This window comes from Puma concolor, chromosome A1 (assembly GCF_028749965.1).
Source record: "Puma concolor isolate L17-30 chromosome A1, mPumCon1.1.hap2, whole genome shotgun sequence".
NCBI classification, from domain to species: Eukaryota; Metazoa; Chordata; class Mammalia; order Carnivora; family Felidae; genus Puma; species Puma concolor.
The window spans coordinates 612111-734006 of NC_141667.1; the positions used below are offsets into that span (position 1 = coordinate 612111).

The window sequence follows — 121896 nt, forward strand, 5'->3', positions numbered from 1 at the left end:
CTGTCTCAAAAATAAACAAACATTAAAAAAAATTTTTTTAAATAATAAATAAATCAATAAGTAAGAACTTAAAGCTCAGAATTGAAACAGGGACAGCCCGCCATCCCCCTCGTACCGAAGGGCACTTCCACTAACAGGCATCTTCCCAGACGGTCCCCGCGCACACGCGGCCACGATCGTTTCTGCGTACTTGGAACCACACAGAACCGCATTCAGCCAGTGCGTGTGAGGGTGAGTCCCGGCGGATGTGATTACGTGCGAGTTCCCTTTGCTGGACGTTTAGACGGTTTCTGGCGATTTCGCCTGTTTGCAAGCAGGGCCCGCGCTCACACGCACACACCCACACACGTCGCGAGGGTGTCTGTGGGAACGTTCCCGCGAGTCGCACACGGCCTCCGCAGGGCCCCCTGGTGTCCGGATGACAGGCGTGGTGCTCGGAGCCACGCGCTCCTGGGGACCCCAGTCCGTGGCCCCAACGGGAAAAGCGGGCACAAGGGAAGGCAGTGGTGTCCTCAGTCGGCCGAGCCCGACCGCACCGACCAGGGACGGGTGCCCCCCTTCACTGAGGTAAATCTGATGCATCCACGTTTCCACCGGGAAACTACGTGGGGCGTCCATGCATGAAGGGTACAACCTTCTCTCCTAAGCTGACATGGAAGGGTCCTCGGAGGGTCCCCTGAGACCAAAGCACCCCCGGCATCCAAAACGCTCCTCATTAGGAGCGTGTTATGGACTAAAGGCTGTGTCCCCAGGTTCCCACACGGAAGGCCCACCACAGTGTGGTGGCACTTGGAGGTGGGGCCTCTGCCGATTAGGCTACAGGAGGTCACGAGGTAAGGGTCGGCAGGGGGCTTGTCTGCCTGCCCGTGAGGACACCCAGAAGGGACCCCACGGAACCGCAGTTTCCAGACCCAGAGGGACGAGTGTCTGTTGTTGGTAAGCCTGCGGTGCCGGGGGGTGGCTGCCCCGATGGGCAGGGACATGGCGGCCTGTCTGGGACTCTGTCAATGCTGCAGGGAGGACTAATTCCCTAAGTTTCATCCGAGGCTACAAGTTCAGACCATTCGCTCTGGAAGGGTCCCTTGCTCTTTTCATTCACTCATCATTCATTCATTCATTCATTCAACAGGTAAGTACTGAGCACTTGCCCTGGGCTGGGCAGCAGCCCAAGCGCTCAAATTCCCAGGCTCGATGGAACCGACAGTGGCCAGACGGTGTGGACAGGGCAGTAGGCAGGTGCATGAGGAGAGGGGGCCTCCCAGCGACCGGTGCCCGGAGCAGGTGGTAGGAGTGAGGTGTGCGGAAGGAGTGCTTCAGGCACAGGTGCCGCATATGCAAAGGCCCCGAGGCAGGACCAAGCTTGGGACACCTGCTGCGTGGCCATGAGGCTGGCGCTGCTGAGGCGGAGGCAACGGGGCAGCACGGTCAGGGTCCGGTCGGAGGGGTGGGTGGAGAAGGCCATGCAGGGCCCCGAGGCCAGGGTGGACTTTCGGCATTTACTCCTCGAGGGACGGGAGATCTCCTGGGGCTCTGAGCAGGGAGCCCTGGAGAGGGCTGCGGCTGTAGGCTGGTGGACCCCCACCCACCCACGGCCTGGGGGTCAGATGGCACCACTGTGGTTGCCCAGGTACCGAGGTGCCCCTGGACGCCCCCTGCACCTCTGAGACCCACTGGGACGAGCCCACCCTGGCCACAGACGCCGAGGGGTCCTCTGCTCCTCCCGCCCTGATCCACAGAGGAGAGGACTGTCACGACAGGTGGACATGCGCCCCAGGCCCCCCACAGCTCACGCCGGGAATTCCCTCGGTTTCTCCACCGACGGAGGCTCCTTCTTCAGCCCCGAGATTTTCAGGTTTCCAGGAAATGGTCATCTCTGGAGCTCAGCTGTGCTTGGAAAGGAGGGAGACCGAGGCGCCGGGTCACAGGGGCAGGTGTGGTACCCACCCGGGCAGCGTCGCGCAGGGAGGAGGGCCGGACGAGGGAAAGGGGTGCTGCCCCTCGGCAGGTGGGCCTGACACGCACATGCTCCTGGGCCTTCAGCCTGGTGAGGCAGGCGGCTGCTGGGTCGGCTGCGTCCGCACGGGGGCCAAGGTCTCCCGTTCCTGGGGCCTCTGACGCGGCCCGAGGATGGGGTGACCCAGCGGCCAGGACACTTGACCCCAGAGCTGCTTCTGAGGGGCCCTCTCTCTGGACGTCCCCACTTGGGGAGCTGTGCTCACCCTGTGAGCTCCAAGGCAAAGTGGGGACCCGTCTCACAGTGATACCCTGGTCCCCTGTGTGGGCAGGGCAAGGCTGGACCGGCTCCTGGGGTCTCCTCAGCACCAGCCCTCCTCTGGGCACCAGCCCCACAGGTGTGGGCGAGGCACAGGGGTGGGCACAGGCGGGGGCGGGGGTGAGCGTGGCGGGTGTTGGGCACAGGCTCTCTGGTGCGGGCAGGCACGAGGGAGGCAGCTCGGGCCTCAGGCTGTCGGCTGCCCCTCCTCGTCCTCATGATGCGTCTTCTGGCCACAACTGCACCATCACGAGGGCCCAGCACAGCTGACGGGTGTGCGGGACCCGCCCAGACCCACGGACTCAGAGTCCCCTCTGGGCAGCCGAGGCCGGGAAGGCCCCAGTGAAACCGAAGGCAGCAGCCACGGGGCCCTGCCTGTCACGGGCCACCTTCCCTGTGAGCTGAGCAGGCGTGCCGCCCGCTGGACCAGCGCAGGGCGAGACTCCAGCAGGAGCCCACGTGGGCTGAGCACCGACTGGCAGCGGGGACAAGGTCAGAGCTCCCCCACGGCCCCTTGGGGGGGTCAGTCGGAGGATGATCTTTGCCAGCAGAAGCACCCAGGTAGAGGCGGTGACAAGGTCTCAAGCCTCTGTCGTTGAGGAGGAAAGGGAGGGCGAACAGAGGGAGGCAGGGAGGGCAGGGCAGAGGGAGGAGGGGCAGGAGAGACAGGAGGGAGGGGTGGGGAAGGGAGCTGCCGACCGAGCTAACACCTATCCCTGCCCAGGACCAGCTCCAGGGACGGGGCTTCCATTAGGACAGGCCTGGCTCCTCCGTGGAACGTCCACGGAAGCAGCAGGAAACGCAATGTCCCTTGTTTACAAGTCCTGAAGAATCTCCTGGGCCCAGAAGCTGGGGGAGGGTGTGAGTGCAGAGGGCCAAGGCCCTGTGCGACACCGAGGGTGCCTCTTCCCACGCGCATGCATGTGTGCGTGTGTCTGTGAATGCACGCGTGGGCACGGGTGCCCCCAACACATGAGCCTGTGTGTTTGTGAACACAGGTGTGCATTGTGCCCGTGGACACACGTGTGTGCCTGTGGACGTGTGTGTGTGTGCACGCACAGGTGCACACGTGTCCTTGTTTATATGGGTGTGTGTGCATGTGCGTGTTTAGGGGCGTGGGTGAAGGAGGACCCTCCTGTGCATCCTTCTTCTGCCTTTGTGCCCCTGAAATCACCTGGACCTTCGGGGGGACACAGTGGGGGCCCTTCAGGACCTGGACACCTCCCCAGCCACCTGGAAGGACACTGTGTGGGCAGCCCCCACCAGGCAGCTTATCGGATACACGCAGGGCAGCGGCCGTCGAGTGGGCCTCGGGCACCAGGAAACAGACTCAGTGGCCGGGGACCGGGCGGTGTCCTGGCTGGAGCACAGTGAGGACGCCTGGAGAGCACTCCGTGGGCACGTGCTGGGACAGGACCCTGCCACAGCCTGTCCAGAAGGATGACAGGGCATGTCCTGCTGACACCTCCCCACAGCCTCCTGGGGAGAAAAGTCAGAACGCCACCAGCCTTGGGGGGTTTCAATCTGGAATCAACAGGAGCCTGGAGGGCCGTGTGCCCCGAGGCGGTCTTAGGTGGACCCGGGCCCGCCCTCGGAGAGGGTCCCGAGGAAACGCGTGAAGCACCCTTCCGCCCACACCTCCTCTGGATGGGGCTTCTCGGGAGCAGGCGCTCGGGGCTGCCTCTGCCCGCCCTGCTCTCCCCTTCTGGCTGCACGTGCTTACCTCGGGCAAGCCAGCTCTGCCGCCAGAGCAGAGGGCCTAGCCTGGCCCACGGGAGGTCTTTCTCCAGAGGCAGCCCTGGGGCCTGCGGGGCTCCTGCCTGCTGGGGCTGTCGGCACACGCGGGGCCGTGCTGGCCCACCACGCACAGGCTCACCCACCCCTGCAGGCACAGACCCTCTGGGGGCTACCGATTGGCTCCTGCCTGAGGCCCGGGACGCCCGTCCCTCTCGCCTCCTGAGGACGCTGTGAGTTTCAGGACAGTCCGGCTGGGCCTCCAGGTGCTGCAGCAGGGCCGGTGGTCTCGGGGACACTCCGGGGCCTTCCACAGCCACACTATAAGGCAGCCCGCTCCGATGGACAGAGACTCCGTAAGGACCAACACCGCTCAATCAAAGAAGAGACACACGGGCAGGTGTCTCCCACAGCTGGAAACCTCAGGCTTCTGTAAAGCAGGAAAAGCTTCGACACACCTAAGAGGAAAGGGAGAAAACATCCTTCATATGCGAAAAGCTCTTACCCGTCAACAAAAACAACGCCACAACAGAAACAGAAACGTAACTGCAGATACTCAGTGTGAGAAACAAACCCAATGGAAGGAGGGACGCGGAGACTCGGAGCACGTGGAGAGAGGCTTTAATCGACCTTCTTGCAAAAGCAGGTGTCTGATGGACAGGTACACCAGGGGCGGTTCCAGCACACAGTTTGTCTCCTAGCGCACAAGTCCCTCCCCTGGTCCCTCCCTCATTGGCAGAGCACTGCAGAGGTCACAGCCCCGGCCGGACATCACCTGTGCCAAAGGAGGTCACGGCCTCACCCGGACGTCACCTGTGCCCCTGTAAGGCAAAAAGTAGTCTGACTGGAACAAGTGTCCTTCCCGGAGGTGACGCGGGACCTCAGTTCCATGGCGCATGATCAGTGCAAAGCCCGCGAAAACAAGCCCGCGAAACAGAGCGGGGAGGAAGAACCAGGAGGTGAAGTGTCCTAGGGCTTGGGACTCCATCGTGCGGGGGGGGGGGGGGGTTCATACGCGTTTCCAGGAGGTTGCAAACCCGCTGTGAACCAGACAGCACAGCTCTTCTCTGGTGTTTCTGAAAGTGAATCATCTCTGTTCCCACACTCAGGACAGACGGCACCCTTGACCAGAGCCGCGCCAAGACGGGATTGCAGTTTTCAGCGGATCGTGGTTTTGAAAGGCGACGGCCTTGCCCTCCTTGCTGATGGCGTGCGAACCCGCCAGCGCCAAGCTCAGGACTGGCCCCGTCGCACTCCGGCGGACCTGGGTGGCGGCCCCGCCGTCTGGTCTGCTCCTCGCGGCGGCGGCTGGAGGCGGTTCCCGAAGCCAGGTGACCCGGATGTCGTCCGCAGAGGGCGCTGCTGGCCCCGGCCCAGCCCGAGCCTCCTGCCTCACTGTGCTGGGGTGCCCGCAGCCGCCCCGAGGCAGGAAGGACGCGGCTGCAGGGACGCGTCCGTGGCCGTGGGCGCTGGACACGCTGTGCGGCCGCCGCAGGGCAGCGCGGGGGCAGCAGGACGGAGCTCCCGCGGCAGAAGGTTCTGCGCTCCCAGCGCGGCTCCCAGAACCCGCGCGTGCCCGCCGGCTCCGGGTGGACACGCCTCGAAGCGGAGGCGCCAGAGCACACGGGCCGCGCTGGTCGCAGCGGGGTCATTAGCACCTTCCCGCACAGAGACGCGCCTCAGCTGGATCAGACCCTCGTTGTACCGAGAGCACTGGACGGGCCCAGGCCCCGGACTGCCGCGCCCCCTCCCCCCCCCCCCCCCCCCCCCCCCCCCCGCCCCGGCTGAGAGCTGGTCCCACCTGGGTCCCCGAAAGCCCCCTGGGCAGCTTCCTGAAGGTCCGGGGGCCCGCCCGCCCCGTGTGGGGCACGCGTCCTGCCTTCCGAGGGCCTCCCGTGTGGCTGCACACGTGTCCGCACCGTGAGGCCCGTGGAGCCGGACAGCCGGGCCCAGCCACCGTGAGCTCTGCTGACTCGTCACGTCACCACAGCCGCAGGCGGTGACGGGCGCCGCACCGGGACGCTGACTGACACGGCGCCTCGGCAGCTCGGGTCCGGCACACGTCCGTGTCCTCGTCCTCGCCCGGGCCGCCCACTGTTCTTTCTCCCTCAACACTTCGCGGGGCTCGGCCGCCCGTTCGTGATCTGACTCTCCGCTAAATGTCGGCCCCTGCGGCGTGGGGACCTGGTCTCTCTCCTTCACGGGTGGGTTCTCTGTGTTATGCCACAAAGCGGGCACCTACACCCCTGAGGCTTCCTGGGCACGGACTCCGCCCCGGAGACGCGGACTCCCTCCCTGCGAGCGAGCGTGGCGGGCGCTCTGGTTCCGCCCCTTGCGAGTCAGGCTGGAGTGAACACGCACACGTCGCTTGCCCGGCAGAACCGTTGGGTACAAGTCCAGGCACGCCGTGGTCCTGACGCGCACCCCAGCCCGCCCCCGGGGCACAGAGGCCTCTGACAAGGGAAGGGTGTGGACGGTTTGGAGCAGCTAACTCAGAGACAGGAGGCAGACCAGCAGGCACGGGCGTCACCCAAGAGACGAGGGCACTCGGGGCCCCTAAGGGTGGGGATGGGCGCAGAGGCCACGTCTCCAAAACTCCGTGACCGAGTCATCAAACGGTGGCGAGGGCCCACTGTCCCTCCGGGCAGCCCGTGGCCCAGTGGCCTCTAGCAAAGACCTCAGCCGGTCCCGGAGGGAAAGGCCACCCCCTCTTACTTCTCTCAGACTTTCCTCCTGTGGCTGACAGCAACTTTGTCTTGCTGAGCCGAGAAAGAGAGAGAGAGAGAGAGAGAGGGAGGGAGAAGGAGGGAGCGGACCGGGGTCCGTGTGACAGGTATGCGGAAGGCACAGGAAGCTGGCCCCGTAGCTGGACGAGGTGGAGACTCCAAGACGCGGCCCTCAGGCAGTGGGGCAGGGCCCCGGGCACAGGGCAGTCACACGGAACGTGCCCTTGGGCCCTGGGCTCTTGGACACCCAGGCAGTGGCTCTCGGGCTCGGGGGACCCGGGACCCCAGCAGCCTCGAGGTCATGACAAGGGTGGGCCGGGGGCAGTCTCCGCACTAGTTTTTGTGGGATCTCTAGCTGCTCTCCCGGCAGCACGGACCAGGCCCACTGGCCCCAGGCCGAGGCACAGCCTGTCTCCACGGTGACATGAGGTCACTTCCAAAGGATTCTTCCTGCAAACGCAGTGAGCACCAAGGGTGACACTGGACAGACAAGCCGAGTGGGGACCCGCTGTCAGGCAGGGCCGTGCCACCTCCCCACGTCTAGACGGGCCTAGCAACCCCGTCTGCCTCAAGGGCACGTCCACCGTGAGGTGTTGGTGCCCGGCCGCTGGACCACAAACCCTCCTGATAGACACGGACTTGAGCTCAGTCCAAAGGGGGAAGAGGGAAGCTCCCTGAGGCGTGAGCCCTTCCTCCCAGATCCCAGCTCGGGCGGCAAGGGCTTCCCCAGCCCTGCCTTGACTCTGGGCAGGCCCTCTCCCTCTGAATCCCAGAGCGTCACTGCAGCACCCCCCACCCTGCCGTGCTGAAAACCCCGGGCTGTGTGGCCTGTAGGACTGAGTTGTAGACGTGCATGGCCTGGGTCTGACTCCCTCAGTGGGCAGGGGCTTGGCTGCAGCAGGGGCGGCCCAGAGCTGCCGGGAAGAGAGATGTGTGGTGCTCCGTGGGAGGACGGTGACCCACTGTTCCCCTGAGGCCTGCGGGGTGAGCGCCTGGCGGCACGGAGCAGCGTGGGCCCCGCTAAGGGTCCCAAGCCTCGGCTGGGACCGTGTGTGTGGCTCCAGAGGGCCCACCAGGGTGCGGTGGGGGGAAGAGAATTGGGGCAGCCGGGGAGGGGGCGCCTTGAATCCACCTGCCGAGCACGGGAGCGGGAAGGACCCTGTGCGGGGTCTCCCTGGACACCCAGGACGGGAGCCGCTGCTTGAGCGTCCCCCAACCCCAGCAGCAGGTCGCAGCTCACCCAGGCTGGACAAGGCGCCTTGGGTGATGGTGCACCTTGAGCGAATTAACCCCCAGAAACTGGAAAACCTGACCTTGCATAGCCTGCGCTGAGGACTGCAAACTGCAGCGACCACTAACCGGGCAGGTGGGCCCAGGGCAAGGACAGGCTGACCCTCCCTGCCCCAGCTGTCCCCAAGACACAGTGAGCAGATAGCTTCCCCGGGGCGACCAGAGTGTTTCAAGTGTCAGCTCGGAGTAGGGCTCCCGGGAACGCCCCTCGGAGACCTGGGGGTGCCCGGACCTGCCCTGCCACCCAGGCTGGGTCACGTAGAAGATGCTGGAGGCCCAGGGCACCTCTCCGCCCAGGAAGCTCTGCCAGTGCGGGGGGGGGGGGGGGGGGGGAGGGGGGGGGTTCGCTCTTGACACGCCCCAGCGCCACGCCCCTCCTGAGCCACGCCCCCTCCAGGCCCTGACCTCGGTGCCAAGCTCTCTCCCACCAGTTCCCCGCGCCTGCCCTCCGGCGCCACGCCCCCTCCGTGTCGCGCCTCTCCCCTGCGTCTCACCCCTGCCCTGCCCATCTCCCCATGTCCCCCTCCTCTGTCACCTGGCGCTGATAGAAGCTCCCTTCCTGCTGTCCAGAGGGCCAGGGCTCAGCCACCCTGGTCTCGAGTCAGGAAGGCGCACAGAGTGAGCGGCCCTGCGTCCCAGCTGCCTGGAGAGCCTTCCCACTGGAATGTGGAAACGCCAGTATTTTCCTCCTGCTCACCGAGGTTCCCTGGACAACCTACCACATGCCTGCTGCCAACAGCCCTTCTCCAGGGGGCTGCGCATGCCTAGTGACCCTCGGATGTTACTCCGCAGATGAACAGCTTTCGTGAATAACCAAGTATTGTCAGTTGCCTCACACGGTGTGGATGTTTACCTGCTAGCATTCGGAGATTAAGACGCCCTCCTCCCCAGGGAGACCCAAAGTCCTGGGGAGACAACGGGGGAGGTCCTAGGGCTCTGGGCCCCCAAAGGACAAAGGCGCCACAATTCAGATGAAATGCCAGAGGCAAACAGCAGCCCGTTTGCCTGTGGGTCCACGTGTGTCACAGTAGCATGTGTGGGTCCAGGTATGTCAGGGTAACAGTCTTCTCCCTCCCAGCTGGTCTCATCCCGGCTCCTCCCACATCCGGAAGGCAGCCAAGTCTCCCCAAAGGGTTGGGGTGAAGAGCGAGGGAAGAGGGGGAGGGGAGGGGAGGGATGAGGAGGGAGGAGGGGAGGGAAAGAAGGGAGGAAGGGAGGGTAAGGAGGGTGGAGGGGAGGGAGGAGGGGAGTGTTGAAGAGGGAGAAAGGAGGAGGGGAGGGGTGAGGAAGGGGAGGAAGGGGAAGGGGGGAGAGCTGAGGAGGGAGGAAAGGGTGAGAGGAGGGGAGGAGGAAGGAGGAAGGGGAGGAGGGGGAGAGGAGGGAGGAGAGGAGGGGTGAGAAGGGAGGAAGAGGAGGAGGGAGAGAGGAGGGGGAGAGGAGGGGAGGGAGGAGGGGAAGGGTGAGGAGGGAGGAAGGGGAGGAAGGGGGAGAGGAGGGTGAGAAGGGAGGAGGGAAGGAGGGAGGAGGGGAGAGCTGAGGAGGGAGGAAGGGGTGAGAGGAGGGGAGGAGGAGGGAGGAGGGAAGGGGTGAGGAGGGAGGAGGGGAGGGGTGAGAAGGGAGGAAGAGGAGGAGGGAGAGAGGAGGGGGAGAGGAGGGGAGGGAGGAGGGGAAGGGTGAGGAGGGAGGAAGGGGAGGAAGGGGGAGAGGAGGGTGAGAAGGGAGGAGGGAAGGGGGGAGGAGGGAGGAGGGGAGAGCTGAGGAGGGAGGAAGGGGTGAGAGGAGGGGAGGACGAGGGAGGAGGGGAGGGGTGAGGAGGGAGGAGGGGAGGGGTGAGAAGGGAGGAAGAGGAGGAGGGAGAGAGGAGGGGGAGAGGAGGGGAGGGAGGAGGGGAAGGGTGAGGAAGGGGAGGAAGGGGGAGAGGAGGGTGAGAAGGGAGGAGGGAAGGGGGGAGGAGGGAGGAGGGGAGAGCTGAGGAGGGAGGAAGGGGTGAGAGGAGGGGAGGAGGAGGGAGGAGGGGAGGGGGAGGAGGGAGGAGGGGAGGGAAAGAAGGGAGGAAGGGAGGGTAAGGAGGGTGGAGGGGAGGGAGGAGGGGAGTGTTGAAGAGGGAGAAAGGAGGAGGGGAGGGGTGAGGAGGGGGAGGAAGGGGAAGGGGGGAGAGCTGAGGAGGGAGGAAAGGGTGAGAGGAGGGGAGGAGGAAGGAGGAAGGGGAGGAGGGGGAGTGGAGGGAGGAGGGAAGGGGTGAGAAGGGAGGAAGAGGAGGAGGGAGAGAGGAGGGGGAGAGGAGGGGATGGGAAGGGTGAGGAGGGAGGAAGGGGAGGAAGGGGGAGAGGAGGGTGAGAAGGGAGGAGGGAAGGGGGAGGAGGGAGGAGGGGAGAGCTGAGGAGGGAGGAAGGGGTGAGAGGAGGGGAGGAGGAGGGAGGAGGGAAGGGGTGAGGAGGGAGGAGGGGGAGGAAGGGGGAGAGGAGGGTGAGAAGGGAGGAGGGAGGGAGGAGGGAAGGGGGAGGAGGGGAGAACTGAGGAGGGAGGAAGGGGTGAGAGGGGAAGAGGAGGAGGGAGGAAGGGGAGGAGGGGGAGAGGAGGGGGGGAGGATGGGAGGGTGAGAAGGGAGGAGAGGAGGGAGGAGGGGAGAGAACAGTCCCACCAGCATCCCCTCGTCCAGCCCCACTGCTGTGTGGCAGCATTTCGCCTCTGGGCTCCTGCAGGGGGACAGGACGGGGGTCTGGAAGCCAGCGTCCCTCCGAGGCTGAGTCAGATGTAATTGTCCAGCTTCTTTGCGAGAACCTGTGGGATGAAAGGCTGGAGGCCTCTCTCCCTCCTGGGGGCTGGGAAGGCTTCGGGGAGACTCTGTCCTCCACTCCCCGTTCCTTCCCCGACCACTGCCAGACCAGGGGTGAGGGGTGGGTCTCTGTCCTTGCTCAGGGGGAGCAGGTAGTAAGTCCCGTCTCCTTGACTTAGGCTCCCCATAGTCTTGGTTCTGTTTCCGTGTGTTTGGGGAAAGAATCAGAGTTGGCATTGACTCTTTTAAAGCCCTCAGATCTGGAGTTTTCTTTAAAAAAAAAAATGTTTATTTATTTTTGATTGAGAGAGCATGTGGGCAGGAGAGGGGCGGAGAGAGGGGGAGACACAGCATCTGAAGCTGTCTTCCGGCTCTGAGCTGTCAGCCCAGAGTCCCAGTTGGGGCTGGAATTCACCAACCCCGAGATCGTGACCTGAGTCCAATCGTGACCGGACGCCCCGAGAAGCACAGTTATTAAGTCAAGAATCCCCGTGCGTGTGACTCACCTTCCAAACGGCCGGAGTGGGTGAGGGTTGGCAGAAATGCAGTTACCCCTCCACACAGCCAGGACCCAGCTGTGGGTGTCTCCAGCCCGCTTCCCTTTGATGGCTTTAACGGGACGCACCAGAAAGGCTGTCACGGTGCGTCTGTAATTCACAACAAGCTCGCTTGCACCTGGGAGCACCAAACAGAGAGGGGAGCGCGTTTGAAACACGAGACTCTTGTGTCGCGCTGGCTGCGTGGAGCCCTGCCCGTGACCAGGAACGAACCCAAATGCGGAGTGTAGCGGTCTGCGGGGAGAACGGGGGGCCTGTCCACAGTCCTAGGTCACCATCCCACAGACACACCCCTCTGGACCACACCACCACTCGTCAAGGGGCGGGGGGCGCCAGAGAGCTCGGGACCGGGGGTCCGCGGGCCCTTCCGAGGTTGTTTTATGCCCTCAACAACGGAGCAACCCACTTAGGAACCACGGAACACACCCCACGGAAGGGACAGCGCTCAGACTCTGACACGGTCCTCGTGCGTGTGACTGAGGCGTCCAGGCTGACGTCTGCTGAGAAGGACCCTGGCTCGTGAGGCTCTGTCCAAGCCGGTGTCTCCCCGGTGCGCACTGTCCGTCCTGAGCAGACAGCTCTCTTAGCAAGCCCTGTGGGCGCGTGTGTGGATCCGGGTCTTACTTGCTGCCTTGGGAGCCTGTTCTTGTACTGCATGGACCGAGCACGTCCTGAGGGGGAGTGGGCCCCACTTAAGTGAGCAGGTTGTTTACACTGAAACTTTGAGCAAAGAGACACTTCATCCAAAGAGACCCATGTGTGCTGCACTGTTAAAGCAACTTGCCATGCCTTCCGGAAACTTCTGGCGGCCAGGCGGTAAGTGAGAGCAGAGATGCAGCTCACAGGGGGCAGACAACGGAGGGCAGCTCCCGGCCGCGTGCCCCAAAGGCTCAGGGGCTATGTGTTTCCCCACCTTGTCTCTCGTTTTTGTCAACAGGCAGAGACATGAGAGGCGTCCCACGTCGACCCAGGGGTCTGGACACCGGGGCACGAGTCAGGGTCTGCACACACAGAGCAAGGCCGGCCCACCTGAGGGAGGGTCCCCGCCCCGTCCCACATCTGCTTTTCTGTGCAACGTTTCCAGTGTGTGGTTACGGTCCTCGGGTGGACGCCCCATCCCGCCGTGGACCCTCATTTCGCATCCCCTCAGCGAGGGTGGTGGCTAATGACGGAATGACGGTGGCCGCCGCAGTCCTGACAACCAGAGGCAGGACACGCCCACCGCTCCGGGCGGCCGTGCTCCAGTGGGACATTTGAACTTTGCCTCCAAAGGCTCCGTGAGTGCCAAGGAGGCCCAGTGGACCTCAGCCCGCCAGCGCCCGGGCCCAGGGCTCGGCTCCCTGGCGCAGGGTCAAGGGGAGGCACAGCGGGGCACGATTCGCTGGGAGGCGAAGGTGCGGTGCCCTGTTCGCACAAAGGGGCCCCACCCTGTCCCGAGGCCGCGCCGGGGAAACTGGCACCGTGGGGCGGACCGTCCAGCCGCCCTGCCCTGCCCTGCCCGCCTCGGGGCCCCGGAGCACTGATGTGAGAAGCACTTGGAAACCCGCAGGGTAAGAACAAAAACACAGCCCTTCCCGTTGAAAGTGATGAGACCGGGTTTCATCAAGAGGTGAGACTCGCCCGGCGGCTCCAAGACCCAGAGGGAAGCGTGGGCTCAGCCTCCCGCTCCCAAAGCCACCGTGGGGCCCGCACGATGTGGGGCCGGCCGGGGCCAGGCTGGGCGAGGTGGGGGCGGCGGTGAGCCTGGGCCGGTGGTGGCCTCTGTGTGTCCGGGCGCTCTGTTGTCCTTTCCTCCCGGGCGCCGGTGGGCGGGAGGTGACAAGTGCCCCTCCTTGAGCCGGGCGTCTCTGGGGACGAGGACACTCAGAGCCCATCTCAGGAGAGGAGACCTCCCCGAAGGCCCCCGTGAGTGTCCACCCTGCAGACACAGTGGGAGGAGGGCTAACCCACAAACGGGCCTCGGAGAGGACACGGCGGTCGGTATCACGGGAGGGGGGCCTGCAAGCATCTCCCGCCCAGAGGCTCGCGGGGAAAGCAGACGGCAAGCTCACGGTGGTCCCGTTGCAGAAGCAGCACCGGTGCAGACATGATGCCCGCGAATCAGGCGAGCGACAAGGCAAGGCCGCCGGGTGCGGGAGTGCAGGGTCCTGGGCCGCCACCGAGCTCACGCCCGCCAACAGGAACGACAGAGGGGAGGAGGCCACATTCAGCTGCAGAGGGTCACGATGGGCTCCAGGTCTGAGTCTTCAAGAAAGTTCAGGTCAGCAGCTGTGAGGGGCCCTGGGGATGGTGGTCCACATTCTAGAAGGATCCCGGGTAGGCTCTGCCTCACCAGGAAGGGCGGCCAGAGACAGGAAGTCTGGCAAGCACCAGGGTGTTGGGGCCACTGCGTCTCGGGGTCACCCTGTGAGCTGGGACCGCAGAGGGGCCGGGCGTCGGGGCACCGTCTACGCGTCCCTCACTCTGTGCGCATGCCGGGCATCGGGGCGCCATCTCCCTCACCTTGAGCAACTACAGCAACGGTTAACCATTTGGAGCAGACAAAGGGCCTGTCCGTCCCCCGTCTGTGCCCTCTCGCCGGCGGGGGAGCCAGGGCCAGCCGGGCAGGTGGCCTCTCCCAGGAGCCTCAGCCTGGCCGGGAGTCATGCTGCCACCTTGGGGCACCCTGTAGGACTGGCGGGCGGGCCGGGGATAGCACCCAGCTCCCGGCCCCGCCGAGACACACGGTGGGCAGAACTCAGCTAGAAACTGCTTCCCCTGAAGGGACTGATGGCCTGTGGGGCCCAGCGGCTGGGTCAGAGCCGCGGGCCTCGTCCTCACAGGGTGCCGTGCACACAGCTGCCCGGCCCGCTGTGTTGGCCGGGACCCAGCCCTTTGGCGGGGAGGCCAGGAAGGCCTGACATCAGGACCAGGGCTGGCCCCATTATAAGATGTAATTTCCGTATTTTTATGGAAGAAGGGGCCTCCGGAAGCCAAAGTGTTGGGGCCCACGGGTCCCCCGAGACCCCGAAGACCCCCGGTCCATTCCAGCGAGGAGTGAGACGGATGTCCTCTGAGAAGAGGCCTGGGGCCGAGGACACGTGGATACGACATTTCCAAGCCAGCATCCTGGCACCCCCTTCCTGGCCTCAAGCAGCAAGTGCACCCCAGACCTGAGGCAGGTGGGGCGTGGCGATGCCTGTGTCCTGGGGGAATTTGGACTCTGTGATGGTCATGGCCATTGTCCCAGTCAGTCCAGATGACTGTCTTCTGCTGGCCGACCCCACTGCCCTGTCTTCCTGCCCTGCACACAGGCCGGTTCTGGGAGGCCTCCAGCAAGAGCTGCTGGGCGTGGGTGGGGCTGCTGGGAGCTGCACCCACAGACGACATCCAGAGGCATCTGGCAGAAAAGGCCCCAAATGTCCCGGTGGGTGAGTGTCCCGGCCACTGGCCACCTCAGGTCAGCATCCCCCCCCCCCCCACCCGCCGCCATGGCTCCAGGCTCTTTGGGGCGCAGTGAGTCCCAGTCACGTTTCTTACAGTGGAGAACCTCAACACCAATAACCTTGCGGGGCTTTCTGGAGAGTCTGGCTGTGCCTATCTGCCCCCCGCAGCCACAGGGGCACAAAGTCAGACATTGAGACCCAAGGCGTTCGGAGGGCATCGTGTAATGCAGGACCAGCAGAAAGTAAAGGAAATACATTGGATTTTACATCAAAATCGAAAACTGTGCTTCAAAGGACAGTGAAAAGACAAGGCACAGAGCGGGGAAAATCTCAGCAAATCGTGTATTTGATACGGGACTCGCGTCCACAGTGCAGGAGAACTTTTGCGCCGCAGAAGGGCCAAGGATCTGAGCAGACGCGTCGGCAAGGCACGCAAGGAGGCACCCAGCACCCGAAACCATGCTTGACATCGTTGGTCATCACAGAAATGCAACCCCGCGGTGTAGGCACCACCGCACGTGCCGGAATCACGAAGTCAGGCGGGAACGAGCTTGGGGGGGCACGGGAGTGTCCGGCGTGGCCGGTGGGCCTGTGAAATGGCGTGTCCTCTGTGGAAATGGCGTGTCCTCGGGCCCACGGTGAGGTGGTTCCTCTCGAGGTTAACGGAGGTGCCACGTGGCCCCCAGTTACTCCCAGGTGTCGCCCAAGACAACTGGACACACCCTCCACACCGGGCTTGTGCGTGGGCGCTCACAGCAGCCAGAAAGTGGAAACAACACAAACGTCCTAAGCAAAACGGGGTCCCCCGCACAACGGAATGTTGTTCCGGCATAAAATGGAGCACAGTACTGACGCGGGTGCAAGACAGGGGCACCCTGGACATATCACGTTACGTGACAGGCCACACATCGTGTGATTCCGTTCACACAACATGTCCAGAACGGTGAGATCCACGGACAGAAAGCGGACAGTGGCTCCCTGGGGCAGGAGGTTGGCGGGGAGATTGGGGGTGAGAGCTAAGGGCACGGGTTTCTTTATGAGGTGATGAAAATGTTCTAAAATTGCCTGGTGATGCCGGCACGTGTCTATGAATATACTAAAACTCGTTCAATTGTCTACTGCGAGCAGGTGGTTGTGGGGCCTGTGAATCACGTCTCGATAAAGCTGTTAAAGAAGAAATGGAAAACCTTCGCCACGTAAACCAGGTCAGCGTGGAGCACGCGTGGCACTTCCACTTCGCGACCCTGCTCTCTCTGTGTGGCAAAGCAGAGGTGATGTCAGATGCCGGCCAGAGCAGGGCCGGGCCTCAGGGGTGGCTCCAGTGGCCCGGGGCCACCTCGGGGAGGCGGAGGAGAGCAGCGGAGCACGGCACAGTGTGGGACCGGTTCGGGGGGCAGCTCACTCCCCGTCTTCCCAGGACACACGCCCACCCTCTCGCCCTCAACAAAGACGTGAGACTCCACAGTCCCTGCCAGCACACCCGGGCGAGCATCCCAGCCATCCTCCCCGTGGGAGCACACGGGCATCATCGCTCGGCCCCACGCGGGCACAGGTCTGCACACGATGGTGGGAGCAGGTCTGCACACACCCGTCCTCGAGCCGGTGTCTGGTGACGGACCTAAACGCACGCGTCTGCACGGGCTTCAATCTCCAAGCTGCCGCTTTGCGTGCCGGTGTCGTTGCTGCAGACGCAGTCATCGGTACGGAAGACGGCCCGTCGGCCCACTCTGAGTCGGGGGCTAAAAGCTGAATGGGTGGGTGGGAGGCCGAGGAGGGGCGGGAAGAGCCTGGGAGGGCTGCCCACAGGTAGAGGGGCCTGGAACTGGGGCTGGGCACCACGTGGAAGGCCCTGATCCGCAGGCGGAGGCGAGGCCCCTGCCCTGCACTGCTTACACACAGTGGCCTGCTCTGCGGCACGGACGGCGGGAACGGCTGGCCGCCAAGGCCGCGCACTGCCCGTGGCCGGGGTTCACGCTCTGTGTGCTGCCCGGGGCCTGGTTGACGGCGGGTGCAGAGGTCTGCCAGGGTCAGGAGCAGGACGGTGGCACAATCCACAGTCCTGTGCACTGAGGGCTGCTGTAAAAGGGGGCACAGCACCTGCCCTGATGGCTGAGAAGGGGACACCAATGCGTGTAACGCATCCACTCGGGCTCGGCTGGATGTCAGCCCGTCAGTGAGAGTCATCCCAGGGGTGAGGGGTAGGTAGGATCCAGGCAGCAGCGGGAGCTACAGTGGTGAGCTGGGGAAGCCTAGCCCCCTCGAGGACGTGGGCCAGGCCCGGGCAGGTGAGTGACCTTGGGCACGGCAGCCCATCTCCGACACTCAGAGCTCGAACAGGGCCATGGTGAGGACATCCACGGAGATCAGAAATGCGGGAATGGCCATGGGGTTACAGGGCCCTGCTGAGCTGAAACCAGCGCTCAGTGGGCAAGGAAGGTTGAGGCAAAACGAGGGGGGAAGTCGTGTGGGAGTAGCGAGCTGGGGTCCAGGGCAGAGGTGAGAGAGGATGGTTTTTCTGGAGGCAAGTGAAGAGGGTGAGGGGTGGAGGAGTCCTCCCAGGGTGAGGGCTGCAGGGAGGGAACAGAGGGGGTGCTGAGGGGCTGGGCACTGGGGGAGGGGCCAGCACCGCAGCTGGATGATTCCGGGAAGGAGGCGGAGTGGAGGAAAGGTGTGCAGGTGGCCCTGTGCCTCACGTGGAGGCAGCGAGTGCAGCTGACCTGGGGTGCAGGGTGCCTGGGGCGCCCCAGGGCCAGCTGACACCCTCCACCATTGCCCAGAAGTCCAGGGAAGGCTCTGCTGCAGCCAAGGCCAAAGGAGAAGGGTGAGGATGTGTCCCTCCAAGGCAGCTCCTTCCTTGTCCTTTATTTTGAAAAACTTTTCTAACGTTTACTCATTTTTTGATAGAGACAGAACATGAGTGGGGGAGGGGCGGAGAGAGAGGGAGACACAGAATCCGCAGCAGACTCCAGGCTCTGAGCTGTTTGTCAGCGCGGAGCCTGATGCGGGGCTCGAACCCACAAACTGTGAGATCATGACCTGAGCCGAAGTCGGACACTTAACTGACTGAGCCACCCAGGCGACCCTTTCCTTGTCCTTGATTAACGTGAGGCAGGGTCTGGGGCCGGAGCTTTGGGGAAGAAGCCCGCGGGTTCACAGGAGCCAGGCCCGGACTGAGTCATCCTGCCCTCCTCATACCTCTCTCCAAGGTCCGCCCCAGAGCCTCCTGCCCCCCCCCACCCCCCGCCAAAGCCCGCCCCCGCCAGCTACGGTGCCCCGGGGTGGTGCTCCAGGGTCCTCCCCTGCGAACGGGGGTCCTCCTGGCTCCCCTAGAACGGGGGTCCCGACCGGGGATGGCCTGGTGAGGGGTCTGGAGCTGCCCTCCGTAGAGTCCGCACAGGACCGCCGGTCCACGGAGGGCCCTGCCCATCCTCGTGGCTGCTGGTCCCAGGGCCTCGCGCTAGCGGGCGCCGTCCCGCCACGTCCCCACGCGGCACGCGCCCCTTCGAGGGCTCCCTGGCGGAGGAGGCGGCGGGCGGGCCGCGATGCGCTGCGGTCGGCGGCCGCGGGGGGCGCTGCGGGGGCCGCGCTTAAAGCCCGGGCGCGGGCGGGCGCGCGCTCTCAGAGGGCGCCGGGCCGCCGTCGTCGCCTCTCTGTCGCGTTCCGCCCCCCCCCCTACCCCGCCTGGGTGCCCGGTGCACGCGCCCCCCCGCGGACGCCCGCCCCGCCCCTGAGCGCGGGGCCCCGGGCGGCATGGGGAAGTGTCAGTCCAAGCGCGGCGAGCGAGGCCACTCACCGGCCCCCCGCGGCCCCCCGCGCCCCGGCCGCGCCGCAGCGCCCCAGAGAGAGAGCCCCGAAGGTGAGCGCGCGCGGCTGCCGCCGGCTGGGACCCCGAGCCCAGAGCCCGCGGGGTGCGGGGACGCCGCCGCGGGGGCTCCGGGAGCGCGCAGGTTCCCCCCCCCCCCACCCCCGACACCCCGACCCCAGTCCCTGAGCCGTGAGCCCCGGGGCGCGCGGGGATGGGGTGGGCGCGCCGGGCGGGGACCCGGCTCGGGGCTCAGGGGCTGACGCGCGTCTCCTTCCTCCTCGGTGCCTCGTTTCCCGCGCGTCCGCTCGCGCGGCCGCAGGGGACAGCTTCGCGATGTCCGCGTACGCGAGTGGCCACAAAGGCGCGGAGGAGGCAGAGCGGCGCGTCGGCGGCAAGCAGGTAGGCGCGGGCCCGGGAGCGGGCGCCAGAGTTGTGACCCCTGGTCCGGACCTGCGAGGTGGCACGCCGCCATGGTGACCCCAGCTGGGCCAGAGCCCGTCCCTGCCCAGCCTCTGAGTCCCAGGCTGGGGTCTTGTGGCACCAGGGCCTCAGGATCCCAGCTGGAGGCGTCGGGGGCGGGGGCTGGGCATCAAGGTGCTTTAGAGTCAATGGCTTGCACTGGGGTTTGAGACCACCGCCTCTCCCGTCTGTGGGGTGGGTGGCCACTGGCCTGCAGGGAGGCTCATGGGAAAGCCAGGCTCCAGATGCGCAGCCAGGGGCCCCGACTGTGGGCTCAAGACCCAGCCGTCGGGCAGAGTGGGTTTGAAAGGCGTTGGGTCTAGAAGCAGAGAACGGCCCCTGCCTGGGGTACCGGGGGGACCTTGAGTAAAGTAAACCCACAGTTTGTCAAGCAGAAGGTGGTCCCAGCATTGGCGTGAACTGGGTCCCTGTAGAGGGCCACCCCAGGTGGCCGAGGCCCCTGCCCCTGTCCTGCCTGCCCCCACACCCCCAAAGTCCACGGCAGGCAGAGTGCATCAGCCCCCTTATTTGAAGGACGTTCTTCTGGCTGTTGCTAAATAAAAATTCCACGTCTGTTTAGACACTTGTGCAGCGGGGTCCTGAGAAAGGGCTCAGATATGTCCTGAAAAGGAGACACCCTGGAGTCATGTTCGTGCTCTCTGGGAGTGCCGTGAAGTAGCGAATGCACCAGAGGGCATTTTCTGGGTACCTCGTAATAACGCTGGATGGACGTGTGCCCCTCCATGCAGGGGACCAGACAGCACTGCTGGTTTCTGCCTTTTTCCCTCGTCAGAGAGGTGCCAGTAAGGGGCTGGAGCCTCGTCAAGGCTCGGCCGTCCTCCACGTGGTCAGTCAAACGTCACCTGCCTGTAACTTCACATCGAGGTCAGGCCTGGGGGTGTGGGCACAGGGCCTGGCTCTGTGCGCTCAGGAGGTCTCTGGGTGAGCGCACTCACTCGTTGGGAACGTGGCAGTGACACGCCGGGCAGTCCCAGCACCAAGCGGCCTGCTTCTGCTGGGCCACGGGGCTTGCAGAGAACACGCTGTTGCCGATGAGAACACGGGACTGGGACTGGAATGGCCCTCCAGGCCCGCGGGTCCCGGGGTGGCCCTCCAGGACAACGGGTCCCGGAAGGGCCCTCTGGGCTCCTCTGTGATCTGAATGTTTGCATTCCTCCAAAGTCTGTTTGTTGAAGCTTGGCCCTGGGGTGATGGTGTCAGGCGGTGGGAGCTCTGGGAGGTGCTCAGGTCATGTGGACAGAGTGCCTGTGACAGCGTTCGTCCCTCAGAAGTGGCCCCACAGGGGTAGGTCCCTGTCCCATCCGCTGTGGGAGGACACTCGAGGAAGCACCATCTAAGGGTCAGCGAGGCCGCACCAGACACGGAAACTGCCCCCACCTCGACCTTGGGGTTCCGGTGTCCAAAGTGACAGAACTGAGTGTCTTTACAAGCCCCCAGCGTGTGCTGTTCGAGCCGCCCAAGCTCATTGGTGGAAGCAGGTGTCTTAACACCAGGGTACAGGAAGAGCAGAATGACCTGAAAGACGTTTCGGCTTTGAAACAACAGCGTGGCTTCTACTGTGTCTCCCTCATTTGGCCGCGGGGATGTGAGCCTTTGGCACCAGCCCCAGGTTGACCCACTGGCCCAGGTGTACCTCGCTCCAGCTCTGGTGTCCTTGCAGCCACCGCGTCCCTGAACGTAGCCTGGGCGGCTCTTGCCCAGCACGGGCTCGGACCCTGGAAACCGCTCGGTCAGAGACATTTGGGGGTCGGGTCCTACGTTCCTCCTGTTTACGGCTTGGCATTCTGCTCCCTTCTGCTCTGACCGTCCAGCTCTGTTCATGGCCCTGCCCCCCAGGGGTGCCCGGGGAAGGCCAGCTGGAGTGTTCAGCGCGCCCCGGGGGGACATGCGCCTTTTCTGCAGTTGGTCAGTGGTTCCGTGCCGACCGAGCTGCCCTGTGTGGTCACCAGAACTGTGGCGAACCACCTGGTGGAAATTAAGTGTGTGCCCACCTCCTGTCACCTGTCCCCCTCTTCCCCCAAAGTAAAGGAAATGAGGTCGGTTTTCCCCCTTTTAACGTCCGTGCACCATGCTGGCCCCTGGTGCCTACTTAGCGCACGTCTAAAACACTCTTGTAAATATTAGCATTTTCTAGGCAGCTGGACCGCCTGTGTCCAGGTCTGGAACGGTCTTCCTTGTTGCTTCTGGGAGACGCTATGGTTTGACATTGGCAGGACCTGTCTCCTCTGCCAAGTGCCCCCCGAGGGGCCAGGCTGTGCCGCGTGACACGGGGGTGTTGGCAAGTGCCGCCCAGAGGACCCCGGAAGGGGGTCCCTCGGGTCGTACATGCAGGGCGTTACCAGGAACGAGGGCAGCAGCACCAGAAGCACTTGACGGTGCTGTTTCTAAAGCGGGGGCACAGCCTTCGGGCGGCAGGGTGGTGGTTCCAGGTGGGGACAGCTCGGGGCGGCAGGTGAGGACCAGGCGAGGCCGGGGGCCAGGGCAGAGGACCCCTCCGTGTTGGTCGCGGTGGGCCGGGGTCTGGCCGGCAGAGCCTGTCCCCCGTGCTGGACCGTGGTCGCAGAGGCACTTCCCGGGGCTGCTGGTCTCCCGAGAAGCTCCCAGCAAGCTGCGGGAGACATGGCAGGTGCGGCCGCCCGCCCCGGGGACAGGCGGGCTTGTGACGGCTTGTGTCTTCATGGGCGGTGGCTTGAGGGAGCATGGAGCCTCCTCATCCACAGGCGCCCTCGGGGAGCTTCAGAGAAGCACCAGGGTGGTCCCCGCGCTGGGAGTGCCGTGCCAGGGTCTCTGCACGAAGTGAAGGCAGGACCCACAGTGGCCCGCAGGCCACACGCCCGTCTCACTGCTGAGAGAAGCCCCGAGTGTCAACCCCGAGTGTCCATGCTGCCCTGTGGAGCCATGGGGCCACCGGATGGGCCAGCCGGTGCCAGCCGGGGACAGGGTCTGGGGCCCAGAGGAGTGTGAGGTTCATCCGAGCACCGATTTCCTTCCCCTGCACTTGTGGGCTCCCATGTAAGCATCTGAGGGGCCCAGCTGCCCCCGCTCTTCTCAGGGAAACCCCCCTCAGCTCCTCCTGCGCCCCCTTCTCCCCCGCTGCCTCTCCTGTTCCTTTTCTCTCAGGCCTGCTGGAGGCTCGCTGGCCTGTGGGGAGGCCCAGCGGGCCCTGACCATCTCGGGGTGCGGCATCCTCTTGGTCCTTGGGGACGCCCACATGTGTGTGCTTAACCCAGGAGGGTCCCTGGGTCCCCAGGTGAAGTTTGGAGCAGATCAGCCCCTGACCCCAGCAGGAGGGTGTGGGTGGTTCTTCCTGAAGGAAGCTGGACCCCTGGTCTTATGTGGGCACCGGGCGCCGGGTTCCACATCTTTCCGGAGTCGATTGATAGCTGATCCATGTAAGCACGTGCTGGGAATGGCTTAGAATGAAGTATTTTCTTTTATTTATTTTATTTTTTGAAGTCTACTTATTTATTTTTGAGAAGGAGTGAGTGAGTGAGCAGGGAGGGGCAGAGAGGGAGAGAAAGAGAATCCCAATCAGGGTCCACGCTGTCAGCACAGAGCCCACTTGGGGCTTGATCCCACAAGCTGTGGGGTCATGGCCTGAGTCGAAACCAAGAGTCAGAAGCTCAACCGTCTGAGCCGCCCAGGCACCCTAGAATTAAGTATTTTAAAATAATCATAATGAAAAAGCAGCCTCGGGCTACCCGTATTGGCTGCTGTATCAAACTGCCTAAAACCGCGGACATTTATTCTGTGCTGGTTCGGGGTAGGAGGGGGGGAGTCCGAAACCAGGCTGTCAGCAGCGCTGTGCCTCCCTGATGGCTCTGCGGGACGGTCCTTCCTGGTCTCCTCCAGCTCCGGGGGCAGCCGGTGTCCTTGGGCTTGTGGCCGCAACAGCCCCATCCCTTCCCAGGTCCACATATGGCCTTTTCCCGTGTCTCTGTGTGTCCCCTCCTCTTCCTACAAGGACACCAGCCACTGGTTAGAGTCTGCTCAGATCCAGCACGATTCCATCTTAACAGACGACATGTGCAAAGACCGTGTTCTCCAATAAGGTCTCGATCTGAGGTTCCAGGGAGACGCGGGTTCCGGGAGGCACCGTTCCGCCCGGTACAGCTGCACGACGTGCCAGGTTGGAACACGCTGCTTTCCTCATTGTTTGGCCTAAAAGGGACTAGCAGCAGCCGTGGGTAGCAAAGCTTCCCGTCGAGGCTGGTGCGGCCTTCACACTAACGTGTCAGCGGAGGCCCTTGTTCTGAGGCCGACCCGAGTGCGTCCACACTGAGCCACAGCTGAATAGCTGTTTCGGGATTTGCTGATCCCAGAACGAACCTCTAGACTTGCGTTCTCTGAGCAGGAACACTGAGCAGTGCTGGGCACACGCAGACAGGCCTCTGGTGTCCAGACAAGCTCTCGGCTGCTGAGGCACAGCAGTCGCGCTCCCCAGATCCCTGGTTGGCCCCATCTGGGTCAGCTTTAGGTTCTTCCGCGGCCAGCCTGGAAGGGAGGGCGGCTGGCAGGTGGGCCCTCCCGGAGGGTCTGTTAAAGGGATCGTGACATGGTCGCTTTGCACCCGGAACAGCTGGCGTTGACTTGGGGCCAAGTCAGGGGTGTGGAGCTGTAGCTTGAGGCGGGAGACCTCAGGAACCCCCCCCCCCACAGGCCAGAAAGCCCCTGGGCCGGGTAGACCCTGAGGGCGCTATGCATCCACAGGCACCAGCGTCCCCAGGTGGCAAAGACACTCTCCAGCCAGACCACCCGCAGGACGCAGGCTCCTCCTTCTCTCCATGCCAGCGAGCAGGCCCTGTCCCCCCGCCTGTCCCACCTTCACCCCGTTCCTCGGGAAACCCGTCAACTCAGGCTCTTGATGTTGAGGGTTAGAATCAGCCATTTCTCCCCGCCTCTGCTGTGACCTGCTCCCCACGCCCCGCCGCCCACACACATCTGCGACCCGCCCTCCACCTCGGAGCTGAAGGGGCTTTGGGGACACAGGGCTGATGCCAGCACCTCCTCAGGGAGGAAGATCTGAGAGGCTGACACCCCTCCCTGCGTCTCACCTCTGACCTTGCTCAGGGGCACCCACTCTGCCCCTGCCTCCGCCCTGGTCCTGCCCTAGGGCCTTTGCACGTGCTGCCCTCTGCCTGGAAGCCCATCCGCACAGCTCGGCTCACCGCCTCCCCGCCTTCAGGTGTCTACTCACACGTCAGCTTTTGGGAGGCCTTTTAAGACCCCTGCCTGGAACCTTCAGGCCCTCCCAGGGGCTGGGCTGGTGCTCCCCAGGGAGACCATGGGCCTTCACGGGCTCAGTGCCGCCTCATTTGTACCACTTGACCCCAAGTGCAGGTACCCGGAGTGTGGGGTCACTCGCCTTCAGCGGGAGAGCCGCACCGTCCGATTTCCACGTGAGGCCAGAGCCATCGTTCTGGACGCTCCACCGTGTGTGACAGTGACCTGTCGGAACGGAGAGCTGGCTTGTGTCAAGACCCTCGCGGGGGCTGCCCCTCTGCTGAGAAGCCCGGCTGAGACTGGACGCAGGTCCTCACCGGGGCCCCACCTGTGTCCTGTGCCACCCCTGCAGCCTCGGGGGTCCCGCCGGCAGCCTTTGTCTCCTCTCCAGTCACACTGGGTCCCTTCTGTCCCACCTGCTGTGCTAGCTGGAGTTTGCCCGCGGCGCTGGGCGGCCCATAGCAGCCGGAACTGGAAGGCTCTGTTTTCCTTTCATTCTGCGATGTCCTCCGAGGAGAGTATAACTCGGTCTGAATCAGAGAAGGGAAGCCACATACCAGTTTTAACACGAAAACTGACCCTGGACATTATGTTAGCGCGGCCGCTAAAGCTTCTCGGAGGACTCGGATTCCGAGCACGGCCAGGACTCAGTAGCCTTCCCTGCCGTCGGGAAGGTGAGGCCACCGGACTTCGTCCCCGAGCCCCCGCCGTGATGGCAGGACCCTCCCCAGACGAGGGCCCGCCTGTAACCGTGGGTCTCGGGTCCCAAGCCTGTGTCCTTCTGGGACTTGGCCTCTTGCAGGAGCTCAGGGGCGGGGGAGGCCCAGGGTGGCTCTCCTTACCTTCTCTCTGCCTCAGCCTGACCCTCCAGAGGGACCCCTGCAAGCAGCCCCTCAGTCCTTCCTTCTCTGTCATCTGGGGCCTGGACAGCCAGCCCTCCTTCCAGCACCTTCCACTGTGCTCCCCAAAGCTCACCCTCCTCTCCATACACTCTGGCCTGCAGCCCTCAGCCCCCAGCCCCCAGTCCCCAGCCCCCAGCCCCCAGTCCCCAGCCCCCAGCCCCCAGCCCCCAGCCCTCAGCCCCCAGCCCCCAGCCCCAGCCTGCAGTCCCCAACTTGCAGCCCCTAGCCCGCAGCCCCCAGCCCCAGCCTGCAGTCAGTCCCCAACCTGCAGCCCCCAGCCCGCAGCCCCAGCCTGAAGCCTCCCTCTGAAGGCAGTCCCACCTGCGCCAGCTCCCTGCCCACTGTGTGGACAGCCCAGGCTGTCGTGGGAAGGTTTCAGGCAGCGCTGATCTCTCCAGACCCAATGGTTCGCTGCCCATTGGCTGTGGGACTCTGGCACATTCTTCGCCTCCTGCTGGTGAGGTCAGGGTTTCACGCTCAGTGTCGGGAGCAGGACGGTGCCCACAGCCCCATCCTCTGGGCTCCTGGCCTGGGTGACCAGCACCCCGTCCCGGGGCCCATCCACTTTTGCTCCTCGGGGTCTCTTCCTGCCCCCTGGTAGCTACATGTCAGGAGTGTCCATCAACCTTGCCCGGCCCAGGAGCACCTGTCCAGCTGCCTGCCAGCCTTGTCCCCCAGGGCTGTGCTGGGCCTAAACTGAGGTGTCTCCCCAGCCCTATGCCCACGCCCTCATCTACGCAGGACGACTGGCTGGCCACCCTGGGCCCTTGTCTCCCTGTCACTCAGCAGTTCCACCAGCCTTGGTCTCCACCAGGCTGAGACCCTTGTGTCCTCGCCACGCACACCCCTGCAGGCCCCGGCTTCCCACTCAGCCTCTGCCCCTTCGCTGCCCGCTCAGCCAGGTGCTCGCACCCCTGCACAGGAGCCTCCCCACGCCCCCAGGAGTCCGAGTGTAGCCGGGTCTTTCGTGGTCGTGGACCCCCCTGCCTGACCTCCCACCGCCCCAGTGTGGCTTCTGGCTCAGCCCTGCCCGCGGACATCTGAGTGCTCCTCGGCCCAGCTGGGTTTCTGAGGTTCTGTGGGCCCTGTGTCCCTGTGTCCCCGCAGGTGCCCTCTGCACTCCGGCCTGCCCTGCGCTCACCAGGCCCTGGGGCCCCTGGGAGGACGGGCACCTGCTGTCTCATCCTGGGGCTCTGTAGACCTGCTCCTTCTCTGCGCTTGGCCACAGGCCCCTCTGGGCAGGCTGAACCACAGAAGCTTCTGGGCCCCTCCCGGTCTGCAGACCTCACCCAGTGGAAGCACACAGGCATAGAGTGATCTGTGTGCTCTGGGTGGGGGTGGGGGGGGCTTCAGGACTGGCCTTCACTTGCCCAGGTCCTGGCGTTGTTTTCTGGGCATGGAACAGGGTTTCCGGAAAGATCTCAGTGCAGCGATCGTTGCTTGGAGGGATTCCCAGGAAATGGGGAAGAGCGCTGGAAGCCAGCCCCACGAGAGGCCCAGACAAAAGCCGCTCTGCAGGGGGACACGAGCCAGCGGTCCGTCCGTCCATATGTCTGTCCAGGGCTCTTGGTGGCTAACTGCCCCCTTCTTGCTCCTTGTAAGGAGACAGCCACCAGGCAGGGCCTGGCCCAAGTCACGCCCCAGGTCACGCCCCAGGTCATGCCTGAACGTGTCCGTCTTCCACACGAGCATCGACACGTCCTTCCTGTGGAACCCCACGAGGACCTGTTGTGGCAGCGTGAGATGGCCACCAAGACGAGTGACAGGTCTGTTGTGTCACGGGGCCGGGGGGGCGGTCAGAGAGCTGGTCACGCCACGGGGGGGCAGAGAACTGGGAGCATAGTTCGGCTTGCCGTCACGTGGGGACCTCAGCAGTGACGAGGCGCACAGGTCGGCTGTGCCCCCAGAGGAGGCATGCGTGTCACCTGTCAGGCTTCGAAACACCTCGGTAGCCGTGCATCGGTGTTATTGGCTCTTTGGCAAACCTGTTTGCTTATCTGCACTCGGGAGCCTCTTTCCTTGGCGGGGGACGGCCAGGACCCTCTGCTGTGGGCTCTCCCACGCTCAGGCCCACAGCACACTCCACTGGCACGTAGGCTCTCCCCCCTCCTGCGTGTGCACCGTTCGGGCTGTGGGCTCCCACCCCCGGTGTGTGCGCCGTGCGGCGGGGGCTGGGGTGTGGGTGAAGCCTGGACCCCATGGTCCCGTGGACATGAGGTGGAGGGGGTAGACGTGGCTCGGTGCACGCTACCAGAGACACGAGCGTTCTCTCCAGGCACCTTCATAGGCTGGCTGTGGAGGTTGCAGCTTTTCTTCGACCGAGTGCCCGAGTGGAGGCCCAGACACGGTCCCCTGAGGGGCTGTCCCAAGGTGTCCTGCAGGGCAGGGGCCACCCTGCACACACCCTTTCTGCCCTCTGCTGCCCGTGCAGCGGCCCTCCTCATGGGGCCCGGGACCCCTCTCTGTCTGGCACCTGCTGGCACCTGCCTTCTCATTCTGCAGAGCGCCCTCCACAGCGTGACCCAAAACATCCAGACACCGGGTTCAGACCCGGGACGTGAACCACAGCACAGGAGGAGGGGGCTGGGCACGGGCTGTCCTCCCTCTGCCTGCCTCCGGGGCATCCAGCGTGGGGACACAGTACCCTTGACAGCCCTTGCCTGGAGGCTGAATTTGGGAGCAGGGTGGGGCCCGGGCCTAGACAGCCGCTCTGCCGAGGGCGCCAAGGTCAGGGTCACGGCCGACAGCGGTCGACTCCTAGCCACGATGCAGCAGGTCAGATGTCAGGGCCTCCGGATGTGCAAAGCGGGCCCCGCTTTCGGTCCTGGCCTGAAGCCGCTCACTGAGGCCTTGGCAAGGCAGGATGGCCGGGCGGGCCAGGGTCCAGCTGGCTCTCCCTGTGGCCTGGGGAGCCTGCACACGTCTCCAGGCCTCAGTTTCTCCATCTGTAGGTGGCGGCATGGGACTAGGCGCCATCCAGTAGAACTGGACTGGATGTACCCACACTGCCCACAGGGGTCACCCTCATGCTTGAAATGTGGCTGGTGCAACAGAGAAATGGATTTCTAATGTGGTTCCATTTGAATACGTTGAAATTTAAATGGCCACGTGGCCGTGGCTGTGGCTGCCACGTGGACAGTACAGCCCCGGGAGGCTGCATTTGGGGTGTGGCCAACTCCGTGTGCCCTCCCTCCGCGGCTGGGGTTGGTCACGGCGGTTTTCGTGTGTTTCAAGGAGTCGCCAGCCAGATCAGTGTGAGAGTGCGATATGGGTGTATACGCCCTACTCACGTGTGTGTGTCGGGGGCTTGGCTTTTAAAATTGTCAAGAATCCTTTTAGACGAAAGAAGGCCAATCAGACCATTAGCACTAGCGTTTCTATGGTTTACCTTGTGCGGTGTGCAACACGTTCTCGACACATAAATGTGGAAACGGGGGAGTGCACCATGGGAGTGATACGTGCCGTGCCTCACGGGATGAGGGAGAGCCTCCTAAAACGAGGGCAAATTGAAGCTGGGAACAGGGGCTGCCCTCTCTCCCTGGAGACGAGGAGTGAAGACGGCGAGTGGCTGGGCTGAGGGGAGGCACCAGGGCGAGATTCCACGGGCGTCGCGCCAAGGGCCGTGCAGGCCCGGGGACTGGGCTGGCCGGAGGCGCTGACCCAGCTGCCCGGAAACCGATGTCACAATGGAGGGACTGCGTTTGCCATCCTGCCTCACACAGCAGGGAGACTGCACGGAGCACGGAACACAGCGACCGTCAGACGACGCAGCGCGGGGAGGTGACCCCTGGGAGGCACGGGGAGCAGGCGCTGGTTTCCGGGTCACAGCGTAGAAAGAGGGAGCGGGGACACCAGCAGAGGAGGGGCCGCCTGGAGAGCGGGGGAAGGGGGTCCCCGCGGGTCCAGGTGGGGGCCGACCTGCACAGGTCAGAAGCTGGGAAGGAGCCGCCAGGAGCGTGTAGGCGGCTTGTGGGGTCCAGACAGGTGTGGGAAGTCAGGTCCCCTCGGCAGTGCATCCAGGCTGGGCCGTCAGGGGACGGCACGGCGTGACAAAACAGCACTGTGCCCCACAGAATCCAGCCCGACCTGCAGCGTGCGATCGACATTGCTCGGTCTCGTGAACGATTGAGACCTCATGACCGTGACCTGAAGAAAATCCATCGGCACAGACTGAACCATAACAGGGCTGAGAAACAGCCCAGAAGACATGAAAACGGTAATACTTCTCACGTGTTCACGAAGGTAGAGGAAACGTCACCGGAGGTGGGAAGTGCGGACGCACGTTCTAGACGGGAGGACACGGCGTCCCAGTGAGCAGCGCGCAGTGGCGGGCAACGTCAGTGACCTCTCCCTACGGGAGGCTAGCGCCCGGCCAGCGGCGCCGTAGACGTGGGCCAGGACGGAGCACAGAGAGGGGCCTGCACGGCCGTGTGCGCAGAGCGCCGGGGGCTGCGGGACCCCGTCCTGGTCCGACGCGCCTAGAGAGCGTAGAAGGAGGAGAGCAGCAAGGATTTGAGGAAATACGGCCCCAGATTTTCAAACGTAATAAAAACTCTAAACCACAGACCGAAGGTGCTCCGTGCCTTCAGGCAAACGAAGAAAACTGTGCCAGGATGTCTGACAATCCAATTGCTGAAAACCAACAACAAGGAGAGAAATTTTAAGGCAGGCAGAGCAAACACATCTTTCAGTCTCGTGGCGGGAGGGCAGGGGGGGCCTTCCAGCCCCTGCCGACACCTGCAGGCCTCGCCTACGAACTCTGGACGCGACCCGTTCGCTGCAGCGGCAGGGTCAGGACCGCCCGTCACAACAGTCATTTCCCCCTTCCGCAGAGGGGAAACCAAGGCACGGTAGGGTTAGGGGATTGCCCGGGGTCGCGCTGCATAGAGCCGTGCAGCCGGGACCCAACCCAGGCGGGCCCCGTGCTGCTCACGGGCTGCGGGAGTCAGACAGCGGGGCATGGGGGGGACACCAGGTGGGGTGAGTCCCGGGCCAGAGGGCAGTGTGACCAGGCGACTGTGCGGATCCCGTCGTCATCCTGGGAACCACTGCGCTGTGTCACCTGACCAGCGGCCCGGCAAGCATGTGTCCTGCACTCGGGGCTCGTCCTTTGCACTTGCAGTTCCCGGTTCTGAGTCCAGATCGTTGCTTAACTAAGACGTGTGCAGGCCTCCTTGAACGTGGGAGGGGTGCGGGCATAGGAGGGGCATGGCCGGCACGAGCTGCTCCCTCTGAGCTCAGGGGTCTCCCCAGAGGCTGGGGGGGCCATCCGTCCCTGCCGTTCAAGGGCTGTGTTTGCACGTGACGCGAGCAAGAAGGTTCCAGAGGAAGAAACAGTGCGTATCACCTTCCCCAGAGTAGCCCAGTCCTCAGGGTCGTGTGCCGGAACCAGATAGGAGCCCTTCAACACTCCCAGCCCGTTCTCTGCTCAGCACACGGACTGCACGGAACAGACGGCACCTTCTAAAGTAAAAAACAAACAAACAAAAGAGACCTAAAATCCATGGGTTCTTTTCCAGCTTTGGGATTAGTCTTCCGGTGAAGTGGAAACATAAGGCTTTAATACAAATGAAAGAACGGGAGAAGTCAGGGTTCCCGGGGAAGATTCAGACAGAGGGGAGCCGGCTTCTGGGTCTGCACTTTATTTATTTATTTATTTTTTTAACGTTTCTTTATTTTTGAGACAGAGAGAGACAGAGCATGAACGGGGGAGGGGCAGAGAGAGAGGGAGACACAGAATCTGAAACAGGCTCCAGGCTCCGAGCAGTCAGCACAGAGCCCGACGCAGGGCTCGAAACCACGGACCGTGAGATCGTGACCTGAGCTGAAGTCGGACGCTTAACCGACTGAGCCACCCAGGCGCCCCTTAAATTTTTTAATGTTTATTTATTTTTGAGACAGAGAGAGAGACAGAGTGTGAATGGGAGAGGGGCAGAGAGAGAGAGGGAGACAGAGAATCCAAAGCAGGCTCCGGGTTCTGAACTGTCAGCACAGAGCCCGATGCGGGGCTCAAACTCACGAACGGTGAGATAATGACCTGAGCCGAAGTCAGACTCTGAACCGACTGAGCCACCCAGGCGCCCCTGGGTCTGCACTTTAAACCTGGTGCGTTCAACCTTGTCTACACAGGACTGGCCTGGGGTGCAGCCGCTTCCCAAGGGGATGGGGGGCTCTGTGTTGTGTTTTGTGGCCTCTGGCCAGTAAGCTCAGAGGACAGCAGCAGGATATGGAAGGTCAGTCACCCTTGATTTTCTTTTTTCTGGGAAATTATAAATCGTTAACTCTGAAGACAGAGACAGGAGCAGGCGTGTTTGGGAGCAGACAATCGAGTCTGCAGGTCAGCTGAGAAAAGTGTTCTCTAACATTTAGTGTTAGACTGAAAACAGTTCCTGGATGCTAACGTCCCTGGGGATGATTTTAGCATATTTATGGCCCCTTCTCAATTATCTGGGGTAGAAGTGTGTGTGTGCATGTGTGTGCATGTGCATACCCGTGTGCGCGCGTGTGTGTGTGTGCACATGAGATACCATCCCACACGTGTATATTCACACGTATGTGTCCTCTCCCCCCGACATCCCCATGCACTGGGGCCGGCCGCTGGGCTGCGTCTTCCACGGCGTGTCCTGGGTTGACGCTCCTGTCCCCCGTGCTGTGGTTTCTCAGCCATTCCCGCCACACACTTGGCAACCATTCTCCAGCAAGGTCCAAGCGAGGGGTCCTCGGGGACAGTCTCAGGGTGTTTTCTGGGGGGAGTGGGTGCTATTAACCTCTAGAGACCAGGGGAAGTGGGGCATGTAATGCATTCTGTGTCTTTTCTTAATAAAACAAGCAATTTTATGGCAAACCGTGTTGGGGATGAGACAGAGAGGAACCATTTTTGTTGTCCGACCTCATTTGGGGAGTAAGTTCCAGCAGAGAGCTGGCGTGTGAAGAGACAGACACATTTATTTCGGGTAATTTGGTCCCCAAATTACCGGGTTTCTAGACATAAATTCCAGATTGGTGATTACAAAGTCTGATGAAACAGCCCTAACCTAGAAGCACCGATGGACAAAATCTGGAAAGGCCGCTCTCAGGTCTGGAAGCCTTGTCATTGTGAAAGAAAGAACCAGAAGCTGAAGCCCGCCCGCCTCCCCGGGAGCCTTGGTCTCAGGGTCCGGAGTCCTGAGCGGGGCCCCCGGGCCTCAGCACGCGTGTCGGAATCATCAAGCCCGTGAGGCCGCCGTGTCACATCTGAAACTGTTTAGCTGCGGAAACCGAGAGGCGCACTTCAAAGCCGCCCGAGGCGATCCAGACAGACTCGCTGGCGGGTCGCCGCGAGGTCACACTCCACCCGATGGCGGGTCTCCGCCTTCCTGCCTTCCTCTCGTCAAAACAGAGTATGGGGGCAACGCTACCCCGGGTCCCGAGATGCGTGTGGGCGGACGCGCCCCCAGACCCCCAACCGCCTCGGATTCCTGGCAGGCAGGCGTGGGGGTTCTTCTCATTCAAAGAGCTTTGGAGGCAGGGGCCCTCATGGGACCGCGGGCCGGGGCTCCTGTCCCCCGCCACCCCTGCAGCCTCCTGCCCTGGCCCTCGTCCTCCCCAGGGCTCTGCACTCCTGACCCTTGACTTGGCCTCGCTCTCTGCCTTTCCCCACAAGGCCCGGGTCTGCGTGCTGAGCCCAGACTCCTCACCTCTTACCCCGTGTCAATCCCGCCCCGTGTCCTGAACCCCGAGAACCCGAGCGTGAGGCCCCACCACCCACAGTGCTCGCCGGGCCTCTGCCCTGCACCCCTCGGCCTCCCCTCCTGGGCCCGCAAACCCCCATCTGCCCTGTCACTCCACCGTCTTCCGCCACACGGTAGGCAGCTCCTTGCCTGGCCTCCCACCCGGCCACCCAGCACCCAGGGCGGCCCCCGTCGGCGGGATTAACCCAGGGGAGATGGTCCTGGGGGCTCCTGACGCTGCAGCCCTTGGTCTCTGGGAGTCCCGCGGCCGCTCAGCGGTGCCGATGGCAGGAGCCGCGCGCTGGTGGCTGAGAGGGATCCTTCCCGTCCAGCCACCCAAAGACCCTCCCTGCTCTGCTGTAGAGCCACCTGCTTCTCCTGTCATCACGTCCCCGACGGTCAGGAACCCTGCTGGCTGGTCGGCACCCCCAGCGCGGGGTGGAGCTGGTGTGAGCTGGGCCACGATGGTGGGGGGCAGGTGGTGTGGCCGTGGAGGGGCCGGGAGCCCCGGACGTGCCGGTGGGGCCTGCGAGGAGGGACCCCCCCTTGTTTCCGACTTCATGGGGATGCTTGAACAGCACCTTCTAGATGGTCGTGAGGGGCCACCCGGCATTTCGGGCCACCCTCCCCTGAGGGTCTGGGGAGCCCCAGTGGCTGTTATGCCAAGAGCATCTGGTTCTGGAAAATGCCAGCAACACACCTGCCCGGGGCCCCTCCCTCCCCTCCCCTGCCTCCCCCATCTCTGTCTTCCTCTCCCTCCCTACCCCCACCCCATCTGTCACCCTCGCCCCACCTCTCACCCCTGCCTGGACTCCCCATCCCACCTCCCTCCCACCTCTCTCCCAGTCCTGCCCCTCAGAAGTGGAAGCAGCCTTGACCTTACATTTGAGGAACAGGCCAACGTTTCCAGGACCCTAGAGGCTCCAGGGCTCCAGGTCGGGAGTCACGAGGTAGCTGTGAGGTGCACTGAGTGGACCATTCTGCCTTTTAAAAGTTTTTTAATGTTTATTTATTTTTGAGAAACAGAGAGAGACAGAACGTGAGCAGGGGAGGGGCAGAGAGAGAGAGGGAGACACAGAATCGGAAGCAGGCTCCAGGCTCTGAGCCATCGGCACAGAGTCCGATGTGGGGCTCAAACTCACAAGCTGTGAGATCATGACCTGAGCTGAAGTCGGACGCCCAACCGACTGAGCCACCCAGCTGCCCCTAGTTCTGCATTTTTTTAACACAGAAGAAGGGGCAGTTCACAGGGCAGCAGCTGGCAGGGGCGAGGTGGAGGGAGGCACGCGCCCACCGCTCACCGTGGGTCCCAGCAGCCCAGCCCTCCGTGGAGATGCTGGATTCTTGTCACAACAGAACGTGCTCAGGTCCTTGCTGTCACTCCTCTGGACTCAACACACAGCGAGCATCCGGGGGAGAACCCGGCTCTCAGGCAGGCCGAGTGTTGTCTTGGGGAGCACACACACAGCTGTCCCTTCCAGCCGACCTGCCCCCCGTTTCCGGTCGCAGCCTGGCTTTGAGGCGGAAGCTGAGCCTCCCCTTTGTGCTCAGGATGTTCTCACCGTGGCCTTGTGTTTACAGCAGACCCATGAGATCCTTCCAGAATGCTCAGCATTATTCCACAGAGAGCAGTTTTTGAGCCCACGCTTTAGCGGGTTGAGTAGGAAGAGGTCTTAGAAAAGCGGTTTTCCTCAGGTATTTCCAGGGGTGAGAGAAATGGGTTTCCAGGAAAGACAGACGCTGAAATCTGAAAAGTAGACTCCTCCTGGGGGGATTGTTTGCATAACCCCAAACCCCCACACCCACATGGCCTTGACAGGAGCTGGTCCCGGCCAGGACGTGCACGTGACCTCTCGGACCTAACACCACGGGGTGGCTGGCCCAGCGTGGCCACAGTTCTGGTGGCGTGGGGGTCCCCCACAGGAGAAGGATGCCTGAGAGAGGTCCCCCCAGGGGTGGGGGATGGCGTGGGGGTTCCCCAGGGGTGGGGGATGGTGTGGGCGTATCCCCAGGGGCGGAGGGTCCTGGGGATCCTTGGGAACATGTGGCTGGACCTTCTGGCTTTTCAGGGGAGGCCGGAAGCTTACTTTTTTCGTCCAAGCTCCCAGTGTCTCTGCACCCATGGGCAGCGGTGGGGGCATCTGGCAGGCCTCCCCTGAGGAGCTGGGTTCTCCTGGCCTCCTCCAGGGCCTGTCCGGTGAGGGGCCACTTGCTAGGGAGGACGAGGAGCTTAGGAGTCTGAGCTGGGGGTGGTCTCAGCAAGAGACGTGGCCTCTGGCGGGGAGCGAAGGGTGTGGGCAGGCTGTCGCCGCTCTGGCAGGGGCGGGGGCACCCTGGCGGGCTGGGGAGGGCGCTGCTGTGGGAGGTGGGCCCTTGCTGGGACTCCCAGAGGGGCAGATGGTTACGCCCTCTTCTTGATGGGACCCCGCCATCTGGGATTCGGCCCCTTGGGGCCCCCTGGGCAGGGCCCGCAGCACATCTGGCCAGGGGCTGAGGTGGGTTTGATGTGTCCCAATCCAAGCTCTCTGCCCCCCTCTTTAGCCAAAGCAGCACAGATTTAAGGGTGTCTGTGTAACGGGGACGAATCTGTCTGAAATCACCAGTCGCAGGGACAAGAATCGTCACTTCCCCACAAAGGCCCCTGGGAGGTTTGCCGGCTCCTGGGGTGGCTGGTTTCCACACCATCTTGGGGCCCTTTCGATTCAAGGAGGCTTCCCCGGTCACGTCTGGTGTTTCTTTCTCCACGTTGTTTGCTTCTGTGAATTATTTATGCAACTCCCCGAACTTCCATTCAGTAGCTTTCCTGCCGAAGCCGCTCGGATGTGCTGAGGATCTTTCCCCATTTTTCCGTAACTGGCCTTGAGATGGGCTACGGGGTCCTCTCACGCCGTCCGGCTGCCCCGAACGCCCTCCCCGCCGCCGCCGCCCTGGGCTCTGGCAGCCGAGGGGGAGGGCAGCCCGGCACCTGTGCCGGGCTGTCCTCTAACAGCAAAGGCTATGCTGCGGGCTCAGGCAAAGGCCATGCCACTCGACCCGGGCACGCGGGGCGCATTCTACGGCAGCCGCTGCGCACACAGGCAGCCACATCTTCCGGACATGGTGCAGTTGCATCCGCATGACCCCGGGGGGTGGGGGTTGCTTTCTGAAATCCGAGGCTCAGTGAGGTGTGGAGAGGTCATATCTCTCAGCCGAGAGCAGATGACAGCCCGGGAGGCTGGCGTCCGGTTCCGGTGCCCAGGGCTCGTGCCTGGGTCTCTGCTGCTGAGCTGTGTCATCTGGCTGTCCTGTTGCTGTTGTAGGAGCTGCTCAGCGGGGACCTGCAGGAGGGACCTTTCTGGGAGGACCAGCGTCCCCTAGAGGGTAAGTCTCCTTCCCCGAACCTCATCGATAAGCCTGACCCAGGGCACGAGCAGGAACTGCGCTCAGAACGAGCTGAGTCCCTGGTGACGGGACAGCCCGCTTGGCATGTCCCTGAAACCCGGGCCAACCCAGGGGGCTGTCGCAGGTGCCACTGTCCCCGGTCTGAAAGGCAATTTGGCCTTAAAATATACTTCGAAATAACCTTCTCTCGGGGCTCCCTGCGTGGCTTAGGGGACTTGGGTTTTGGATCTAGGGATGTGAGCAAAAGCTGGAGTCCCGAGGGCCTCTGACCTTTTATGTGTCTGGATCCCCATGAGCCGGCGTGCAGGTGGGATGGCCAGGCTTTGTATAAAAGCCATTTGGCAAACCCAGGGTCAAGTCTGGGTCTGACATCCTGTGTCAGCACAAGGCTGCCGGGAACGGTCAGCTGGGAAACGTTGACTGGCCAGAGTCCCGGCCACACGTCTGCATCCTCAGTGGGGTAGACCGCCCGTGGAGCGTGGCAGGTTATCATCAGATGTGCATCGTGTGGGGTGTAAGGAGGCTCACCAGCAAGGCTGCCTTCAGAGGGGCTCCGAGACCCTCCTAGCTGGGGGCTCAGGCCCTGAGCACGCCCCCCACTCCCACCAGCATGGACACCTGCCAGCAGGTGCTAAGCCAGGACAGGCCTGAGCTCCTCTCCCAGAGCATAAACGAGCCCGGAAACGAGCGCTTGACTCGTTTGGTGACTGGGTGCTTCCCACTGGCGCTCAGCACACAGGCATCCCCTGGGTCCTGGAGTCCAGGGGAAACTGGACCCAGTAGATGGGGAGAGGGGGCATCCTGGGCCGGGCCCGGATGGTGCTCCTGCCCCCCTCGGGCAGGGACTTCCCTGGCCTGGCCTGCGGGGGGCCTCCTCCCCGGGGCTCCAAAGTCACTGCTGCCAGGGGTGCGGGGGGCAGAGGCAGGAGGGTGCAGCTGGTTAACCCTGGTGAGGGCCGCCCCGCCCTCCTCACAGGTCCCTGGCGCCTCCTTGGGGGGTGGGCTCTCAGCTCGGACCCTGGTGGAGGGGACCAGAGGCTGGCAAGGACTCCAGGGCTCCCTGGCCACACCTGCCGTATCCCTCTGCCCCACCCGGAAAGGACCCTTCCCGGCCCTCTCCTCCCTCCAGTGGCAGTCACCCCTGAGAAAGCCGAGGGCCGAGGCAGCACAGGACAGCTCTTTGGCGTGCTTGATGGAGAGAAAGCAGCAAGCCGCGAGGGCCCACGAGGGCTGGGCAAGAGGCACCTGAACATCGATGTAGGTCTTTGCTCCTCCCTGCCTGCCAGGAGGTCCTGGGCCGGGATGGTGCCCCCCCCCCTCGGGAGGTCCTGGGCCAGGAGGTCCTGGGCCGGGATGGTGCTCCCCCCCTCGGGAGGTCCTGGGCCAAGATGCTGCTCCCCCCTCAGGAGGTCCTGGGCCGGGATGGTGCTCCCCCGTCAGGAGGTCCTGGGCCGGGATGGTGCCCCCCCCTCGGGAGGTCCTGGGCCAAGATGCTGCTCCCCCGTCAGGAGGTCCTGGGCCCAGATAGTGCTTCCCCCCCTCGGGAGGTCCTGGGCCAGGATGGTGCTCCCCCCTCAGGAGGTCCTGGGCCAAGATGCTGCTCCCCCGTCAGGAGGTCCTGGGCCCAGATAGTGCTTCCCCCCATCAGGAGGTCCTGGGCCAGGATGGTGCTCCCCCCCCTTTAGGTGCCCCCCCCCATCCCAGGAGGTCCCGACTTATGGTTTGTGCCTGCCCGCCTGGAGTGGGGGAGGGGCTGGTGTTGGAGGGCAGGCAGGGCCCAGGGCCCAGGCCCCCCTGTGTGGCGTGAGGACGATCCTGCCTGCCTCCTTCTGTCCCGTGTGCCCTGCAGGCGCTCCAGTGCGACGTCTCGGTGAAGGAGGACAACCATCAGGAGTGGACGTTCACATTCTATGGTTTTGACAACAATGGCATAGCCACCAGGGAGGTGAGGTGCCAGGCGGCCCCCGGGGAAGGCTGGGACAGCAGACACACAGAGGTTGCCCCCTCCCCGCCTGCCCTCTCAGAGCCCTGCCCTGCGGGGGGGGGGGGGGGGGGGGCGGACTTTTCCCAGGCGGCCGGTGAGGAGGGTCAGGGCTGGGGGGCAGCCGAGAGTCCCAGGGGCTCCCCTCTGCCGGCCGTGTGTGCAGGACGTGTTTGGCTTAACGAGCAAAATTTTGACAGTTTATCTGATTCCTAAGTCTTTTGAACATAGAGTCAGTTTCAGATGGAAAGGGTCCCAGAGATGCGATCCCAATAACAAGCAGGGCTGTCCCAGGCTGCCCGGTGCACGGGCTGGGCTAAATTCGGGGGCACAAAAAGGCCGCTGAGACAAGCTCTGTGGGCGTCCCTGGGTCTGTGTGGGAGGCTGTGTGAATCAGGCAGATGGCCTGGAGGCAGCAGAGGGCCGCCCGCCCATCTGCCTGTGCCGGTGACTTGATGGCCGTCCTCAGGACGTGTCCAGCCTGATGCACACCATCTGTGAGGCCGTCGATGCCTCCATCAGCCACCCCTCTGGCAGCAGCAGGACCCTCCGTGTGAAACTGACCGTCAGCCCCGAGTCCTCCAGCAAGAGAAAGGAGAGTCCTCCCCCAGGCCAAGGTGAGGGGCTCCCCTGCTCAGACACCCCGGAGACCCTGCTTTAGATGGCAGCCACCTCCTCCCTCTAGCAGCCTGTCCTGCACACCCCGTCCCCACGGCGCGGACCGCTCACTTCCTGAGCCTCTGGTTCCCTGTCACCTCTGTGTACCATCAGTGCCCCATCCCCGCCAAGGGCAAGCTGTCTGTTCAGTAAACGAGTGAGTGAGTGGGTGACTGAGCGAGTCAACGACTAAGCGAGTGAAGGGTTGCCCCCCCCCCGCCCCCGCAGACCGGGAGCCCACTCACTGCAGGACGGAGGGCGAGCTCAGCGAGGACCCCCGGGGGGCCAACAAGAGGCTGTCGGCACATGTCAGGTGAGTGGGGGGCTCTGCCTCTGGGGTGTCCTCAGTGGGAACAGCTTAGTCACCCCTGCCGCCTGCAGGCCTCAAGGCCGTCCCCTCCGAACAGAGCCACCGAGTCAGGCATCTGGGTGTGGAGGGTGGGATGCCGGCCGAGGAGCCCGGGCACTGCCCGCTGTCAGGGTGAGGGCACCGTCTGGGGGCCCCTCTGGCGGCTGGCGCTCTGCTGGAGCTGAGTGCATTCAGTGTCTGAGTGCTGGGTGAGGTTTGAAGGGCAGTGGTGGGTTGGCCTCGGACCCTGCGTCTGACCTGCTCTGGCGCCCGGCGGTCCCACGTGGTGTCTTGGCGGCCGGCTGTGTGGAGGTCGCATGGCGGTGGCCCGATCCCGGCTGCAGGCTCTGGCCGGGAGGACACTGGAGCCCCCGTAAGTTCCGAATGGGGTTCCCAGTGGTGCTGCTGGGGTCTTGTTGGGGTCCCCGGGGCTGGCTGGGGACCTGGCCGTCCTCGAGGGCCTTTCTCCCGTTCCCCTCTGGGGCAGTGGCTGCCGGACAGAGGCCCCCTGCCCGGGATCTGGAGACCACCTGGCCCAGGCGTCCCCCAGTCCCCCCAGGGCCTGCTGTGGCCCGTGAGACAGCGAGCACTCAGGCCCTCATCCCCACGGTGCACGCAGGAGGCCGGGCGCCGACCCCCACCCCTGCTGTGCACGGGGCCCGTGCCGCGTGGACGAGAACACGGAGCGGAGGAACCACTACCTGGACCTGGCCGGAATCGAGAACTACACGTCTAAGTTCGGGCCTGGTAGGTACCGGAGACCAGCGCTCGGGGTCTGAAGTCCCGTGTGTGGACGCCCCGGGAACAGGAGCCCCCTCCCCGCAAGGGTCCCCGGGTCCCTGCGACAAAGCTCACGACAGTCCCGCATCCAAACGTGGGCGTCCCAGTCGGGTGTGTGGGGTGTGCCTGCTCCGGCGTGAAATGTCCCGGGCCCCGCAGAGGTCTCGCAGGGTGTCCGCGTCCCAGGCCTGCGCAGGGTGTCAGGGGTGGGTCTCAGGGGTGCCTGTGTCTGCAGGGTCCCCGCCGGCACCAGCCAAGCAGGAGCATCAGGGCAAGGCCGTGCACCCCCAGAGCAGGTCCCACTCGCAGGAGGCGGACGCACACGATGCGCACCACCGCAGGTCTCAGCCGCTGGCCGACCAGCCCCCGCCGGCTGCAGACCCCGCCAGGGCCCTGGACGCGCAGCCCCTCCTGAAGGGGCAGGACAAGCAGCCTCTGAGGTCCCCCAAGGGCTCAGGGAGGCCACCTGGGGCGCCCGGCGGAGGCAAGCCCGGGAGAGCCTTCGGCTCCCACCTGCTGGCGGCCCCCGCCCCCGCCCCCCAGGACGGCCAGCCCCCCCAGACCCCGCCGCAGCCCTACGGCCACAAGCGCTACCGGCAGAGGGGCAGGGAGGGCCACTCGACCCCCAAGGCGGTGCTGGAGCACGAGGGGGTGCGGGGCCCACCGCCCCCGCTGGTGGGGGAGGGCTGTGCGGTGCCCGCGGTCCAGCGCCACGAGCACCACCACCACCACGAGCACCACCACCACCACCACCACCACCCATCCTAGTGCCAACCGCGCACCGGCCCCGGCGTGGGCTCCGCGGAGGTGGCGCCGATGGACCTGGTGGGGAGGGCCTCCTTGGCCCCCCGCCTCCCCGCGCCGTGCTGCCCACAGAGGCCGTGTCCGCACGAACACGTGGGATGCCACTGGCATCTCAGCTTTGAAGCTACTCCGCGTGCCCCGTAGACACCCTCCGCGGGTGGAGAAACATAGCCGGTATCTGCTCTTGTTTGTGATTCCAGACGAGGCCCCTGTGGTGCTGGAGGGGCTCCACTCGGACGCCACACGTCCGGTGTGGGCTCCCTGTTACGTGGCCCTTCCTGTAATCTGTTCACGAGGAAGTCCAAAGGGGGCAGCGGCAGGGGGGTGGCCGCACAGGACGGGGCGTCGTCAGGAAACGCGGTGACGGGGCGGGGAGGCCAGGCAGGGCCGAGGGGCTGCAGGAGGGGCCTCCGGCATCTCCGCAGACACAGACGTGGACGGCAGGCCGGCCCCTCGTGCTTGGTGGACGCAGACCCGAAGCGGCGTAGCGGCAGACCCGGCCTCCGCCAAGTCCCCCTCTGGGAAGGCATGATCCCCATTCCCTCTGGGCGTCAGAAGGGCTGTGGGCCAGCAGGAAGTCTCACCCCGCCCCAGCGCTCCCACCGAGGCAGGAAGTTACTGCTCCTTTGTTCTGGAGAGGCACGCCGACTCCCGGCAGCTTGCGTGTCTGTGTGGGTGGCTTTCACTGGCCTTCGTGGCACCGCTGTTGAGGATGAAGCGTCAGTGGTCGACGCGTGAGGTCCCCCCTCAGGCACAATGAAAGCGTGTGCATTTGCAACGTGTCGGGCCCTGTTTGCAATCAAGATCTTCCGGTAGATACGGGCAGACCGCCGCCCCAGGCAGCGCGAGGCTACAGGTGTGTGGAGCCGGCGGGCCCAGGACGCGTCCGCCGCGTGCACGGGTAGAGGGAAGACTGACGCACGTGCAGGCACACGCGACTCTGTCTTTGCGGGGTTTCCTCCCCGTGTTTCTGCTCTAAAGTTCAAACACGTAAGCAACCCGAAAACCTACGTCCCCAGCTTGGCTCGTGATAACGGGACACTTGGTACCACGTCTGGGGCTGTGAGGACCAGGGTTCAAGTGGAGACGGTGGCTCTCTGTACACAGGGATCTGTTTGGAGGGGTCGGGATGACATCTGCCCCTGTCTGCTCTTCAGGACGTCCTCCTGGGTCGTGGCTGTTGTAAAGTCTGCGGGATTTCGGAGGATCTGGCGTCTTCCCTGGGGCCCACGTCCCATCCCCCGCCCCCGGGAGACCCCCAAGCCACCCCTGCCCCTGGGGGAGCCCCCACCCCACCCCACCAGGGGACCATTTCCCTGCTTTGTTTCCTCTTTTCTGCCTAAAACTTACACATTTGTCTCTACTCGGGGAGACCTGTGTGTCTGTGCCAGCCTGCTCGCCTCACCCACACCTGCTGCCCGGGACCTCATATGCTTCTGCTCCACGGGCTCCCGGAGGGCCCACGCCTCATCCTCGGTGTCGGGCACGTCACCAACACACCAGAGAAGCCCAGTGAACACTGGAGGGCAGCCTGCAAGCCCCCTGTGGCGTGGGCGTGACCTGCCATGGGAAGTGTCAGGAGGAGGCCAGCGGGACGGTGGGCCCAGACGTCCAGCGAAAGCGGAAGGTCCGGGCACTTTCTGATGGTCCGGAACGCAGGTGGGCACTGGGGGCCTCACCCGCCCTTCCCCACCAAGCACCCTGCTGCGTGCGTCCGGGAGGGGTCTGAGCCCAGAGGACCGGACAGCCCCCAGAACGGGGGAGAGGGGGGTCCAGGCAGGGAGGCCTCTTGAGGCGATGTCCCCGCACAATGCAGAGCCGATGGCCAGCAAGCCAGGAACTGGAGAGTCCCCTGATCTAGTTAGAGTGTCTGCAAACGAACAGGAAAACAGCCCAGCCCACATCCGAGACAGGGAATGTGTGTGACCAGTGCTTCGGAGCAGCAGGGCAAAGAACAGAAGCAAAGGTACTGTCCGAACAGCACACCCGCTAGGATTCCCCACAGGTGGCACCGAGTAAAACCCAGAAGCGTCTTCAGATGCCTGAGAGTAAGATTAGCAAAGCCTCTAGATACAAGTCGATGTCAAAGAGCAATTTTATTTCCACAGCACAGCCACTGGTTAGAAATTGATTTTTTCCAGATGGTATGATGGTTAACTTTGTGCCACTTGATGGGGCTGAGGGCGCGAGGGAGCTGGCGAAGCATTACTTCCAGGTGGGTCCATGCAGGCGTCTCTGGAGGCGCTGGTGTCTGACTCAGCACCTCCCAGTGTGTGCGGCGACCAGCGGACCCGTCAGGCCAGGGTGGAAGTTGTCTCTGCCGAGTCCAATTCTGTCTCTCTCCTTGGGCGGGGACATCCTTCTTCTCTGACGTCAGAGCTCCGGGCTCCGGATTCAGGCCTCGGCCAGGTTTGCCCCCCGGACCTCCCTGGGGCCTCCCAGCCTCGGTATAGGATCTCAACACAGAAACTATGAACTTTATCGGAAGTCGCCCAGAAAGATCCAAACGGAGGGGTGTGGCGCGTGCCCAGGTTTGCCAGCTCGGAGCAGTGGTTTGGTCCCAGGTGAAATCTCAGCCGGCCCTCTTCGGTGGTTCGACACCGGATGCTGTAGTGTGTGGAGAAGCAAAGGGCCGAGAACGTGAAAAGCCAGGTGACCTGCTTGACCATCAGGACACAGAGTGGCCACGGTAATTAGCTCGGTGAGCCAGGCCAGCCAAAGCGAGCGGCAGACCAGGGCAGGAGGCCCAGACACGGCCCCTGCAAAGACAGCCACTAGACTTGTGACGACGGTGGCCCCACGAGCGTGGGCCACGTCTTTCCCCAAACGGTGACGGGTCGGTGGGTCCCGCCTCCATCCTTGGGTGCCGCCGGTATGCAGAGCAGCCCCCTCCTGGGATGCACCCAGGGTGCACGTGCCCATGGGACAGACATCCTCAAGCGGACAACACAGCGGGCGGGCACAGCGGGGGACTCCCACAGTGGGGCGCCTCCTGGCATGGAGACCCACGCGGCGCCCCTGGGCAGACAGATGACCTCTGGCAGACAGGGGCGGGGGCACAGGCCACTAGAGCCACAGCCACCTTCTGGCCTCTGAGCTGGTGGTGAGTGTGCTTCCTGCCACCCACGAGGAACAGAGAAAAGCAGAAGGTTCAGCGAGATGCCTCCACAGATGCTGTGATCTGGGGGCTGTGCTCCGTGGGGACCCCTGGGGCACTCGAGAACCCTGGGGACAGGCCGCTCGGATGCAGACCAGTCCCACTGCCAAGTTGCAGCCCCTCCCCCAGCGGCCAGCGATGATGCACCCAGCTGCCCCGGGAGAGGCACCAGCGGGGGCTGGACCCCCGGGCCTGGCAGCCGGAGCCAAAGGGTGGGTGGCCAGCGAGGACCACAACCGGGAAAGGGGCCCCAGCGGCACCAGACGTGGGTGACAGCCCCTGGTGGGGGCGGAGGGGACGGTGCAGCCCAGCCCAGTCCAGCCCTGCAGGGAGGGGGCGCCTGCCCGCCTGGGGACACGGGGCAAGGGAGTCCTGGAGGGGCCCTCCCCCACCCGGGGAAGGAGAGACCCCCATATCAACAGAGCATGAATCCTGAGTCCCGAGTGACTGTGGGAGCGGTGACCTCGTGGTCTCCACCAATGAAAACTTCAGTTATGGACGGGGTTTCAGGCCCTGGTCTCCACCCCTGCCTTACCTCCCACCCACCCCCGTGGGGCCCCTGCCTTAGGCAAGTGACCACAGCGACCTTTCCGACCCTTGACCTGGGCTGCCGGTCCAGATGAGGCCTCGTCAACTTCCTCGCCTTCGAACGGCCACGGTGCTCTGTTTCCGTGTCTCTTTTGGGTGAAGTCAGTTCCTCCCCCCCCCCCTCCCCCCTCCCCTGGGGGTTATTTTGAGTGTTACACGGCTTTCTTTACTTCTTTCTCCTGCTGTGGTCACGTATTTTTCCTTTGATGGAGACACTGCAGACAAGGCTGTGCAGATGGTTCCTCCTGCCCTCTGAGTCCCGCAGGGGGGCCCGGGGTCACCTGCAGAGCCCAGGTGTTGGGGGGGGGGGGTCTGAGGAAGGGTCCAGGGTCGTCTGCTCCTGCAGAGGGGGCCGTGTGCTGGCAGTGCTGTCGTCAAACACCAGCTGTTCTGGGCAATCTCTGGTCTTATTTACCCGAATTCACCTTTCACACCCCGCTGGGTGCCCTGTTGTCTTGCCTTTCCACGGCCGTGTCCCCCAACCCGCCCATCCTCACATCCTTGCCCTCTCGCCAGCTTGGAAACACAGGTGGAAGGCGGGGTGGGAGCTTGGAGGGCAGCCCAGAGCATTTGGTCACACGCCCTGGAGCCCAGACCACCCGGAGCTCCAAGATCTCCTGGGCCTTCCCCCCGATGCCCAGAGGCCCCGTCACCCTGAGGCCTGAGTCTAGGCTTCCCTGGCCACAGGCAGCCCTCTAGCCCCCTTCCTGGCCTCCCCTCTATTTCCAGCGGGGGCCCCCACTTCCTGCCCTTGGCACACCAGCGCCCCGCCCCCCCATCCACACCAGAGGTACGGCCTCCCCCACACCCCTGCCGGGCCCCGGCTGACGCTGCCTCTGAGGCACGGACGGAAGGCTGATGCTCACGGCTGTGCAGAAGGCCCCCGCGACGACATCAGGACACAATTGCCCCTCGAACCCGAGGGGGGGGGGGTCTGGGATCCCTCTTGGCAGAGACAGGACTCACTAAATGTCTCTGATAAGGTGTGACACAGGCTTCTCAGCTACATAACCTGACCCACGAGTACCTGTGGGCCCGTGGCTGAGTCAGGACCCCTGGGCTCTGCTAAGTCTTCCCCCCACGTCTCTGCCTGCCCCTCACCCGGCCACCTCCGTGCCTGTGGCATCTCGGTCCCCTGCCCCAAAGGCCAGGCCTCTGCTCCCCAGCAGTGCTGTGTGTCCACCACGTGTCAGGCCCACGGGAGACACCAGGAACCGACAGCTCACACAGCACAGCCTCGTTTTAGTCGTTCAGATTGTGCAAACTTCACAACCCCCTTTAGAACACTTTTATCACCACCCCCCCCCACCCCCGAGAAGCCCTGTGCCCTGGTCGGTCACCGGTTCTCACTGCCCGCCTGCCCCGGGAACTGTCACCACCCCGCACTTCCGGTCTCTGGCTTGGCCCATCCTGGCCTGTTCACATTAAATGTTACCAAACGACACTTGACCTCTGACTGGCTTCTCTGTGCTTCCAAAGCTCATCCACGCCGTGCCCGCTGGAGTTTCACTCCCTTGAGGGGCGCCTGGGTGGCTCGGTCCATCGGGGGTCCGACTGTAGGCCTTCGGAACACGGGGTTCCGTCTAATTACGGGTTTTCTCTGCCGACCCCACCCTTCTGAGAATTACAATTTCAGCCAACAGCAATACGACGTTATGACGCAGCATGACTAAAGACGGGGGTCAGACACCTCCCTGCGGATTCGTGGCTTTGTTTACTTCTCGTGCCCAATTCCAGTGACAGCTCCTGAGCCACCAGCGTCTGCCCTGGCCGATCAGACCACAAACGTCCACGGACAGAGGGTCCGGACACCCCTCCAACTGTCAAGTCTTCTTGCCGAATGAGGCACAGGACTCTTCGACATGCTCGGGTTTATACAATTTATTCTTCTACCAACAAAATCATACAAAGGAAGCTATAAAAGAGACACGGAACCAACTTAGAGTGGCTGCAGTTAGGGTTCCACGAAGTTCAGTGCAGAAAAGGGTGTGTGGGCGCAGTTGAACCCTCACCCGCAGTGTGCCGCGAACATCGCCGCCGCGTGAACAAGGGTTAAGGGTCACAGGGGCGGTCCTGCTACGCGGTGGCTCTTCCTCAGCCAGTGTGAGCACCGCTGTGGCTTCACAGGTGCCCTCTGGGCAAAGGGGCCCTGGGCACGCCCCCCACCCGACACCTGACTCGGTGCAGACCCACGGCGGGCAAGAGTGTGGACGCCCCGAGCCCGGCTGCCGTGGTTTGGCACACGCTCTGGCCAGCGGTCACTCTGATGTGATGCGGACCCTCTGTGCCGCCCAGCTGCGCCTCGGAGACGTCTGGACGCACACACTCAGCCTGTGCCAGACTTCAGATCCGTGGACTTGGCTGACCTCCCAGGATGTACAAGGAAGCCAGAGAAAGCCAGGGACCCGGCCCTTTGGGGCTGTTCGCAGAAACAATCTCTTCACGGGCACCTTAATTATCACTTAAACTCCCCAGGGGCTTAAATAAATAAGCCATACAGACAGCAGGCCCAGGTCAGGGCAACAGCCCACGGTGGCACATTCGGGACCTAGAGCACAGACACCAGGGTAAAGCACGAAGTCTACAGACCATCGGAAGGCAGCCCACGGAGCCCCCACGCACCGCCGCCACTGTCCCCTCCATGCCGGTGGGAGGGGACACGCCACCGCCGCCCCAGGACCTCGCCCAGCTGCAGCCCAGCCCCTTCCTGGGAGCCTGGCGAGACCCGGGTCCACAGGCGGGCACGTGTAGGTGGGTAAACACGTGGTGAATCCTCAGCAGTTACCACTCCCGCGCCATGTGCCCACGCGGGACCCCGCTGCCATCCTGGCCGCAAAGCCAGCCTGGAGCCCACCGGAATGCCCACCGAGATGACCACCCCACGCCCCCCGGGGTTCCCTTTCTAGACACGCCCAGGCTGGGCAGATGTGCCCACACTGGGCGGGCTCGCGAGTGAGGCCACCCGGCTGAGCCTGGGGCGTAGGCGTGGACGGCTCTTCTCGGACTTCACTTACAGGAACACGAACAGGGACATTACAGGGACAGGTGCTGAGGAGGCTGACCAAGGACCCAAGGCCCTCGGCCACCTTCCTGAACAGATGCTTCGTGGCCCGAGGGTGACCTTCTGTCCGAGCGAGGTTTCCCGTGAGCGTCTTGGATGGGGCAGAACTAAAACTTAACCATGAAACCAGGTAGCTCAGGCCAAGGAAACCACGTCTGGAGCCCACAGCCCGAGTGTGGAGGTCAGGAGACGGAGGGCTGCGTCCCAGGTCCCCTCGAGCATCGACGTCTCCCCTCCAAACGAGGAAACCTCGGCAGCTGCGTGCTGGCTCCTGGCCCGGAGAGGAGTGCTGTGGGGCCATTCTGGAAACTTGTATATGAAGCCACACGGGGCACACTTCCCAGCCCGCCCGGCGTGTCAGGAGTAGATAGTGACCACCTCCCGGCCGCCGCCCCTGACCAGGAGGACCCTGTTGAGTCCTTCGGTCAGGACCTCCAGGAACTCCATGTCTGGGCGCCGGAGTTAAGGACACAGCTGGGGGCACCGCCGGCAGTCCCCGGGAGAGGGAGGTGGGTGTGTGGGAGAGGGGGCCCCGCAGCGTGGCTGGTGGCACCAACGAAGCCCAGTGCAGGCCTTGGCCAGGTGCAGGGCGGAGGGCACTCGGGGGTCAGCCCGCTCCTGCAGCCGGCCCGATGGGACCTGAGGAGACCCCCGCCCCCCGCCCCCCACCCCCCACCCTGGGGCTCTGGGCGCAGCCGGGCAAGTCCCCCGAGGACCCACACAGGCCCGCAAGTCCCGGTCTGGTCAGCACAAGTCCTGCAGCCTCTGACAGCTGCCAGCGACCCCTCCAGCCTCCCTGTCCCCACTGCCGGGGTGGGGGGAGGGGCCGCACCCCAGAGACCCTGTCATAGGACAGGGGCACACGGTCAAAGGCCGCGAGCCCAGCTCGGGGTGGAGCCGACCTGGGACCTCCACCCAGCCAGGAGGGGCGGCAGGCCCGCCTACTGGGGAGGACTCGGGGGAACCATCTGTGCGGCCGCTCGGCTCATCCACAACGGAGGGAACACGCTGCCCCCACGTGCTAAGAAGACGCCCGGGAGCAGAGCCAGCACCGGGCAGGGTCCCAGGTCGCTGCTCGTGGTACTAATTCCTGGGGGTCCCGTGTTCCTCACCGAGGGCCTCCGCCGAGGACCCTCGGCACGTGTACGGTTCCCTCACCTTTGCCAACGCCCCAACACCAACCAGGAGCCATTCGCTGGGAACTGCCCCCCAGACCCTGCTTTCCTGGCACTCAGACCAGGCTGGCCCCCGCTCCGACCCCAGCCCCTGGGATCCCGTGAGCAAGGGCAGCGAAGCCAGACACGTCCCCGCGGGCACTGCCTTCACCCCGCCCCACAGGCGGCACACGGAAAGGATACAGTTCTCGTCCCCCTGCCGGTTTTTGGGGGGTCCTGGCATGTTTAGCAGGACCAGCTGAGCCCCCCGGGACCTGCTGAGGACGACACCATTAAGCTTCACGGCCGTGTGCATCCGCCGGACGTTGGACTGGTTCCTGCGGGGAGATGGCCACTTGACGCCCATGGCCGTGCCGGCCCGAGCCCCGTCTGCCCATCTCGGTCCCGGGCAAAATCAAATCAGACTCAAACGGCGTCAACTCCCCAGAGAACCCACAGGGGAGGTGACCCTGTGCGAGGCTGGCGGGCACGGGCCGGGGACGACCACTCAGCACGAGAAGGCTCTGGTTCCCGAACGTTCTAGACCGGGTGTCACCAAGCTGCCAAGCTTCTACATCTGCGTGCAGTGTCCCCCGGGGGGCCGGGGACAGCTCACCACCAGGCACGAAAGGCACTCACACACCCACTGCTCTAAGCTCCCCCGGGGCAGGCCCCAACGCCACGGCCTAGCCCTGCTCACACGTGGCCTTGAGGTTAGCACGCCCAACGGGGTGCACACGGCAGCATCTCCCTCGTCCTGACCCGGCTGGGGTCCCAGGAGCCTCGCACGTGCCGTGCGGCTCCAGGCCTGGAGATTCTGGGCAAGAACGAGGCCACCGCCAGGGTCCACCCCGTTCTCAACCCAGCGCTCCTGGCCGATGGCGGAAGGGCGAGAGCTTCCAATGCTCAGCAAGAAGGCCCCGCACCCCGTCCCTGCCAGCCACCCGGGTCTGCGGGATCCACAGCGCGGGCAGGGCGCCCGCTGGGCTCTGATGACCCCCTGGGGAGAGTCCCTGGCAGCCGCCTGCCCACCGGCACTCCCTGGAGCTCGAGTAGCTGCAGGACCTCTTTCTCGGCCACCACATGCGTCAGGTGGCTGTGTGGGGCACCACCCCCACCCCGAACCGTGTCCCGGGAGGCACTTGGGAGACACTGCCTGGGAGAGCTGCCTGCCTCCTTGACACGCATGTCCCCTGAGCCCGGGTCTCCTGCAGGACGGAATCCGCGGGCAGCCCTTCTGGGAGCAGGTCGCCGTGCCCCAGACAACAGGGACAGAGGTCCCCCCACACCAGGGTCAGTGCAAGGCCCACAGGAGTGGCGTCCAGGATGCACCTTTCAAAAGCTCAGCCCTGCAGCTGAATAAATGCTATCGCAACCCCTGATTCCCAGAAGGAAGGCAGGGAGCCGGGCCCCCTTCTTTCTCTGCAGTTTCGCCTGATAAAATTACAGGCTGGGGATCTGTCCGGGCCACAACCAGGGACACTCTGTTACAAGAACCACGCATTACTGCCTGAACAGACCACAATCACCAGTGTTTGGGGACGACAGCAACTCCAGAAATGAGTGTGTGTGACATTAGAGGGTCTCCTACGGCTAAAAGTTTTGAAAACACATATAATCTTAAAATCAGGGGTTTGGGTCTGGCTGGAAGGGCCCTCGGCTCCAGGGCGACGTGCCTCGTGGAGGTCAAAGAGGCGCGGAGAGGGACAGGAAGCCAACGGAAAGCTGTGTTTGTTCCCGACAGTGGGCCATGAGTCCACAATGTACAGAACGTTGCCGTAAGCGCTCTGAGCCCAGCGCAGGAGAGTGGGGGGGGGGGGGGGGGGCGGTGCCGTAGCAAAGTCAGGGCTCTGGTCCCTCGGCTCCTGGTGGGCACACGGCCAGGACAACAGGCACAACAGAGGTACGACCACCCCTGGGGACACCACGATTGTCAGCCCCGTGCCCCCTGCGGGCTGACCTCCCCACCTCAGCCTCATGCCCTCCTGGGGACAGGATCTGCAGGCCCATGTTCTTCACAGCATCTTAGGGGAGAAACCCTAGTTAGTCCTGCATGTCCGTGTCTGGGTTTTGACAGACCTTATCTGGGGAGCGCTTTGAAGTTCACAGAAAAGTAGACGCCAGAGTCCCCGTGTCCCTGCTCTTCCCCACGATTCCCAGACACATCTACAGCTTTGCTCCCTCAATAGACTGACACCCGCCCGTGTCCTCAGTGTGATGCACAGGGTTCCGGGGCCCCCCGGCCTCTAGCGCTGCACTACGGATACCCCCCGGGTGGCCACCACCGCAGGGGACACACCGCAGGCGTGGGGGGCAGGGGTACGCGCAGCGACCTCAGGGCGGGTCCCCCTCCTGCCCGTCCAGCTGCCCCCCAGCACCGGAGCACACATAGGATCTGCCCACACCCCTCTTCACACCAAGGCCAGCAGCTTCCTGGGGTGAACGGTACCCAGGGCCGCAGAGTAGGACGACGTACGGTCGCCTGCAGAGACCGAACGCTCAGCCCCAGGGTGTGGACAGATTCTCTAAGAGCTACCAAAGCATCCGCTTCTCTCTGCTCCAGAGGCAGCTCAGGACGAGCCCCCTCCCCCCATCTCAGCCCTCACAGCATCAGAGAAGGGATTCAGCCGTGTGCCCTGAGCCACTCTGCACAGAGGGGAGCGAGTTAAGTAGAAAACCACTGAAAGCCACAGCGGCAGCAGGCAGACTCCTGCGTGCGAGCACATGCACACTCAGGGCCGTGCATGCACACACACTGGGGGCTGTACGTGCACACACACACAGAGCTGTGTACGCACACACTTAGGACCGTGCACACACACGCGCGCACACACAGGGCCGTGTGCATACACACACGCTTGGGGTCATGTGCACACATGCACACACACGCAGGGCCGTGCATGTGCAGACACACACTCGGGGCCACACACACACACATTCAGGGCTGTGCATGCACACACTCGGGGCGATGCTTACACACACACACACACAGGACCGTGCACACACACACATGCTTAGGGCCATTCGCGCACACATACATGCAGGGCCGTGCACGCACATGCACACACCCAGGGCTGGGCACGCACACACACACGTGGACATGTGCACGGTTCACAAGCAGTGTGTGCCCAGCATGCGAGAAGACAGGCTAAGAAGCATCCTAAACAGCAGGAGAGCACTTACAGACTTCCCCATTCTCTACAAGGAGGAGAAAACACAAGAACAGGTTACTTCAAGAGTGTGCACAATGAACACGTTTAAACAACCGCGGGCACAGCCCAGCTGCCCTTCCCCGGCTTACCTGGTCCTTCTCCACAACAGGGTCTGACCCCCATGCCCTTCCCCACAACACAAGGCCCTGGGGCTTTGGTCCTCACTGAAAACCCCGGGGCGGGGGGCCTCCCGGCACAGCCACGCCACCCGGCACCCCCCACCTGCACCTGCGCCCACCCTGGGGCTCTCGGCCCAACGCCACAGGCAGCACCCAGGCCCCGGCAGGTAGCCTGCACAATCAGCGGGGTCACAGCTGGCACTGACCCCTGACTGCTGGGATCCCAGATCTGGCAAACAGGCCCCGAGAACAGACTGTGGCCCTCGGGCCTGCCCAGCCCCAGCTCTGTGACAGCCAGGACCTGCCACCCGGGAGCCCGCGGGCCACACTCACGGCTTCAGGCTGAAGAGGTCTTTGAACCCGGACGCGCCTGGCTCCTTGTTCTTAAACTTCTCGGCGGCCAGCTTCTCCTTGGTCCAGGTCATCTGCACTTTGTCCGGTGTGGGTGGGGCTTGGGTCCTGGTGGCCACCACTGAATGGGATGCGGTATTCCTGTCGTGGATGAGCTGGGCCTGGCAGGGAATCAGGGCACACGAACAGGAAGGTCTCCAAAACTCTCCCGGGAAGAAAGGTCGGGACCCCGGGACCAGCCCTCCCTGCAGGGGACCCAATGCCACCCCACCCCCAGCTTCCAGACCAAACTCGTCTCCTCTTCCTCCTCTGCTTCCTGCCCTGGTTCTGAGGGCCACGGAGAAAAGCCCAGGACAAGGGGACATTTGTACCCAGAAGTCTCTGCACTCGACACGGCAGGCGCCGGTTCTGAGCACACCCGCGTATGTGGACGGGGGCCGCCGGGGCCTGGGAGGGCGCGTGCCCTCACACCCGGAGCGGGTAGGGAGAGGAGGCGGAGGCAGAATCGTGCCACCGCCCATTCAGAAGACCCGGCTTGGGGGCGCACGGCTCCAGAGACCGCCAAGATCGGTCCTGCTGGCCAGGCGAGAACGCGGGGCACAGGCCGGCTGGGCGCAGCGGGCACCCGCACGCGCACCTCTCTCTCCCGCTCGGTCTTGGAGAGCTGCATCTGCTTCAGCATCTGGGATCTCTGCTCCATCATCAACGTCTTCTCGTACGTGAACGCCGAGATGTCGTTTTCGACCTAGGGAGCCCCCAGGCACGGAAGTGAACAGGTGCCCCAGGCGTGTGAGTTCCACACGGGCACGCCTGCAGGGGCGTGACCATGCTGTGACCACGTGGCGGGGGGGGACAACCGCCACAGCTGAACGCACATCTGCTCACGGACATGCAGCGTGGACCCTGACGGAACCCACGCCAAGCGCATGCCACGCCCCACACGAAGTTGCAACCACAGCCAACAGGAGCCATTCCTGTGCCGGGAGAGCCGGCGGCCACGCAGGGTGAGTCCGGAGCTCTCCCGCTGACCGTGGGGTCGGGATCTTCCCCAGCCCTGGCATGACGCTTGGTGGGCGACGCCGGGTCCTCCCACCGGCCCCGGGCGGGGTCCGTGTCGGGCACACACCACCTCCTCTGCCCCCTCAGGGCCTGAGCCCTGTCCACCGCTCCCGAGAGCCTGCTGGGGGCACGCTGCCTGGGGAGAGGCCGCCGGTGCTCCCACGGCCCCGGGGACCTGCTCCCACCCAAGAGCCTGGAGATGGGAACACGGGGGCCTGGACCCCAGGCTCACGACCTGTGACAGGCTGGGTGTCACGTCCGACTTATGAGACATGCCCAGAAGGGTGCGTCACTTCTAGGGTCCCCTGACCATAAACCCCTAAACTCACAGGCCCAGTCCAGCCCCGAGAGAACACTGGAGCGGCGGTCTGCACAACACGGAACGCGTGGGCACGACCATCAGGTCGAGCCCGGGAGCCGAGCGCCGGCCAGCCCACGGCTGTGACAGGTGGGCGGGGACCCCTGAACCCAGAACCGCCGGCAGTCCGCACGCCTCACCATCTCCACCACCTCCACCTGGGCGCTGATCCGGAGGTGATACAGGAACACCTGAAGGTCCTTCTTCATCTGGATGCTGTTGTCGTCCACCTGGGCCACCGTGAAGATGCGCATCCGGCATTTTCTCCACACCTGGTAGGCGGGGGTTGGGGGGGGGGGGACTGGCTTCTGCACCTGCACTTGGCCCAGGGAGCCCCTCCGCCTGCCCCGTGTGATACAGATATCCCCGCCCCCATCACGGGACCCTGAGCCCCTGTGCCCTACTCAGGAACCCCCCATCTCAGGACCCTGAGCCCCCGTGCCCATCACAGGACCCCAAGCTCCCGCCCCTATCTGAGGACCCCAAAACCCCCGCCCTCATCTCAGGACCCCCCATCACAGGACCCTGAGCCCCCGTGCCTGCACAGCAGGACTCCATCCCCCATCACGGGACCCCCCCATCACAGGATCCTGAGCCGCCGTGCCCATCACACGACCCCAAGCTCCCGCCCCCATCTCAGAACCCCAACACCCCCGCCCCCATCTAGGAACCCACATCACGGGCCCCTGAGCCCCCGCCCCCATCACAGGACCCCCCCATCACGGGACCCTGAGCCCATGTGCTCATCGCAGGACCCCAAGCTCCTGCCCCCATCTCAGGACCCCCCATCGCAGGACCCCAAAATCCCCGCCCCCACCTCAGGACCCCCCCATCACAAGACCGTGAGGCCCCGTGCCCATCACAGGACCCCAAGCCCCCGCCCCATCTCAGGACCCCCCATCGCAGGACCCCAACCCCCCGCCCCCATCTCAGGACCCCAAGACCCCCGCCCCCATCTCAGGACCCCCCATCATGGGACCCTGAGCCCGTGCCCATCACAGGACCCCAAACCCCCACCCCCATCTCAGGATCCCCCATCACAGGACCCTGAGTCCCCGTGCCCGCAAAGCAGGACCCCACCCCCCATCATGGGACCCCAAAATCCCCACCCCCATCTCAGGATCCCCCCATCACGGGCCCCTGAGCCCACATGCCCATCGCAGGACCCCAAGCTCCTGCCCCCATCTCAGGACCCCCCCATCACACAGGACCCCAAAACCCCCACCCCCATCACAGGACCCTGAGCCCCCGTGCCCATATAGCAGGACCCCAAAACCTCCGCCCCCATCTCAGGACCCCCCCATTCACGGGCCCCTGAGGCCCCGTGCCCATCACAGGACCCCAAACCCCCTCCCCCATCTCAGGACCCCCCCCATCACAGGACCCCGAGCCCCCGCCCCCATCTCAGGACCCCCCATCGCAGGACCCCAAAACCCCCACCCCCATCACAGGACCCCCATCACGGGACCCTGAGCCCCCGTGCCCATCACGGGACCCCAAACCCCCTCCCACATCTCAGGACCCCCCCATCACAGGACCCCAAGCCCCCGCCCCATCTCAGGACCCCCCATCACGGGACCCTGTCCCCCTACCCCCGTCGCAGGACCCCAAAACCCCCGCCCCCATCTCAGGACCCCCCCATCACGGGACCCCAAGCCCCCGCCCCATCTCAGGACCCCCCCCATCACGGGACCCTGTCCCCCTACCCCCGTCGCAGGACCCCAAAACCCCCGCCCCCATCTCAGGACCCCCCCATCACGGGACCCCAAGCCCCCGCCCCATCTCAGGACCCCCCATCACGGGACCCTGTCCCCCTACCCCCGTCGCAGGACCCCAAAACCCCCGCCCCCATCTCAGGACCCCCCCATCACGGGACCCCAAGCCCCCGCCCCATCTCAGGACCCCCCATCACGGGACCCTGTCCCCCTACCCCCGTCGCAGGACCCCAAAACCCCCGCCCCCATCTCAGGACCCCCCCATCACGGGACCCCAAGCCCCCGCCCCATCTCAGGACCCCCCATCACGGGACCCTGAGCCCCCGTGCCCATCACAGGACCCCAAACCCCCGCCCCCTTCTCAGGACCCCCCATCACGGGACCCTGTCCCCCTACCCCCGTCGCAGGACCCCAAAACCCCCGCCCCCATCTCAGGACCCCCCATCACGGGACCCTGTCCCCCTACCCCCGTCGCAGGACCCCAAAACCCCCGCCCCCATCTCAGGACCCCCCATCACGGGACCCTGTCCCCCTACCCCCGTCGCAGGACCCCGGCACACCTTGTGCTGCCGCAGCAGGAAAGGCAGCAGCATGAGCAGGCCCCCGTCGTGCACGACCCACCACACGTCGATATCCCCGTCGCTGAAGCGCTCCTGGTTTTGCGGAAACAGGTCCACGTTCTTGGCCACCAGCAGGGCCTGCTGCGCCGTCGTGGTGTCTCTGACGGTCTCTGCGGAGAGACAGCGGTGGGTCGCCAGCACCGTGGCAGGAGTGGTGAGGCCGCAACCCCTGCGAAGCCCCCGCCTGGAGCACAGGAGGACAGCAGCCCTCGCTGCCCTGGACGCGGCTGGAGGGGCCTCCGGGGGACCTGCAGGGGCGGAGCTAGCGCACACAGGGCAGTGAGGCTCTCCCAAGGGTGGGGGGGGGGGGGTCACTCTCCCACAGGGCGCACAGCCGGGGCCTCCGGGAGCCTCGCGGAGGGGGCCCAGGACCCACCGACGAAGTTCTTCCAGGAGAAGGTGTTGTCCTCCCTCTTCCAGGACTCGGGCCAGGCCATGAGCACCGTGTTGTGCTTCATGCCCCCCAGGCCAGCCGACTGGATCAGGTGGGACATGCCATCGCGCAGGTTGGAGGACACCACCAGCTGGCAGAAACCCTTGGTCTTCTCCGCGCTCATCAGAGCCCGGATGTTCTGGGGAGATACGCGGGGGGACTGTGAGGGGCCAACCACACGGTCACGGCCAGACCCGGCGGCATTGTCGCTGCGGGGAGCAGCAGGGCCTCACCCTTCCCGGCCTCCCAGCCGGCGCGCGAGCCCCAGCGCGACCAACCAGGCCTCCTGGCACAGGGTAGGGCAGGAGATGACCAGAGCAGGAGGAGTCTGGGCACCGCGGGGCCCCCGGGCCCTCTTCCTGAGACACAGCTCCCTGTTCGCCAGCCCCTCAGACGGCGGCCCCCCCTCGGGGACACCGTGACCCTCAGCCCCACAGCTGCCGTACATCTGCAGCGAAACCCAGTCGTGCCACCAGGGCAATAACGGGGCCGAGCCACCGGCACACGGAGCCATCCGACGGCAGGCAGACTGCCAGGCAGACCAGGAAACCAGAACCTGGCCCAGACCCGTGGCGTCCATGCCACTAGGGAGGCTCTGACTGCACGAGCCCCACCGAGGAACCAAACCTGTCTATGGACCACTCACCCCCCACGCTTCTGTCACAGGAACGTCAGAAGCCCCTCAACGCACAAGAACAGAGGGGTCTCAGAACAGGAGTCCCCCGCTTCCACAAGATACCACGAGACCATCATAAACACACGCTCTTCCAGAACACAAAACTGAACTCTTAGGACGTAAGCGTGCGCCAATGCTTTCTGTAGGACTTAGTTAGCAAAGAACAGAACCTTGTGTGTTAAATGGTAGCAGCGGAGTCTAGAAAGGGGCAGAGACCGTGAACCCAGCCACACCCGAACCGTCCTGGGCCCTGGCTCGCGGACGCCCACCTCTCTCGCCCACCTCCCCCTCGGTTCGCCAGAGACACCCCACCCGGCGAGAGCTGCGCCACAGAACGCGTGGCACCCGAGCTATGTCAGGAGTCAACGCCAGGGCCTCTCCCGCCACGCCTCGGGTCAGGGCAAGCGCTCCCGTCGCCACGAGCAGGAGGGGATCCGGAGAGCAAAGCCCCGGCCAGAAACGGGCAGTGTGAGCGTCGCAAGGAGGACGCCGCCGAAACCGGTTTGCAGCCAGCCACTGCCACACCTGAGCCCTTGAGCTGAGGTCCCGCTGAGGGGGGCCTGGCGCCCCAGAGGGAGGGACAAGCACCCAGCGCGTCTGCTGCCTTCCCTGAACCAGCTGCACCTGCGGACCGCTGCGCGCGCGGGGCTAACTGTCCAGGTAGGAGGCCACCGTCCTGCGGCCCCACCCCCGCTCTGAATCCGAATGAGCCTCTGGGTGCAGCCCCGGTTCAGGCCCACGGCAGCAGCGTGGCTGCTCCCGGACACAAGGATACGCCATCTGCCCGGACCGGGGGGGGGGGGGGGGGGGACACTCCACCCGTGAGGAAGGGAAGACAGGGGACAAGAGCGAGGCTGCCTGGGAACACCTGGTGCTCCCGTGCCTCCTGCTCTAGTCACGGACACGGAAGCGTTTCTGTCTGGAAACACCCGCACGCCTACATTTCCACACGTGTCGAGGTCGCGCCCCTAGGCCTGAGCCCCGGGCGGGCAGCCCCTCCAGCACGAGGCCCCGCCCACAGCAGGTCCCTGCAGCAGCTTCCGTCCGGCTCCGTCCAAACCCCGAAGCCCCGGTCCTTGAAACCAGACAGCCCCACGGGACGCACGGACCCAAGCTCGGACCTTCCGGCCCAGCCCACGCAGGAAACATGGGCCTGCCCCACACCGCGCTTCAGGGCCACCCGGCCCCTCCGCCCGCCCTCCGCCCACGCTGCCCACCTCCTCGGCCCGCTGGGCCTCCGAGTGCTTGTCCAGGTAGGTGCCCTCCAGCACGGAGCCCACGATGGTCAGGCCCTTGCCGGCCTTGAGCTGGGTGGTGAGGGACAGCAGTCGGGGGTGCTTTACACACTGCTCCTCATCCAGGCTCAGCATCACCAGCACCTGCGGCCTGCGGGGGGAGACAGCCGTCACCCCGCGCCCCCGCCAGGTGCGCGGGTGCGCGTGCCCAGGGGCCGAGGGGCTCTCCGTGCGGGTAAAACCGCTGTTCCCCAGGCACGGCCTTCTCCACCCCCCCAGCGGCAGGGAGACGCCCACACGCTTGCCCTCCGTCCTCGGCAGGACCCCAGCGAGGTCAGCTCGCCCCCTTCCCCACCCACCACGCCACCCAGGTCCGGCCTAGTGCCCAGAGACATGCTGATCGCGCCACGGCCAACCACTGCGGACTGAGGGAAGGTGCTAGAAGCTTCTGAGACAATCGCTCCCCAAAGAGAGGCAGCAACTTTCCTTCTCCGAAGTGTGCTGTTAGAGACGGCGCTTCGGGGGTTCAGAGGGCAGGAGGCCAACTCAGGGCAAGCTGGGGCGCTCACCTCCAGTTCTTGGTGTGGGGGGGGCCGTGCTCCACACGCAGCAGGGCGAACCGGGCAGCGTTTAGCGACAGACCCCTGATGCCGTCACCCCACTCCTTCTCGGCCCTGTGACGGAAGGGCAGCACTGAGTGCCAAGGGAAGGGGTCCAGGGCCTCAGGCCCCCAGGGGCAACCTCCCCGAGGAGCCACCATGGGGTCTCCACCGAGGGCGGGACGTGGGAGTCGGGAACACGGCTGTGTGTGTGGAGCGGACGCTGAGGAGCACAGCCGGCTCAGTGGGCCTGGCCTCCCCAGTGCAAGTGGTCACGGCCCCTGACACTCCAGCTAAACCACCCTGGAAAGAGCTGGGGGGGCAGCAGCAGGGACCCCGGCCCAGAGCACCCTCCCCAGAGGGGGCCAGGCGCCCAAGGGAAACGCCCCAGGGATGGACCAGGCGCTGTGGGACGCGGGGTACTTTCCGGAAAGTTTGAAATCCGCCAACACGTCAGTGCTGTCATTGGATGGACTTCAACGTTCTCAAAAACCACGCCGTAAAAAACGCGTCACTCTCCAGCTGCTGTGACGAAGGTGTGTGACTGTGACAGCTGGGTCCCGCCTGTGCCCCGGGGCCAGGCCCTGCAGCGGCTTACCCTCGGTATTCGATGTACTTGTAGATGCAGCCGGCGATGAGCATCGCAAACAGGGCGTAGTACCAGGAGCAGATGAACATCAGGGCAAGACACAGGCTCATGCCCAGGAAGGACAGCGCCCTGCGGGGGACACGCAGCTCACGTGCCTGCCCACGGCCGAACCCCAAAACCTCACGGGTTCCCCACAAAGACCTCATCCAGCCACCGTGAGAAAGCAGCAATGATGCCCTGAGATCGGTCCCTGCCACTGACCCCTCTCCGGGGGGGCTGAGACGGTCCTGGCCCCACCCACCGGACGCCCACCCCGCCCCCAGGGCACAGGGCACAGCCGGCTTCTCGAGGTCCCCCAGGCACGCCAGCCATGCGCACTGGCAGCAGGAGGACCGAGCAGCCCGCGGTCAAATGCTCTGGGCCCAGGGAGACTGAGGCCACACCCCCAGCGGGGGCCACATGCCACGAGACGCCTGCGTGGCCCGGGCAGCGGCCGCCCGCGGGCTCCAATGCTCACCAGTGGTAGTACTTGAATCGCGGGCGCCAGTTGGGGGTACGCAGCAAGGTCTGCACGGCACAGGCCAGGTTCACGAACATGTAGCACATGAGGAAAAACCTGGGGCACAAACGTAGCACCAGAGGAGCGGGGGCGGGTCCCACGGCAGCTCCCGTTCTGCAGGCACCTGGGCCCCCTGCTCCCAGGAAGACCCCTCGGCTGCAGCATTATCCACCCCCCCCCCACAGGGGTCTCCCCGCCCCCTCCGTCCCCGTGACCATACACGTCCCTTGTCCCCTGAGCAGGGACGCACAGGTGACAAGCGGCAGCCACCTCTCCACAGCCTGTCCCCACATGCCTCCCGCCGTACCCACAGCCGCTCACATGGAGAGGATGGGGGCCACACTGTCCAGGGAGGCGATCAGGATGCCGGTCTCACAGATGAGGGCTGTGAGCAGCAGGGCCCACGTGGGCTCCCCGTTGGCCTTCCCGTGACCGAACACCTGCAGGGGAAGGGCAGGTGGGCTGCTGACCGGCCACGGGCACACCTGTCATCCTGATGAGAAGCCCAGGGTCTCAGGTGCAGCTCCAGAGGATCTCAGATATCGGACGGAGGCAGAAGCAGACTTTTACCACTCGTCCCGGACCCTCTCCAGCCGGGATCAGGACAAACATCCAACATCGACAGCCCCCCCCCCCCCCCCCCCAGGAGGTGACTATGTCTGCAGGTTGTGAGCTTTACAGGAACCGAGGCCACGGGGGCAGCCCCAATCCCGGCTGGTGTCCTTGCAAGAAGTGATGAAGACACAGGCACAGGGAAGCCACGTGAGGCCTCGAAGAAGACAGCGTCCACGCGCCAAAGAGGGAGACCTCGGAAGAAACCAGCCCTGCCCGTGCCTGCATCTCGGGCTTTCGGCCTCCAGAGTGTGAGCAAATCAGCTCGTGTCGTCTGAGCCCCCAGCCCATGGCATGTGGTAGGGTGGCCCCAGGACACTGAGACGTGAAACCGTCAAGTTCGTTCCAGAAAGCTTCCGTCCCAAGTGGAGGACGCTTCCCTGCAGGACAGACACCCCACAGAATAGATGCCCCTCCCGGAGAGATCCCCCCCCCCCGGCCCTGCTCGGGACAGACACTGCCCTCCGTCCCCAGCCCCGGCAGGAGGTGGATGCTCTTCACTGTTCCCACAGCACAGTGACCATCTGCGGGGAGCCACCAGGCTGGCAGGGGTCCCCAGGGCCCACAGTGCGGGCCAGTGAAGGTCGTGCCCTGCGGGCAGACCCTCAGGGACCCTCGAGGACACGCTCGCAGGACGGCCTCCCAGCTCACCTGCAGAAAGGGGACGATGCCGTCGCGGGCAATGGCCTGCAGCAGGCGTGGTGCGCCCGTGAGGCTCTGCAGACCAGCACCGCAAGTGGAGAAGAAGGAGCCGATGACGATGACCCAGGGGGACGGCCAGGCCAGCATGCCGATGACCAGCTTCCCCTGCAGGGCCTCCCCAAACCTGCGGGGCAGGGGCAGGTGGGCTTTCAGACACCTTCTCAGCAGGAACAAGGCCACTCCCACCCTCGGTGTCCTTTCTCGGGAGCAGGGAAGCCACAGTCACTCGTGTAAGAGCAGCATCGCCGCGGGTCACGCTCGGGGACCGCACAGGCCCCCTCACACTCTCTCGGGGTCAGAGGCTACCCTGTGGTTCCCCAGCTCCAGGCTGGAGCAGGAGAGGGTGGACACACCAGGCCAAACAGAATCCCCACGAAGGGGCCACGGGGTCTCCTGCTCTACCACTCGAAGCCTGAAATCCAGGTCAACGCTACGATCATCTAGAAAAAACACACGGAAGCTTCTAGAAACTGCAAGTGAAAACGTACTTATCTCGTAAGATCACTCCTTCAATGCAGGCCCCAAAGAGCACGATGCAGGACAGGTCTGCATCTCACGTCAAGGAAGAGGTGGGCCAAACGCACGGGCCAAAGGGCCCTGGTTGCAGGTGGACCTGACTGACCCTGACCCCACCTACACCATCCTGGCGGCTCTCAGGGGACCTTCCTCGCCGCCCCATCTACCAGGTGAGTCAGGCTGCACAGGGCCTGTAATGTGACCGCCACAGGGACAGGGCAGGTCACCCTGGCTCACTCAGCAGGGAGCGGCTACATGTTAGCGACACGTTACGTGGGATGACGTGGTGGTACATGTGGTTTACGGACAAGGACTTGCGCCAGAACCAGCCGTGAAGGTCAGTGTCAGAGGCCTGCCCAGCTCCACCTCGGGGCGATGATGGCCAGAACTTGCCAGGGCCTGGGAAGCCCACCCCAGTGGCTGGGGACTGAGCGGCAGACAGAGCATCAGGGCCACCCCCGAACTCAGCCCTCTCAAGGATACAGATGAAAGACGTCGTCACGATGGCCAAAACGGTCCCAGTGGGGATGGACTTCTGGGCATCCCTGAGGTCCCCAGACCTGTTCGAGCCCGCCATGATACCTACAGAAGCCCACAGGAAGAACACGCAGCTTACCACACCAGGCCCTTGGCCCCGACGAACAGGGAGGGTGGGACCAGAGAGAATCGCTCAGCAGCCCCCCAGCCCCTAGTCCCCAGACGGCGTGGCTGCAGAGGGTGCGGAGGTGAAGCCTGGCAAGGCAGCCACGCGGACCGGGCTCCCGGAGCAGGAGCAGAGCTGCGAGTGGCTCCTGGCAAGAGCCACACGGGCAGACACAGCATCGGCGGCGGGCGGCCCAGGGAGCCAGGGCCAGGCCAGGGTGGGGCAGGCTCCCGTTGCACACGCGGCCGCCGAGGGGTGTCCCGGCAGGAAGTGCGCGTGCACACGTGCAGGGGAGGAGGCACCGGTGTGGAAGAAAGCGTGTCCACTCCTGGCCGCCATGGTCACGGTTCCTTTGAGTGACAACGGCCTCTCGGGAGAGCTTGGGACAAAGCCCCTTCCTGCACCCCAACCACAGCACACAGGAGCAGAGATCCTGAGGCTTGTTTCTGGGGCCAAATGGAGAGTGAGGGGACCAGGGCACGTGTGCGCGGTGGGGGGGGGGCCTCACCGGTCACAGAGGGGAAGTAGATCCCGACCAGCATGGTGAAGTAGGTCATGATGTCAGTGAGGACGTAGGGCAGGCCGCTGGCTCTGTTCTCCTCGGGCACAGGCACCGACGGTGTGCCCTTCCTCTCCACAAACGCCCCCTTGTCTGCATACGAGCTCCACAGGTTATCTGTGGGCGACAACAGACCAGTAACAAGATTCCGGAACCTGCTGCATGGGCTCCTGACTCAGGGAGGCCCCAGCAGACGTGGCTGGCGGTAAAGGGTTCCCAAGTTCCCATGGGCTCCAACTTCACAGGAAGATGTGAAGTGTGTCTTCCCAGAAGACAGAACAGAAACGGAAAAGCCCTGTGAGTCTCCAGTGAACCTGGAAAGTTCCTGGGCACCTAGAGGCTAACTCCTAGATACACAGGGTCTACTGACCCCACTGGCTTTGGTGGGCTGTGGGGGAGGGGAGGCGCGGCCCCGCCCGCCTGGAGTGCGGGGATTGGGGGGACTCACCCAGGAGGACACCGCTGGCCACGCCAGGGATGCCCTGGATCTCCGTGACATTGTTCTGGGCAAAGTACTCGTCACAGGTGGCGTTGGGCATGGAGCTGTTGCAGAAGAGGCCCCAGAGCGCCGTGGGCATCGTACTGTTGTTGACGGTGTGGACCTTGGCGCAGACGTCAAAGCCGCGTCTCGACAAGGTGCGGTTCCCCAGCAGACAGACCCTAGAGCGGGTGGTCGGGCATGAGGAGTCGTGGGGGCCTCTTCTGAAACCACTACTGCTTTTCTTGGGCGACCGGGGCCAGGGGCCGCTAAATCACTTCTGACGCTCCACTTTGCGTGATGGGAACGCTGCGTGAGCTGGGAGGGACGGGTGTGGACACAGCAGCCCCTCGAGACCACGCTTCGGGGTCCTGGGCTCCTCACAGTGTGCTGCGGACTCATGGCCCGTCCTGGGGCATCTGACACAGGCAGCTCCCTCCACGTGGAGGGGCCGGGGGGCTCGACACCAGCAGCCACCCACCCCGCCAGGCCCCTCCCAGATCAGCCCTGTGGGCGCTGGGCCCATCCGGCCGGCCCAAGCACCGGACATTCTACAGCTTGTCACTCGCTCTGTGACCTTGGGCCACTTCCCTGGGACCCGGCATCCGCATCCGGAGGAGGGACGAGAAAGGAACCCACTCGGGGGCTTCTGGGAGGTCGAGCGGAGCCGCGCACAGAGGGCACCGAGGACAGGCCACCCCAGGAGCTCAGGGCCTGACCGTCCTCAGGGCCACCAGTACCCTGCGCACCCCGACCTCTGCCAGACCCGTCCCGTCCTCGCAGGTGGCAGAGGCGCACAAGAGTCCTGACGGCTCATTCCCGATCCCGACCACGCGGCCACGGGCACAGACCAGGCTGACGAGAGGGGCTGCAGATTCGCAGGCGCGGGACTCACGGGATGTCCGGCGGGTCGAAGGCGGTCTTGATGACGCCGGCATAGATGGCAAGGATGGACAGCACCACGCAGGCCAGGAACACCAGGGCCAGCTTGTTGACGTACTTGACGCCCACGAAGACCACCATGGCCATCAGCACCAGCGTGCACGTCCCGTACACGCGCATGTTATGCAGCATGGCCACGGCCTCGTCGCCCACAGTCTCCGCCTGGATGATGGCCGCACTGGGGGAGATGTAGGTCTGTGGGGGACAGAGGGAGGGGGTCGAGGAGGGCCACCGACCACCCCCCGCTGGAAGATGGCCCCCCGGGGGAGGCCATCTTTGTCTGCAGGACCCGGTGCTGGGCTCCCTCCCCCTCTGCGGGCTCCCAGCCCACCAGAACCCATTCACGGTGGGCCCCTGGGTGCTGCCATCAAGACCCGAGAGCAGAGAAGAAAGACTCATAGGAATGCCGCCTGGGGTTGGTGTCGTGGAGGCTGGCCCTCGGGTGGCACCCGCGGCCCAACCACCTGAGAGTGATGATACCATCTGGGAGGCCCTACTGGGCACGTGCAACATGAACCAAGCGCGGGCAGCAGAAATGACCGACTCGTGGCCAAGGAGCTCTCTTCTGGGAGCCCTGCCTCCTCCAGCGGCCACGGCCCTGAAGGCCAGGTCCCCAAACCCACCCTGGGCTCAGGCCCCCCCCCCCCCCACCCACCCTGGGCTCCGGCCCCCGGGCCCACCCTGGGCTCAGGCCTGCGGCCCAGCAAGCACATCCGCTGGACAAGAACGCTGGGGCCCACCCGCCGGGCGGCCAACGGACACTGGGTCACAGCTGCGTGGGCTCTGAGGAGACGGACACAGTCAGCCTTCGAGGGCCCAAGGAGGCGGTGTCAGAGCGACACGGTGAGGGGCCGGTTGAGGGGCCCCGTGCGCCTCGGGACAGGCTCCTCAGGCTCTGGAAAACCAGCCCAAACCAAAGCACTTACCAAAAAAATCTCAATGGTCCCCAGGATATACATGGCCCCGGCGAAGGTCGTGCCCAGATAGAAGCAGAGGCCCACAGCCCCTCCAAACTCAGGCCCCAGGGACCTCGAGATCATGTAGTAGGAGCCGCCAGCTGAGAACCAGAGGAGGAAACAGCTTAGGGTCGCACCACTTACTGTGCTGAAGGTGAACCCAACGCCTCAATTCTGTGCACTCTGCCCCAAAAAGGCTGAGGACACCTGGGGCCGTGTGGGCACCGTCTTGCACCAGAGCACGGCCGACGCCTTAGCTGACCCTGGATCCCACACCAGGCCCCTCCCAGCCCCCGACGGGCGGGGAGCACAGCCACCTGGGTCTACGCCGCCTACACGGCTGCTGCCCGCTGGGCCAGGGCGGCTCCGGGCCGGGGGCAGCCTCCCCAAGACCTGGAGATGGAACACACGGTCCCTCCCTGCCCTCCTCGCCTGGAGCTCACTGCCCAACTGTCACCTGTCCCGGGGACGGTCACTACAAGTAGCCGTGACTCCAAGGCTCCCAGGCCAAGCCAGGTCCCCCACCAGACCGGAGCCCCGGCAGGTCCTCCAGCATCCCGGCCGCTGACACCGGTCAGAGGGTGCCTGAGGCAGGGACTGCCTGCTGTGGTGCTTCAGTTTAGCCGCAGAAATGACTCGGTTTAGAAAGAGGATAAGGGTCTGGGGGAAATTAACTCCAGAACCAAAGGCAAGAATCAACTCGTAAAACGCCAGCACCTCCAACCAGTGGACAAAGGTGAGATTTCACAAAGTACCGGGGAAGTATTCCCTTGGGTTCCTACCCAGAGAAGCCCGATTTCACAGCAGGCTCGGGCGCCAGGCCAGGTGCTAGGAGACAAGTGTGCACAGGATCCCCACCTTGGTGCCCCTGGGGGACACCAGGACACCAGCTCTCGGTGCATCGGTGGGCTGCGATACCAAGTGAGGAGGACGGCCCTCCGCTCAGCCTGCCCGGCACCCTTACCTGGGACCACACCGTTGGTGGCGATGGCACTCATGGAGATGGCAGTCAGCATCGTCTGCAAAGACACAGGAGATCCTCTCAAAAGAGAGAACACGCCGGGAGCCGCACCGGCCCAATCACAAAGGAACTGGTGAGCAACCAGCCACATGGGCTCTGGAAAGCTCCGGAATGTTCCTCATCATCTCCCACCCAACCCCCAAAGCTGGGCTCCTACAGGCCATCAGAAACACCCAATGCAGGACCCCACCTGGAGTGAAAGGCTGGCTCCTGCCCGAGTGTCCACCTGCCGTGGGGTGTGGCTAAGTGTCCTGCTGGGCACATTTGCTACTTAAAGAAGCCTCTTCTCTTATTCCTGGTTTGTAAGTTTCTGTGGCAATTACTCCAGATAACCTCCAGGTTCCTCCAGTAAAAGCAGTGTCACAGAAGGAAGGGGACACAGTTCAGGCAGCCACACCACAGCCCACAAAGCTGTAGGGGACACAGGCAGGTCCCCAGGGGGCCAGGTCAAGGGACTCTCGCTGTTGTGTTGTCTGAATTTTAGCCAGAGGGCTCCAGGTGACACCGGGGGATCAGAACAGCCAGTTACGGTCCCCACAGTGAGAGCAAGGCAGGAAAGGCTGTGGCTCTTGGAGCAGGTGCCCAGGACACAGAGGCCACGGCAGACCCACGAGCAGTGGGAAGGAGGCCTGGTGTAGTTGTGCAGAGGAGACGTGAGGGCGAGGCGGGTCTGGGGAACCGGGGTCTGGGGCTGAGCAAGTCACTGGCGTGGGCTCTTCCTTCGAACAGGGAGCCCAGGGGCTTCAAAACCGGAAAGGGACCTCGGCAAAACACAGCACCCTCATGAGTGCTGACAGCGCCCCTCAAAAGCCCTCGGCCACCAGGATGTGCGCCCCAGCATCCTTTCACAGACGCAGGTACAGGAGTCCCTCTGGCCCGTCACCAGCCTGGTCCCGGCCCACCGGGACCACAAGACTCGACTTCCCTTGGGCACAGCGCCCTGGAGAGCCCCCGGCCACCCACACGGATGGGTCCCTGACCTCCAGACGCCACCCGCCTGGGGACCTGCAGTCACTCACGCAGGTACAGCACATGGACACGATGAGGAAGGACTCTAGGACGCCAGCCGCCCCCACGATCCACGTCAGGCGCAGAAAGAGGATCACGCCGAGGATGTTCTGGAGGCAGGGCAGGTAGACGCCGATGAAGGTGCCCATGCGCGGGCTCTGGAAGCGAGCACAGCAGTTCCGGTTCCAGGGAGGCTGGACCCTCACCTGCAGGCATCCAGCTGCACGGCCCTGCCCCGGGGGCCCCGGGACAGAAGGACAGGGGGAAAAGCCACGGGGGCCACACGCTCCAGCTGCACGGCCCTGCCCCGGGGGCCCCGGGACAGAAGGACAGACAGGGAGAGAAGCCACGGGTGCCACACGCTCCAGCTGCACGGCCCTGCCCCGGGAGCCCCGGGACAGAAGGACAGGGAGAGAAGCTGCGGGGGCCACACGCTCCAGCTGCATGGCCCTGACCCAGGAGCCCCAGGACAGAAGGACAGGGAGAGAAGCCGTGGGGGCCACACGCTCCAGCTGCACGGCCCTGCCCCGGGGGCCCCGGGACAGAAGTTCAGCACGTCGGCAGGGCAGACGCCAGGGGCCCAGCCCGTCCTGTCTGACAGCTGACATGACACCACGGTCAGGTGGTACAGGGCTGTCTGGAGAGGTGAGATGACGTTCAAGGGAAAAACCTCTCAAGTTCAGGTGAATTAAAAAAAACAAACAAAAAAACTGGGGAAGATTTGCTTTGAAATCACTTCCTGTGAAAGAGAACAGGCTGCAATTGAGGGGCTGGAGGCAGCTCTGCTGGCTCGCGGCCCAGGGACGGGCTCCCCGAGGGCAGCAGGCTGCACCCACATTCAAGGAGGCAGGTAAACTCTCAGGACCAAAGGGCTGGTCTCCACGCAGGAACGCCTGCCCCCACGAGCCTGGACGGGGCAGGGCCACAGAGCCCCATGGGACCCCACAACCCTGGGGAAAACCCTCTGAGGGCACCCCCGAGCGCGTGGGCGTCTTCACGTCTGGGACGCTCAGCTCCCTCTAACGCAGGGCCTGGGCCTGCCCGCCCATGGGGTGCCTGGCTTCTGTGTGCCCCCTCGAGTGGCCACGGGGCAGGCGAGAGCAACTCAGGGACTTTCCAGTTGTGTAAACTGGGAACGCACTGGCCAAGGGAGGGTGGTGCCAGGCAGGGGGCGGCGTCTCGTTCACAGGTAAGTGCCACGCAGCCATCCCCAGCTGACGCAGGGTGTCCACTGCTGTTCTGCACCTGGCGTCGGGCAAGACCCGAGTCACCCTGGAAGAACCTGCAGTTCGCTCCTACAGGCGGCTTTGGTGGACCAGCCCGGCCGGCCGGGAGGTCCAGAGCCCTCACTGGGCGGGGCCGGGGGGTAGGTGGACATCTGGGGATGAGCTCCTGTGCTTGGTTGGTCACAGGGGACAGTAAGGGAAGCCCCCATCCCCAGAGGACCTGGTCAGCCCTAAGTGGGGCGGCTGATTCGTGCCACCCAGAATATGTCCACCTGGTGACGATGGTTGTGCTGAGGGTCCCAGGGTGGCTGGATCCCTCCTGTGACCGAAATCCAGCCTGCAGCAGCTGCCCCAGTATCTCCAGGGGACAGAGGACAGACAGCTGACCTGCCCCACGGGCAGGTTGTCCCAGGTCCTAACCTGGCCACAGGTCCAAGCCACGTGCTGTGCAGGTTCACCAGGCTGGACACTTAGATTACGTCCCAACAGAAACCATGCTGAGGGGTCTGGGCTGCACTTCCGTGCAGGGGAGGCTAGGACACGCTGGGCTGAGCTGGGCAGCCTGGGGACAGCGGGGGGAGCCAGCAGGGGCCGGCACACCCGGGCCCACCACGGCAAAGCACCTGTTCCGAAGGCAGTGGACATCACAGAAGCCCCAGCACACACACAGAGGGACAGGCACCGATGGGTGCTGACTGCACAGAAGATGCCCGCGGTTCCCAAAGTCTGGACCAGAGAAGAGCCTGTGAGGCCACAGGCAGTGCCCGGGGTACATGGGAAACCCCAGAGCATCTGTCAGCATGGCACCTGGCCCACAGCATCCATGGTATAACCTGCGACCAGGGCCACCATGGGCTCCCGAGGACTGGGGAGCGTCCTTCAGGACACTGCTCCCTGCCCCCAGGAGGGCGGCCGGGCCAGGGCTGGGCAAGGCAGTCCTCACACCCCACGTCCCTCACTCCAGACTAAGCAGGTGGCACTTCGCAAACACAGAGCAAACACGCCCAAGCGTCAAGGGAACGGGAGAATCCGTTCTGCTGGTTTACAGTAAGAGGTGCCTTCTGTGGCCGGACTTCCTGACAGCCGAGGTCAGGCTGGACACAGGATGCGGGAGGGACTCCGTGCACGCAGAGCTGGCGCCCTGGACAGAGTGCGCAGAGGAAGGAGAGGCGGCCAGGGAGCCCCCAGGCTGCCACAGCCAGCTGCAGGAATCCTGCAGAAAATGCTCAACCCCTCGAGGGGAGACCAGGTGCCCAGGCCCCAGGCCACCTTCGTCCTGCTGGCCTGGCCGCCGCCCTGCTTCATAATCCCTGAAACACAGCACCTGTGGGCAGTACTGGCAGGGCCAAGAGCCGGGGGAATAATCACCGTGGGAGGTCGGAAAAAGCCCTCGTCTGCCCTAACCTAACCTCGTGCGGACGAGAGACAAAACCAATGTTTTGCTGGGACTCAGGGAGTGTCCCAGGGATAAGGGAAGAGATGGGACGGGGGAGAGGGGACAGGGGGAAGGATGGGGGCTCACCTTGACCTCTCGCCTCTTGCTGTCCTCGTCCTCCTCGTGCTCCACCACGCCCTGGCTCAGGTTGGTGTAGTTGGCCAGCTTGTTGAGCAACGAGGACACCATGGGATTGCTGTCCATTTCCTCCTGTTTGGGGCCGAGCTGTGGGTTAGTTACCCGGATCCTCAACCCACGGGAGCAGCGGCCAGCAGGGCTCCCCGCGGTGTCCAGCCCCACACCCGGGGCACACAGGGCTGATGCGGGCCCTCGACGTCCCGGACGCCTGCACACCAGGGTCCCCAGTTGGGGTCAGGAGCAGAGGTCGGGGCTCCAGGCCACAGAGCCGGGGTGTGGGGCTCCCCCCATGCACAGTGCCCAATCAGGAGGCCAGCCCTCCGCCCGACCCCCAGCCCCTCACTAGACCGTGGGGTCTCGGAGCCCCGGCCCTGTCATGTGACCGAGTGAAGCCTCGGCCCTCGCACTTTGTGTAGAAGGAAGCATGAGTCGGGGCGCCTGGGTGGCGCAGTCGGTTGAGCGTCCGGCTTCAGCCAGGTCACGATCTCGCGATCTCGCGGGATCTCGCGATCTCGCGGTCCGTGAGTTCGAGCCCCGCGTCGGGCTCTGGGCTGATGGCTCGGAGCCTGGAGCCTGTTTCCGATTCTGTGTCTCCCTCTCTCTCTGCCCCTCCCCCGTTCATGCTCTGTCTCTCTCTGTCCCAAAAATAAATAAAAAACGTTAAAAAAAAAATTAAAAAAAAAAAAAAGCAGGAAGCATGAGTCACCTCAAAAAGTGCCATGTTCTTCCCTTCAAAGCAGTTCTCCGGTTCCACATCCACATGGTTAATAAACGGGCTGTTTTCTCTCGAGTTTCCATCTCCTGGTGGGGAAAACACCCAGGTCAGTTTTAGGAGCAGCTGGAAGGAGGTGGGGGCCACTGCAGACCCGTGCGGGCCCAGCCCCTCCGCCAAAGGCCTGGGGGAGGACCTGTGAGACTCCAGGACCCTTGGCTCCCCCCGCCCTGCACACACGCACTGGCACATGGCCCCACCCCCTAGGCAGGACCCTGCCCCCCAACCCCCCCACGCATGTGCACACACGCGCGCGCACACACACACCCGCCCCCCAGGCAGGACCCCACTCCAACGAGTCAAGTGCAGCCCCCACTGACTCAGCAAGACCCAAGCTGCATGCCGGGGAAGGGGGGCCATACACTGCATCCAGGACCCCCCCCCAACAGGACAGGACAGTCCCGTTTCCCAGGCAGCAGGCTGACCACGGGGAGACGGTCTGCGTGCCTTGGGGGAGCTTGCACCTTGTGGTCTCGGTGCCCACACAAAGGCCCAGGGCAGGCCAGGGTGCCTCAGCTCCACCCACAAGGCTGGAGGTGCTCAGCCGCCCGCACACAGGCCGCGGCAGTGTCTCCTGGTGCCAGACGGCTGCCCACAGGGTCTGCAGAAGGAGCAGGTGCCAAAGGAGCAACTTCCCCGCTGCACAGCGGCTGGCGACCCCTGACCATCTGCTCCTGAAGCCGGCGTCATGGCCCTGCCACCTGGTGCTCCGCCCACAGGCACGGTGCTCCCCGGACCCTGCATCCCCCAACCCTCTGCCAAGAGCCTACACTCGGCACGGCCGCCACCCTGTGCCATGGATGGCATCAGAAAGGAAGGACAAGGGCGACCTCCATGCAGGCGGGGTCACAGCCAGGCCCTCGACCAGTAAGTGAGAGATGGCTCCCGCCCCCCACCTATTTCTCCAGGGTCCCAACAGGCTTCAAGAAGAGCGTATACGCCCAACCCACGTGAAACCCATCAACCTCACGAGTAATGTGTTCAGGGCAAAGCGACGCCCCGACTTCACCGCATCCTGGGAGTGTGGCTCGCAGGGGCGGGTCCAGGCGGGCACAGCCACGTCTGCAAACCCTGCGATAACCAGATGGCCCCAGACCAAGACCCGCAGTGTTCTTACAAAAAGTTAGAATAAAAAGACTGCTCGGCGACCGCATAGCCCATCGGCGGGCACGTGGTTTTCAAGACAGCTCAGCCCACGATGAAGGTCTGCCCAAGTTTAAGATCCTGGGCACACAGAACAGCACCCACGGACGTCAGGAGAAAAGCACAGAACAGAATGTGTCTACCACAGGGTTTTAGCCCCCGGGAAGGGCATGTGGCGCTCACCCGCGGGTGCTGGGATGCCAGGCAGTGGTGGCACTACCTGCCGGGGTCCGGGGAGAGGACTCGGGGGCAGCCTTCTGCTCAGGAATAAGCCCCAAGCCCCAAGCAGGCCGCACGCCTCCTGCCACACCATCTGGTGTCCTGACCTACGACCCGCCATGCAGGAAGGCTCCCCAGAGCAAGGACCCCAGGAAAGTCTCCAAAACCAGCTTTCTCAGACCCCAGGGCACCGAGTGAGACTCACAGCAGGCCCTGTGGGGTGACCCCACCACGGTCCAACTTTCTGACAGAATCCCCAAAGGACAGGAGGGTCACCATCCTCCCCAGACACTCAGGGGTGGGAGGTGTCCACCAGTCTGTCCCCGTGGCGGCTCAAGGTGATGAGGGGCAGCGATGGTGGGCCACCACACTGGGCACAGCAGAGAATCCCTCAGCCCAGGCAGACCCGGAGGGGTCCCCGCCCACGGCACCTGGAGCCCGAGCGGGCAGACCCGGCCCTCCCACCTCCACAACCCACCATTCGCCCCAGCCGGTCCGAGGTCTGCACCCCACAGCTTCTTCCGGACCTTAACCCTGTGCTCTCACCAGCCAGCCTCCTCGCGTGGCCTCTGAAACCACACCCGTGTCTCACACTTGGAGAAAGAAAAAGCAGAAACAAAGATGAACAAAACAGTAAACGGAACACAAGCGACCGTATTCCACTGAATGCCATTCTCCACACTCACCCCAGCGGGGCTCAAAGAAGCGGCCCGAGTGCCCTGAGCGCAGACCGAGTCCTGCACTACAGACCCCGGAGAACTAAGGAGACCAAAGCCTCAGCGGGGTCCCCTTTCCAGAGACCTGGGTGAGTGCTTCCAGACCCGGCCTGTGTGTCTGTGAGCGCACGGCACACACCCAGGCCGCTGGGGCAGGTGTGCAGGGTGCGGGCTCTTCACCTGTGACCGTTACACCTGCCTGTCCCCCCTGTCGGCCGAGGACACCCCAGCACATCATCGAAGGGACAGAGTACCAGCACGGGGCTCCCACTGGCCACCCCCAAAACAATCCGTGTCCAAGGTCACAGTACATGTACCAAGTCCACACGCAGGTGAACAACGGGGGACGGCACAAGCACCTGCCAGGCTGCATCGCCCGCTAAGCCACAGGGAGGGATGGGGACGGGAAAGCCCCCGCGGGAACGATGGCTGCAGTGGCGGCTTGCGCCAGACCTGCTCCACATCACAAGGCAAGCACGCCCTGGGGGAGAAGCCGACCCGCTGACCTAACCAAGGTCAAGGTTAACACCAGGGTCACAAGCCAGCCGACACCCAGGGAGAACCCTCGTGACTGGTGACTTCACCGGAAAGCCTGAGACAACGCCAGACAAGCACAGAAGCGGCCCCTCAGGGACGCAACACCACAGAGGGCCAAGACAGGCGTGGAATGTTCCGGAAACAGGGACAGCACAGAGACGGGGCAGTGGAGAGCAGCACGTGGCCCACGTCCTCTGATAAAGGACACTGCCGGGCCGACTGGTGAAGCCAGAGGAAGAGCCGCAACAGGGAGAAAGTGCCTGTTACCAGGAGAGGCGTCTCCCACAGCGGCTCAGAAGACAGAGCAGCAGAGGGGGCAGAAACGGGTCCCCAGAGACTCTCCACGGCCTCACAGCTTCTACAAACTCTACAGTGAGAGCTTTTAAAAAAATATATCAAGCAGGGCGCCTGGGTGGCTCAGTCGGTTGAACATCTGACTTCGACTCAGGTCATGATCTTGCGGTTTGTGAGTTCGAGCCCCGCATCGGGCTCTGTGCCGACAGCTCGGAGCCTGGAGCCTGCTTTGGATTCTGGGTCCCCCTCTCTCTCTGCCCCTCCCCCGCATGCTCGCGTGTGCTCTCAAAAACAAACAAATGTTAAAAAGCAAAGCCAGAGAAACTCTCACGGTGTAGGGCTCACTCGTACATAAAGAAGCAAGTTTTGGGGCGCCTGGGTGGCGCAGTCGGTTAAGCGTCTGACTTCAGCCAGGTCACGATCTCACGGTCTGTGAGTTCGAGCCCCGCGTCGGGCTCTGGGCTGATGGCTCGGAGTCTGGAGCCTGTTTCCGATTCTGTGTCTCCCTCTCTCTCTGCCCCTCCCCCATTCATGCTCTGTCTCTCTCTGTCCCAAAAATAAATAAAACGTTGAAAAAAAAAAAAAAAAAAAAAAAGAAGCAAGTTTTATATCTCGAAGAAACAACAGACTGAAAATTTCAGAATTGAGGCCCGGAAGACACACATACAGGCAGGCACCATTCACACACGCTGGCACACAGGCCTCACTCAGACCACCACTCGTAACCAGTGTGTGAAGAAATTCAGGCAAAAACCTGAGACCCTGAACCCCCTGGGTGAAAGACAGAGGAGAGGTCCCTGTATCGTCAGTACAAAGGGGAGGTGCCCAGTACCAGGGTCGTCTGGGGCCACGCGAGCCACACAGTGACAGGACGCCCCGTGGCATTCCTGCCTCAAAGCGTTTCTCCTGAAAACCACCCCAAGCAAATGGCCACGCACAAATTCTGTGGCGTTCTACGAGCCTCCTGACCCAGATCCTTCAAGCGTGCTGATGGCAGGACAGACAGCAAGGGGGGAAAGGTCCTAGACCACAGGTCCGGCAAGCTTCCTCTGTAAAAGGCCACGGTGCCATCACAAGCACCTGGTGCACCAAAGACAAGGTGTGAACAAGCAGCAGGGCCACGTGCCAATAAAACTTTACTGACAAAAGCAGGTGGCCGGGCCACAGGCTGCAGAGAGCCCAGCGGGGGGCTCTCAACGCACAGCCGTGTGTGATCCTCAGGGAGGCCGCCAAGCAGGGAGGTGGCCGTCCCGCCTCCCACCCACCCTGACCCGCTCCCAGCTTGCCCAGCGGTCCCTGCCCCTGCCCCACCCCACGGCACATAGGATCAGCCTGTTTAAAGCCCCCCACCCGGCCTGCGAGCCCAGAGACGTCTGCGGAAACCAGTGCTTCGGGGATCACTGCTCTCTGCAGCCTGACAGCCTCAGCGACCACAAACACCTGCACCTGCTCCATGGGACACACGACTGGTGAGCAGGCCCAACCCTGGCCCGGGACCCAGAGACCACGGACGTGCTCGCCCAGGAGCGGACCGGACGGCTGGCGGCTGCCGGTCTGGGGCCCAAGGTCTCAGGAAGTCACTGGAACCTGGAAGGAGCACAGGTGGGCGTGGGGTGCGAGGCCCTGGCCAGCAGCGCTGTCCTCGTCCCCTCCTGTGCAGGCTACTTCAGATGAAGCCACACCTCACCCCGTGATCTTAACACAAAATGTTCAACACGCTTTGTTCACAACACAACACAATTGTGTTCTTAACACAAAATGTTCAACAAAACGTTCAGCTTTTCTGTGAAAGCTGCCCCCTGCCCCCGCAGTGCTGGACACACATCCAGACAGGGACTCTGCCTCGTCCTCCTGAGGCCCCCGTAATTGCCCTCATTAGGGTACAGAGCTCGCCCCGCAGTCCTGGAGGCAACTCCCCACCCCCCACCCCCCGCACCCCCCCCACCCCACACCAGTTCTGACTCCGCTAAATGCAATCTCAACCCCTGGTCAGGGAAGATCGGATGTGACCAGGGGCAAGGTCATCCTGGCAGACAGCGCCTCCCTCCCCCAAGCCTGAAGCTGGTTACTCTCCAGACTCCAGGCGCGCTGCACAGCCCTGGCTCCCTCGTCCCTGAGAGAAGTGTGTGCACATGCAGCAGGCAGGGCAGGGATGCCCCGGGACAGGGAGGCAGGGGCTCAAGGAGGCAGGGAGGCCAGCCACCGACCAGGAGTCCAGAGCCCAGACCCCGGTGGTCTGCTACCAACAGGAGCCCAGAGCCCCAGTTGCTGCTGACAACAGTGTCCTCCTGCAGCCCTGAGGGCCAGAAGCCCCTGTGTCCCTGTCCCTTCTCGGGTTACAGCGTCCATCAGCAGCCGTCCCCTGGCTTGGTCTCCTCCTCCTGAGTGAGCCTCACATCACTCCCCACCTCCCTCCGCCTCCAGGTTTGCATCCAGGATTTACCAGTGTCTCTCCGTGAACCGCTCCCAAGAAAGGGGCACAGACTGACTTGGGAGGGTCGGCGGCCACCCCCCTCCTGCCCCCAAATGCAGGCTCTGCTCTGCTTGTGCTGGACCCCAGACATGCAGGGCACCTCCAGCAGGATGGAGTCCCCCCCAGTGGCCCCCTGGTGCATCTGGTGCCAGAGCCCGGAGCACGGCCCGTGGCCAGGACCTCTCTGAAACCCCGTTACGGCCGGAATGAGGTGTTTCTCGGCTCCACAGCCCCTAACAGCGGATTCCTGACCCCTGGGCCTTGCCCCCTGCCCTCCACGCATCACATCCAGGACCAGTGCTGCAACCTGGATTCCGGAACCCAGGCCAGCAGGCTCCTCCTGGGCCGGAGGGTGAGTTCTGTGTCCAGCCAGCAAACACTGCCAGGCTCAGGTCACAGTCCCCGCGGTTTTCACGGCACGTTTCTGGCTAAAACAGAAACACTCTCCGTGTCGAAACCAGAGGAAATAGAATGAGGGCAAGAAGCGTGACAACTACCCCCCACCGCCCGCCACCCCAGACGCCTGCTCGCACCATGCACGGCATCCTATCCCGGGACCATGCGCCAGCCTTTCCCGCCCCAAGTCCCCAGGAAAGCGGAAGGAAGGGCCGTCTCAGGGACGCGTGTGCCCCACAGGGAAGCCGACGGGAAAGCGGAAGCCCTTCCTGCCCGCCCGGCCCCGGCCCAGCCAAGGGCCCCCTTAGGTGTCCGCTGAGCCCGCCCACCTGGGCCTGCAGGGCCACTGCTGGGGTCGCGGGGGAGGGACGGAGGCCTGAGACACTCCTCCCCGAGTTCCACACGGACTAGCTCACGTTAGTACATTTCACCTGTTTCCTTCACCCCGCGCCCGGTGCGCCCACCAAAAACAAATCCCTTTATTTAAGGCCAGTGTCACACTTCTGCTCCAGTCTGGGGTCCCTGACACAGGACGGAGGCACGATCTGCCTAACGCCGGGTCCACCACATGAGTGACCTCCGTGTGCATCTGGCTGGCCTTGTGGAGCCCAGCACCACAGGGAGTGGCAGGGGGGCCTGCCTATGGCTCCCAGAGGCCTCCTGGCAAGGACGGAGCCTTCACTTCCAAAGCATCAGACGCATCCTGACCCCAGCACCCGTGTGACACCAGGTGTGACCCAAAAGCAGCTGACCCCCATGAGCAGCCTCATGGTCGGAGGGGCAGTGTGGCCTCGGGGACAAAGCCCCCCAGACTCCCCCCATCTCCCGCTTGCCCATGCTTCCAAAAGGGGGGAGGCTCCCTGGGGAACCACCTCGGGGACCTCTGGGAGAAGGTCGGCTTCAGACGCTGGAGGAGCGCAGCCCCCTCCCAGCCCGACCACGGCCACCAGGCCACCACAGCAACTCGCTGCCGCCACCCCAGAGACCAGGCGAAGACTCCGCCTCTGGGACGTTTTCTTCAGATCCCACACTCACGGCCCCAAAAGAGGGAACATCCCAGGGGACACTCGGCTACCAGGAGGCGCCAATGAAGAAAAACTGCAAAGAGGGAGGAGTGCCCGGAAAATTCCAGGACACACAGACCACCCGTGTGCACAGTCACAGGCGCTGGCACAGGCACGGCACGCGGGCACACTCGTGTGCACAGATACAGACCACACACGTGCACGAACACACACAATGACAGATGAACGGCACAGATGCGCCCGGGCACACGCACTCCCACACGTCTCTGGGGACCACACCTCTGACGGCCTCACGGCCTTTCCTGAAGGGGCATGCCCCCCCCACCCCGCACAAGGAATGACGGACCCCCACTCCCATCGGTCACTTGGCCGTTTGCCCACTCTGGTCTGCCCTCTCCCACGACCTCCTCCATGTCAGGATCTGCAGTTGGCGACCAGGCCCAAGGAGGGGGTGGGGAGATTCCGCCAGGGGCACCGGGCCCTCAGCCACCTCCTGGGGCAGCTCCTGTTACGGACACAGGCTCCCGTCTGGCGGTGACGGAGACCCTGCGGCTCAGGGAGAAGGAAACCCAAGACTGACCTGCGGCCACTCCTCTGGTTTCGGCCCAACTCGATCCCTCCCCAGTGACTGCGGAGCCTCCCTGGGAACCAGCCGACGATACAGCCGAGAGATCACGGCCACCCCTGCGACAGGCCGGCTCCTGGACAGGGAAACTGAGGCACGAGATGCTCTCCTGCGGGCCCCGCGGCACTCCGGGAGCAGAGGCCAGCACAAATGGGGACGCAGGGGTGGCTGCGGCCAGCACCCTGCAGGAAGCCGCAGCTCACGCCACCTGCACGCGTCCCCCCACCCCCTGAACAGACACGGGCCCAGCGGCCCGGCACTGAGTCCCGGTAGCCGCTCCCTCTCTGCCGAGGTGTCGGCAAGCTCCCCCCCACCCCGGCGTGATTCCGCGGCCGCCCCCATACCACCCCAGACCACACAGGACTCGGCGGCTCCTCCGCCTCCTCCCCCACCTGTCCCTCCAGAAGAAACCGCAAGACAGGAAACCCGCCCAAGGCACAACAGGGCCAGAGACACAGGAGCGGGAGACCCGGCCAAGACTTGCACGGACACCTCAGCCCTCCACCAGGGAAGCAGCCTGGCGGACCGCCGCCCCCACCCCGGGACACGGGGGCCACCTGGTGGGGCCCACTCACCCTGTGATCCCCCAGGACACGGGGGTCACCTGGTGGGGCCCACTCACCCTGTCCACCCCCCCCCCAGGACACGGGAGCCACTCACCCTGTCCCCCCTCGGACACCTGGTTGAGGCCTGCTCACCGGGGCTCCTGGCAAGAGGTTCGAGGACCCACATGATGCCAACAGCCACGGACAAGGGAGCCGGGGTGCAAACAGCACAGCTGGCTGGGGCACCTCACTTTGTCCGGCCCTAGTCCTGCTGGAGCTGCTGAGCTTATCTGCACAAACCAGGCCTCTGCTCCGAACAGGGAGTTTCCCTCCTTTTCACAAAAGGAGAGACGTTAAGCCTCTGTGCTGTCTCCCCCAACAGCACTGCCCTAGAGCCCCCCAGAAGGGAGCCCAGGCCTGCATGGGTCTGTCCCCAGCAGGTGCCCACACCTAGCTGCCCCGACTGCCAAGGCCCAAACTCCCACCGCCGGGGAGACCGGCTCACATGTTCCCGGGTGCCACAACTCCGCAGGCCTGCTGGGTCCTCGTCCAAGGCTCCCCCCCCCCCCCCCCCCCAGGCAGCCGGCCTTCCTCTGGCCCCACCTGCCAAGGGCAGAGCTGGAGGCGCCCACCTGCCCGGCACAGCTGTTGGCTATGGCAACACACCGCAGGGGGCGCCCAGCCAGCACGCCTGCCCTTGGGCGGTGGTAACACCTAACAACACGCTCTGCCCTGCGGGCTCACGGCTGCAGCGCCCGACCCGGCTCGCAAAACGCACACCCCACTGTGGGTGACAGTGGCAGACCCTGGGCCAGGGTCCCCACAATCACAATCAACCGAACCCAGCTGCCCCGGCTGTGCAGGGATGAGGAACGGCCTTCTGCGGCGGCCCCCACGGACAGCAGCCCTGGGAAGGTGTTCCTGGCCCAAGGTCACCGGTCCTCCGACGCAGGAGCCCGGGCCCGCCCAGGGGTCACCCAGTCATGCGCCCTGACAGAGGGTTCTGCGGTGGGCAGTACCCCCCCGCCACTCACCCGCAGGATCCCACCGAGCACGAGAACCTCGGGCCCACTCCGGCCGCCCCTGTGGGGCACCTAACGCCCCGAGAACTCCATCCACACCCCCCAGGGACACAAGGTAAGCAGGGAACACTTGAGGCCATTTCCTTGAAAGAAATACCCCGAAACTCACTTGAGCCTTAACCTCTGAGGGTGGGCAATGCCCCGTGGCCCCCAGCCCCTCAGCAAGGTGAGTGGGGGCCCCACAATCTCTGACCGTGCCCACAACACCAACAACGCACAGGCCCCACGGAGCACCCCCAGCAGAGAGAGGCAGGTGACGGTGTCCAAGGACGCCCAGCACAGTGGCCTCTCCACATCCAAGCCCCGCAGCCGCCAGAGTGGGCTCCTTCCTGCTCACAGGCACGAGAGGCCGGCCTCCCAGTCCGTGCAGAGCCCACATACCCCACGCCCCCCCCCAGCCACCACCCCCTGCACTGGGCAGCAAGGCTCCACGCCGGCCGGCCCATCCACGGAATTCCCCTGGGTCATCTCAGTGTCCCGTGGCTTCAAACTCTGACTCATCGCGCCTCCCTGTCTGGGGCCAGGCTCACCCCGGAGGCCACTGCTTTTCACACACACCCGGGGGGAGGGCGGCATTCCAGGGGGGCCACCGATCACCCACAGACAGCCTGACCCCTGCTGGTCCAGCACACGGATACAGGCACAGCCACAGACCCAAGTGCCCGCGTCACCAGGGAAGGCCAAGTGAGCAGAGGGTCCGTCTGTGGGGTCAGCCACAGCCCACCTTGCGAACGGTGACTGTGTCGGGGGTTCACCAGGACTCCCCCACCCCTACGGGGAGGCTACAGCTCAGAGATGCCCCCCAGTCAGGACAGCCACACAGCCAGGGACATCAGAACCAGAACAGGCCGGTCTCCGCATGGAGAGGCCTAGCCTGCCCCCTGGCCACTCTCCCCCTGGCACCACCATCCCGGCACCCAAGCGTCCCCTTCCACGAGGCCATGCTGCCACCCAGCACCACAGGGCACTCCACTGTTCCCAACGCACCTCAAATCATGTGCTGGCCCCGCAGCCTCCACGTCCCCAGGAGCAGGACACACGCTGATCTGAACACTGACGCACCCAAGGCCACAACGGACACCAGCCGTGGTGGACGCTCCAGTCTTCACAGAACTGCCCTGCGGACCCTGTAACCGCGCAGCCCCTCGGGGAGCGGCCACGAGAGGCAGACCCTCACGGGCGCCCCTCGTGCCAAACTCACGGCAGCCACCCCCCCCACAAGCAGCTACCACGGCCAATGGTGTCCACAGCTCAGATATCCATCCCAGCATAGCAGCATCACACTGAGAATGTCTAGGGAACTTTCTAGAACACACTCAGGGATCTATGTGGCAAGTTTCCTCATAATGGTCATGGGAACAGATCTCACATCAGAGGCACAGACGTGTCTCACCACCACTTCCTGAGCCCGGGTGGCAACAGACACCCCCTGAGTGACACCTCCAGCCACGTCACTGGGCTGAGAGGGCAAGAACAGATGCCCTGACACCCCAACACCACGTGACCACCAAGCCCCTGTGCCCGCCTCCCCGTGCGTGCACACACAGCCCACATGCGTGCACACACATGCACACGGATACACAGCCCACGTGTGCACACACACGAGCCCAGCAGGGGACCTAGTCGAGGCAAGGGCCTCCCCCAGGAAGACCGTCTGGGAGCCCAACAGGCGCACAGAGACGTGGGAACACGCCCCACGCGTGCTTCCACCTTGCTGCTTCCCCACCGGAAACCGAGTCTGGGCACACGCGCACGCGTGGTAGCCCCTTCCCCCACCCGCCGTCTAATATCACGACCTCTCCCTCAACGACACAATGAGACACAATGACCGCTGATAGCCGTTTCCAAGACGGTGCTGGGAGCTCGCGCCAGCCACGGACTCTCTGCCAACGGGACGGCGGGCCGCCTCCCTCCCTTCCTGAAACCCCGTGTCCTCGCCCAGCAGAACCGAACCCGGAAGCCGCCGTCCTGGCGGCTCTCCAGAACCACACAGCTCACTGAACCCTTGCCCCCACCCCAGGCGAGCTCGACCACTCCGGCAGCGGCGACCCCCCACCCCGGGCAGCAGCCACCCGCGGCGCCGAGAGAGAAGTCGCTTGAGGTCCAGGGCCGTGGCTTCGGAGCGCTGCCCGCTGCCCTGGCTGCCGCGCCCAGGGAAGCAGAGCCCCCTTCAGAGGGCCGGGAGGAGACCCTTGGGTGGCCCCAGGAGCTGAGCTGCAGAGCAGAAGTCACAGACAGGAATCCAAAAAGGGGAACAGTGACGGGGTGAGGACGAGGCTGGGGTCAGAGCCCTGGGGAGTGAGGAACAGGAGTCTCAGCCAGGGACGGGGACATAGGGCTACCGGCCGGGTCAACCCTCCAAGGGCTGAGCCCACCGACCTCCGTCGGGGCCCAGGGCCTGCGGCCATGCCTCACCTGCACACCTGCCAGCTCCAGAGCCCCCACAGGGCCTGGAGGGGGCTCCACCCAGGCCCAACACTCAGGAAGGTTCCCAGAAGTCCCTAAAAACCCCACACTTGGAAGTCAGCAAAGAAGCATCCGCACTCCGCACCACCTCCCTCCCGGAAGATACTCCCACCAAGAAACACAACACCAAAGGACGGAACTAACCCATCCTTTCCGCCTGCGATCCCCAGTCACAACAAACGCAGGACATTAAAGGTCCTCAGGGAGGCTCGGCTCCCCGCCCCCGCCCCCCAGGCAAGACAAAGGTGTCATCCAGAACACGCCCCTACCTCCCCCTACCTCCCCGGAAGCAGGTAGGGAGGCAAGGAGGGTTCACGGCAGAAGCCGGTGCCGACCCTGGCCTCCCCGTGCCCAGGCCTGCATGAAGCACCACCCGGGTGAAGGGCCATGTCCTCCCGGCTCTAAAGCACCAGCCACAGGCCCACCAGCCGGGCAGCTAAGGTCGGCGCTGGCGTCCTCCAGCCTCCATGCTGAAGGCCGGCAGCAGTGGGGGCCTCCACGGCCACAAGATAGGACCCAGCTTCATGACGCATCTGCCTGGCGTGCGTGGAGCTGCGGCAGGCCGATGGCGTAAAGGCCCCGTCCAGCTCAGGACCGCAGCCGACGCAGGGAACACCCGACAGTCCCGCCGAGCTCTGCCAGGCCAGGTGGGCCTAGGAGCGGAGCAGTACCCCTCCCCGACTCCCACCCGCTCTCAGCACACCCTGGCCCCTGACCCCCAGCTGCAGTCTCAGGCCCCCTATTTCCAGACAGCTCCGGGCTTCCAAAAACACCCCAGAAGGGCCCCCTCAGCGTTGCTTCGCCACCACCACCGGGAGGCCCGCCCAGAAAGCCAGGAGATTCCCCAGGGGATCGGCCAGTCAGAAGCACCAGCGGTCCTGTGATGGAGCCAGGCCTGGCCACTGGCGGGGATCTCAGCCTTCGGGAGAGGCTCCTGCCGGGCCTTCCCAGCTCGCTAAGGACTTTTCCTCCACTGGAGTGACCGTCACGCTGGCCACACAACACAGTGCCAGTCACACGGCACCCTGAGCACCAAATGGGCTCTGAAAGCTCATGTGCAACATCAGAGTGCAGCCTAGCAGAGGCCCCTCCCCGAGCAGTGACCACGCAGGGGGCTCCACCCTGTCTCTTCCTGAGGGAAGATGAAGAACGGAGAACACAAAACTCAAAGACCCAGCTGACTTCTGTGCTGGCTCAGCTGAGCGAGAGCACGGCCCGGGGACCGAGGCTCCGTCACCAGGCAAGCACGCGGCCCACGCCTGGCATCTGCCTGAGCTCCCGACACTCAGCTCCCACAGGCAGTGAGGTTCCTGAGGAGCCCGGGACAGAACTGAAGGGGTCAGAGGATGAGACGGTGGGCGGGGGCTCGGACTCCGGCCCCCCACCAGCCCAGCTGGGCAAGAGGCCCAGCTCTCCGGGCAGCGGCAGTGCCCAGCCCTCGGGCCCTCGGGCAGGAGGAAATGGGCACGAAGAAAATCACCCCAACTTCAAAACAAGATGCACTCCAAGTCTCGAAAGATAGGACTGCAATCCGCCGGAGAAGGGGCCGGCTGACGGGAAGCGGGACCCCCAGAGGGGGCAGGAGGCAGGAGAGGCTGCTCTGGGAACACGATGCACTTGATGTGGCCGCTGTAACACAGTGCACCCGGGAAGACCACGCAGGAGCACCGTCAGAACCACGGAGGGCCGGGCACCCAGACTGCCTTCACAGGCCACCCGCTTTCAAGCCCTCGAGCCAGGCAGGGGCGGTGACCAGCCCCAGACCCCCGCAGGCAGACAAGGACATGGAGGGACAGCCCAATGAGGACAGCGCCTTCCCCGGGGCACCTGACACTGGTTGCTCTCAGGAGATGCCTGACCTAACCAGCCAGGGTAGAGGGCCCCCGGCGGTCTGAGGCCCTCTTTCCTTAACCCCTGGAGCAGGGAGCCTCTGCCCAACCGCAGAGGAGTGAGACCTGGGGCTGTGGGCTGTCCTCTGACGACCCCCAACTCTAGAGGGCAGCTACTGAGGGTGACCCGTTCATCAGCCACAGAGAACCCGGGGTCTGAAGGCTGCAGGACAGAGGGAGCAGGCCTGGGGGATCGGGGATCCGGGATCCCCCCCCCCCCAGAGAAAGTGAAAGCGCTAGACGTCTCCTGATTCCGGAAACAAAGAGGGTGAGGAGGACCCTCGCCGGCCGGCGCCAGGCTCTGCAGGACGGGGCGGCCCCTCCCCCAGCCCGTGGGAACCTGCCGGCCTTCCTGCCGACGACCCCAGAGAGCGGGTTTGTCGGCGGCCAGGCGAGGCGGCGCCCAAAGCTGGGCTCCCAGCCGGGGCTTATCTGGCCGGAGCCCTTTGCCCCAGCGCGCAAGGGCAGAGCAAAGGCAACGGAAAGGAAGCAGGAAGGCACTGGGGCGGCCCCAACCCCGCGGCCCTACCCGGACTGCGGGACCCGGGGCTGGGGGTTCTCAGGCAGGGCGAGGCCCCTCCCCGTTTCCATAGCTACACCGGGCGTCCCATACCTCCTCCCGTCCCACCGAGAGTGCGAGAAAGAAGGTGCTTCCTGTGTCCCCGTGGGGCTGGGACACGCAGGGGGCAGCAAAGCGGAGCCCACAGTCCCTGGGAGCATAGGCACAGCAGGGGCCCTGAGCCCCGGGGACAGGCTTGGCGAGGGGGCTCTGCAGGCAGTGGGGGTGCGGGGACAGGGGTGGGGGGGTAAGGGGGGGTTCGTGGGAGGTGAGATCAGGGGGAGAGAGGGACCGTGGGGAGGGGGAGCCTCCAAGGGAAGGAGTTGGGGAGAGTGGGTGGAAGGAAGCCCCGCACCCCTTCCTCGAGGAGGCCGGCCTCCCCGCGTCCCCGCTCCCGGCCCCTCCCGGCTCGCCCTCCGCCCCCTCCGGGGCTGCCTCTCCTCCGGCCGCCCCCGGGCCCCGCGCAGCCCGGCTCCGCCTTTGTCCCGCGGGCAGGTGCGGCCGCGCTCACCCGGGCTCTGGCAGTCGGGCTCGCCCTCGGGGGGCCCCGGCTCCTCGGTCCCCTCGGTCCCCTGGGCCGCCGCGTCCTGGCAGCCGTCCGCCCGCGCCTCCACGGGCACCACGGTGAAGTTGGTGGGCATGGCGTTCCGACTCCGGCTCGGGCCCGCGCTCCGGCCCGCGCTCCGCCGACGCGCCGCGGGACTTGGGAGCAGGGGCGGGGTCCGCGCCGGCCGCCCCCGCCCCCCGGCCCGGCTCGCCCCGCCCCCTGGCCACGTGACCTCACCTGCCGTCCCCCTAGGCCTCCGGAAAAGTTTGCGCGCAGCGGGGCGGGGCGGAGCGGGGCGGGGCGCCTTCCGCAGAGGTCCCCTCCCCCAGCCTGCGCTCGGGGACGGCCCGCGCCCCCGGGGTCGCGCCTCCCCCAGCGGGTGACTATCCGCTCCTGCTCTGTCACCCTGCCCGGAGGGGGCCCTTGCACGCACTAGCCTCCAAGCCGCCGCGTTCCCTGGAGGCCTCCGCCCGCAAGGTCCTCCCACACGCAGTCTGGCCCCCTCGAGGACAGAGCATTACCCCCCACCCGCTCACCACACCGTGCGCGGATCTGGTCTCCCCCTTCCCTCCTCCCTGCCTGGCTCAGGAGCACCCACAACCTTAAATTTTTTTTTTTTTTTTTTTTTCAACGTTTATTTATTTTTGGGACAGAGAGAGACAGAGCATGAACGGGGGAGGGGCAGAGAGAGAGGGAGACACAGAATCGGAAACAGGCTCCAGGCTCTGAGCCATCAGCCCAGAGCCCGACGCGGGGCTCAAACTCACGGACCGCGAGATCGTGACCTGGCTGAAGTCGGACGCCTAACCGACTGCGCCACCCAGGCGCCCCAGGAGCACCCACAACCTTAAGGAGCCATGCCTGGCATAGGGTGGGGGGCAGAGGCTGCTGTTGGGGCTCAGTCCTCGACTGACAGAACCCAGACACAAGTTCCCGAAGCTCTGAGACAGGTCCAGGCCCACAGAGGACCCCCGGCCTTGCCTTATCCCGGCCTCCACCCTGGGGAGCCCTCCTTTTCCTTCATCTGGGCCCTGCAGCCAGGGAAGGAAGGCCAGGCACAGCCCTGGGAAGCACCGGCCCCCTATCTTCCAGCCCCGTGGTGCGCTCATTAACAAAGGACACGGGAAAAGTAGAGAACAGAACGTCCACCAAAAGGAAAGTGAGTTACGGCATCTGGTGCAGTGACCCACCCCAAAACACGTCTACTATTTCACCATACACACCATAACAGGATAAGCAGAGTGGTCTGATCAGGTTTGAAAAATGTGCGAGAATGTTCCGATAGGCCTAAAAAAATGGCAGCTGGGAGGTCCTGGGGATTACAAAGTTCTGCATTTTCTCTTCCTTTTTTCATATTAACAACCGAACAGTATAAAAACAAATTCAGAAAATCCATTTCCAATGAAAGACAGAAAAAAGAAGACAGTAGGGTGGCCCGACTCCCCTCCCTCCCCCAGCTCCCACCCCCCACCCAGTGTGAGCACTAGCTTTCTGCAGCTGGCCTGGGCCAGCAGGGGACCAGGACTGTACCTTGTCTGTCCTCACACCCTGCCTCCCACAAAGGAGAGACAGGGGTCCCCCAGAGAGGTCTGAGTGTCGGGTGGAAGGCATTGGGTGGCTTCAGCTGCCTTCCCGGGGCAGCAGCCAGAAAGGTGGGGAAAAGGCCACCCACCCAAAATATAGACGGGTTCCAGGTGTCCTTCTCAGAGAAGGGCCAGCTTCATTGAACGGTGTGGGCATCGCTCAGCAAAACTAGAGTGTGGTGCTGAAGGGTAGGGGTGCGGGAACAGAGGCACCTTGCCCGGAGGTGCTGGGCAGGTCAGTGACCAGGCCTCTCCAAACTCAAGTTATTGTCCCGGGGTGGGGGGAGCTTGCAAGGGCAAGGGGACTGCCAGCCCCCTTCCACCCTGGTGGTCTGCGGCCAGGGCCAGGTGACCACAGGAGCTCTTTAGTGGGGCCAATACCTTCACGGGTGAGGGAACTGAGGTCCAGAGGGTAAGGGCCACTCACAGGGAGCTGGGGGACTGGCAGAGGACTCTCTCCTCCCTTCTTTTTCAGAGCCTGTGGCTGGCCCTCCAACTTTCCAGGCTCAAGATTTCAGCTCGTCTTTGCAGCCCGGGAGCTCGCTGTCCAGGAACCACCCACCAAGGAGGGTGTGAGAGGGAAGGGGCGTCGGCTGCCCTGGGTCCAGGGAAGAGGCCAGCTCTGGGAGGCCCGGGACCACCTCGGGCAGTAAGTCAGCGCCTTGAGGCCGGGACGGCCTGGCACCCACCCAGGTGCACACCCCAGGGGCCTGGGGCCAGTCCTGAGGAAAAGGGATCAGATGTCCCACACTGCTGCTGGGACTGAGGGCCAAGGGGGAGGGGAAATAAGGAGGAAGTGGGGTGAGCAGAAAGAACCAGAAAGGCTCCAGGAGCAGGGGAGGGGAGGGAGACCCCTTTACCTGAAGCCAAAGTTACTTGGTCAGAACGAGTGTGGCGAGCCGTCCCTGGCAGGGTGGGATGTGAGGGCAGAGGGGGGACAGAAGCCCTGGAGGGGAGAGGCCACTTCTGGAGTCCTCACCGCTCTGTGGCACCAGGACCCTCGGGGCTGGTGGGACGGGGAGAATTCTGTCTGAGGGGACCACCCACGGCCAGGATGGGCCCTGCAGACCCCAAGTCTGGCCCTCAGGCTGTGGCTCCAAAAGAGGGCAGCACTCAGGGGCAGTGGACGCCCAGACAGTGCCACAGTGGCAGCCTGGACCCTGTGTCTGGCCCCTCTGCCCCAGGCTCACACCGACCCCCCCAGGCTCCTCCCCGTGACCCTGAGTCTGGCCCCTCTGGGCGGCTCCCGGCTCAGAAGCCCTGCGGCCTGCCCTGGGGACACCTGTCCCTCTCAAGGAGGGAGGGGCAAGCTTTCCAAGTTCTGCAAAACAATGGCCTGACTCCTCAAACACGTCACTGTCACCTGAGGACTCGGGAACAAGAAGGCAGGAGTCACCAGGTGGAAGGGCCCACGGAGGGAGAGGACTCACGGGCTTGTCGGGGGTGTGAGCACTCTGACGACTGTGGCACTTTTCTGTAGCTTGGAAAGCTTTCAAAATAATTTTGTAGCTCTAAGTGACAAATGGCCGTGTCTTAAAAACGCTGTCCTCTCCACAGCCTCCAATGCCCCCTGGAGGGTAATCTGATGGCCACTGCCACCTGACTGGCTATACCGCCCCACCCTGCCCCCACCCTGCGGGCGGATCCCGGTGGGAGGCGGTGCCGAAGGAGCGTCTGCAGGGCGGAATCTGGAGCCAGGAAGGTGGTATCCCCACCTCCAGAGCACCCCGGAAACCCTGCTGGGGCTTCATGTTGTTTTTGCAAGATGCAAGTAACATTCCAAGAGCGTGGAAGGTAGAAAGCCTGTAGGACTTGAGCACTAAACGGGGTTTATAGCCCTTTAACGAGAAGATTCCACCCCCCAGGGGCCCCACCGTCCCCTGCCCTGCGGACACACCCAGGCTCGGTCCTCTGTCCTCGTGCACAGGCTTCCTGTGCCCCTGTCCCACCCCTCGGTCGGGACACCCGTGATCAAAGAACAAAGGAAGGCCTCCCACTTTCTTTAGAGCTTCAGACGCCAAAACACCGCTTTGCCGTCACACCTTGTTCTGGTTCCACAAGTAACTTCTTTTCACGTAAATCTTGGTGGAAACTCGAGAAGCTCACTGCAACACCCTCGGGGGCTGAGAACATGAGATGCTGGCCCTGATTGCCTTCTCCCCAAAGCCCTCCCGGGGACCAACGTGGGGGCGGCCTCACCAGCAGGCCTGCGCCAGCACAGGCGGGGCCCTCCTGCCTGCCCAGACCCCCGAGGGCCGTCAGCTCCGAGGAAACACCAGGACAGGCACGCATTCCTGCTCAGCAACGCAGGTCCATCAAACCCCCTTCAGAAATGTCGGAGGCCACATACCCTCAGTGTGACCTCTCTGGCCGTTCCTGCCCGCCTCACCCAGACCAGTGTCCTGGGGCCCAGGCTGGCCGGCAACCTGGCCTCAGCCGCTCCCCCGGGAGCCGGTGTCACGGGCGGTAGTGAGGGGCAGTGGAAACTGCCAGGGCAACGGGGCCTTGTGCCTGGACCTCACCTACCCACCCCGGGCCTGCTCCCGGGGCTCCCACGGTCCCGACCCCGGCCGCGGTCTGGGCACAGCAGGTTCCATCCCTCTCTGGAGCCTGTTGAGTGTGCCCTGTGCCTCTGGACTTCCCCAGGGGAGTTCCAGGGGATGGGGCGGGGGGGGGGTGGAGGGGGGGGAAACAGGAGCATCCAGCTTTGGGCCTTGGGGCCCCTGACCTCCCCTCAGGCCCAGATACCCTGTTGTCCCCCTGAGGTCCACATGCAGGCTGTTCCCAGCCACTGGTCCCCCTCACAGCCATCACATGGGACTCCCAGGTTGTGGTGTGTGTTACTGATGTCACCTTGGGACCTTTTTGCTGACGGTGCTGGCCAGGTTCCACCCCCAGGCCCCCATTGAGCTCCCCAGGCAGGTTCACGGGACACCCCCAATGGCTCCCACCCCAGGCTGGGCCTGGGTGTGAGGCGACACCATCAAGGAGGCCCCAAGCTTGCAGGAGCACAGTCTATGGTCAGGGGCCATGAAAGAGATTGACATTAAAATGGTGGCCATGGGATTCCCTTGCGGCCTCGAAGGCACTGTTCCGGAAAGAAAAGCTGCCTAACTCTTCTCCCTTACCATCAGGCACTTCTGCTCGTCGATGGGCTCCCTTCAGAGTGAGAGGTGGACCCCCGGGGCGCCAGGACCACGGTCGTCCACGCAGCCAGCCCAGGCCTGTGTCGGAGTCTGTAAGGACAGCCCCACGGATCAGTAAGGAGAGACTGGCACCTCATCAGGGGGCCACCTGTGCTTCACACGGGGCGTGGGAAGCGTGTGGCCACTTCGGAACCCCCCCCCCCCCACACACACACACACACACTGGCCAGGAGCCCCCGGTCCCTCTCCCCACAGAGACACACACTTGGATGCTCGGAGCGGCGCAGTCTTCGCGAGCCAGGCGGGAGATGAGCCACAAGCCCAGCAACACCACAGGCAGACGGACGGGAGGGTCCGAGCTGTGCAAATGCGTGCTGGTGCAGAGCTCAGTGACAGCTCGTGCAGGCAGGGCCAGGCGCCAGGACGGTGGCCCTGGGCACACCACTGGGCTCCGCGGTGGGTCCCGTGTGTGACCTTACTGGGGGGAGAAAGCGTAGCTCAGAGCCGCCTCTGACGCGGAGGTGGGCTCAGCCCGATGCCCTGGGACGGAGCTCAGCTCCACGAGAGGGGGCAGCATGCCCGAGGCCCCAGGTGCGCCTCCCCCTGCCCCGAGTCGCTTGTGTCCCTGGCAGTGGGCCACCCGGGGCGGCGTCTCCCACGTCCTTCTGTGGGTGAGCGCCAGCGAGAACTGTCCATCACATCACAAAGAACTCCGTCTGGTGCACCTGTCCCGGCTGGAGGTCCCAGGTGGGTGGTCTGTCAGCCCCCGGGGCTCATGAGTCCAAGCCCTGGGGCAGGAAATGTCCCAAAGCTCCCTTGGCGGGCGTGGCTCAGGGCCTTTGTCTGTGCTGTGCCAACTACTCACAGTTGAGTAGTTGACTCAGAAAGAAGACAACCATCTATAGCAACAGCAATGATGCCCGTTCTGTGGGCCCCAGAAAGACCGAGTGGATGCCAGATGTCACACAGCACAGCGGGGTGCTGGGACAGCAGGCAGCTCCGAGAGTCCACAGACCCCGGGCAGGGGGTGGAGACTGGAGCTGCCCTTCCGGGGACCCGAGCCCACTGCCCACCCACACCTCGCCCAGGCCCTGAAGGCGGAGCCCTGGACACAGGGCCACGGGCCACCCTCAGTAGCTGGCACGGGCTCTCCCAGGAAAGGGCAGCTGTGTGCACACCCGGCCTGGAAAGGGACTCTGGCCAAGTGTCCTGTGGTCGCCGCCCCCCACCCCAACACCGGGCGGTGGGGTCTGGACAAGCTGTGCAACAGTAGGGGTCATGTGACCCCCAAGGAAGGTGAGCTCCTTTGCTGACCAGTTCCTCTAAGAATTCAACAGTCCGTCACCGAGCATCACCGTGCCAGGCACCGCGGCCGTCCCTGGACACATAAAGTGGGGGCCAGTGGGTCCCCACATCCCAGGCTCCATCTGGTATAGGAGGCAAGGTCTCCAGGCCTCAAGGAGGAAGGTAGGCTGTGCACAGTGCTGGTGCGGTGGGCGGGTTGGGGGGAAGCGGGGAGGCACTTGGGAGAAGGAGACCCCGGCTACGGGCAGGTGCAGGGGTGCAGAGGCAGGGAGGTGGGCGGACAGAACACACCAGGTCCAAGAAGACGTTGGCCTTCCTCCAGGGCCAGCATCTGCTCAAGGGTCTTGGCTGGTCATCCAGGTTCTCTCCCTGGACCCTGTCCCTGGGGAGGCGGAGTATGGCCTCGACACCACGAGGCCGTAGGGGCCTGCCCGGGCCAGCGGCCAAACACTAACCAGACCCCTGCCGCCCCCACCCCAGCCCTTGTTCATTTGCTGTCCCTTCTTTGGAGGAGTGACCCCTCCAAAGTGACAAACTGCCCAGGTCACCCCAGGTAGCCCTGCACAGGGGCCACCGCCTCGGAGACTGCTTTCCCACGGCAGCTGAACCCCCAGGCCCACGGTGGCGGCACCCTGCTTCTGCGAGCTCACCCCTCCTGAGGCTCCTGAGACATTGTGGGGACGGCCAAGGCTGGCCACCACGGCCTGTGGCTATTGTTCATGGGAGCCTGTGGTGACCCCCGCTGTCCCCAAGTCCCGTGGGGGTGGTCACTGGGTCATCCTAGAGTCCTCGTGACCAGACCAGCATCCTCTCTGAGGACGGGACCCCCACTCGGGACCATGCTAGGGCCTGGGTGACTGTTTTCGGGAGGGAGGCAAGCATCGGGGTCTCACACAATGTAGTCAGTGGGGCTGAAGACCCCAGCTTGGGGGCTGTCACAGCGACCCAGTGCCACGCTGTGACCGTGTGTGGGCATGTAGCCCTGTGGACGTGGCTGCCGTGAATCCTGCCACCACACGGGCCTCCCTGCCTCCTTCATCCAACCTCGCATCTGGACAAAAACGTCTGCATTTTGACTTTTCTTCCCCTTTCTGAAAAATGGATTCTGTTTAATTATGGCAAAACACACAGAATAAAAAATTGGCCGTTTTAACCATATTTAACTGTGGTTCAGGGGCTTTAAGTACACTCACGAGTGTTAACACAGTCAAACAAGGAGGCCGCCGGATGGGTGCTCTGATGCGCCAACAGAGAAGGGGGCCTGAGAACAGCCAGGCAGGCAGCCAGGCAGGCAGGCAGCCTCACAAATAAGCTGGCCACGTGCCCTATGACCCATCAGGTCACCTCCTGGCTTTGTCCTGTACAAACCCCTCCCGCACTCCTGCTGGGGAAGCTCCAGATAAACTCTGGGGGAAAAAAAAAAAACCCAAAACCTGTAAGGTGCCTCAGTTTACCTTTTAACATATTGTTGTGCAACCGTCACCACCATCCGCCCCCAGAACTCTTTCTATCTTGCAGGACTGAAGCTCCGTCCCCGTGAAACGCTGACCCCGGACCCCAGGCCCCAAGTCCCTGGAGGCCACGTCCCCCTTTCTGACTCTACGTATGATTTACACAGGGGAGTCACGTGTGATACGTCCCGTGTGACCAGCCAATTCCACGGAGCACAAGGTCCTCAGGGTCCATCCATGCCGTGGCAGGTGGCAGGGTATCCTTCTTCCTTAAGGCTGACCACCGTTCCGCTGTACGGATGGGCCACGTCGTGTGTCCAGGCTGACCACCGTGCCACTACACGGATGGGCCACGTCGTTTGTGTCCATCCGTCTGTCGACGGACACGGGGGCTGGTTCCACCTTTTGGCTACTGTGAATCATGTGTTTCACTAAGTGACGTCCCCTGGATGGAGGTGGGGCGATTTCCAGGCAATGTGTCTAAGTAAGAAAGAAAAGCATCGGGATTATGTTCCTGTTTTTGTGAGGAATCGGGCGCCCACGCCAGCCTTCTGGGAGGAGGCGGGAGGCGGCTCCTTGGGCCCACAGGAAGGGGACGCTCCCCCCGTACCTTCTAGCGTGCAGGGTGAGCCAGCCCTGCTGAGACAAAAATACTTCACAATCATTTAAATTAAACAAGCTGCTGCCGGCCGAGATAAGCAGGTCACAGTCAGGCGCCCAGGGCGGTGATTTCGATCCTATTATTATCCACAGCACTGATAAGGTGACCAACGGCCTCTCTCAAGGTCACACCTATCATCCCAGGAAGGTGGGGAGCCGCGCAGGGTTTTGGACTCTCTCTGGGGGAGGGCTGGGGGCCTGCGCAGACGCCAGCCCCGAGGAGGGGAGACAGGCTCTGGGCGGGTCCTGGGGGTCTGGGCGTAACAGCTCCAGCCGCCCTGCCCCTGGAGGCAGACAGACGCCCGAGGATCCAGGCAGGAGGACCCTCCGAGAAATGCATAAGGCCTCCCGCCAGCCCTCCCCCTGCACCTCCCGGGGGCGGCCGCACAGCAAGGCCACCGGGCCGGAGACACGGGGAGCGCCGGCCCCCCCGCCACGGGCTGAGATCTCCTCACCAGCGCGGCCCGTGTGCGTGTCTGGGGGACACACATGCGTGTCTGGGGGCCGTGGACCCCGAGGGGCAGCCGGGGGCGAGGGCACACAGAGACCCAGCGCGCTCTGCCTGCTGGATGGTTTCCAACCGGCTGAGCCATCGCCTCAAGCTCGAAACTGCCAATTTTGCTTGGCAGCCTGAACCCAAATTCACCTTTTTCTGGACTTTCTTCTATTCCGTTAGGGGGAGAAAAGGAAGGGGCAGTGCGCTTGAGCCACAGTTTCTGAGTGAGATAACTATCTCTGGGTTTAAGTGCCTCGTTCAAACATTAAATTTTTGGCTTGAATCACACGAGAGCTGACAGAGAAAGTGCTAGAAGCCTCGCCGCCATCCACAGAGAAATACTTTTTGTGTAAATGCCACAAGTCATTAATTTCTGTTTTCTTGGGGCAATGAGTCAAAAATACATTTACGAAAAAAAAAAAGCTTTGATCACGACTGGAGCACAGCAAGGTCGCTCGGGCCTTATAGCTCAACACCTCGAAGGTGACCAGCGAGGTCCTCTCAGAGACAAGCGTCACAGCCCGAAAACATGTCAAAGTGTGATGAGCGCAGAGAAAACAATGGAAAGCAGGTTGACTAAGACCGCGTGGCTGCCACTTCCTGCTTCCGGGAGGGAGGACACACACACTACAGAAGCAGAACCAGAGAGCGTCTGCCACGTCGGCTTCCGCGGGCGCCACAGACCACGGGACGGAGGCCACAGCTGGCCACCTCGCTGTCTACACCAGCAAATACAGTCCTGCAAAACGAGGGAAGACAATGACATTCCCAGGAAACAACACCCGAGAAAATTCCTCCCAAGCTGAAGTCAGGCGGTTCCGGACAGCAGCACGGAGATTTGCGCTAACCGGGGAGGAGGTGGGAGGTGGGTCAGGACGCACACAGTGACGGCGACACGGCGTGGTGGCAAACGCACGAGACGCGAAGTCCGTCTACTGAATTCAACTGCTCAGGAGCACGGGCCCCACAGGTGAGAGGTGACCATGTGAACACCCACCCCAACAAGCCAGGCACAGCCACGAGAGTCGCAGGAAGCCGCTGGAGGAAACGGAATAACGAAAATACACGTTTAGTACCAGAGAAGGCAAGAAGAGAGGATCCCGCACTGGCTCACCGGGTGAACGCACCACTGATGAGCCCTTCTTTTTAAAAATTGTTTGGAAGTTTTTGTTACTTATTTTTGAGACAGAGAGTCACAGAGTGTGAGCGGGGGAGGGGCAGAGAGAGAGGGAGACACCGAATCCGAAGCAGGCTCCGTGCTCTGCAGAGCCTGATGCGAGGCTCAAGCGCATGAACTGAGAGATCATGACCCGAGCCGCAGTCGGACGCTCGACCCACTGAGCCACCCAGACGCCTTGCCACAAGCCCTTCTGAGGACGTGTGCCCCGGCACCCTTGTCCCCAAAAGCAAACAGGGACGAACGTCCACGCTAATGGGTTTTCGCACATACCTCTCAGTAACTGATGGAATGGGTGGACAAAGACAAAAACTCAGTGCAGACAAATGAACTTTGCTCCCATGTGTAACGAGATCGGCCTCACCGGCGGATGTTAGAACACACACCCAACAGCCACACAGCGTATTCTCCCCAAAGACACGTGAACGTCCGGCAGAATCACAAGCAAATCTCAACCCACTTCAAAACTGTGAATGTGGCTTCATTTAGACACAGGGTCTTTGCAGAAGTCATCAAGTTCAAGCAAGGTCACCCTGGGGCCGGTGGGCGCTGATCCAGGATGACTGGTGGTGTTGAGGAGACAGGTTTGAAAAGCAGGAGGAGGCAGTCTCGGCCTGACACAGACAGGGTGAGCCGTGCAGCCCAGGGCCACCCGGAGCCTCTGGGGGCAGCGCCTACCCCTTGACACAGGGCCCGTAGCGGCTGGATGGCGGAGGGTAGCACTTCTGTTGTTTCACATCCCTGGTTTGTGACATTGATACTGACAGGAGATATGACGAATGCTTGGTGATAATCATTTTTAAAGTGTAGATGTAGACAAATTCCTTGGGAAACACAACCTACCCAAAGTATCGCAAGAAGAAAGAGCAGCTCTGAAGAGCACGGTATCTCGTGAGGAAATTAAAACCTTCACACACACACACACACACACACACACACACACACACACACACACACACACCCCACGGCCCAGATGGCCGCCTAGGGGTTGTTTTCTAAACACTTAAAGAAGAAATAACACCAACTATATTCAACTTTCACAGATAGTTAAAAAAAGCAACATTGCCTAGCCTGTTTTATCGAATCAACGTTGGTCATCGAGGAACTGCAAGGGGGAGCCACAAAGAGACGTGCCACGGCCGGCAAACGCATTAACGTGCCCCTGACTGCAGGGATACGGCGGCCTGTTTTCATCCCGGGGGAGGTTTCATCACCTCCCGGCCGCTCAGGAAGAAGCGCAAGGAGGAATTGTGCATTTCTGACTCCTCGCATCACAAGTCGGTGCAAGTTGACTTAAGCGCGCGTGTGTCCACCAGAAGGACTAGGGGCGGCGGTGGAGGGCAGAGGGGGCGTGGCTGGGACACCGCCCCGTGCCAACCAGTCCCGCCTGGGCAGGAAGTGGGCGTCAATCCAGAGTCCAGTGAATCAAGGTCACTTAGCCCCAGTTGCCTAGATAAAGTCTTTATTGTCCGCAGCACAAGAAACAGGACCCGAATGACAACACAGCTCTCACGCAGAACCGGGCAGGTGCCTGGAGACCCAACACCATCTCTCGCTGAGAAACAAAGTTAACGTAAACAAGCACCAGACCCACCAGCCAGTCAGCTAGTCTGGGAGGCCGGGACCTTGGGCTGGTCCCGGGCCATCAAGTCTCCTGATATCCTGAGGCACATCTTCTGGACACTGGTTTCTTTCCTCCTCACCCTGTTGATGGAAGGTTCTAGAATTACCCTTCTCAGATGCAGGAAATGTGTCTTGTCCTCCATCACCCAACACAGCACCCAACGGTGCTCAATGAGTATTTGCTAACCAATGAGCTTGGCTACCCAAGATTGGTCCCACCAGTGGTGGGAGGTGGGAGGCAGGAGGCAGTCTCCCTGGTTCCCATCAGTCCCCGTGAAGTGCATGGATGTGTGTGTGTGTGTGTGTGTGTGTGTGTGTGTGTGTGTGAGAGAGAGAGCACGTGTGTGTCCACCCAGGGCTCTGCCCTTCCTGAGGTATAGCCATGTCTTCTAGATGTCAGGGCACCTTCCCAAGGAGCCTCCCACAGCCACCACCAGGCCATGGTGCCGCCCCTGCGTCCATCCCTGGGGTACAGGGCACAGGGCACAGGGTGGGTGTGGTAGCCACATGGGCCCCTCACTGCTTCAGGGAAGGCCGTGCCTCGTGGCTCCGAGAGGCAGAGCCCCTGTGCCCGCTTGGACCCGCCCAGGCGGCACCAGGTGGGGCTGCAGGTGTTTGGAACTCAAACACCTCTGTCCGAGCAAACACAGCACGGCGGGACTCCGTGGCCGTGTGCCACACCAGCCGATGGGCGGGGTGGGTACCATCTGAGGGGCAGGGGAGCCGGACCCCCGCGTCCTGGGAGCAGCCCCAGCCTCTGCGTGCAGGAGGGGAGCCAGAGGGACGGCAAGGCGGGGAGGGGGCCACCGAGATGCAGACGCCAAGTGTGAGCCAGCCAGTGGCTGCCGAATGTGTCCGGGGGCGTTTCTGGATGGCCAAGGGCAGGCACAGGAGGGCGTGGGGCAGCGGGCAGCTCACAGGAAGACAGGAGACAAGCCAGGCCGAGTCTCCAGCTCACCGGTAAAACCACGGTAAAGACAAGGAAGGCGTCCAAGAGCACCCACTCGGCTCCCCCCAGGGCCCCCGAGGCCTGGAGGTCAGACAGGGCAGGGAGGGCGTGTTTCCTGGGGACAGAGCTCCGGTTTGGGAGGGTGACGTGATGGCCGGTGGGTCGGCTGCACTCAGTGTAGATGCTTGGAAATTTTTGTGTTTTGTACGTTTCACCACAATTATTTCAAGTTTATTTTTATTTATTTTGAGAAAGAGAGAGAGAACGAGCAGGGGAGGGGCAGAGAGAGAAGGAGAGAAGGGATCCCAAGCAGGCTCCACATCGTCTGCACAGAGCCCGATGCGGGGCTCGATCCCACGCACTGTGAGATCGTGCCCGGGGCTGAAATAAGAGCCCGACGCTTGACCGACAGAGCCACCCGAGTGCCCCTATTTTGCCACAATTAAAAGCTAAATTCTACAAGTCTGTGTAGTTTCAGCTAAGCAAGTCTGAGAGTGGAGAGGGCTGCCGGGCTGAGCAGTGCCTCCAGCACGGTGAAAGCCAGGGCACATTGGTGACACCCTGCCCCAGGCCACCAAGAGAGTCACCAGGGGACCATGCAGGACCAGCCCGAGACCCCAGAAACTCCCAGGGCTTCCCCCTCTGCCCTCCAGCCCCTCCTGGGGAGCACAGGCCCCCACCAGAGCAGGACACACCGGCCGCAGGACCCCCCGGGTCCCACTGGCCTCAACCAGGGGCCTGGCCAGGGCCTCCTAGCCCCACAGGAAGAACCCTGAGAGCACCTGGGAGTCCTGGGGGAAGCAGCAGCCTGGGCCCTGGCGGGTGTGACAGGCGTGACCAAAGGAGACAGCAGAAGGTTCTGGTTGGGGTGGTGCCCAGAGGCCCCCTGGAGCCCAGCTTCCAGGAGCTGCCAGACGGCCATGCCCAGACCTGGGGATTCGAAAGGGGAAGACGCACTGTGTCGGAGGTGGGAAGTCCCCTGCCGCCCTGCTGTCCTCCGGTCCCCCAGGTCCTGGGCGCCAAGCCCTCAGGGCTGGGGTCACGTGTCCAGGGAGGGGACTGCCCTGCACACACCCCCACTCCCCTCTAAAGAGGGGAGTGAGCAAACCCACCAAGTCCTTGATATCACCTCCAAGACTTTATTTCTGGATGTGGTTGAGAAAGTACATGGAAAATCACCTAAAACTGCACATACTTGGTTAACTCGAGTCTTAGCTGCGGCGGTGACTGTCCCCCTGGACCCCACTGAGGCAGCCACTTTGGGCAGCTCCTGAACCCTTCAGAATCTTCAGAGGCCCCAGCCCTTGCTCCGGCCTGAGGCGGGGTCCCCGGGGCAGGTCCCTCGGGAGTGTCCTGGGCAGGGCACGCCTCTCCGAAGGGCCGCTGCAGCCTCAGGGACAGCTTGGACTGACGGGGAGCCCCGCCTGGGGGCTGCAGGGGCCTAGGACACTGGGGTGGGGGAGACGCCCCTGACTCCCCAGTGGGAGCTGGGGGAGGGCAGGAGGATGGGACCGGGTGGGAGTCAGGGCCCTGAGGCTGGGCTGGAACTTTCCAGAACTCCTCCTCCAGCCCCTGGCCTCCCGGCAGGATTCAACAGCAGCAAGGGAACAAGCAGGGTCTGGCGTGTGGATGAGGTCTCAGAGGTAAGCCAAGGACAAGGCGGCCTCACCAAAAAACAGGCCTCCAGCCGAGCTCGAGGTGGGAGCGGGTCTGACGGTGACCCCAGGGCACCACGGCCTGAGGCTCCCAAGGTCCTTGTCCGCCCCCTGCTGGCCACCCTGTTACTCGCCTGAGGGGCCTGGACGCTGCCCTCCAGCCCGGCGGACCCTGTCTGTCCAGAAGCTGCCAGCTTGTGTGGGAGCCCGCACCAGAGAGCCAGGTGCCGGCACCACACGCAGAAGGTTCTGGAGACTCAACAGATACACACAGCCCTGCACGGCCCCCTTGTGGGCGGTCACCACAGGCTGTGAGGGCAGCAGAGGCGGCCAGGCACAGGATCTCCCCTCCCGCTCTGTGTTGGGCGCCCTATGTGACCCGTCCCTCCCCAGGCCTCGAAAGCCCGCTCCTGGTGAGCGGTGGGAGCCCGCCCTGGTGCCTCAACCAGCCCCTTGTCGAGGATGTGCCTGGCGGCACAGGGAGATGGGCAGTGTCACCCCCAGGACCCAACTCCCGAGAGGGACACCGGAAGTCCCCCAACCACCTGCGTAGATGGTCTTCCCTCTGCGGTGAGCACCCCGCCCCCCGCACCCCCACTCGTTGGGCTGAAGCTGTTCCAACATCCCCCCCCCCCACACACCTCAGCTCGTTCAGGGTGCTTCCGCTAAGTGTGGTCCCGGCCTCCTTCCCTCCAGGACCCCGTGGGCAAAGGACCCCAGATGGGGTCGTGAGAGACACACAGGGTGCCTGGTCAAATTGGAGTTTCAGATACATGCTGACTTTTATTTTGGTGAGGAGTCTTCCTCGCGTTGCTCGTGTTTACCTGACACTGAAGCGTCACGGGCACACTGCCCTGCCGGCCGCTGGGCCTGGCCATCCCACGCTCGCGGCGTGAGGTGGGGGTGCGGGCGGACAAAGCCGGCCGCGACCCCTCTGCGTTGCGGTGGCTTCAGGGTCCCTGCCAGCCTGCCTCTCCCAGGGCGTGTGCAATTTTCCAGTGCTCCCTGGGGACTCTGCCCCCAGGGAGGGAATTAGGCAGGAGCAAGGTAGTCACGTGCATGTTTTCATCATTTCTTACAGCCCACACGATCTCCTGCCAGGAAGGCGAGGGTGCCCCAGCCACGTGCTTCCAGGGTAGGCCTGGGCACCGCACAGGACGGAGGGGGTGCAGCGCCAGCCGCTCAGCGTCCAAGGACCCGTCCTCAGGACAGAACCCCCTCCCAGCACGAGAAGGCCAGCGACCCGAGGCAGAGAGGCCAACGGGGCCCAGACGGCGAAAGAAACCTGCACAGCCTTGTCTGCGTGTCTTCCGGCCCAGCCGGCGCCGGGGGTGGGCACGAGGAAGCCCCCAAACCTGGAGAGCAGAGCGAGAGAGCAAGCCAGTGTGCTGTCCCCGCTGGGAGCCTCCTGCAAGCCGTGCCCCGCACGGGTGACCCCAGGGCCTTTGCTCTTGCGGAAGGTACTTCTCCAGGACCATCACGAACGGGCCCCGTGGTGCGCGGCCAGCAGCTGTTCACTGGTCACCTCGAGGTCGCTCCATCCCCTGGGGTCTCCACCCCTTCAAGCACATCCTGCCTCCACTTCACGGGCTGTCCTCCCACCTCGTGGAAATCTGAACACAAACAGGCAAACAGAGGCTCAAGCCCAGGGGTGACCCGGAGCCTGCTCCCAATGCAGCCTCAGGGCACAGGACAGGACGACAGGACCCTGCCCACGGCCTTGGCGCCATCGGTCGACGGTCAAGACTTGACCAGTGACCGCTGCGCATGCAACCCAGAACTGGCCACGGAAAGCCAACTCCATCCCCTAACCAACCACACAGGGGGCAGTTTCCTCATCCCTGCCGTCCCTGCATCCGCAGCGCCGCCCCCACCCCTGCCAGCCCCCGCCCTTCCGCTGTGACACTCTGCCAGTCCCCTGCCCGCCTGGGCGTGTCTGCCAGATCAGTGATGCGCCCACCCCGTCACCACAGCTCCCTCTGCCAGTGCCCGCCCCATGTCTTCTTCATGTCCAAGGTCCCATCTTGAATTTGCCACTGCCCCAGGGCCTTTGCACTGTCGCCTTTGGGCTGGACATCTGGGCAGCTTAGGGCAACTTTCCGAAGGTGACCTTTGCACTCAAGGCCCTTCCTGCTTGCTCCTTGCTGCAGCGCGTCATCTGAACTCACAAGGCTGAGGGGAGTGGCAACCCGCGCCGAGATCCGCCCCAGGCCTGCCCCCCAGCACCTGGCTGGGGACCTGGCCCTCAGCAGGCGAGACCACGGAATGGATTCTGCCGGGCTGTCTCCCACTGCCGCTAAATCACACGTCCTTCATGCAGGCTGGGTGACAGTCACCATGTTGGGGAGAGAAAACCTGGGGTGGAGCACCACTCCCGGGGAAAAGCCCCAGCTTCCTTCTCCCCGTGACGACGGCCCGCGCCTGACCCTGTGGCCCAGACCCGCTGACCCCAGGGGGACCCGGGACCCAACCCCCGCCCCGTCACCGCGCTCTTGTCACGGGCCCTGTCCGGGCTCCTCAGCCCGCCTGCTGCCCGTCCCCGGCCACGCTGTCCTGCCACAGGGGTGCCACGGTCTGCAAAGTGGACCGGGAGCTCCTCGCAGGTGTGCGACGCCTCCCCGGACGCCCGTGGGCCGTGGGCGGCGGGGACCAAGTCCCTGGCGCAGGGGGTGCGCGGGGCCGCCTGGTTCCAGGGCCCCGCCCTGAGCTCTCCGCCCCGAGTCCGGGCTCCCCCGCCCCGTCAGCCCAGCAAGAAGGAAAAGGCACGCGGCAGCTCACATGTGCGCCGGCTCACTGACCCCACAGCTGCCCCCGTCCCCAGACGCAGCGAAAGAGGCACGGAGCGCGTGTGCCCTCCTGCGGGAGCCCGCACACACGCTCTGGACGGTGTCGTGCGCACGAAGGCACGGAAACGCGGGCAGTCCGCGGCACGGCCCTCGGGGCTGCGTCCCGTCTTACTGCCGCACGCTCCGAACCCCGATGTCCCAACCAGGAGCGTCACCCCTGCTGGGTCTTACCGTCACGACTGCACTTCGAGGAAAGCATGTTTCCGAATAGGAGCCAAGCCCCAGTGACCCCGGGGTTAAGACAGCGGGTGGCCCGGAGTGAGCGCGGGCCGGAGGAGGCCGCTCGCTTCCGCTTCCGCTTCCGCAAAAGCTGATTCGCAAACAGGCTCAGCTCCGCGGGCTCGCGCTCGGGAGCACGTCGGCCGGGGCTGCCCTCGTGGCTTCCGCGAGGAAGCCCACGTGGGCCGTCCCGTGGGGTCCGTGTGAGCAGGCGGCGGATGCGGCTCTCCCCGCGGGGACGGCGGCCGGCCGGCGGCACCACACCGGTGGCTGCAGACACAGCAGCTGACCCAGCGCTTCCCAGGTGTCGGGTCAGGTCCCAGCCTCGCAGGCCCCTCCAGCACCCCTCGGCCCTGCTCCGTCCGTCATCCACTCGCTGTGGGACACAGCTGTCCCCTCCCCACTGGGGTCCAGCCTCTCCCTACAGGGACGGCGGCTGGACAAGGCCCCGGGAAGCCCTCGAGCAGGTGGTCCGTGGCGATCGGCCTGGGCGGGGCTGGGGGCTACTCGCCCCTGTAGATGCGGACGGCGGGGCTGAGCCCCACGCCAGGAGCAGCCGGCATACAGGGCACCAGCCACAACGATGCCACCTGAGCGGGACACGCCGAGCTTGTGCACCTCCTCCTGCGCCCCACCCTCTCCAGAAACGGCTCCCAGGTGAACCCAGCCCACCCCTCTGGCACCCCTGACAGGACGAGCACCCCGCAGCTGCTGGAACCCAGCCACATATGGGGTCTAACACACGGGAGCCTGCTTTCAGGGCTCTGGAGCCACACGTCCCACAGCCAGGGGTCACAGAGCTGTGCTCCCTCTGGAGGCCCTGGGGCGGGGGCTCCCTCCTGCCTCTCCCTCAGGGCCTGGCCCTCCAACCTCTGCCTCCTCCTCGCGTGGTCTCTCCTGTGCATGCCTGTGTCTTCCTCTGTGTCTCTTGTAAGGACAGTGGTTATGGACTCAGGCCACCAGAGAACCCAGGATGACCTCTTCACCTCCACATCCTTAACTCAATCACGTTGCAGAGACGCTTTTCCCAACCAGGCCCATTCACAGGCACCAGGGGCTAGGATGCAGACGTATCCTTTGGGGGCCATCATTCAGCCCCCCTGCTAGCCTCAAAACCAACACAAGATAAGGTCCAAACTTGGAGGTTTCTGGTTCCCAGGGAAGGGGCTCCAGGAGGGGCAGACCCCAAAGCTTCTCTGTGGCCTTCGGCACACAGTGGGACCATCTCGGACAGCGGGACAGGCTGGCAGGCCCCCTGGTGGCTGTCTGCTTGCCACTAACTCACCCAAAACGCATGGCTTTCTGCCACGGTCATAAAACACGTGTCCTCAGGGAGCAGCTTCGGGGCAGGAGACCAACCGTGCCCTGTCCCTATGGACCCCCACCTACCATCCGGCCTTTCAAAGGGGGACAGCTGAGGTCCTGAGCTTGGAAGGGCTGCCAGGGGTGGAGGGGCTCAGGCCAGCAACAGGTGCATCCTGGGACCCCCAACGGCCCCACAAGCCAGGCTTCACCCTCACCCTCGTGGGCCGGGCCCCGGGCAGGAGGAGGGAAGGCGTGCTTTCCCCGGCCTTCGCGGGGGCCTGGCAAGTCCCCCGTGGAGGGGAGCTGGGCTGGTGACAGCACCGTCCCCCGGCACCGTGATGCGTGGGCCCACACACAAAGCAGGGGCCGAGGGCAGCACGGGGTGGGGGTGGACAGGGCGGGAAGCCAGCCTCGTTCTCAGGAGGTCCCCTCCCCGAGCTGTGAGTGGGCAGAGGCAGTGAGGCCTGGCCCACCCAGGAGAGTGGCTCATCTCAGAGAAGTGGTCCCGATGGGTGGGCGCAGAGGAAAGGGGGCTCCACAGCATGGCCTGCTTGACCCCTTGGGCAGCCATTTCTACAACCTGTCACCCCCCCACACACACACACACCCCAGCAGCAAGCCTGCTTTTCCCCGGGGCAGCGTCATTTTACGTGGTTCTGTGAGCTCCTTCCGCCCCGCTGTCCGAGGGCACACCTCATGCTGGCCCTCCGAACACTTGGGGAGAGGGCGGTGAGGTTTCCAGAGTGCTTTCTCCACGTCCCTAAAGCACAGTTCTGGTGCGTGTGACTCGGGCCACCGGTCCCAGAAGTGATCAGCTGAGAAGACCGGCCTCAGGTGCTAAGTGTGCTGGAACGTGCTAGAATCCACCAGCCCGCCCCTCTGCCTCCCAGAACAGCCTTGAGTCTCAGTGCACCAAAGACATGGGACAGGCCCAGGGGGGTGTTGGCTGAGGGGCTCGCTCCTCCCTGCATGGGTCAGCACCCCCCAGGAACCACCCTCACAAGACCCCCGAGAAGCACAGTTCTCAGCTGGGAGGACTCCAAGCCCACATCTACACTGGGTTGGGGAGCTCAGGGCAGTCACTCGGCCCAGGTTGGATCCATGGGTAGGAGGGAGCCCTGCAGAGAGCTGTGTGAGTACGAGCAGGTTCATTCTTCCTGCGGGCCACAGTGGGGGCAGCCAGACCCACAGGACCCTACAGCCCCCACCGGGGGGTGGGAGCCACAAGCCTGTGTGAGCTCATACAGGCCGTTCTCCTCAGGAGGAAGACCCTGATCTTGGCTGCTTTTTCCCTCCCGGTGGCTCAGTGGGGGGTGTCCCTGGAGTCTCTTGGGGGCGACCCTAACCACTGGTCTGCATCCCCAGGACCCTCAGGAACAGCCCCAGGCCTGGTGGCGTCACCTGCTCCCCTCAAGCCCCTCCAGCAGCCCCCGAGGGAAGCCTGACACAGCAACCCAGCCGGCCACCCCACTCTGTCTCTAGTCCAGGGGGACGGGGACACTCGGGTCTCCAAGCAACAAGAGGCAGCGAGGAGGAGCCCAGGGCCCCGGGGAGGGCTCAGGTGGCCTGCGGGGGAGGGGCAGGGGGGCCACAGGGAGGCAGTTGCAGGGACAGGCGTGTGCCTCGGTCCAGGTGAGGCAGTCCAGGAGCCCCCGGCCGGGGAGGGCGCAGGGTCCCTGTGCTGGCTGTGGCTCAGTGCCCTGGCGATGGACCACAATGGGGAGACTGCTCAGGGGAGCCACCGGGGGCACCAAGGAGGCTGAGCTGACACAGGCTGCCCAGGCTGACGGTGTAGACAGCACACAGGCTGAGAGTCCGAGAGCCGGGCGTGGGCAAGGCGCTTTCCCCTGAGGCCGGTATCCTCGGCATGCGGAAGGCTCTGTTAACCTCCTCTTCAAGGACCCTCTCTGAGTGCGGTCACATGCTGGAGGATTTTGTGGGGACACAGTTCAGCCCTAACGCCGCCCTGCCTCCCTGCTCCCCTGCTCCATCGTCGGAATCCTGGAGCAGACGCTCTGGAGCTGTGGGTCTGGTCCGTGTCCTGCTGGGCCGGGCCCTCCACGCCGGCCCGGCCCTGCGGTTCCGCGGCCACTCAGCACGTGTGGTTGGTTAAGTTAAAGTTCAAATTAGTTAAAAATTTAAATAATTTAAATCCAGCTCTTAGGTGGGCCCCAGCCACAGTCCACATGTCCACGGCCACCTGTGGCCGGTGGCTGCCATCGGGGAGCCCGCGGCCTGTCGGGTAGCTCGGACCGGGAGGACGGGGCACGAGGGTGGGCGGGAAAGAATGACGGGCGAGTGAATGGCTCTCGGGCACCACACGGGCAGAGAAAAACGAGCTGTTTTGTCTCGGGCACCGTTACCGTGGACACCGTCAGGAGACTCCGAGAGCTGGGTCAGAGGCACACAGGAGCCGCCGGCCGCTGTTACCCTGGAGAGACCGCCATTCCCCGCACCACGCGGCCACAGTCACGCCCCTCGGCCTCACCCGTCCCGCCCGCCCCTGGGCCCTGCCGGCCACCGAGGATGAGGACGGGCCCCTCACACGGCCCCCACGAGCTCCCCGGGCAGGCGTGGCCCCAACCGGGGGAGGGAGGTCACCGTCTGCCTCCCGCTGTCCCCGCCCTCCTCCCTCCCTCTCCTCTGTTCCCCTCCCTGAGCTCGCTGCCCAGAATACCAACCCCCAGCAGTGGACGCCCGGCCGGGAGGGGCCTCCACACGCCCCCCACCCCCCACCCCCAGCTCTTCTGGTGGCTTCTGCTCGTTGGGTCACGCGTGCAGAGCTCAGAACACACAAAAGCAGGTGGGCAGGAGGACGATAACAGGGACTCCACTCGGCCCGTCCCCGCCTCGGCGTGGTGCTGTGTCCCGTGCGTGTGCTCGGCAAGGCCATGAAGGGGCAGAGGGAGGCCCTGTCCTGTGCCAGACGCGGGGGCGTGCAGTCGGGAGAGAGCCCGTGTGTGACAGCCGTGCTCCAGTGAAAGCACCTCCTGGAAGGCAGAGTCCTCCACAGCCCAGGAAGGGGAGCCTCTGGAGCTCCAGAACATTCCGAAAACAGGAGAAATGTTGGGTCTCCGTCGATTTTCCCTGGGGTCCTCCCCGACACCCAGTCCCGCTTTTCCGCCCACAGTGCCCTGAACCTGCTCCCTGAGCTCAGGCAGTGCGGCCAGGCTCCATGCACACTGTCCTCACAGAGCGTGTCTGAAAGGACCCGCTGGTCCCACCGAGGGGAGTCGAGGGGAGTGGAGCGACCTGAGGGAGGCACCTGGTCATGCTCTGGGGCACCCCCAGCCACCTGGCCCCACCGAGTGAAACCCCCGCGTCCCCCATTCCAATCCGGACTCTAAATAGTCTCCAGCCAGGCCGCCCACCTGCACCGTCCCCCGAATCCAACCACAGAGAGACGAGGGTGCAGCCCAACCACGGGGCGAGGGGCAGACAGACCGCCCGCGGGCACCCACAGAACGACGTCCAGGGAGGTCCCTCAAGCACAGCAGCTTGGCGTCCAGTGTGTGTGCGGGTCGGGGGAGGGGGGCGGAAAACAGGACGGACGGGACACAGCGGGTGGCTGCCGTGCTCTTCTGAAGCGACCATCTGCGTGAACAGGAAAAACAGGCCCTCGCCTCCAACCCCCCCCCCCCCGCAGCCCTTCCCTCCTTTCCAGAGCGCCACGCAGCCACGCAGCCACACAGCCACGCTGTCTCCTCTCTGAGTCCCCGAATCCCAGCAGAGCCTCCAAAGCTCGTGAAGCACGTGTCCAGCCACTCGAAACTGACCCCGTGACACCAGCGTCGGCCACAAGCATGACAGAGGAGCGAGCCACCAGCTCTGGGGCACGGCTCGGAGCACGGACCCAGGGCGCCTAACAGGACTGGTAAATAAACGTGTAGCCTTTTGCTGCAGACTCGCCGAGGGCTGGAAGCCTCCTTGTTCAAGCTTTGTGTCCTGGGGGCTTTATAAGGGCTTCCTTCAACACTCAGGGCCAGAGAATGAAGGCACTTTTGCTCCGAAAAAGCATTTCCGTTAAGAGATAAAGTTTGAAAGAGCATATGCACCACGATTCATCCCCGTGTGCGCGCACGTGCGTGTGCACACAGATACACAGAGGCGGCCTGGAAGAGGCTTTTTCATAGTGACTATTTCTGAGGCCTTTTTCTTTCCATTATTGTGATGGTTCATTCGATGTCTCAACTTGCCTGGGCCACAATGCCCAGATGTTAGGTCACACATTATTCTGGGTGTTTCTGTGAAGATGCTTTTTGGATGAGATTAACACTGAAAGTGGGGAGCTTTGAGTAAAGCGGTCCCCCCGCCTCCAGACATGGGTGGGCCTCGTCTAATCAGTCAAAGGCCTACATAGAACCGAAGCTGACCTCCCCAGGCAGGAAGGACTCCTGCCAGCAGACAGCCTGTGGGCACGACAGCCCTTCCTTGGGTCTCCTGCCTGCTGCCCACCCTGAAGATTTCAGACTCACCAGGGCACAGCTGCATGAACAATCCAACTCGTCAAAATAAATCCCCGTCTTTCTCTCTATACACACGTCCTGTTGGTTCCACTTCTCTGTGGGCCCCAACTACGGAAGTTTCCACATTTCCCCAGGTGCCTATAGTGAGCATCACGGCTCCACCACAGTTTTTAGGGAACTTTTCAGAGCACTTGGTGCCCTGAAGCGCCCACTCGGCCCACTGGGGGTGGCACCAGGCCTGGGGCTGCTGCAGGAAGGAGGGCTCGGTCTCCCTGTGCCCAGCGAGGACTGGGGGCCGCGTCTGCCCGGCTCCTGATGGCATCATGCGGGAGTCTCCACCAGAAGGCAAAGCTCTGCCGCCCGCCCTGCAGGCAGGAGAGACCTCACACGTACACACACACACGTGCACACACCCCTGCACACGTGCCCGCATACACTCGGGCACACACGCCTGCGTGCATGCACACCTGCACACACGCGCACCGCACACAGGTATGCACACACACCCGCACGCCCTGCCTGTGGCTGAGACACAGCACGGCAACCCAGGGGGCCGTCTGGGGGGGCTGCCTGCCTCCTGTGTGTGTGTGGGGGGGGTCGTCTCAGGTTCCTCCAGGGGCAGGAAGCTGGGTCCCTGATCCCCAGCAAGGCCAACTCTGAGGCAAAAACCAGTAAGTGCTGCATCTGGAAGGGAAAGGTGCGGCAGCAGCCGCCGTCCCCATTTCTAAGGACAGGCCACCCAAGCTGAGCCAAAGGCAGACCACCCGGTGCCCTGCACCCGCCCTTCCTTCAGAGGAGAACTAGAGAACTCCTGCTTCGGGGCATTCAGGATAGCAGGGCGAGGGGCTGTGGGCCTCGTGGCCAAGAGTGCTGTCCCCCATGTGTCCGGGGTGGGGGTGGGGGGCTTCCCCGCTGGGTGGTCCGGGCCCAGGGCTCCTTCTTGGTCCCTGGAGGAGCGGGCTGGGGGCAGGGCAGTATGGGAGTTGGTGGGGGGGGGGGGGATCGTCCCGGGCCCACAGCTCCTCCGCACAGGGCAGCAAGCCAAACTCTCCTGGGTGCTGCTTGAAACAGGAAGGTCCCTGCACAAAAACATCTCCTGCCAAAGTCCTGAGGTCACGCCTTGCAGAGAGTAATTTAGATGAGAATGGGGTCACCCCTGGGAGAGCTGGCTGGCGAGAACCGATTTAATCAAAGCCGCCTCTCAGGCCTCCTCCCCCTCCCGGTCTCTGCAAGGGGCGGGTGGGGGAGGGGATGAACTTGGTTTCCTCTCGCCCTCCTCTCTGGTTTGCTCTTCTCATAGGTGCTTTTTTTTTTTTTTTTTGCTGCGGTAAAATATATACAACATGAAGCTAAAAACTTGCAGCCATGGTCTTTACGGTTCAGCTGCTGGGCAGCCATCTCCACGGCGGCCCCTCTTCCTGAACTCTGTCCCCGTGAAACACTCTCTCTCCAGCCCCTCCTGGGGCCTGGCGCCCCCGCGGTCCGGCCCTCCTGGGACTCCTCCCGGGACCTCCCATGTGGACACTCATGTGTCTCAGCTCCCAGGGCACCGTCACCCACGTCCATCCCTGTGGTAGCGGGTGCCAGGATGTCCCTCCTTCTCAAGGCTGCAAATAGTCCTGTGCGCGGAGGGACCGTGTCTTCCTCACCCATTGTTCCCTCGACAAGACATCTGGGTTGTTTCCGCGTTTTTGTCTGCCGTGAACCTGGGCGTACGAACCTGTCCAAGTCTCTGCTTTCAGACCCTCCGGGTGCGTGGCCAGGAGTGGGGTCCCTGCGCCACACGGTCACCCTGTGTTTAGTCTTTTGAGGAATCGCCACACTGTACGGCAGGTGCTCGGTCTCGGTCCCCACCGGCGGCGCCCAGCGTTCTGATTTCTCACGGCCTCGCCAACACCTGCTTCTTTCTCTTTTGTATCATAGCCATTCAAATGGGCGCGAGGCGGCACCTTTTTGTGATTTTGATTTTGATGTCCTTAACGGTCGGTGATGTTGGGCGTTCTTTCCATGTGCTTACCGGACATTCTTATAAAGTCCGTTCAAGGCTTCTCCTCATTGTTTAAACTGCTCTTTGCTGTTGTCAGTTGTGAGAGTTCTTCATATATTCTGGATATTAATCCCTCATCAGATACACCGTCTGCAAACATTGCCTCCCATTCTATGGGTGCTTTGGATAGTGTCCTTTGACGCATGTTTGCATGTTTTAACCCTGTGCTTGTTTGTAGCTGCCTCTTGCCTTTTGCCACCCCCCCTACATATTTGTATAGTAGCCAACATCCCTGGACACACTTGTGGAACCCCCAGCCCGAGCCCACGTTTGCACGGCGGAGCCCTTGCTCACAGGGACAGGCCTGGGTGGGAGGGGAGGCGAGGGCAGAGCAGCTGGGCGCCCGGGGAAGGCCCTGTGCACAGGGCAGTCCTGGGCAGAATGGGGGCTCCCGCCGGGGTCCTGGGCCTGCCTGCACAGCCCCCTAGTGGGTTAACTGAATACAGACTTCAGTGTGCATAGTGGCTAACTGAATACAGACTTATCATGTGATTTTTTAAAAAAAAGTTTATTTATTTATTTTGAGAGACAGACAGAGAGGGTGAGCAGGGGAGGGGCAGAGAGAGACGGAGAGAGAGAGTCCCAAGCAGGCTCCGTGCTGTCTGCACAGAGCCTGACATGGGGCTCGACATGGGGCTCGACTTCACAAACCATAAGATCATGACCAGAGCTGAAACCAAGAGCCAGACGCCTAACCGACTGAGCCCCTCCCAGGCGCCCCATCATGTGATTCTTGATGTTTAAAGAGAATTGGTGTCTCCAAATCCACGACACCACCCCACGGAGAAGCCAAACTGGGCATAAGTAGCAAAGGAGGGAAGTGACGACATGCCCTGAGAAACCACCAAGGTGAGAATTCTCTGGCCAGTGACAATGACAAAGCCGAGCGTGCTCTGGGCAGCGCTGCTCCCTGAGAGCTGGAGGCGGCTCCCGGGTCTGCGCGACGGCCGCGCGCGCCATGAAATATTTAAGTAAAGAGAAAACAGAGTGTGCCCAGCGGGTGGCGGGTTCTCTGACACCAGAGCTAGGCAGCCCGCGCCCTGGGCTCCGGCTCAGCCTGCCTTCCCCGGCAGCTGAGGGCGTCGCCAGGCCTCCTTCCCGACGAGAAAGTTCAGCCAGGGAAATGGGACTTTCCCCTGAAACGTCCCTGGAGCAGAAACCCATGACCCAGTTGTGAAGTTGCACCAAGTGTAGACGCGCCGTCTGGGGTTGGGGGCGGGGGGTGGAGGTGTGCTCTCCTGGGGTCCAGGAAGAGGGCCCAGCCCAGAGGGTGGCCTGGGGAGCCTGTTCCCTGGGGACAGCGGGGTCTGGGACCAGCAACTGGCAGAGGCTGGGCCAGCAGCGTGCCCGAGCACACTCCCGGCCTCGTCCCGCGGCTCCACCCAGAGCCCTTGCAAGGCTGGGCGGTCAAACCCTCACCTCCTCCTGAGCAAGAAAGAGCCAAAACACACAGACGCAGATACAGACACACGCACACAACACACACACGCAGATGCACAAACGCACACGACACCCTGCAGCTGTCCTTCCGAGGCTCTGCAGGACTCTAACGCCCAACATCAGCTTCAGAGAAACGGAGAGGTCAGCTTTGCCGCGGGGGGAAACGGGCCTCTGCCGGCTCCGAGGGCAAACGCTAGGGCGAGGGTCCGCCTGACTCGGGGAAGCCCCTCCCACCCCCCCACCCCCCCCCCCCCCCCAGGAGCACTGGCTCAGGGCAGCCCACAGAGGTGAATGGTGGGGCGGGATGACCTCTCCAGAGACTCTCAGCGTCAGGCCTTTGTCTGATGGCCCCAGACCTGCAAACCGGTCCAGACTGGAGACAGGGAGGTGGCTGACGGGAGTCTGGCCCCTGGGGAGCCAGGCTGAGCTCCGAGGAGTGTGGCCCTAGGTTGGAGGGGCAGGCCTGTGGCTGTGCCTCCCCGAGGCCAACTTTGCTGGCCAACACTCTCTCCCTGTCTCCCTGCCCTTCCGGCTGTGTGCGGTGTCCCATGGCCTCGGGGTCTCCATTCTGGATGTGGGGCCGCTGTGCGATCCCAGAGAGGAACTGCGCCAGGAGCTGGCACCACAGCTTTCCTGGGAACAGGGGCACAGCCCTAATTCAGCCACCTCACCTTCTGGTACCGCGGCCCTGTCACTGCCCAGTTACACTCTCCTGCCTGGTGTGCCTGGAACAGCGGTGCGGCCGGGCCGGGAAGGGCGGGCCAGCAAGCCTCTCACCCCAGCTCCCGCCCCAACACAAAGCCCTGCCGCCCGCAGAAGGCTAAGGAGACTCAGCGAGCCGGGGTGTACCGGGGAAAGGCTGGCTGAGCCCGGGGCACAGGGACGGGGCGCCAGGACTGGGATTTTGTCCTGTCCCGTGGCAGAGAGAAGGGACACCCCACCGACATGCCCGTTCTGCACAAGTGCACCAGGGCAAACTCACTGGAGGGGAGCCAGTCTAAGGGCAAAGTCGGAGGCTCAGCCTGGCGGGTTCCTGCTCCGGCTCCAGGGGGCACGACGGTTACTGACGCAGTTGGGGAGCCTCTGAGCCTGGAGGCTGCCACCCTCCAAGGGTCAGAAAGCTCCCCTGGGTCACAAGGAGAAGTGGGAGGGCGACACCAGAAAACCCGAGTTGCTTTTTATGCTCAGTGCACATCGTCATGGGCAGCGTCAGATAATCGGTCTTTTGTCCCCCCGGGGAGGGCACAGCACACCATCCTTTGATCCCAACGGTGCCGCTGGAGCCCGATTGTGGACCCAGCGTCAGCCGGGGGACCAGAGCTCAGAACCGTTGCCGCGCCTGAGGGCTGAGGTGGGCGGAGGGGGTGGAGGGGGTGGCTCAGCCCCCAGGTGGGGGGAGGGGGGAGGTCTGACCCACAGGAAGAGGGGGAGGTGTGTGAGGGCGAATTCTAAGGTCAGGCGGGTGTCCCTGGCCCCAAACAGCCCCCTGCCTGCCATCTACCACGTCAAGGACCCTGGTGAAATGCCCTCTCCCGCGTCAGCGTGAGGGTAACGGTATCAGTCGCCCGAGGAAGGGCAGAGGGACAAGCTGACCTGAGCAAGTCTGGCACCAGACCCTCTCCCCAGGGGCACCGGCCAGCATACTGGCCACCCAGGGCAAGGGGCAGAGGGGGCCGGAAGGGGCAGTGAGGTACTGGGAGGACCCGGATGGTCAGTTTGACCCGGGGCCATGTCCCTGCCCGGGGTGGCAGGACCTGGGCCCTGCTGGGCAGAACAGCTCCACGCAGGACGGTGCCCACTGAGAGTCTACGTTCCGGCCACACGGCCTCCAAGGCCCCAGTTCCTGTGGGGAAAACCGTGGCGGGGCCTCAGGGTCCCCCGGGGCAGGGAGTGGAGACCGGGCTCTCTCAGAGGCCACACCGCAGGCTGCCTGCCGCTGCTGGGGGGGGGGGGGGGAGTGGGGGGGCTCTTTCCTCACTCGTGCTGACCCAGGTCCCCCGGTCTCTACTGACTTCAACTGTCACGGCGGATTTCCCTTTTCCCTCAGAACAGAGGGACAGTGCGGCCCCAGAAACAGTTAGCAGCTCTGACCCCTACTAACCGATGAACAGGAACAGCAGAGTCACTGCTCACAGAGCAAACAAGACGGGGCTCCCGAGGGGTCCCGGGTTAGCAGGGAAACCGTGGGGGAGGGCCCTGCCTGGCCCACAGCAGGAGCCCAAACAATGGCTCCCCGAGTAAGAGGCTGACGGGGAGGGAGCGGGACCTGAGAACCCGCGGCCACCAGAGTGACAAGTGTCACGGCGACCCCTGATGGAGACACACCCCAGCGCCCACCACGTGTCCTACCGCCAGGGTCTCGGGGGTCTCGGTCTCGAGAGAGGGCATCTGCAACCTGTGTGCACACGGAGTGCCCATCACTCCCGAGGGCCGCCCGCTCAGGTCTCATCCTAACGTTAAAGGTCCCGACTCAACAAAGGCCTTGCTGGGAAAGAATCTGAAATCTCCGCTCTCTGCTTGGAGCTGGTCCTCACCGTGAGCGAAGGCCAGGCTCTCCTGTAATATCCTCCCCGCTGGGGGCCGGACTGAGGCCCTTCTGCCCAGAAGCCCACGGACCCCCGTTGACCTGCAGGAAACCTCAGACCCGGCACCTGAGAAGCCGCAGGTCATTGGGACATCAGCCCAGAGGTGGAGGCCACGCAGTCCAGCAGGGCTGGGTGCCCCCAGGAGCGGCCTGAGGCTGGAGGACAAGGCCTGTCCTCCCCCTCTGCCCCCTCCCCCACCCAGGGCTGTGGGCTGCCAGGAGGGGCCCTGTCCGTACACCCCAACACACCGACGGCGGAGCCGGGACCACCCGGGGGCTCGCTAGCACTTCGCGACGCCGGCACAGCACCGCCCTCAAAACCCAAGGAAAGTCGCTGGTACGGGCTGGATGATTAAAGGCGAGGGAGTGCGGGGCCCACGGGGAAGAGGACACAAGCCTAGGGACTGACCAGAGGGCCGTGGGGTTCTAGAAACACAGCTCTGACCCAGGCCTCCCTGACCCTGGGCCGTCTTCACTCCGAGGAGGGGCCCAGCATTTCCAGGGCGCTCTCCAGGCGCCCCAACTCGGCCTCCACACTCCAACGTGACTTCCCTGGACGCTCCGCGCTCCGGAGGCAACGAGGTCAGAGGATGCCAGGAGCTATCACCCGTCAATCCCCGCCCCCACCCCCCGCCCCGACAATGGCCCCAGGGACGCACACCGCCCTCCAGGGCGCACGACAGGGCAGAAAGGCGGCATCGGGGCCACAGCCACGGTCCCCAGAGGAGCGCGCGGGGCACGCGCCACACCAGCTCGACCCCAGCGCTGACGCCGCCGCCACCGCGGCTGTCCCCAAGGCCGGCGCTCCGTCAGCGCTCCCGCAGCCCCGGCCGGCGCACAGACGAGGTGGCCGGGCGCCCTCGGTGGGCGTCCCCGCGGGCCGGTACCTACCGTAGCGGCTCGGCTCGCGGCAGTAGCGCAGGATGGGAAGCGCGTCAACCCTCGGCGACTCGGGGGCGGCTGCGGGGTCGAGGTCCGCGGCCCGGCCGGGGCTGGGGAGATGGTCGCCGCCGCCCTCGGGCCTCGGCCCCGCGTCCCCCGCCCTGCTCGCCGCGGGGGTCACCATGAATCGTTGGGACATGGTGGCCCGAGCGCCAGCACCAGCCTCCTGGTCCCCGGGCGCAGCCAAAGCTGAGGGACTCGAGCCCCGCCAGTGCGCCCGCGGGTGGGGCCCGGGTCCGCGCGGGGAGGGCGGGGGCGGGGCGGGGGGGCGGGGCCCCGGTCCGCGAGGGGAGGGCGGGGGCGGGGCGGGGACGGGGCCCTGGTCCGCGAGGGGAGGGCGGGGGCGGGGCCGTGGGGGGGCGGGGCCCGGGTCCGCGAGGGGAGGGCGGGGCCCGGGTGCGCGCTTGGGGGCCGGGGTCTAGGGGTAGAGCCCCCCCTCGGGGAGCCGGGAGGCGGCCGGGGCGCGAGAGTAGGGGACCCGGCGGCGGCGGGCAGCGGAGAGGGGTGGCCGCAGGGACAGCTAGGAGCGGGGGCTTCAGGCGCGGTCACCAGGGAAAGGGGCACATTGGCTTCGTGAGACACGGAAGTCTTGATCTCCAAGCCAATATGTCCCTTCAGAACAGCAGAGCCTTGGGGGTCTGTCTGCAAGGCCCTGGAGACACCCCTCGCCCAAACCAGGCCGCAGGGGTCAGCGCCAGAGCCTGGGAAACACAGGAGGTCTCCTTCTGGTCTGGGACGGTGACCACCCCCAGAAGCAGACGGGCCAGTCGGGGACCACTCACAATGAGGCCAGGGCCAGAGTTTCCTGGAGTGGGCGAGGGTGGAGGCATCCTGGACTGAGGGTCTCGGGGAGGGACCCCCTGGCCTGGCATGCCCCCATCCCCTGCCCCCATCCCCCTGACTCTGACCTTTGGGGTGTTCAGCGCTTGGCCGGGGAGGTCAGTCGGTCTCCGTGGGGCAGCTGGCCTCAGCCGCGGATACCGGGATGGAGCGGAGCTGAGGAGGAGGAGGCGGAGGTGAGGCCTGGGAACAGTGGACAGGAAACGTGGGGAAAACTAGCCCGTGTGTTTCTGGGCGCCTGCAATGCGCCAACCCGCCACAGGTTAATTTTGTGTTAATACTGCTACCACTTCATCTTTCAGGAAAGCACTTTACAATTTTCAATGTCTCTTTTAAAATGTTTATTTCTGAGAGAGCACGCGCACGTGTTGGGGAGGGGCCAAGAGAGAAGGAGACAGAGGATCCCAAGCAGGGTCTGCACTGAAGACAGGCAGCCGGTCACCCGGCTCAGACTCAGGGACCAATGAGACGGTGACCTGAGCCGAAGTTGGATGCTTAGCCAGCTGAGCCACTCAGGTGCCCCTATTCAACGTGTTTTGTACATCTATTTGTTCAACAAATATCCCTGCCACTTTGAAGCACACATTCTGAAAGGGAGGCAGAGATCAGAGCTGTGATGGAGAAACAAAGGGTCTAGAAAGGTGATATTGTAAATGGGGCATCCAGATGATCTCTGAGCAGCGACTTAAAGAAGGCCAGTGATCAGCTGTGTGTGATTTCTACTCATTTGCCTCATGGCCCATGATAGCTGCTCCTGGTCCAGCCATCACATTTGTATTCCAGCAGCAGAGGGAGGAGACGAGAGAAGGGCAGTTAGTTAGACAAGAGAAGGGCAGTTGTGTTCAGAAGAACAGAACTCAGAAGTCACACACAGTACCTGTGCTTGACCCAAGAGCCAGAACTTAGTCATATGGCCACATTTGCCCGTGAAGCAGGCTGGGAAATGTCCCTGCTGAGGTCTGGGAGGCTCTGTTAATGAGGAATAATGAAAGGTTAGGTATTAGGGGCACCGTGAGCACAGGAGGAAAGAAAGATCCAAGGTTTTGGATGTTGAGAACTCCTTTCGGCACCCGCCCTCTCCTTACTCCACCCCCCCCACCACCCACGTGGCACAGAGGGGACAGCAGGGGCCTGAGTCCTCACCCTGGAAGGCACACCTGGGCACACCTGGCCACCCCATCCTATTCCTGGACAACCTCCTTGGGCTCATCTGGGTGCTCTGGAGGCCGTCCAGGTGAGGGGAGGGGTCTCCACAGACCCCGGTTCTCCGGCACAGACGGGGACCGCAGCCCTGCCCCTCCCCCACCATTCTCAGCCAATATTTTCTAGGCCCTTTCTGCCCATTGTACTTTTGCCCAAGATGAGCATTTGAGTTATTTGGGGGAAGTTTCACCCCAATACATTTATGCTTTGGTTGAAAAGGCACCCGACCTACATAAGTAACTTCGCTGCCCCAGGGCCCCCGAGAGCCAGGGCTGGTATGAGGCCCTGCCTGCCCGCTCCCCCAGCCCAACCCTGGGCCCTACGCTCAGCCATGAGCACAGACGGGGCCACACGTGGGGCCCAGGGGCCCAGCCACGAAGGCTGGTCGGGCCCAGGCCCAGCAGCCGCGTCCCCAACCCGGCTGAGCCGTGCAGTCCTGGGCCGTGGCTGGTGGTCCACGCTGGGCAGGCTGGGCCTGTGCAGCGAGGGGTCTGGGCCACGTGGCACAAGCCACCACAGTGAGAAGGAGCCGCTCCAGGCCTTCCTCCGCACCTTTATCGCAGGGCCCTGAGCGTGAGCCAAGTGGACAGCCTGATCTGATGCCCGTCCCCCCGCAGCTCAGGCGCTAACCCCTCCCGTCCACCCCCAGCCTGCATCATTTTGAACAGAACCTCAGCCATCAGAGAGTCTCCCCTGTAAATATTCCGCTGGTGAAAATGAGCCGAAGCGGAGCCTGGAGACCGGGAGGCGAGGCGGGCAGTCAGCCAGGTCCCAGCATCAGCACAGTCGCTGGCCCGGCCGGAGGAAGGCGTCCACAACGTCTCCTCCAGGAAAGCGGCCGACGGGAATCCGAGGACACCCTGAGCTCCGCTTTTCTCCAGAAAACAGCTCCTCCCACCCCCCTCCACCAAATAAATGTGCTCCCCCTTGTCGGTCGGACTCGCCTCCCATCTCACTCCAGCTGGCAAGTCCTGAGCCGTAGTTCCCTGCTGTTCCTGGATAAACCCTTCCTCAAACATTCGAGTCCCATTAACCTACGGTGTTACTCCTTCCGGGTGCACAGTAGTCATCGGTCACTTCCGTACAGCACCCTGCGCTCGTCTCAAGGACAGTCCCTAATCCCATCACCTATTTCCACCCCCACCTCCCCCCTGGTGACCAGCCTTCTCTGCAGTTAAGAGTCTGTTTTTTGCTTGTCTCTTTTCCCTTTGTTATTTGTTTGTTTCTTAAATTCCACATATGAGTGAAATCATATGATATTTGTCTTTCTCCGACTTATCTCGCTCAGCATAATACCCTCCAGCTCCGTCCATGTCGTTGCAAATGGCAAGGTTTCATTCTTTTTGATTGCCGAGTAATCCTCCGTCGTGTGCATAAAGCACATCCTCTTGATCCATTCATCCGTCGACGGACATTGGGGCTCTTTCCATACTTTGGCTACTGTCGATGGTGCTGCTATAAACATTGGGGTCCACGTACCCCTTTGAATCAGCATTTTTATGTCCTTTGGATAAACTCCTAGTAGTGCAATTGCTGGGTCATGGGGTAGTTCTATTTTTAACTTTTTGAGGAACCTCCACACTGTTCTCCAGAGTGGCTGCACCAGTTTGCATTCCCACCAGCAGTGCGGGAGGGCTCCCCTTTCTCCACATCCTCGCCAACACCTGTTGTTGCCTGTGTTATTAGTTTTAGCCATTCTGACAGGGGTGAGGTGGTATCTCATTGTGGTTTTGATTTGTGTTTCCCTGATGATGAGGGATGTTGAGCATCTTTTCATGTCTGTTAGCCATCTGGATATCTCCTTTGGGGAAATGTCTGTTCATGTCTTCTGCCCATTTCTTCTTCTTTTTTTTTTTTTAACGTTTATTTATTTTTGAGACACAGAGAGACAGAGTGAGCAGGGGAGGGGCAGAGAGAGAGGGAGACACAGAATCCGAAGCAGCTCCAGGCCCCGAGCCGTCAGCACAGAGCCCGACGCAGGGCTCAAACCCACCAACTTCGAGATCGTGACCTGAGCAGAAGTCGGATGCTTAACCAACTGAGCCACCCAGGCCATGTTTCTGCCCATATCCTAACTGGATTATTTGGCTTTGGGGGTGTTGAGTTTGAGAAATTCTTTATAGATTTTGGATACTGACCCTTTATCAGGTACGGCATCTGCCAATGTCTCCTCCCATTCCGTAGGCTGCCTTTTGGTTTTGTTGATTGTTTCCTTCGCTGTGCAGAAGCTTTTTATCTTGATGAGGTCCCAGCAGTTCACGTTTGCTTTTGTTTCCCGCGTCCTCTGGAGACGTGTCACGTGTAAGAAGTCGTGCTGCCGAGGTCAGAGACATTGCTTCCTGTTTTCTCCTCTAGGGTTTTCACGGTTTCCAGGCTCACATTTAGGTGTTTAATCTGTTTGGACTTTATTTTTTGTGCGTGGCGTGTGGAAGTCCTCCAGGCTCATTCTTCTGCACGTCACTGTCCAGTTTTCCCAGCACCTTTCTTGCAGAGAACGTCTTTTCCTCACTGTATGCTCTCTCCCGCTTTGTCGAAGATTAACTGACCACGTGAGCACGGGTTTCCAAATAAACCCATTTTTGCTGGAAGAATAACTGACTTTTATTTTTCAGGCTCCAAGATTCGTGGCGCAAACCCTGCCCCCAACCCGTGAACCGTTATTCTCAAACAGCCAGCTGGAGGTCGAGCGCCCCCGGGCTCGATGATGGAGGGCGACAAGATGCCACTTGGGATCCAGGCTCCGGGGAAAGCGGGGCACCACCTTTAGTGTGAAAGGCACCGTCCTCTTGTGACGGCAGGGAGCCCCCCTCATTCCTGCAGGGGGGCGGGAGGGAATGGACTTGGTGGCCACTCTGGGGTGTTCTCGGGCTCCCCCAGGGGGCTCGGAGGCTGTGGGATCCGATTTCCCTCTGCTCCTTCGCTTTTTAAATGCTGCCTGGCCTTCCTGGGCCCAGTCCTGGCTCCCACAACGGCGCCCACCCACCCTCCCCAAGAGGCACAGGAAGCCTCCCGTGTGCTCTGGGCGGGCCTCCACAAACGGGCTCCTTTCGGGGTGCCCGGAACCGTGTGCTGAAGGGCTCTGGCCGGTGCACATGCTGGGTCCAAGGCGGCCAGCTCGGGCTAACTCCGCCGACATCACCCGCCCTCCTTCCCTCTGTGGCCCCAGGGGCTGGTTTCCATTCTCACCCTGTCACAGACTCACCGGGAGAGTTTGGCCGATGGTTCCGCAGACACCGCCCCCTGCCCGCCTCTCCCAGGGTCAGGGGCCGCACTGCCCCTGTGGTGCTGGGCCGGACAGGCGGCTCGCTCGGGCCGATGGTGCGTCAGGTGGGACTCGACCTCTTCTGTCACCGCAAGGAGAACACTCCTGGCTGGCCTCTGCCCTCGGAGGAGGAAGAACCCAGAACAGCCCCAGAGCCAGCCTGCAGATTGGGGCAGGCTGGGCAGCCACGGACTGGGCCCCGGCTGGCCCGGCCACGCAGGCCCGAGGGGGTAGTCACAGCGCTGGGCGGAACGGCTAAGTGACACCCCAGGAAAATCCTCGCAAAGGCTGGGTCTCCTCCCGTTTGGAAAGAGAATCGGGAGGGCACCTTCCGCACAGGCCTGGTGCGGAGGTGGAGTGTCTCGGGTCACGGGAACTCATCGCACAGCACCGGTGACCACTGCCCCCGTCACCCACTCTATACGCGGCCGGGACCGGATGGGCCCACGGGCCACTGGGCGTGTCCCGGCTCCGTGAAGAGTGCGGTGCGATGTCCTGGCTCGGAGCCTGTGTATGGGGTGGCTGTCACGCGTGCCCTGCTGCGGGGAAGTCCCGATTCCTGCTGCAGCCCGCGGTCACTCGCCATCGGGAGCTCGAGGGACAGATGCAGTGAGCGGGCACTGGGGCAAGGCTGGGGGCGAAGGGCGGGGTGGCCGGTGCTGGGCGTGTGCCGGGGAGCGTTCACACTCAAGACCCAGGTGGCGGCAGGGAGGGTCTAACCAATAACCCGCCCTCTCCCCGCCCCTCCCCCCACCCCCACTGAATTTGAAGGATGCTTCCTGGCTGAAGGGTCCTCACTGTATCAACAAAGGATCTCGTCGGCCATCTGGGGGAGAC

The 121896-nt window shown here is 63.7% G+C and overlaps 2 protein-coding genes across 6 annotated transcripts; one reads left to right on the forward strand and one right to left on the reverse strand.

The window, feature by feature from the left end:
• Positions 1 to 18470: 18470 nt before the first annotated feature.
• NKD2 (NKD inhibitor of Wnt signaling pathway 2) lies at positions 18471 to 41189 on the forward strand. Its single transcript, XM_086675205.1, has 9 exons — positions 18471 to 18636; positions 18905 to 18984; positions 36199 to 36259; positions 37410 to 37537; positions 38130 to 38225; positions 38731 to 38878; positions 39147 to 39231; positions 39887 to 40014; positions 40283 to 41189. The coding sequence occupies exons 1-9, from the start codon at positions 18531 to 18533 to the stop codon at positions 40813 to 40815; spliced, it is 1365 nt and encodes a 454-aa protein (XP_086531331.1). The 5' UTR covers positions 18471 to 18530; the 3' UTR covers positions 40816 to 41189.
• A 5273-nt stretch (positions 41190 to 46462) lies between these two features.
• On the reverse strand, positions 46463 to 115950 carry SLC12A7 (solute carrier family 12 member 7). 5 transcript variants are annotated; one of them, XM_086675216.1, is made up of 25 exons: positions 115704 to 115950; positions 71279 to 71373; positions 70522 to 70644; positions 67785 to 67931; positions 66709 to 66763; positions 65715 to 65845; positions 64742 to 64983; positions 63817 to 64028; positions 63318 to 63485; positions 62650 to 62748; positions 62139 to 62196; positions 61600 to 61774; positions 60658 to 60776; positions 60295 to 60393; positions 59787 to 59906; positions 59159 to 59263; positions 58572 to 58740; positions 56622 to 56817; positions 56186 to 56355; positions 54051 to 54182; positions 53131 to 53238; positions 52476 to 52654; positions 51995 to 52009; positions 49016 to 49149; positions 46463 to 48106 (listed from the first exon to the last, which is right to left on the reverse strand). In XM_086675216.1, the coding sequence occupies exons 1-25, from the start codon at positions 115891 to 115893 to the stop codon at positions 48015 to 48017; spliced, it is 3333 nt and encodes a 1110-aa protein (XP_086531342.1). In that variant the 5' UTR covers positions 115894 to 115950; the 3' UTR covers positions 46463 to 48014. The 5 variants fall into 5 exon arrangements, with proteins under 5 accessions (XP_086531342.1, XP_086531359.1, XP_086531371.1 ...); XM_086675233.1 differs by lacking the exon at positions 115704 to 115950 and adding an exon at positions 85825 to 86054; XM_086675245.1 differs by lacking the exon at positions 115704 to 115950 and adding an exon at positions 81387 to 82958.
• Positions 115951 to 121896: the final 5946 nt, after the last annotated feature.

Excerpts from the sequence above, each read along its gene's own strand:
- NKD2 (XM_086675205.1), top strand. The coding sequence starts at position 18,531 with ATGGGGAAGTGTCAGTCCAAGCGCGGCGAGCGAGGCCACTCACCGGCC. Across the intron at positions 37,538-38,129 it reads AGAGGCACCTGAACATCGAT|GCGCTCCAGTGCGACGTCTC; the intron begins GTAGGTCTTTGC and ends TGTGCCCTGCAG. Across the intron at positions 38,226-38,730 it reads ATGGCATAGCCACCAGGGAG|GACGTGTCCAGCCTGATGCA; the intron begins GTGAGGTGCCAG and ends GGCCGTCCTCAG.
- SLC12A7 (XM_086675216.1), bottom strand. The coding sequence starts at position 115,893 with ATGTCCCAACGATTCATGGTGACCCCCGCGGCGAGCAGGGCGGGGGAC. Across the intron at positions 67,932-70,521 it reads GCAAGAGGCGAGAGGTCAAG|AGCCCGCGCATGGGCACCTT; the intron begins GTGAGCCCCCAT and ends GCTCGCTTCCAG. Across the intron at positions 60,394-60,657 it reads GTGGCCCCCATCCTCTCCAT|GTTTTTCCTCATGTGCTACA; the intron begins GTGAGCGGCTGT and ends TTTGTGCCCCAG.